This window comes from Polistes fuscatus, unplaced genomic scaffold (genome assembly GCF_010416935.1).
Source record: "Polistes fuscatus isolate 324 unplaced genomic scaffold, CU_Pfus_HIC Scaffold1, whole genome shotgun sequence".
Classification (NCBI taxonomy): domain Eukaryota; kingdom Metazoa; phylum Arthropoda; class Insecta; order Hymenoptera; family Vespidae; genus Polistes; species Polistes fuscatus.
The window spans coordinates 8,122,960-8,267,138 of NW_025112997.1; the positions used below are offsets into that span (position 1 = coordinate 8,122,960).

At 39.1% G+C, this 144,179-nt stretch overlaps 1 protein-coding gene and 2 long non-coding RNA genes across 10 annotated transcripts; 1 reads left to right on the forward strand and 2 right to left on the reverse strand.

The window, feature by feature from the left end:
- Positions 1–12,860: 12,860 nt before the first annotated feature.
- Positions 12,861–87,468, reverse strand: LOC122516218 (zinc finger protein 853-like). Of its 8 annotated transcripts, none has more exons than XM_043633891.1 (12): positions 85,918–87,468; positions 84,029–84,139; positions 55,880–56,216; positions 32,763–32,956; positions 20,282–20,441; positions 18,408–18,620; positions 18,012–18,134; positions 17,771–17,908; positions 17,173–17,370; positions 15,939–16,159; positions 15,573–15,726; positions 12,861–15,406 (listed from the first exon to the last, which is right to left on the reverse strand). In XM_043633891.1, exons 1-12 carry the CDS (start codon positions 86,968–86,970, stop codon positions 15,285–15,287), a joined length of 3,024 nt encoding a protein of 1,007 aa, XP_043489826.1. In that variant the 5' UTR covers positions 86,971–87,468; the 3' UTR covers positions 12,861–15,284. The 8 variants fall into 8 exon arrangements, with proteins under 8 accessions (XP_043489826.1, XP_043489850.1, XP_043489808.1 ...); XM_043633915.1 differs by having other exon boundaries at positions 32,772–32,956; positions 55,880–56,204; positions 85,918–87,057; XM_043633873.1 differs by having other exon boundaries at positions 55,880–56,204; positions 85,918–87,057.
- LOC122516254 lies at positions 20,455–21,818 on the forward strand. Its single transcript, XR_006303523.1, has 2 exons — positions 20,455–20,581; positions 21,718–21,818. It is a non-coding gene; the product is annotated as an uncharacterized LOC122516254 (long non-coding RNA).
- A 2,087-nt stretch (positions 87,469–89,555) lies between the features above and the next one.
- Positions 89,556–104,172, reverse strand: LOC122516248. Its single transcript, XR_006303521.1, has 3 exons — positions 104,100–104,172; positions 101,922–102,594; positions 89,556–89,678 (listed from the first exon to the last, which is right to left on the reverse strand). It is a non-coding gene; the product is annotated as an uncharacterized LOC122516248 (long non-coding RNA).
- Between the last annotated feature and the right edge of the window lie 40,007 nt (positions 104,173–144,179).

The following is a 144,179-nucleotide window of genomic DNA, read 5'->3' on the forward strand; positions in this document are numbered from 1 at the left end:
GGCAATAGAAACAGTCACCTCGCTCGCCGATCGACAATAGGGTCGCATTTGAAAATTGTTTATAGTGATAACTAATAATATCGGTGTGTAATAGTAGCAAATAGAGTTGATGAATTATAAATATTTTTTTAAATGTGATAACTGATAACGAAAAACGAGAAATCGAGAATGCGAAGATACATTTCATTTCTTATACTGTTTTCTCGTATTCAGGAATGGACATAAATACCATTTGATTTGAATATGTTTTTGTTCTTAGAAATGATTCCTTTCACTTTTATGTAATTCACCGTTATTTATCGTGAACGATTTTCATATTTGATAGAATCCAACATAATTTTTATTTTTCGAATTCCCGATGTCTCGCAGACAAGATAATACGGGGTAACGATTATTATTTTTTTATTCTTCTTCTTTTTTCTTTACTAATAAATGCAAATATTCTCAAAATTCCGTATGACAATCGTTAGCGTATTTTAAAGATTTCGTTCCATTAGTTGGTTGGGCTACCGATCGTGAAATTTGCTTATAGAAACCATTCTAAAAGAAAAAAAATTCTAGAAACAAGGCCGATAACAATCGAACGGATTTAAACAAAAATTCAATTTTAATGATTATTTCATTTGCCTAAGAAAACGTGTGAAAGCCAAAATTGGAATTATACAATATTATTTCTTTCTTTTTTTTAGGTATGCTAAACTGATAACATAATAATAATAATATAATAATAATAATAATAATAATAATAATAATAATAATAATAATAAAATAATAATAATAATAACAATAATGACAATAATAGTAATAGTAATAGTAATAGTAATAGTAATAATAATTATAATAATAATAATAAAAATAGTTTTATCTAATGATGGTGGTGATGAAAATGACGATGACAGTGGCAATATAAAAGTAAGTATAACGTTTGTGTTACCTAACAAAAGTTGTAGCAATAAGTGTAATAGTACTAATAAAATAATAGTAGTGATGGTAGTGTCGACACTACGAGTTGTTATAGACGAGATAGTTATGCCACCCGTGCAAACATGTGTTCGTTAAGACATTAGAAATTCGTTAGACAACATGCGTACATATATATATATAGTCATATATATAATATATTTTTATATATATAATATATATATGCATATATAAACATGTATAGATAAAAAAGAAGATAAAGAGAAAGAATTTGTTGGGTTATCTAACGAAAATTAGTTTATAATGTATATATGTCAGAAAAAATAATGAATCTATAAATAAACGTTCTTGTTCGATGAAACAATGAAGTTTATGCTGAAACGTCTCTCTCTCTCTCTCTTTTTCTCATCCTACTAAAGAATAGTAACTAAAGAACCGTAGTTTTGTATACGTGTAAATTAAATCGATTTACTTAAAACTATACGCGATAGAAATAAGACCGCGTTTCAAATTTATTATATAATTAATTATTTAATAAAAAATAAATCGATTGAAGTTATGAATAACAAGGGCAGTAGAGCTAATTAATTAATCAATTAATAAATTTATATTATTATTTTAAAATATCTCTAGCTTGCTTAATCCTTTTTTTTTTTAACCAATTCTGACTAGCAAACATATGTGTAACTTGACGAGATCGTTCACGTAATACCCCGTTCCTCGTTCGACTTTTCGACGGTCCTTTGATTTTATTTGATTTGATTATTATTATTTTCTTTTTCTTTTTTCTTTATTTCTTTTATTTCATTCATTAATTTCCTTCAGATATAATAGATAAAACATAATAGGAACTTAACGTTTAGAACCGAAAGTAAAATAATCAAATGAAGTTTAACGCGGTGGGACGTGAACGAAAACGTTCGAAAAGTAATCGAAGAGTACACATGAAAGAAAATCAAGTAAATGATATTATTTAATTAAAATTCGTGATCTTTTTTTTCATTTTTTCGAAAATTCAACTTCATCACCGAGATTTCATTACTAATTTAATTAATGTAAGATTAACGGAAAGAAAAAACATTATGGTACTCTTCGATTTCCGACGAATAAAATAAAGTTGGTATACATAAACGAAGATAAGAAGGAACGTATCAGACATTTTTGATGCGTCTTTATCGTTATCGACTAAAAGACAAAGAAAGAGACTTGTAAGTAGGCAAATGACGTTAGGAAAAGAAGGAAAACGCAAGTAAAAAGGTTTCTCTCCTTATCTGTCATTTTGAAATAGTGAACAATTTCTTTTTATTTGCCTCTATTGCTTTGAAAAAGTATTTCGAGAGAAAAATATTAATATTCTTTTTTTATTTAAAAGAAACTACGAAAAATATGTTGTAAATTTCTACAAAACGTGAATTATCATTCAAACATAGGATTTAAACAAAGTAAAGTAAATCATGAACGAACGTCATTAGAAGTAAACTCATGTTTGCATTCGTATTATCTAACATTGCGTTTTTAAAATATCATTTTTCGTTGCAAACAAACAGAAAATTAGTGAAAATGATCGACGAATATTCGAATGAAAAATCAAACACGAGGAACGCGCGTCTTCTTTTCTTTTCTTTGCGTTCTTCACCTAGTGAGAGCAAACGCGGGTTTTACTTCACTTTACATAAATATTTTTTTACCTAAATATAATAATATGTATAATAATAATAAAAATAATAGTAATAATAGTTATAATAATAATAATAATAATAGTAATAATAATAATAATAATAATAATAATAATAATAATAATAATAATAATAATAATAATAATAATAATATTTAACAAGCATTACTATGTGTACGTATATAAGTGTACGTGTGTATGAGTGTAATTACTAGATATAAAAAGGAAAAGATAAAAAAAATAAAGGAAAAGAAAACAGAAAGAACAAACGTAAAAAAAATAGATGTCAAAAAGAAAGAAGCGTCTCAAAAAAAAAAGATTGTTGCCTTTGTGCTTCCTTCGCCATAGCATCTCATCAGTATTATTTGTTTCTTAAATGTTACGCATATAAAAGGCTCTAACATAAAAAATATTCATATATTATCATATATTATGGCTTCAACGATTCGGGAGAATTTTCACCTAGCCCTTATTCTTTCTTTTTTTTTCTATCTCTTTCTTTCTTTTATATATATACTCTCTGTAAAATACGCTTCCAATTGCCCCCAGCAATGTTTATAATAATTATTAATACAACTAATAAATCGTAATGATATTTGTAATGATAATGATAATAGTAGTAATAGCAATAATTGTAAAGATTAACCGCGGTATCGAATAGCTTGGTTCGCAAGACTGAGGCCCGATTTTTTTCCAAGTCGTGATTAGATTTTTATGATTGATTTGGAAAAAAGAGGCCTCTGCTTCGTGGACCTTGCTTTAAAAGCGAATGGGGTAGGTCGGGGGGGGGGAAGATTTACGGTTGCGATTCGGTAGCAAAAGAATAATTGAAATACGCGACGGAACAACGATCGAAGCTTCTCGAAAGATTCATTCGCACCGTACATCCATTTTTTTGCAAATTTTTTTATTCTTTTTGTATATTCTTTCGAAAAGAGTGTCGTACTTTTTTTTTTGTTTTTGTTTTTTGTTCATACAATGGAGATCGACCGTGTCATGGCCGACGTGTGATGTACAACGAAAAGAGGCTATGTTTTGTCAACAACGCGCGGATATTCTTTCGGATACGGTCCCGCTAGGCCGTGTATTTTGGAAATCGGCCAATTAGTTCATTCCTTTTGCTTTTATCTTCTGTATCCTTAGGTCTTATTTTTCGTTTCCTCATCTTACAGTTATTCAGTCCTCCTCCCGTGCATTACTTTGCCCGATTTTTCTCCTTTCTTTTTTCCTTTCATTTTGTTTAGTTTTATAGCATATGCTAAAATAAGTACCGATTTTTTCCGCTCGAGCTTCACTCGCTGCGCGGCTTTGTACCTTTTTTTGACTAGAATCGAATTTCCAACGGGAGGCTTTCTGACTCTCTTTCTTTCTATCTACATATTTATATCTTTCTTTCTCTTTCTTTTTCTATTTCTTGAATGATTTACGGCGCGCCAGCGGGACCGGAAGTGCGTCGGTGTGTTTGCCCAAAAGGGGACTTCGACCAAACTCAATCGATACCATTAAAGTTGTGTGCGTCCGTTTGCCTTGCCAAATCAATTGAAATTTAGAACGATTCCGTATGGTGAGAATCGTTGAGAATCATGAAAGGCACGACAAGCAAGCGTCACCGAAATAAACGATAATATGCGCTGTATTACACGGTAACTAACTGTACATAAAAGTTTTCAAAATGTTTAACTCAACGTTCGCATCTTTTCGATCGTCGTGGTTCAGGCATGTCTCCCTCCTCTCTCTCTCTCTCTCTCTCTTTCTCTCTTCTCTCTAACGTATGCCAAATATTTATTCAATCTTTCTTTTAATTATTATTTCTAATATTTTTCATTAAATTTTTGAAATTGAACAAATGAAAGAATTTTATTCTATGAATTCATTGAATCGAAAAATAATTTTGACGTTATCATTTTTGATTTGCTAATTTGCTTCAAAATTTGAGAAAAATCATTTAATATTATTATTTATAATAAATTTTTGTTTAAACGAGGAGACGTGCCCAAAACGGTGATCACGTAATCGAGACATCGCGAACGAACTTGAAACAACGCGTACGTGTGAAACTGAGGAGGATTGGTGTGTCGAGGGGATGTCATCCTTTCGAAGAATATGAGCGGATGATTTTTAGGTGGCCAGTAGGGGTGGGTGGTGGGGTTTATTTTGTGTTGAAAGTAACGCCGTAAGTGAAATAACTCAAGGCTGCACTGGAAAGATCAATTGAAATAACCACAGGAGAGAACCTGAACGCGCGTTACCACTTATCCGATCGTTCGTGCTCTCGACGAGAGGGAAACACGTAGACTACATACGCGAGAGTTAAGTGATTCGCGCGTTCGGGCACCCTCTTATCCGGGTCCGAGTCCCAAAGTCCTCTTTCTTCCTATCCGTAGTGAGTGCCTACGCGATTTATTTAATAAGTAATGAGCGATACTGTGCGATCGCTTGATCCTTACATACTCTTGAGTACGGATGTTCTATGTTTTTTGTGTTATATCATCTTCCTCCTGTATCCTCGTGTGCTAGTGTCTTTGTGTGTTTATATTACACGTATATAGATACGCAAAGCTTTTACGTAACCGGACGTGTTAATGTGTATGGTGTATATGTATGTATGCAAGTGTATACGTATGCATTCTGCTTAACTGTTAATTAAGTCGACTTGACAAATGGTTACGGTACTGTTATTAATTAATCATATTGATTGGTTAAATATGGCTCCACCGTGCAATCGTCTTTCAACTCGCTTTATCTTTTCTTTCTCTCTCTCTCTCTCTCTCTCTTTCTCTCCATCCTATCTCGTCTATAAACTATATAAAACTTGTCCTTTTCTTGTCCTTTATCAATCCTATTTCTTTCCCTTCCTTTCCTCTATTGGAGTATACAATGTACACGTTGGCTAAACTACGGACACTTAGTACACTTATTATCATATTTATCTGTTAAATGCTGATTGTATCTCTGATCTCGCGGACGGTGGATGGCGTCGAAACGACGGATTCGGTAGGACGGGTAAATGGGAGGGTCTTGGAATTATTTTTCTTTTCGATCTAAATTTTCGATCCATCCGTCATTTTTAGAAATTACTGAATTGAATCGACTTGCTTCGCGAATTTTGAATTCATCATGATGATGGAGGGTAAGAGGTGAAATTGGCGGGAAGGGAACTCCACGCGAAATGAATCCGGTGTTTCCGGTCGTTCCACTGCACGGTGGTGTACGACGATACTGTAGACACTGAAAAAGACCACGTGCTTCCTGTATACTTACTTAGTTAATTGTTTACTGCGGTATACTGTAATTACTGTTCTACCATAACACTACTAATTGTGAGTTATACTTGAAAACGTTCGTTTAATGTAACGGAAAACCCTGACGAAGGCACCCACTCAACGGACGGTTATTTGTCATCATCGATTTCATTTTAGGCCCTATTATCTTATTTTGTTTTTAATTTCGTTCTTTCGTCAACATTCATTCACTAATTAATTTTTTTCTAATCATATTATTTTCCGATCGGACTCGGTCTTTTACCTCGGATACGAATAGAGAGGGTTTACTAAGGGATACAAGGGAGAAAAAACACATTCTCGTTAACAAAAACTTGGAGAATATTTTGAAAAAGAGTATCGCCCGTCACGAAGGCACCGCGTTTGCCAGAATCACGAGGCCTTCAGTGACGGACCCACGCGATGGCTCCGAACACTCGTCATCGTCGAGAATCGCTGTTGTTGTTCGTCCGAATGAAAGGCAGTTGCCACTCCTTTGGATGTTACTTTTTGCTAACTTTTTCCGCGCGATCTGATACGATTCTTATCCGTCCTGTACAGTGAGTGAAATTTTTGTCATTTTCTTCGCAAAATCTTTGATTATTTTTGGAATATAAATATTTATATATTAGCTAAATTGATTGGTTTTGAACATAGCTCACCGGTCTCCAAGAATTTTCCAAAATTCGATTTTTAATCCTGTTATTCGAAAAAGTATATACCAAATTGCGTTCGAATTGATTGGATAGTTTTAGATTTGTTTTTGTTTAGAATAAGATAAAGTCGAAATTAAGGACGGACTTGTTCGGTCATCGACGATATCGAGCTTGGAACCACCACCTTCTAACGACTATGGCTCTTCATTTATATAGTGGACATTGAAACAACTTATTCCGGTTTTTAATCACGGAGGCTCGGCTAAGATCACCGCGTGAAGACGCGAATGCTGCCGAGGCGCTCGCACTGCTAGACTGTCGGTTTTATCATATGCTGCGCACTTACGATACACACTGCCACGAATATACACATACGTCATTCGCCCTTTTTTCCGATTAGAAATCAGCGATCTCGATCGTACGCGATATTCGTCGTGAGATTATTTCATTAAAAAATTAAAACCCGATCGAAAACAAACCAACGGTTTTTGCTTGTAAAGCCGTACTCGAACAACGGCTCCTACAACGCCGCTGCCACTTCCTAGGTCGTCTTATTTAATAGCGCCTTTCTTCTCCTTCGACTTCTTCATCTTCTTCATCTCTTCATCATTTTTTTTTTTTTTTATTATATCGTGGAACAGACGCTTGCGCGGTTACCGAGGTGCCGTAAGTTTCTTTCGTGACGATCATTTCATTCTTTTCTTTCTTCTTCCGTCTTTTTATACCATCCTTTCGTATTTTGACTCATCATCAGACTACTTTTGCGGTACCTCATCGTCTGTCCATCGTCAGGATCGAACTTCCACAAGGGAGAGTTCGTTCGTATCATTGCCGGGTTTTCTTTAGTCAAGTCCGGGGGACTATGGAGATCGCACGGGATTCCGTGGAAGCTCATTCATCATCGGTTCTGCATCCAAACGTATGCCAAAGGCCGCGAATGTTTTCTTACAGATTCATTATTTCTTTCTATTATCCAAATCTTTAGCTTTGTTTTTTTTTGCTGAAATCACCATGAAGCTTCTTTCATTGGTGATATTATAGTTCCTCTCCACCTGGAAGGACGGTTCGATTCAAAAGATCCTCCAACGATCCATTCCAGACAGATCGGTGCGAGATTTAATCGAATTGTCGCATGAAAATACGTGTATACATATTATATATACTACATAATGTAGGGCCGAATATGCGTTAATTGTGCTGCTTCGTAGAACTTTCTTCTTTCAAAATGATTTTTCGTTGATTTCTTTTGCATTTAAAAACTCATATGAAAAATTTCCTTTTTTGGGCAATTTACAAAATCAATTGGCTTTACATATCCGTAGCAAGTGTATTTATAGTGTATACGAAGTGTAGTTATAGTGTAAGAGTGTGTTCGAGCGTGTAATAAGAGTGACTTTATGTGTACAGGGCTCTCCTTACCAATTGCTGTGTGTGTATTTGTGTCCGATGTATTCGGGTAATTGCTCGTGTTCCTCTATTGCTGTAGTTGTAATCTGTATCTGTTGTAAATTGTTCCTTGTCGAGAATACCAATTCTACCGCGGGCGTCCCTATTGATTGACTTAGGTGTCGCTCACCCAAGAGACATCGTTCGCATTAGAGACGTTACCGAGGATTTTTGCGTTTATTCGTTAGGTCGAGTCGTATTTGTAGTGTGTATGCGCTGGGAGTATGCACCAGCGCATCCGGGCTATGGCAAGTTTTAGATTATTTAAACATTTAGCAAATTTACATGAAAGAGATTAAGATTATGGTTAGGGTCGGTTTTGCAGGGACTACGCGTCGGACACGCCGCTTTCATTTATACATATATTCACTTGTCTCTCTCTTCCTTTCTCTTTCTCTATTTCTTTGTATGATAATGGGGCCATCTCCTTCTCATTGTGCTAAACTAGAATAAATCTAGTTGACTCACACGCGGGTCGTTATGACCTTACACGTTCGTACTCTCTCCCATTCTCCGTTTCTTTAGCTTTTCGAAGATTCGCATTTTCCGACTGACCCGAGTTTGATAGGTTCATCGGTGACCCAAGTACGAGCAAACAAGAGAGAAGATCTTTGGCCTTTTACGGAAGAGAATGGGGAAGAGAGAGCTCTTTACAAAGGGGTGAACGTTCGCGAGCGTTACGCCACCGACCCGCTTATTAGTTACGGGCATATGTAAATCAATATATTTGTAAATTATTTTTTTGTGATTTTTTTTAGCGGCACGCACTTCCCACCGCTTGAAGAAGAGTGGTCGGTAACGTGCGCGCTTATTTTTATCATTTATCTGCGCTTATTCCTGCTTTGATTACAGAACATACACTACTAGAGCTATTGTAATGTTGTGTGCTTTTCATTGTGTTTTTTTAGCTTTTTCTTTCGCGTTATTATTATTAGCGTTTATTTATTTATTTTTTTTTGCGTTACTTCTTATTATTTTCATTTAATTTAAAATTATGATACAACGTTCGCGGGGCACGGGCCGGCGCCTCGGGAATTCCTCCTTCTCGCGCGGAGATTGATACTTTTATTATGATTCTTTTTTCTTTCTCACTCCGTCTCTCTATTATTTTTGTTGAAAGGGGGTGTTTGAGGGGGGTGTGGATGTCAAGTTCACGGTGGGAAAAAGGGTAGGTGGGTTGCGGGGAAAATTTCAATTGGCTGCCCCGATCGAATGTGTGTGTGCTTTTCTCTAACTTCTATTTTTTTTCTTTCTCGTTACTTTTGCATTCGACATGAAAAAGCAACCCTCGGCGCACGGCAGGATGCACCGTTTTTTTTTCTTTTTTTTCTGTTAACTTTTTGTTGAAAAATTCTCGTCTGTCAATCGTTTCATGGGTCGTTGCACGTGCTCGCGTCCATGAAGGATTTTGACGTGGGTGGTTAGAGTGATATAGTGTTTTTTGTATTGTTACTGTTGTTCTATTTCTTTTGTGATGGTTATGATGGTGATAAATGGTACTGCTTTTTTTTTGTTTTATCGATCTTCTTTGTCTTTTCTAATCTTTTTGTATCATTTCGAAAGCTTTCCATTTTATTTTTTCGTTTTTTCTTTCTTTTTCCTCTCCTGCACTCTTATCGGTATAATTACGTGCACCCGTTATATTTTTTTTCCTTCGCGGATTTTTCTTAGGGACCGTAAAAATCAAGATTTGTGCCGTTCTTTTTATTTTGTTTTTTTTTTCTAAATGACTTATAATTCTTGGCATTTTTCGGTCAATGATTTTAGTTTCTTTTTATTTTGTTATTTTTAGATTTAATTATCGTTATAGATATATTTTTTGTATGAAAGCGAAGTCATTGAAAATTTCCGAACGAATCGTATTTTTTTTTTTTATTAGCTTTAGTTCTGTTTTGTTTTCCTAAACCTCAACTTTGTGCCCTCGAAGCTAAGTTCGTTCGCACTCTCGTTCATGCACATTCGTTTCACCCTTTCAATGATTTCGCAACCGTAAGTTATGTTCGAACGAAGCATAACTTCGCAGTCCGAAGAACATCCACAAAAATCTTTCATACTGATCAACAACCATCGCTCTCTTTCTCCCTGATTTTTATTTCCTATCATTATTAATGAGCTAACGTTTCGTTACGACACGTGCATGACAAGGGAGGTTTAAAAAATAATTCGCGATCTTCGCTTCGTTTCAATATAAAACTGCGTTAGGGTTTCGTCTGTCTCTTATCTAAACAGTCGATCCGATTATCTTTATCGATGGCAAGTAAAACCGAATGTTGGTCCCTAGCCCGAAGTCAAAAGAAAAACCAAGATAATTCTCATCGGTGCCGGTTGTGCAAGAGTAATTATCATAATGCCAAAAATAGTTGTCCGAGTTGGTAATGTTGTTTTATCATAGCTGTACAATCCATCGCAAGCTATCTGTGTATGTTTGTATGCATGTAATTGTGTTAGTATAAGTGTAATATCGTGTTCATCGCATATTACGTGTGAGAGTATTGGTGTCGAGAAAAAAAAAGAATTTCCCGATCAGCGACGCTCGGCTCGCAGAGCGTTCCTTCTAAGATTTTCACTAATCGTTCTAAGACGAGCGTAAAGGGATAATCCGAGTAAGAACGCTCGTCGACGTCCAGGCGTACACCGACGACGAACAGAAGCTCTGGTTCGATAAAAACGATTATAGTTGGTTGCGTGAACGAGGGGTATGCACTCGTCCAGCTTTAGGTATTTACATAGAAACTAACCCTATTTCGCATTATGTACTTCCTTTAAGTTTACCAGTAAATTCTCAGTTTATGCTTGTGATATCAAGGTGTATTTACATACTACTTAATCCGAGGAAATAACGCCCTGTAACGTAAAAATTCTTTATAATAAGAACGACCAATGATCGACCCGCGATCGCTCAGCGCGAGACTCGGGGAACGAATTAAGTTTTACCCGCTTTTTCTCTAAAATTCCTTTTGCTGCATTTTGTGCGTTCTATTATTACATTTGTCTTTTTAATACTTTGTATTGTTCTCGTTATACGCGTTTTGGTCCATCATGTAATTTTTGGCAATGTTTGGTCGAATATTGTGTTCTATTTTGTTTAAATATTTTTTTTAACAAGACTAAATTTCATGGTCGCGGTACGAGATCATCGAAAGGTTCGACTTCCTCCGGAGTCTTGCGTACGAGGCGGGTTCGATTGTAAAATGTAGCTTTGACGATGAATCCTTTAGTGATCTTTTCTTTTCTCGTCCCGAATGGTGAAAAAGCCTGTTTACCCGGCGGCTTCTCGGCGTGTGTTTTTTTACGTTCAACGAAGATGACGACGTTAGGTTAAACTTTTGTAATTGGCGAACAAGGGGACTTGATGGGACAAGTTCCTTGAAAAAGGAAAATTATAAATATGCAAAAACGATTTAATTTCGTTTCCAGATTTATCACAAAGTAAAATCGATCGATTTCCATCTTTGGATGGGCTTTTTTTCTGTTTCCTTAGACTTTTTATAATCTTTCTTCGTTTTTAGTAGTAAAGAATTGTTAAGCAAAATTCTTTCGAAATTGTTTTGTAAATATTAATTACTCTGTCAAAGAAAGGCGAGAAGATCTAATATTTTCGTTTCCAAATCATGGAAGAGAAACAATGGAAGCGGGAGATAAAATAGGTAGTAAAATACGAGCCAGTAAAGAACGAAAAGTCTCGTCGAGAGTCTCCGAATGGGGGCCAACAACAACAATAACAATAACAACAACAACGCGGTTCGACGTATGTCACGGGGGAAAAATGATTATTATATTCGGCACGCTACCATTCGTTTCCGCACTCTACTCGTTCCGCGATCATCAGTCAAAGAAACGAAGAAGTCGAACGTCTCCTGACAATGAGTCGAATTTTATCGCGCGTCAATGTCTTTCCGATCCGTCTTAATTTTGTTTACATCCTCTTGTCTCTCATTTCCTTTTTTCCGAATAGCCTACGTTTCTTTTTTATCCGAGAGAGGGCTTTGGTTTGCTTTTATTTCTTCTCTTATTATCATCTCCCGCTTCGATCATTGTTACATCCGCGAATGGTTTGCATCGAAAATTCAGTTTTGTTAGTTTGATTTTGCGTTAATTACTAAATGTCAACATTTCGTTTTTTAATTTTTGTCTATTTCTCATCGAAAGAAATCCCATCGAAAGCACGGACGATCCACGAATTAGTTATTATCTTTGTTTCCGTTCATGTTTGCTTAAATATAAGGAAATTAGATGGGAACATTTGTTCATTTTACGAGGAAAAGGGTAAGTGAAGTAACATGAATGGGATACAAGGGGTTTTCAAGTATGGTGGTCTTCTGAAAAAGGGCGAAGGGTTGGCTCGAATTTTCTAAAGTTCGCTCCACGGTTCAAACCTAAGGACTTTCTTCGATAAACTTTATCTCATCCTCGTCATCCTCATCTTCGTATTTTTCTTATCCACTTCTATTCTTATTCGTCTTTATTTTATTCGTTTTTCATTTTTGTTCAATCTCCTTTCTTCCTAAGTATTGCGAGAACGTAACGGTATATTGCAAGTAAAAGTTCGAAACGACGCAAGTGCTTTACGCGTTCAGATATATTACCCGGAAATAAAAAAATATTTCGCTTATAACGATCACAGGACCTCAGATTACCTGAAGCACGTCATTCTAAAATCTCAAACGCTCCGCATTTTTTTTATTATTATTATTATTATTTTCACGCATTCGTTCTTCCTTGATGCTCACGAAGCATTCTCATTTGCTCGATTCTAACATTCGCACCACGTGCGCATCCGTGCGTTTACGCGTCGTTTCCAATCTCCTAGCCTCCCCATTCATCGATGTCTTTCACTCGTTCTTTCTTTCGTTATTGCTTCTGTCCTCGGTTTCTGTCACTCACTCTTTCTTTCTCATTCTCTCGCACACTCACGCGATTTTCGTGTATTCACTTTTTTCTCGCATTTTTTATCAGTCATTCGGTGCTCATTTTCTCGGCTTAAGATACTCGGAATCGCGTAAAATCGCACAAACGCGTACGCCTCACTTGCACGAAATTTCTCTTTCGCCTAACTATCCTAGTCTCATAGACCCTATATTCATTATTTATAATATTTATATATATAATATATATATAATATTTATCATTTAGTTTTTTTTTTATTTATCTTTTCTTCCTCTTCACCATCATCTCGAGCGTGCTCGCTCACGAAAAACGTTCGTTTGCATTCACGCTCAATTTCATTTTAAAATGTGTGTTTTTTGCGTGCTTATTTTCTCGGGTGACTTTTTCTCTCTTTCTCTTCTTCGCACCCGTGCACTATTCTTATCTTTTCTTTTTTTTTGTTTCTCTTCACTTATTTCGTCATACTCTTCATACTCTGTATGTATATATAATATATATAATATAACTGTTTGTAATAATTATATTTTGTTTGTCCGCTTACGAGCTAATAGTTTTCGTGCTATCACGAGCACAAGTTGCGCGCATTTTTTCTTCAAAAGTTTACACAGTACGTATGTGTGTTTGTGTGTATCTTACCAGTTAAGTGTATTTTCAGTATGTGCTTAATGTGTACAAGTGTATCCTACCAAATGTCTATAAGTGCGTGTGTGATTATATGTGTGTGACGCGTTCCCCTTCACGCTATATATTAGCATGCAATGTGTGTATGTGTGTATGTGTGTATGTGTATGATCATCTGCGCGTGTGTTATCATTAACGTTCTTTCACACTCGTCAGCATTGTTTTTTGGGAACGCGACACGCTCGTTGAGAAACACGTTCGGCCCTCCTATTTTCTTTCTTCTCTCTCCACGGAGTGTGTTTGTCGTGTATGTGTCTTTCATGTAGCCGTACGCGTACGAATTACGATCGAGGAAAAGTATATGCCTACTCTTTCTCTCGCGAGAAAACGACTGATTTTTTCTCGTTTTTCAGTTGACGCACATAGTATACGTGTATGGTTTCACTCCAACTCTATCCGTCTCTTTCTATTTTTTATCGTGTTTCTATATGTGTATCGCGTGTGATTCGTCTTCTTAAACGTTACGGGAGATTAAGATTAAGGGAACCTTGAGACTGGCTTGTATGTATACATACATACATAGATACATGTACATACATATGTATATATATACATATATAATGACCGATGTCGTGCGGACCTTATATATGTATACATATAAATATACATATAGCTCGGTTTGTTGAACCACGAATCGGACTGGAGAATCACTGCTCATAGATTTTTCCTATCCGTCGTTATGGCTCTTGTACTAAAAAAGTCATATAGTACCGCGTCTCGCGTCCTCAAGGCGATACGAACGCGACCGACTACTGAGTGGTCGTATTAGTACACTACGAGGAGGACAAGTCGAACGACGACGGTCTACCACTCATCATTTATTATGGCACGTTTCGGGTGAAGAAAAGGTCGTAACGGTGGCGACGCGTACCGGTGATCCCAGAGGATCTTAAAGAAGAAGAGGATAGAGTCTCTCCTAGTTGCGGGAGAAAATCAGCATTCGCGATTAGAGATAAAAGGGGGTCGGAAGACGACCCGAGAACGTCCATTTACACGCGAATACACCAATAATAACACAGCACTGTCTACTTTTATTTTCCCTGTTTCTTCTTTTCTGGTGTCGTGTACACGACGTTCTCGATCGAGATCAGTACATTTTTAGGACCGAAATAGGAACAACGTGTACGACGCAAGGAACATCGTAAAGTCGAAGGCAAGCGTCGCCACTGTTACGTCCAATCGACACCGTGCAACGGATTAGCCGTACGTCTCTTAAAATCGTCCGAAGGTTCTGGTAAACCAACGTAAAGTTTCGAGGTTCGATACGGCTAACAAGTTCGTTTCGTTAATTTCGCGAGGATTTCGCGAGGATTTCGCGAAAACTAACGGACTTGAACTGATGTTTATTGAAAAACATTGTCCGGTCCGTTAACGAAGTCTTTGATTTCAAACTTCCACGCGCTTCTTTCATTTTTTCTTTTGCTTTTTCATACTCCTGAGACGTTGAGCAAATTCGTTGATGACCGCACTTGGACGCACCGCTTACGCGTTTTCAGCATTACCGAGCATGTCTTCTACTTTCCTCTTCACACCTCGGTCCTCTTGATGATGTTGTTGCTGCTGTTGCTGATGCTGATGCTGGTGATGGCCCATGCCAGACGAGCTTTGCTGCTGATGATTATTTAAAGGAGTCAAACGTTCCGCAACATGTTGTTGTTGATGATGTTGCTGCTGTTGTTGGTTCATACGTTCGACTTGTTGCAAAGCCGTCTGCTCTTGCGTCCAAGGGGTCCACTCGTCTCAGTAGTAACTGAACTTTCATGGTTGCTGGTTGTTCTGTTGGTTGACCACCTGCTGGATGGTAAAGCTCAGGGCGCGTGGGTCACCGTGAAGCCTCAGGGCTTGCTCTAATCGTTGCTCCTGTAGACGTAGAGCTTCCCCTGTTCAAACATATGTAAAAATGCTAATAAAGTTTTAACAGACATATATAATCGGAGAGTAGAAATGTATTTAAAGAAGATCCTCGTTCTTGAAAACAATTTGAAAAAATTCAATTTAATTTGTTTCTTTTGTTTTTTATTATTCTTATTGTATGTGGTAACTTACCGAACTCCGGTGACAAGCTGTCTTGTTGAGACATTTGTTGATTCGCATGATGTCCTGGTATACCGGAAGATCCGCCGCCATTATGCTGAGTTAGATGATGTCTCACATCTCCCCCAACCGCTGAACTTGCCGCTGCGGCTGCTGCCTGCGACACCTAATTCAAATCGATAATAAAGTTATTATTGTATGATTGAAGGTGTTTATCAATGTAACCACAATATGTGTATATCTGTCTAAGCTAATATGTCTTCAAACGTAATTCATGAGTAGATAAAGTTACTATCAAATATTTCGATTTGATAAATAGCTTTTAGAATTAGATGTTCATCGTAATATAATTAGATAATTAATCAAAGACGGGCTTACCGCTAGCCGAAGGGCGGCTTCAGCTTGGGAACGTAACAAAGCTTCCGCTTGATGCATTCTCAATGCTTGTTCAGGTCCGGTTGCCTGGACACCTTGCTGTTGAGACCCAGCTGATCCTTGAGCACTGCCGCTCATGTCTCCGTTGTTGCCCATTCTCATAGCTGCTGCTAGCGACGCCATGTCTACGGGCGACAAATTCGGCGACACCGAGTTTTGCAAACCTACGAATGAAGAAGATATTGTCGAATTGTAGAACGACATCTTTCAATAACATAATATGTACGAAGTGTGACCACATTAAAATCGCGGGCAGAAGAAGGGGGACAGAAAGATTATATGCAGTCTTACACTTTCTAAACACGTCTCGTAAAAAGGTTAAAAAGTGTCGTCTTAAAATCTCGTAGTATTACAATTTGAAACATGTACTTAAGTATTTATTAAATATATATAGAGGTATATATATAAATATAATGTACTTTCTTCATCATTCGTGAATGGGTGGTCAGTGAAATTTTTATTTATTCGGAAGAGTAATAATCGGACTTGCTATGAACGAGTCTCGGCGTCGAAAAAATATTCTTACGAAGAAGACAGCGATAGAACTTCAAAATTCTATATAATACATTGATACGTTCCCGTACTCGCCGTGCACAACGAAGTTTTCGGTAGTAGAAAACACTGCGATCCGATCGACTGCGTTACGTCATAAGGCAAGTTCGAGTCGATCAAATCGCGGATTCCTTTTTGCGGAAAAATTGAGCAGGAGGCGAGAACGTGACGCGTTAACCGAATAAAATGAGATATACGATACGAAGGTTTGTTGATATGTGTCGGTTTTAATCGGCACGTCTAAGAACGGGCGAAGTGATTCCGCTTAGGCATAGGTTAGTGTTATTAAGCGTCGCTATAATTAATTACGTTCGATGGCATGAGAGCCAGTAACGCCGACACGACGACAGCGACGCGGAAAAACATCATTGTAAATCAATCTTTATCGGTATAATTGGAACGGAGCTATCATTTCTCCTCTCCCGGATGGCGTTGTCTCGCGTTGTCCGATAAAGTATAATAACGCCGTTGACGTCCTTGAAGAAAACGCAAAACTATTGCGTTTGAACGCTATACGTATATGTATAATATGTAATATGTATATGTGCTTTCGCTCGTTCAGCAATAAAAGAACGTTTCGATTTGAAAAGCGAATCCTGTCCGTTTCTTGGAGTTGTTTTCTCACCCGCTGACACGGCGGCGGCCATGACGGCCATGCGTTGTTGTTGCGATTGCATCTCGTCGTGATACTGTTGCGCGGAGCCCGGCTGACTGCCCGCTCTCAACATTTCACTCAGCTTGTTACCGCTGGGTCCTGGCGATGCCATGTTGTTGTTGTTGTTATTGTTGTTGTTGTTCAGTAGACCAGTGCCTGCGCAGAAATCTACTCTCGTTAGTATGCTCGTGCGAGACCGCTTGGCTCTTACATCGCTAATTATTTGTTCATTTTATTAATAAACGAAGCGATCGAGCTCTTTGACGGATATTAATTCGACGTACAACGATGGGACCGTAGCCGTGTGTCTTGCATTAGATTATACTATTTATGAACGATTACATATCTATTGACGTTCATTCAAATTCATTTGACAAGTAAAATAAAAAAGCTTCATTAAGTCTACATATTATATATATATACATTTATATATATATATACTGTCACAGACAATTTCATAAGTTGTTTCTAATCAATTAAATTGGAAATACGAAAATTGCAATACACGGATACGGCACCGAGCAATGATCGATTCCTTCAGGGCGCAAAACCAATAGTCGGAGCGTACCAGGTTCACTTCCGGCCGAAGATAGCCGTCCGTTTCCACTGCTGCTATCGGAGTGGGCCGAAGGCGATGGGCACATCGGTGGTTGCTGCAAATTTTGTGGTCCTCCAGATTGACCTCCCAAAACACCTAGCCCCGCACCTGAACGGTATTCGATCAATGAGAATGCATCGTGTACATCGTCCCTCGCTTAATTATCATTAAAATCTCATATTTAAAGAAAATTTGATTCACGTTGTTATACCTAAACTCGAACTCGCGAGAATTTCCCTTTCTCTCCTATCGGCCGCCGCGCGACTCAACACGTATTGCGCTGCGAACTGATGTTTCGGATCCATCCTCATATGTTCCATATGACTCAATAAACCTGCGATCAAATATGAACTAATCGTTAGGCTGCGCTTTGTTCATTTGCTTTGAGACGAATAACTTTTAAATGAACATAAATAAGAAGATACATTAACGTAGATCCGTTAGCGCAAGGGTTGTATCTGAAAAGCCTTTGGGTTGAAAGATAAGAAGAAATCGAAGGAAAAGAATGTAGTTGCTTATCGCGAGATTGACTAGGCTCTCGAGAACACTTATCAACGCTAACGGAGATACCGAGTAAGTTTTTCCTGTCAAATAGAGATGCACTTACCGCTCTCATGAGTGAAGACCGCTTGACACACCGAGCACGGCCACATTCTGAGGCTCGTGCTAAGTTGACTGGTCTCAGGATGGCAGGCTAGATGCTTCCTAAGGCTACCCTCGTTGACGTAGTGCTTTCCGCACACCGGGCAAGGGTGGTTGGCCGTCCGTCGCTTCGCTAGGTAAACCCCGGCAACGGAGGTTGTGCAGTCAGCGGAGGGAACAATAGGGCGAGACAATTTCAAGGTCAATGCCAAGCAGGATAAAGCGTCCCAAGGAACGAAAGCATCATCATCACCACCATATCATAATCATCACCATAATTATCATCACCATTATATCTCATGATCGTCGTGATCAATATCATCGGCTTCACCGTATCAACTCATTGTGTCGTCGCCGTCATCATTGACATCATTATGAATCATTACGCGTATTTACATACATATCTCTTTCTCTGTCTTCTCTTATCGTTCATTTCGACATCACGATCTTTCGATAGTTCGCTAGCATCGGTCAACGTGGCCGTGGTTGACTTTGTTCCTTCTTCTCTCTCCTTCATCCCATCTCATCCTCACGCACTCACGTGCACGCGCGTGCACGCACGGCGCTTACGTACGCGTTCCGGGCGACCTCGAAGGCGAAGGGATAGTCCTTGCAGACGCGAATGTCCAAGGATCAGGAGAGCACTGACCTCGGACACGTTGCTCGCTGCCTACCCGTTGAGAATCCCTTTCACGAGCGAGGTCGTCGGACCAAAATCCAAGAAACGCGGACGCGCGCGCGCACGCGAACGCGCATGCGCTCCGATCAAACGACGCGAACGCGCAGAGATAATCCTCATGAAGATTTCTATCTTTTTCTTTTTCTCTTTCTTTTTCTATTTTTCTTTCATTTCTTTAGTTTTTCTTCCTTTTTCTATTCATTCAAATAAAGTCCAAAATTTGGGGAATTTCTTTTCGATGATTTTCTTTTCATTTCAGGATTTAGTTTCCATGCGCGTTCGCGATGTACAAAGCACTAACGAGCACACAAAAAAGGCGCGCACAGAGGTCGAACGAGACACCCTCGAAGCACCGAAAGAAGACACATGTGTTTGTATATTAGTTAAGAACCCAAATATTAGTCGGTGAGTGTGCCAAGTGCTACACCCCTCTTCTGCCCAGCGAAATATTACGAAGAAATGACAGGACAACGTATGCATAATTTGCCCGCGCCAAAAGCAATTTTTTTCAGGGGGTGGGGGATATATGAGGCGTACTTAAAGACTAAAGACGAACCACCCCTCGTGTCTCGACGAGTGGTTGCTCCACCTCTCTTAGCCTTACTTACGGTTTTACGACATCGTTACGCGTATATATTCACTTTTGTCTCTCTCTTTCTCGTTTCTCCTCCATTTTTATTTCTATATTTATCTCTATTTTTCTCTTTCTCTCTCTCCCTTCTTCTACCTTTTGACAGTTTTCCACCCCGAAATCGCGTAAGGTAAGGTTAGAAGCATCCCTTTAAATACCCAGCCGAATTAATCGCAATGTACACGAAGGAACGAATCTTATAAAACTTGACAAGAATTTATAATATTAGGTTCATTTAATTTCAAAAAGAAGAAAAGAATAAATTCGTTCCTATCGCGGTCAGTGCGAAATGATAGAGTAGATAGAAGAACGTTGTACTTGTGTACGAGGAAAGTATAGTGAAGAGTCGTGCTTGTAAAAAAGACATGAAATTGTAAACAGGTCTAATAATTAGGGTGGAACCCGAAGAGAGAGATGCAGAAGAACAACTAGGAGGAAATTAATGAGTAAGTTTGAGAAAGAAAGTGAGAGACGTAAAGTGAGACGCTATAATCTCGACATTGGTCTGTCGCGTCGTTTCGATACTTACTAGCAACGCCGGAGGCATTCGGATCCTTGTGGGTGTGCTTCATGTGCTCCATCAGAGCCTCGCCACCGAGGAAGAGTTTGTGGCAGACAGGACAGCTGGTTGCATTCGGGCCGCCGATCAGGGCGGCGTGTTGCTGGAACACAACACGCTGTTGCAACTCCTTTTTTGGGGGCCAGAAGAAGAAGAACCGGAAGCAGGCACACGCGGCGCACCCGGTAGAGAGCCGACCCAGAGAATACCACCACAGAGTTGCGAACCAGAAGCGCAGGACAGGCAGGGCACAGAACAGAACGATTACCGGTAAGAGTTAAGGCACCAATTAACTACCGCCGCCATCCCCATCACCACAATAGTCGCACCACCACCACCATCGCGAAATCTACGCCTTTGCGAGAATGTTCAAATATCTGGCTATGTAATATTTCGTTGTGTATTTTATATAGATCATAGAGATCTTTCTCTTTTGATAAAGGTCGTCCTACGAGTATATAAGGAGAACGTACGGAACGAATAATCGCCGGACAACGATTTACCGTTATGCGTAGTATTTACTCGCCTCGAGGAAGATTTTCTACCTTCCGAGTGATCGTAATTACGTGGCATTCGTAAAGTTGATTTCATGGTAATTTTTTAGGATAAAATAATTTGTTTCTTGGTGCTAAGATAACGTTACACACTGGCATTTCTTTTTTTTTCTTTTTACGATATACCTATGCAATGTAATTTCTACGATTATTTCTCGCAAAGGGAAAAGAACGCGCGATTCCAGAAGTAAGAAAAAGAAAAGAAAAGAATTACTAAAGCATTGTATGAAGATTACCACCGCGAGACCAGACAGTCGAACGTTAACGAAGCGTGGGGCTTGGAGAACGATCGGAGTATGACTCCATTCGTAATCAGAACTATTATCTAATCTCTTTGCTAATATTCATCTTCGAACTCCACGTGCATGTGTAATATAGGCATATAGTAGTCAATACGAAAATTGTCAAAACAAAGGAACCACCTCTTAACGGCGGTGACGTTCCTCCGATCGACCTCACTGAACCTCACCAATGAACGGTATGATGGAAAACAGCATAAAAATCGACTGAAACGTGCAGCATCTACGATATTTCGATAATTTTCTACCAACATGACCATCGTCAGAATGTCGTAAGAATCAACTTCTCCTGAAGGAACGAATCTATTCGAGTATATTTTTTTATCTAATCGTCAACTCTGTAATTTTGCCTTCTCACGATGGGCCATGTTATTAATCTATTATTAATAACATTAATGACAAAAGTGAATGAAAATTCGACGTCCTCGCTATCAGCTAATGCATTTCTTTTACGCGGTCTCGTATTAAAGAAACAGTTTCGCGGTCGTATGATTCTTATTTTTCCCCTTATTTCTCATCTCTTTCTATCTTTCTTTCTCTTGCATATACGAAGGTCAGTTACACTCACATGAGGCGGTAAAAGAGGGGTATGCGCCCGAGGAAAAACATGGCGGCCAACCTTGTACGAAAGACTGCTTAAAGCGGAGGAGAAAAGAGAAAGAAGAAGAAGAATAACGCAGCCAAAGGAGGAGGCGGACAGGAAAGGCTAAAACGAGACAAGACGGCAATGACCCGAAACTTTTGGTGCAGTCACTCTATCTCATTTCTTATTTTCCTGTCCTTCTTTCCTTCCTTCCTTCCTTCTTTTAACATCGTATTCTTTATTGCTACTTTCTCCAATTAAAAGAAGAATTAAAAAGAAAGAACTCTATCGTATCTTCGTTATTTTCATATTATACATAAAAAAAATGTTGCATACGCTAATCAAGCGAATTTAAAAATGGAAGAAATCTTTTGTCATCGATTAGATTAACAAATTCTAAATGATTCGTCAGGAGTGTGAGAGTTAAGTGAGAAAATGCAATTATTCCTCTATCTAATGGTAATTCGATAATTCAGCGATAATGTTTCACTCGGTTTCTCTCGATTAAGAAGATTTGTTCGATCGTGATTCTAATTATCGCTAATTTGAAGGAAGTAGAAAGATAGGTAATAGGATGTAGATAAAGAGGAATGGTACGGTCAAAGAATTAGTTTAGAATGTGAGCCGAAAGAAACGTGTTATCCGTCGGCCCGTGTTTTCGATCCCGGACCTAGGCTAAACCCGGACGAACAAGTGGATGAGAAGAAAAGAAATAAGAGGTCGTCGCCAGGAGCATCTAAAACGGGACTGAACGGCAATGACCTTAATGTTTCGGGGGCCTCCTTTCTTTTTTATCTCTCAAAGCTGTTCTTTTTTTCCCCCACTCCTACCCCTCATTCTTTTCAATTTATTTTTATGCTCTTTTCCTACTTCTCCGCTTCCTCCTCTACCACCGCTTTTATCCTCCTCCACTCTTCTTCCTTCTGAAGTTTAATCCTTCTTCAGTGCGTTCTTTGGCGAGTCTTCTCTTCTCCTTCTTTTTTTTTCCCGGACCTAAGGCAACTTCTATCGTTTTGAGTCGAAAGAAAGAGAGAAAGAAGAGGATGACGAAGAAGAAGAAGAAGAAGAAGAAAGAGAGGAGGAGGAGGAGGACTACTGCGACGCTGGCCACCGCCGCCGCCGTTGCTGCCGCCGACGCTGGAGCTGCCGCATGCAAGTTATTCTCGGAGGGAGGCTGCGGTCCGTAGGTTCGACGCCCCGACCTGGCCCAACTGGAAAAAACCGGTTTCTTCGCTCGTGCTCTTCCTTTTTTGCCTGCATCCTCGCTTTTTGCGCCGCTCTCGAGTGCCTCGACTTATATCTTTTTTCTCTCTCTCTCTCTCTCTCTCTTTCTCTTTCTCTTTCTTGCTGTTTCTTCTTCTTCTTCTTCGTTCCTGGCACACAGTATCTCGTCTCTCTTCGTCCTTTTCTTTCGATTCCACTTCATCCTCCTTCCCACACCTCCTTCTCAAATGCTTTTTTCTTTTTCTTCTTTTCTTTTTCTTCTTCTTATCCTCTTCCTCTCCCTTCTCTTCCTCTTGCGAGATCTCGCTTCATCGTTCTTTTCCAGCATCAGACTGAGCTAAGCGTAGCGTGGGCGAATACTCCGAAGGAGTTTATGATTCGCCGTGACCAGATTCATCTTTCTCTTTCTCCATTTTTCTCTCCGGGCAGTTTCTTGGCTGTGGCCGGTCTGTTACACCGAAACTACTATCTCTAATTCAATAGTTAACGCGCGCACACGATTTATCCCGTTTTGGAATCGATGAAATCAAATTTCCTCCCCCTTTCTGACTTCCTCCATTTCCTTCTCATCTTTGATATAAATTTCACAGCGACCGTGTCATAAAACTCGATGAAAGTTTTCAGCTTCCAACTCGACAATTTTGCTCGGTAATAATTTATCCTTGATTATCTCTCTCTCTCTCTCTTTCTTTTTTTCTCTCTCTTTCTCTTTCAATTATTCTTTTCGAATTATCGAGTTTCCGTTGGAGAGTTTCGACGAGAAAGATCTCTCTCAAAGATTATCGCTTCGAATTCTTCGAGGCCCAATGCCTAGGGGTCTGGGCCAGGGAGTGGCATAAAAAGGAAGTGGGTGTGAGCACACGCGTAGCGGTGCGTGACGCCGAGTTCTATGTAGCCATTTTGTGTTCCACAGAGAAGGGACCGTCTTTGATCAACCGGTTAGATTTTTTTATTTAATCGCTGTGACACCTTTGGATCATCGAAAAAAGATAAACCCTCTATTTCTTCTTATCGCCAACACAACGAGGCATCTGTTTGGTTATTCGAGTTTCACAGATTCTTTTTTTCTATTTTTCTTTTTCCTTACTTTATCGACCAATCATTCATTTGTTTTAATAAATGTTATTTCCGTAACTCGTTACTTATTTATAATCTATAAATAATAATTATCGAGAAATACACGAATAAATGCTGAACTTATGTAAATGAAGTTGTTTAGTATTTCTACAGCGCAATTGCGTTGTTCACATTTCATATAGGAAAATATCAGAACATTAAGTTATGTTGCGCAATTGTATCATTTGGGTTTATTGTATCTTTCTAGACGAATCAACCACAAAAAATGCTATGACGCTTCTTTTCGAAAAGATTTGTTCAAAGACTTCTGGTAATCAAACGGTTAAACCATTACGAAAAGATTAATTTTTCCTCGGTAAGCCTTTATCTTGATATAAATCGGATAATAATAAAATTTCTTTATTAAATTTAACATAAATAGATATTATAATAAATAATTGAAAAAGTAATGTAAAGAAGATAAATCAAAAATCAAAGGAAAGCAATTCGCGACGATTCTCTTTTCATTGGACGCGCCGATAAAGAGCCAAGGCCGTTCTCGCGGCGCGCAATTCTTTTCTCGTTGTTGTTCCTTCTTTTTCTCTGTCTCCTTTCCTTGGCTTTTTTAGTCGCACTCGCGAGGTCGCGAGCCTCGCCAGCAGACAACCTTCGCACGATTCTTCGACTCCGCTGCGCTCGAACAGAGCCTGCGAATGATATTCTTTCGATCGCATCTCTTTTCTTCCTTACCCTTCTTCTTTTATTTCGTCTTATCAATTTTTATTCTTTTCTCTATTTTTCTTTTTCTCTTTTTTTCATTCTCTTTCCTTCTCTTTTGTAACATTTGTCCATTGAGTTCTTTTGAATAAATTTCACAATCGATAAAATGAAACAAATATTTCGAATTTTTCCTTTTTCTCTTTTATGGAATTATGAATGATTCGAAACACGTCATTGAACAATTCGTAATTAAATTTTATTCATCATCTTTTCGATAATTTATTTCTCTCTCTCTCTCTCTCTCTCTCTCTCTCCCTCTTCTTTTTACTTTGTTACTGAACACGTTTGACGTGTGCTGCGTGCGATAGCATCAATAAATATTCCTGCCAAACTTTGCAATTTCATCAAACATATATAACAGATTTGGAGAATATAACGAAAATAGCATGAAATTGAGAAATCTACATATTTTAAGGTTATCGATAGCACGCTCGTTTCGATTACACGCATAACACTTATTTTGAGAATAACGATAAAGTAGGACGATGAAAATTATATCAATTAATGATCGCAGTTTCCATTGCAATTCTGGGGTCATTTTATATAGTTGTCTAATTAAACATTGATATCGTTAGCGATGGAATAATATAATAGAAGCAATAAAATACGTTTCCACCGAACTCAAGTTTCTAGCTATATTACTGAATTTCCTATCTATCTAACGATGTATCTACATCTATATCGACATTATAAACATACACTTACATATAAATAACGCTTTTATCTATTTCACATATATCATGTATGATTACGTTTTCAGACGAGATTAATTCAAATCGAAAATGATACGTTTCGTTTAAAATATCGAATTTATTTCATCTCGAAAGAAAGGAGGAAAAAAACGGTTGTAACAAATTCATAAAAAAAAAAAAAGAATTTAATTTCAGTTCGTATGTATTAAATCCAAGACTAACATGAGTGACAAAGACGGTATAATTAATCTATGCAAAAAATATATTGTTTGCTGTTCGATAACCCCCACCCGAAGAACGAACAGTCTCACCCCAGCTTATTGACGACGTCGATGACGACGACGACGTCCTCTTTATTCCTTCCTATTTTAATTTTAATCCACTTTCGAGCAACGTTGTTTCTATCGTACAGTAACGTTGTCGCGCATTTTCAACACGTGTCGCGTGATCACCATCGAGGATGAAGAAGGAGTTTGGAAGGTGAAAAAAGGGTTGGAGAATTGTGCCAATGGCAGTTCTGGAGAAGGCGAACCCCCGAAAGAGAGTGAGAGAAAGAGAGAGAAAGAGAAAGAGAGTGAAAAAGAAACGTATAGAAAGAAATATAAAGAACACATAGTACAGAGGGGTTGTCACGGACAATGGGTAGTAGAAATATCCTGGTCCGCTTTCGAATCGGCGCGGGAATGATTTCATTAGGGGCTCGTTCCTACCCGAACACGTACGACAACGATGAGGATGAAGAAAGAAAGAACGAGAGAGAGAGAGAGAGGGAAAGTGAGAGAGAGAGAGAGAGAGGGAAAGTGAGAGAGAGAGAGAGAGAGAGAGAGAGAGAGAGAGAGAGAAAGCTCGTCGAGCCACAGAGGCGGGGTCAAAAAAATTAATACCATAGGGGTTGAACGCGGTCTAACGATGAGGAAAAAAAAATGTCCCCGCTCGGGGCTTAATTATTAACTCGTACTACACGGTTCTTTCCTTCTCCTCTGATTCCTTTTTCTCTTGTTTTTTTTCTTCCTTTTCTTTCACACTCGATCTTAATCCGTTGAACTGCAAACGCGAGAATCTCAGTGATTTTAACACCCGGATTTCTTTTTACGTTTTTACGTTTTTTTTTTTTTTAGTAATTCTCGATAGGAAAGGCATTATTGCACGTAAAAAGAGATATAGTATTTAGATTTTAATTTTTACTAAGAGTTTTACTATTCTTTTTTTCTTTATACCATTTGTATTTTCATTGTATTATATGCATTTATTCTTATTTAATTTCATGAAATCTTGTTTGTTCCGATAAATTTTAATTACAAGTTGGAAAAAGAGTCAGCGAACAATTCTTTGTGGTGACGAATTTATTTTTTCTCAGAAAAGAATTATTTAGAGAAAGGTTCGACAAAGGCATTTTATCGCAAAAGGCCGGTGTACTTTTCTATTTTAACGCTAGAAAAAAGAGAGAAAAAGGAAAAATCCTTCTGGAGATTCGCCAGGCAACGATGTTTACCGCTGAAGAAGGTTGAAGTGGTGCTCTGAAGAGGTGAGTTTCGAGCTTGCTTGCTTAATTGGAAAACCGAGCGGACGTTAAGGACCGACGATTAACTACCCTTATCGAAGTGTCGAAGATGTTGGTATATCAGATTTTCTGGGGAACCCAATAAATATGAATAATCCTTATATTTGTTTTTTTTTTTTCAAATTTTAGATCTACGTTAATAATATCCTATTTGCGTATTTGACGGGAAATGATAAATAAAAAAATACAATGATAAAAAGGTACCTCCAACCCTAGTAGTAGGTATCAAGGTTAAACCGATAATTTACATGATATGCAAATCGTTTAAATGGCTGGATGGGTTAATCAATTTATGCAACGTTTTTCCAGACTCGCGCGTAAGTACATTTTTTTCCCTCCTCGTCCGAATTAATTCACCTGTTGCTACATTCGTCGGTATTAATGATTGATCGGCTTTCATTTAAAATATTTATCATGAATGATAGGTAAAAATAAGTCTAACTTGTTGATAATAATAAAAATCAAACGGCAAAGTATGAAACACATATACGAACTCGAAAAGCATGGTCAAAGCGCGTAGATTAAAAGAGTTTAAATTACAGTTCAAAAGGTATGATTCCTATGGGTATTTCCATCAGTGAGATCGTTTTACCTTTAATCATATTTAATCGTCATTACGGGGTATTTCGACTATAAGAGACAAAGGAAAAGCCGAATCTAATGGCGAATAATTCGGATTGACGTTAATACAAGCATATGTGCATTCACATGTATCCATACATGTATGTACAATTTCTTTAGTGTTGTTCTGCGAGCTCTAACTAAAATGATTTAGGAAGAAAGAAAACGCGAATTGAACGACGACGAAGACAGAAAGAGCAAAGAAAGAAAGAAAAAAAGACACAAAATTGCGAAGAAAAATCTGAAAAAATGAAACTAAACGATTACGAGCATCGAGAGATTTTCAATGAGTTTGCGAGAGGTGGTACTAGTACTCGCCGCGAGAGAAAATAAATCTAATGGCTAACGAGTTTTTACCGAGCTACGCGCTGAGGGCAATTAAAAAAAGGAGGTAGGGTAGGGCGAGTTAGGTGAGTCAGAGAAGAAGGGTCTCATTTTTTCTCTCTCTCTCTTTTTTTCTGTTTGTCCGTGTTTTCCCAGGGAACAGGGAGAATCTACCGTGTTACACGACATTCAACCTTTGTACTGCTAAACTACGGATAAATACGAAGGTTCCGTGACAGTAGACGAGAATCGTGAAAAAAGAAATAAAAGAGCTATTGGACCGAACAAAGGGATGACTTACTTCTTTTTTATCTTTTTTCTTGTTATTTTTTATTATTTCGTCGATAAGTTTTCTGTCGTAGTATCTCGCATGCGCAAGAAAGTTAACATGTTTCTTCACGAAAGAAATGTTGTATCGTCGTTTCTATTGCTCTCTTAAACTCTTATCTTATTTTCAGACATCGTCTTTTATGCCGTTTCTCGATAGATATTTTGCAATATGTCTTCGCCCGGCACACTTAGTACCCTATTGGATACTTGCCCGCAATGTAAAAATAACAACAAAAATGCACGTCGTTGAGTTTATTTTGATCTCGTCCTGGTTTTTCAAGCGTTAACAGATACGCTCGTCGGCGTTCTTCTTTCGCGTAATCGCTTCGATAACTTTCGAATATACACACATAAGTGTGAATTTAAAGAAACTAATATATATATATATATATATATATATATATATATAACGGACGACCGAAAAAGAAATAAAAAAACATTTTCTAAATATATTAATACAGTTGTATATCGATCCAATCACGAGGTTCATTTTGAATGAGAAGATCGTCGATCCATGACGACGTACGCATACATCTACATAAATGCCTACTAACTTACATAAGTCTATATACGTGCAAATGGAGAAACAATGATTGCAATGAAAGAAACGCTCGGATGATTATGCATTTTCTAAGATCCGCCCTTGCCCGATGGAGAGTGAGAGGAAAAGGGGTGAGTGTCGAAGAGAACAGAGGACGGAGGAGGAAAAGTAAAAAGAAAATGCTGAAGGATAAGAAAGAAGGGTGTGGAGGGGGGTACCGTAGACGAGGGCTTCCATACCCGAGTAGTACCGATCCGTACTCTCTATAATACATTTACGCTTCGGCCTATTATAATATTATGCTCGGAGTGTATTGTCTTTCCTTTTCCAGGGATAATGTTTCGCCGACACGCCAAGTTTCGAGCTACCAACGTAACTCTTTCGTTTCTCTTTCCACGATCTCATCCCTCTCCCTTCTTCTTTTCCTCAACCTCTTCCAACCTCCTCCAACCTTCTCCTTTTCCTCCTCTTCCTGCCATCCCTCACAACAACCAGTCGTTTTCTGTTTCTTTCTCCCTAGTCGATACTTTTATTTCGTTTTATTTTCAAAGCGTTAGCCCTGCTTCGATTTCACTAACACTCAACGAGATTGCGGGAAACGAAACACAATCTTGCTTAACGTTCGATGTAGGTTTATGTATAATGAGAAAGTATAATCGAGTATATTTCTAATGTGGTTAGAGGTGTTTTAGGTAACTGAAATTGTTTCTGATATAATGTCATCATCGTATACCTATAGAATTCATAAGAAACGTAATGTTTTCATTGATTAATATTTTTCTTCTCTATGTGATCATTATGATAGGTAATAGATTAACTTTTTGTTAATTTTATTTAATATTATATGTATTTTGTCGAGATTATATTTTTTTAATTACGTATATGTAGTAATTACTTCTAGCACCTAATTCAATAAGTCTACTTGTAATTTTTTTCTTCTTCAGAGGATTCAACTTGCAATTTATGTTCAGACAGGTCTTTCGTTAAGATTTTCTTCGCTTCTTCTTTCATTACCCCTCTTTTTAGTTCGTATACTTTCTTTTTTTTCTCTTTCTCTCTTTCCTTCTTCATTTCTCCGTTTCTTTCTTTCTAAAACTTCCCGTTTCTCTTTTTTTAAACAACGTGAGCCATTAGATATCAGAATCCTCGTCCGACGGAACGAAGTGACTCGAAATAGCGAAAACAATTTCAAGAAATCTGCCCCGGCGAAAATTCGATTAGCCGCGGAAGATGGGCTCGAGCTCTCCATTTGTTTCGTTTCGTTTCCTTTCCTTTCGTTTTATTTCCAACGGGTGAATTCTCCGTTTCTGTTGCGTTGGCGGCTTTTAATTACTCCTTCGTACTCTTGCAAGATCGTCTACGTTCGTTCGTTCGTTCGTTCGTCCATTCCTACTTCTTCTTCTTCTTCTTCTTTTTTTTCTTCTTCTTCTTCTTATATTCTTTTTCTTCATCTGAAATCTTTTTTCTTATTTCATCGACGAAAACGTTTAACTACTTTTAGACGGTACACTTTTTATTCGTTTTCTTGTCTTGGACATACTAACAGTACCACGAATAGGTAGGTATTATCTTCGGAAGAAGGAAGAAAACGATAAAGCCGTCTAGTTCGATCGTGAAAAGAAAAAAAAAAGCAAAAAATAAGAAAAAGAAAGAAATTGATGTTGGAAAGAGAAGGGAAAAAGTGGAATTATATTTTACGCGCATCACTGTGAGCATCCTACTCGAACAATGACGGAACATCGTGTCAATGGACAGGATCACAAGAAACACGTTTAGATACTGTTCGTTCGCGCTACACGACGAAGTAATCCTACCAAGAAGACCTTACCAGGAAGAACGAGAACTCGTCTTATACGAGAGTTCTCTAGCTATATCGTGTACAACAACGGCTAAAAAAAAAGACAGAGATAAAAAAGAAGCAGCTCGTAATAGCCCTTTAATAGGGGAATACTTTCGTATCGCTTTATTTTCCTTCGCGTATATTTTCCTGTTTTACCCTTTTTTCAGGGTATAAAGAAAGAAAGAAAAAAAAAGGAAAACAGGATAGGCGGATGGGTGGGTTCGCTGACGCGACGTTACCGGAGATTTATCGAGGCCGTGCCTGAAGGGACTAGGTGGGATCACCACTCGAGCCTTAACCGTGGATTAGCTTTCAATTAGAGCATCCCGATGAGAGCTGGGCGTTAAAAGAAGAATATTTATTGGCGTGGGAAGACGCGACGTACGAGAGGATTAAGGTCTAGGAAAATTCGTTTAATACTACGAATCTGACGCGTTGCTCTTTTTTGTTAAAATTAAGATGTTTTATTATTTCGAATAAAAAAGAAAAAATAAGGAAAATTAGATATATATATATACATATATATATAGTAAATGATTAGCACGTATTTGATGTAAACCTCGTATCGCTCTTGGTCGTGTTTTCTTATCTGAAGAATGATGAATAATAATAAAGAGAAAAAAAGAAAAACAGGATTTGTCGAACAACAGGATTCGATCAACGTAGGAAAAGTGGTCTTATCTCAGTGGTAGCAACAACGATCCGGTTGTGAACGCGTCGTCTATAAATAGAATGAGAGAAAGAGAGATAGACTGTTAGGAGCCCCGATGTAATTGGTATCGGCAAAAAGTTTCACCGTAGAGCAGCACTCCTCCTCTTCGCGACGGAAGATGAAGAGAAGAAGAGAAGGCATAGACCTCCTTCCCCCTTCCTCGCGTATTCTCAACAGATGCCTTCCCACGTTTTTTCGACGAGACATGTGCCCGACGCGCGCGTTCAAAGGGTTGAGAAAGTTGCTCGCTTGCTTGCTTACTTGCTAGTCCGTTCGTTGCAAGTGAAAGAGAGATCGGCCTCGCGTTTTTTATTGGGAATCCTTGCGAAAGGGCTCTATTCGATCGATCGTGTTCGCGAACACATTTCCCGAATAAGAGAGAGAGAGAGAAAGAGGGAGGAAGAGGGAGAAAAAGACGGATACAAATAAAGACTGGTCCAACGGTTAGGGTAAATCGAACGTTCCTTCTTCCTCCTTACGAAAGAACGAGAACTCCCTTCGCCATCTTTACGATGCATTTCATCCAACCCTTTTGCGAAAGGGCGTCGAAGGGTAGAAACTTGATGTGGTTTTTTGTTTCCTATTTTTTTCCTTATCTCGTCTCTTTTCTCTTCCTCTCTCTCTATCTCTCTTTCTCTTTCTCTTTCGATAGTACACAGGCCCTTCGGCGATGTAACCGTTATAATTTCAAACGTTTTACCATTAACAGACTGATAAATAACTTATGTACTAGGTAGGAAGATTCGTTCTAAACTGCTTAAGCATTTTTCGCGATGAATACATTTATTATAGATTTATTTAATATTTAAAGCTTTACGTAAGATACCGGAATCAAAGCGAAGCGAAGCATCCTTAGAAATAGTAAAAGCGAGAACTATTGAAAGCGACAAAAGAGATTTCTATATCAGCGGACAGATGCCTAAATAAAAATCGAGATTGTAAAGATCGATGTAAGATGATCGAATTCATTTTTTCCAATTGTGATTATGACAAGGGACTAATTATTCGATCTAGGAAAAGACCTATAATCACGTGAAAATTCAATGCAAGCGTGACCCATCACCGTTTATGCGTAATGTGCGTGCGTGCGTGCCTGGTTTTCTCGAATAATAGAAAAGACTATTGCAGATAGAAGAAATGTTAAAACAACAGATTGATCGAATAAGACAGAGTTAGACGAAATATAGGCAAAGAGAAAAGATCATCGTTCGTTACGAGTTCACGCGTATAACGATCGACCTTCGTCTTTCTCGAATCCATGGGCAGCGGCCCCAGCCCATTATCTCTTTAACATAGCGATAATGCGTGTGTTGGACGTCGGATTTGGTACATACATGACTGACCTTCGACGTATGGGTACGGAGGCTGGACTCCGTGGCGAAGCCCTTGCCGCAGATGTTGCAGTGGAATGGTCGGTTCTTCGCCCTTTCCACCTGGGCATCGTGATTCCGAAGATGTTGCTGAAGGTTCGATAGTTGGATGAAAGCCCGTCCACAGTCCGGTAAATGGCACTTGTACGGTCGTTCACCTGAAAAACAAATTTGAATGTCTACGTTTAGAGATTTATTCTTTTCTATTTCATTCATTTTATTATATCAAGTATTTTATTTTTTATTTTCTCTTTTTATTTTCAATTTTGTTGCATTGAATTGATGTTGATATATTTTGATAGTTTTCTAAAAAACTTTAGTTATTTAGGTATAATTTTTTAATATCTTATTTAAAGAATCTTGGTAGATCATATTGACATTGATAATTTTTTACAAATTTTCTATAGAAAATGTTAGTATTTTGATATTATTTATTAACATTTTATCCGAGAAATTAATCGCGTTGAATCGTTTTAACATTAATAAATTTATTTTTAAATTTTCTAAAAAATTTTCGTACTCAGATATAATTTTGAAATATTTCATTTAAGAAATTGATTGTTTATTAGAGTAAAACCTTAATGAAGGAATCATTAAATATATATGATGTGTTAAAACTGGATGGCTTAAAACGTGTGCCTCGAAATTATCATCTTTCGGGCGATTAGCAAGGGAAAGAAGAAAGTGAATTGTTGATGTGTCATGCGAGAAGGGATCGAAAGCACTTGAGCGAATCATCTAAGCATTTGACGTAACGAGCTATAGGTCGAATTTGAGCTCGCGACAGACCGACTGAATCGAAAATGTTTCGGGTATTTGCTTACCAATAGTAGTCACGTTGGAGAGAACGAATTTCGATGAGATTGCATAGAATAGATGATACATGCGATAGACAGCTCGTCGATGAGCGCTTTTCACGCATCGTATCGTCGATTAAATAGACTTTACGTATATGTACCTAATAGATATACAAAGTGTAGCAATTAATTCGGTGGATTTTTAACAAACATAATATTTATTTGCAAAATAATTATACATCTATTAATCTTCGAAATAGTTTCTATTATTTTCAATGACTTTGGTCTATCATTCAAGCAACTGTTAAATTCTTTGACAAAAAAATATGGTAATTATGATACAATAAATTTAATATCAATACACCGAATTAATTGCTACACCTAATATTTGTACCATTAAAGTATATAATTCAGTTAATTCAGATAATGTATATCCGAAATAAAAAGAAATATCACGTTTCTTCGTTTGCTTAATTAATGTATAAAGATGAAGAGAGATAGAGATCGATAAATAGAGAGAAAGGGAGAGAATATCTCACCTATATTTTTACTTCCCATATTTTTATTCATTAAGCTTTAGCAACGCAATTTATATATCGCGATAAAGTACCATCTCGATGAGGGTGTCATAATGTGTGCTCGTAATTTCCGCCGAGCAAAAAAAAGACACGTGTAAATATGGGTGTGTGTACGGAATAGTAAACCGTGAAAATAAATTCAGACATTAAATCGTCCTATCAGTACACCTCGTGTTTTTTTTTCTGCCAGCATGCAACAGGTATCAGCATCCACGTCTATTGGCGAGGAAAGGAAAAGTTTTGTCTCCTGTTTGGCATTCCACCGTTTAAATCGAGTGCCTGAGATTTTTTTTCTCATTTCTCGCACACTGAACGATTCGTTTTTTTTTCTTCTTTTTGTCATTCTTTCGTATGATCGTTACAAACGACGATATATCTTATCGAAAAGAATCGTTTGTTACGCTTTCATTACCATTCTTTTATAAAACGGCATTATCGTCCATTCGTGATCGATGAAGCGAATAAGCGTGATCGACTTAATTTCTGCTTCGTTTTTATTTTTATTTTTTTATCAATTAAATTCCATCACATTTATTTCTAAAGCAAAGTATGTTAGAGAGAAATATTGCAGTTCTATATATATATATCAAACATGTAAAACATTGAATTATTTTTATACGAAACACGAGCCTTGTGTTTTTTCTTTCTTTTCAATATAAATAAGTAATATATATTTAAATGTGAACACAACTTTTTTAGACCATTGATTTTGCATTTTAATATTTTGAATATTTTAAAGTATATATATAAAAAAAACTTGATATATTTATTATCTGTCAATCAGTCGACATTAAAAAGTTAGCTTTATCTTGGCTAGTTAATTTTTCTCTTATTTTCTTTCGAAAAGCCTCTATTCTAATTCCCACGAACGATTGGCTGAATTGAACTTTTATTAATATCGACATTCTTCTCTGAGCTTTCTCACCCCAGGCACTCGATCGTTTTTGCTCTTCACTCGCTATCCTCTCTCCTCATCGGTCATCACTCTGTCTCTGTCTGACACGCGCGCGCTTTTACAGCGAGGATTCATCTTTTATTCAGTCGCGTGATTCATCGAAGAATTCCATTATATCTAATTTAATAAAAATAACCGTAGTAAAAGCGCAGGGAGATACTTGTTCGATTTTTTCATCTCTTTAATTTTAATCTTATTTTTTTTTTTCGTCCAGACCATTTAAACATTTTTCGGAGAGAGATAGAGAGGGAGATAGAGAGAGATGTGAATGTATGTATATATGTATATGTATAAATTAAATTATAAAAATCGTTAATTTCTGAAATAACTATATTGTTAAAGTATAAAATTGAAATTTGATTAGATCTAAAAGAACAACACGAATAACAATACATAAGTGTTCAAAGTACAAGAAGAGATAAGAACGAATAATTACGAGCATTGTTGTAAAAAGAAAAGGAGACCTTAAAAACAAATCAAATTTCAATTTTATACTTTAACTATTTGTGAATATATATATATAACTTCGTTACTTTCTAAAACTACAAGTTTTAGTAAATAATAAGATTCTTTTGATATGTTTTCTCAAAAATCTCTACTTATTTTGGGTAAAACCTAGTATTTCACGATTTAACTAAATTAAATAATTTAAAACTAGGCATATACATATATACTATATAATACTTATCTAATATCGTTGTTATATATTTCGACGTTCGAATAAGAATAACAATAAATACGAAAACAGCTACGAAATATACTCGACGGACACCGAACGTACACGAAGGTCAATGTATTTTAAAATTCGACGACGAGATTCTTAATAGAGTGGAAACGACAATAATCGAATGTAAACACCGGCTGAGAAGTGAGATATATTTATACATATTAACAAAACATTAAATGACCGAGAAACCGTTCTTTCGATAAGCTTAACCTCTACTCATCCCTTCCCTTCTCAGTCATCATTCTTCTCTGATTCCGACGAGACGTGTTTAGCCGTGTTCCTGTATTACGTAAATATTATACATTTTTCTACAGCATTTATGTTCTCATTAACATTAGATACAATTTTTTATATCCTCTTTTTAAACGATCCTCTAATGAATAATATTTCGATAACTAATCGCGTTAAATGTATTTTGTCTTATATACGATGGTCATATATACACGCATACATATATATGTATGTCACTCGCCAGCAGTACATACACTCGTACATATATGCATATTATTTATATAGCAATAAAACACGCATACGTACACTCGAAATAAATTTGATACTTTTCTAATATCATTTTTATATCTCTCGGCGTTCGGAGAAGACTGACAATAAATATAAAAACAGTACAATGAATAGACGGATGCTGAACAACCTTTTTATTGGAAATAGTGATAATCGCGATCGATGTAAATCAATGAAAATTAAGCACAAGGACGATCTAGAAGCAGTGATCGATTATTATCCATATCAAGTTTTGTGCTTTAAGGCAAACTACTTCTGAAAGTCACTCTCTTCTGTTCCGGCGTCCGATCAAGACGCGTCGTAATTATATCTTACGATTATATTATATATTAATAACTACAGTCAATTACATATACATATCTATCTTTACTTTTTTCGTTAACCGGTACCTACACAAATTCTAACAGTTACTAACAATAAGTCATTTCGTGTACACTTGATATTTATTCATAGGTTGCATTTTCGAATTATCGACAATAAGAAAATTTTCCTGGAAAAGACAGATCGTTTATATACTTTTAGTAAGAACGTTAGTTGTTCGATATTATTAAAATGTATTTCTCTTTTGAGAGTGAGTTTTCGAAATGATCTCATCATAGTGAAAACAGATTTTCTGTTAGTTGTGCTGTTATATCAACTTTAATTAAGCGTCTAAGATTTCTAAGCGTCGAAGATTTCAGGAATCTACATACGTGTGAACGATATTGAAGATACAAGTAATCAAATTGAAATTTATCGTGTAGTGTAATGATATAGTGGTTAGTTAGTCCGTGTGTTTCCTTCTCTCTCTTATTTGTTTCAGAAAACAATGCCGTATGTCAATAAAATTGACAATGCGAAAATTTAATAGAAAAAATCAGACGTTTAAAAATAGTGATATCAATTTTCAGTTTAGGAATACATTATCATCGTATTATTGAAAGTAATATATATATATATATATATATATATATATATGATATGTAATAAAATAAATTTAAATATTATTATTTTAGGATGTACAAAATAATAGGTAAAAAAGATACATTCAGAATTATTTGCACATTGCAAATAGTCTGGTGGTACGACAATGGTGGTATGAAATGGTGACGTGGGTAAAATGCGAACATGGTACGTTCGAAGTCGATAGAAGAGCACGATTAATAGAAAATTTGTTTTCAAAGGACAAAAAGAGAATACCTATATACGAGTACGTTTGTTCGCGTTTATTTTATTTTCGTTTTCATAGTTTTCAAAGAAAATATAATTTGATCCCTTAAATCAATAGAGAAACTCTATCTCGAGGTTCGTTAAGCCTTAAAACAAAGAAATACATATTTTCTGACTCCGGATTCGCAACAGTGGAGTATAGGCAGATATAAAAACGAAATCGAAGAATATTTTTTGTATACTTAGGATTAAATTTCAATTTCATACTTTAATTATTCGCCTTTCGCGAATTCATGTATTGTCTTGTTGAAGTATGTAATTTTTCCTTCTTTCATACTTTAACTGGTCAGTTTAGTTATTTCACGAATTAATAGATTTCACACTTTAATATGTATTTCATCATATTGCCAAGATTGTGTTGCATGATGAGAATTTCGCTTGTTCAAACATAACACGTAATTTGGCTCACCGTGTGTTACCTACCTATATACGAATGTTTAAATTCAAATATATTATATCGCGAAATGTAAGCCATATAAATGATGTAGAAAATGATAACGAATGATTTACGCTTTGCACGAAATAGAAATGCGTATGAATGTATAGACTACTTTATCGACAATTTTTACGATTCATTTATTGATCTCTGTTCACTTTATAACTACAGAGAGCTTCCGTTATTCGTAATCGCATGTAATTAGAGATCAATAGATTATTCAATTGTTTGATTTTCTTACAGGACAGTCATTCTCAACATGTTTTATTTCAAGTGTATCGGAAAAGTTGATGCTTTCTCGTAACTAACGGAAGAAACAGATGGTCGTACGTAATTGTTCCTTTTGTCTAAATCGACTCTTATGGGGCAATGCTCTCTCTTTCTCTCTTTCTTTTGTATAAAACTATAATAAATATATAATAAGATGTAATAAAGTTTTTTGTGGTTGAATGCTTACTATTTGCTTTTGGTTCTTATTCTTATTTTCTGTTTGTAAAAAAACGTTTAGTCGTTGTTGCTTTTAATTTTTTTCTTTTTTATTTCTTCCTTTCATCTGCTTAAACGTATACGAAGTATAACACGAATAAAAATGATGTATATTCGGTTTAGAATAGGTACTAAAAAATGACCCTTTCATTTTCATTCGCCTACACACCGCGTAGAATTCCAACATGTTTCGTTCTTCTCCCTTTTTATTTGCTGCCCGTTTAGCGTTCCCTGAGTATAATTGTGTTTTATTCGCGGAATTCAAAGAACGATATCGAAGAAAAAGGAAAGATACCGTGTTATACGCTTCTATAGCTATGTTCTTTTACACGGACGTTAGTTTTATTGCCTGTTCTTTCTTTCAAGGCCGTATGTTTTCTTTCCCGATGCAATTAAAATCGAATTAATATGTGGCCAGCAGCGATAGAGGAAAAATGGGTGGTTTCTTATTGTAACCCACTAATTATCGGTTGAAACATTTATTTGTAAAGCATTAAGTGCGTCCACATGTCTACACTCGAATATGCGTATAATAATATTTGACTCTTTTTTCTTCCTTCTGTGCGTGTCTCCCTTTATCTATTTTTCTCTTTTTCTTCTGTTTTTGTTTTTTTTCACCGGAAAACACGTTGGAAATAAATATCTCGTAGGAGAATCGTGTAAAACGAACTACTCAACGTTTTTCATTCCGTACTTTCACATTTTTTTCTGATGAGTAAGAAACGCTACAACACCCGTTATTAGTTGTCGAACATCTATCTGTCTACTCGTAAAGCAACTTTGAGAATAAAATACCGTGTACGCGGCATATGATCAATTTTGCTAAATACGATGAAAAAAAATAATAATCAGCGTAGAGGGAAAATTTCAAATCTCTGAATAAAATTTTTAATCGGTTTGCTTAATCGATATTACCATTCGAGTAACGATTGCCGTTTTAAAGTAAACGATTAATTATCAATCGAACCTGACGCCGCGTAACGTCCGCCGCTCTTTTTTCTTCTTTTTTATTTTTTTATCGTTCATCGAACTTTTATAATACATACACATTTAACGGTTCGACAGGAAATTTATATGATTTTCTCTTTTAACAGTAACTTTTTACTTCATTTCTTATTAATAATTCATAAAATACTGCAACCTATACAACCTACTTAACGTCAATGAAATAATAATTATTTTGTTATCCATCATTTCACGAAGATGACAAATAGAATAATTTATGTTTCTTTTAATTATCTTATTATGATTAGCCAGTTAATAGAAATGAAATAAAGTTTACGTTAGGTGTTTACAATTAGTCACATAAGAGAAAATAAAATCAAACGCTTTTATTCTTTATTTCTATCTTACTTTTTAGTTTAAGGAGATATAGTTCTTTTCGTCGGGAAAAGGAAATAATTCCCTTTCTTTAATAATGCCTTCCTTCTGATAATAATTGGCGTTGCCGCATGCGGGAGGAGAGGGATACGAAGAATTATGATGAAATTTAAAATCTTGCGTGCCAACCGGAAGGACGAGACTAAAGGGGGGGGGATGAGGGAAAGTAGGTGGCGCCGATGTTGCCATGTAAAAGGGTCTATCCCAACCCTTTGAGACCCTTTGTCGAGGAGTAAGAATTACGAATTGTAAAGAAGTTTTGATGAATCGGTGCACTCGACCGGACACTCGCCCTCACGTTCGCTCTGTAACTTTTACTTGCTCGCCTACCTTTTCGACCATCTTTCAATTTTCACGCACGCGAAAGCACGGACAAAGACTACAACAATACGTTTGTAATGATAGCGAGGATACAAGGAATCTTTCTAATCTATCATATTGTTTTTCCTCGTTAAGATAGAAAATTTTGATTTAAATAATATAATATTGTTACACAAATGTGTAATAGACAAAATAATACATCAGATAAATATTATTTTTAATCATTTTATATATCATTGCGTCAATTAAAATATCGATTGACTAGCGTTACCTAATTTTCACATTTCATTTCGTTACGATATGCATTCCTCGTTCGTACTTTTCTACGTAACAGTTCGTATTTCCGAACGTCTCTTGGATTATTAACAGGACATTAAATTGGTTCTGACAGGATGTTTCATTGCTTTTCGTTCAGATAAGATATATATATATATATAAATATATACTTCGATTTGTTTCGTTGAGCTAATTCTCAATCAACTATTCGATAGAGATAAGAGACTTTTTACAAACATATTTAATTAATTTTGTATTTTTACTCTCCCGTATCATTTACGTTTTCGTATCGGGTTTGACACGTTGTATTAAAACAGCGAGAAATCCGAAAACAACAAGATGCGTCAAAATAGTCGTCACCAAAGTTAAACTCGAATCGAGATTTTTTCTTTTTTTCCGTGATAGAAGAAAATTTAGCCACTTTTTCTCTCGTCAACCTCTCCGACCACTCGTCAAAATCACCGGGATTGCAAAAAGTAGATAGAAAGCACGGAAAGCTGGCACGTGGTTGGACGTGTGAGTAGAGGAAACAGGCTGGATTCGCCACCCTCCACCGTTCTTCCATGCACTCTCCCCACTCGCCACCCCTTCCCCCGTCCTCCTCTGCCTCATACTCCATCTCCATCTCTTTCCTTCGTTTGCCTCGCTCGACTCCCCACTTCGTCCGTGGAAACAACCACCCCCTCTGCCATCACACACGCTCACCCACCGAGCGGCCCTCCACGGCCCACTACACGTCCACGCCAGAAAATTAATGTCCCCTGCAATCCATGTATAATGCATTCGCATTTCGTTCAACGAACAAATGAACGCACCGCTAGAAAATTTACATCGTCCTTTTCTCTCTCTCTCTCTCTCTCTCTCTCCCCTTCCTACACTCTTTTCGTCTTTCTTGCTTTCTTGCTTTCTTGCTTTCTTCGTTAGCCTCTGTCTCTCTTACTATCCTACTTTTATTTGATTATTGTTCCCTAGTTTTGGACTTGGACTTGTCTGCTAATAAAATGACTGAATATAGTCGTACTTTTAATGGACGATCATTTTTCATCACTATTTCTCAAACTAGTGTTCGTGAAAATTTGTTAGGATTTTGGAAAACTAGTTTTTTTTATTTACAAACGTTATGACGGAAAGGATAAATTTCAATTGCTTTCTCTCTATCTCTATATATATATTTTTTTTTTCTTGTTTTTTTTTAATCCTATCTGTATTGATAACTCACGATTCTCTCGTCGCTTTTTCTCGATCTGTTTCACGTTATTTCGCCCGTTCATCCAACCAGTCGATGACGAGACCACACATGAATATACATACGTATATAAAATTGTGCGCGGGTACGCGTTAGGTTGATCGGCCCCAACTTGAAACCCCTGTTCATTGTATCTCTTTCGCTCTCACTGTGCGTTTCCCAGTCTGCCGTTTGGCCACCCACTATCGACCCACCGTCATTGAAATACCGACTGAAAATCATTAAACTGAATGCGCTCACATGCACCTGCGTCATACATACTGACGGTTTTCGTTATAAATATATATATGAACACCCAGCACACCCTTTGCCTCTTTACGTTCGTTTCATTTTCTCTTTCTCTCTCTCTCTCTCTCTTTTACTCTCTTTCTCCCAACTGTGCCCCGCCCCGCTTACTCTCTTCTCCTCTTTTCTCCCCTCTTCTCCTCTCTTCTCTTTTTCTGTCATCTTTGATGACTCTATGAGACTCGTGAAACTATTCGAATGTTCAAATGACAAAAGCAGAAGTGAGCATAAGTTTACAATATCCAACGGCAAAATAAATGCAAATTAACAAAACGCAAAAGATTTATTTCGAGTCTTATTTGTTTTTATTTTCTTTGCTATGTTTATAATTCTTTGTACTTTCTTTTCTCTATAGGTAACGACAGACAATGATTAGATCTATAAGGGTTGAAATTCATTTAACCTACAGTTTATCTATTTATCCTCTTCATCATTCCGAAATAATGTATGTAGAGTGACGAGACTATATACTTATTGTATAAACTTTCTGTTTGTACGTTTTCTTGCTATTTGTATTGTTTATTAACTATTCCTCGCGAAAGAGAGAGAGAGAGAGAGAGAGAGGGAGAGAAAGCGAAATACAAACGATCGAACGAATGAATAAGTAAATAATCGAAAGCCGATCGCGTCTACTAATTTCGAACGAACGATGCTGAAGGGTAAATTTCGTGGAAAACGTAGTTCGTTTTTACAAACGTTCTTATGAACTGTGCAATCGTTCATTAACATTTAAACGTTAAAATTTGATATTTATTTCAGTTTGAAAATTTGATCGCACGTGGAAGTTTATACTTTATAAAAAATTGCAGGTACCTATGTATTTTAAAACGGTCGATTGAATGGATTCCATCCGATACGATTACGTTAGGTACATCATCGATGGAAAAATTGAATAGTTGAGGTAGAGGAGAAAGAAGAGGTACGAAGAGTAGATTACGTTAACCTTGGGCTTCGATGGAAAAGTATTTTCAGAAGGTGATATAGCATCTAGTTCGAAGCTAATTAAAGCGCACTTATCCGCGGTCTTGCTAAACCCGGAGTTTAAGAGCAATTTAACTTTAAATTTAGCTTAAAAGTAAGACAGTAATTTGACAGGTTCTATTAATTTTCTTACAAAGTCCAAAATTATTGATGCAATTGGGGGAGTGCTATGGGAATAGAAGATAGATAGATAAATGAAGAGAAAAGAGATAACAATCGAGTGAATAAAATATAAAAAGATATCCGATTTCTTCGTTTCGTTCTACGATACGTTCAACGATTTAGTAATTCGTTGAACGCTGTTAAAGTTTTAAAAAGAATGCAATTTTGGGAACCAATACGGTCGATAATATACGGGGTACTTCATGCGTTTCTACCCCGTTATATTAATTATTTTCGGATTGGTAAAGCGAAAACCGTCCGACCAATTGAATCATTGTGTTTTGATGATTATTATTCCCGTGGTAGCTATTATTAATCAAATATACGTTGCTGCAGTTCAATAACTTCGATCGATGCGTCGCAATGGCGTTTATGCTTATTATTACATTGCGATCATGCGTCTTATTTTTAACTTTTTCCTGAATCTTTGAAATCTCTCGAAAAGCATCGAGTATAATAATATTCTATATCCTTTGACAACTTTCGAGTGAATCGTGAACAATTCGAGGAAAAAACGGGTTCCGGCTTCATCGAATAGATTCGTCGTAAAATTTATAACAATGATTCTCTCGCAAACGCAATGACTTTACCAAAAGCATGGTCACGAAGTAATTTCATACAAATCATTATCCCAATATTCGATTAAATTTATCGAAAGAACAGAATGCATTATCGTGGATGCAACTGAAATTTACAGGGTACGAAATTACCATGAAATCGGCGTTAGCGCTACGTTCGATTCAATATAGTGTGTGCATTGCGCTAGGAGAACGCGATACCAAGCGCATGTAGAGCGAGAACGTGAGAGAAAGATAGAGATGCGTGGAGGGAGGAGAGAGAGAGAGAGAGAAATAGCGAGAGAGAGAAATAGAGAAAGAGTGAGTAAGAGAGAGAGAGAGAGAGAGAAAGGGTGCGAGAGAATGCATCCCTTTCCCAAGCGATGTAGCGAAGCGTTTCACGCATGCATGGAAATCATTAAAATAAAATGGCCGATAACAAATGACTGTTGCAAAGAGGGGAGCACTCTCGGCAGTGGCGGCCATCTTGGTTCACGTGACCGTCATCCGGGCAACCACGGCTATGCCACGCCCCTTTAATGATTTCTACCCCCTGGCGAATGTGCCGCATGTACGTACGTGCGAAAATTTGCGGATGTGTGCGTATGTATGTACGTGTAAGTGTGTATCCCCCCGCATACGTAGTGTACAGTCATCATCGATAGTCTAGTTGAAATCGCCCAAGTACAGCCTCTTTCCAAACCTACGCGTTCGTAGTCATTGTCATTGAATTACAATAAAACACCGTTATTTTTTGTAGTATTAAAATATTAAAACCTTCTTATTGTTCTTTTTTTATCCCTTAAAAAACCTTTTAGCCACTAAATACTTTCCATTATTTTATTTGTAAAATTTGAACGTTTATCAGGAAGTAGTTGATGTAAATTTAAATAGACGTTTTAATTTTTCTACGGATTTAAAATATTTTAAGTATTTTCAGATAGATATGAATAATCATATTAGCCAAATGTGTCTTGCTAGATGAGATAGGATATTTTCGAACGTTTCCTCTGTGATGACGATGATGCCAACGAACTTCTCTTTTTTGGCCGGTTGGTCGAGTTGCGCGGGTGGAACATTATTCGGGCATATGGCGACCTCTCTTTCTCTCGCACGTTCACCCACCGAAAGAGCCGTTTCACCTGCCTCGTTCGAAACTCTTTGTATCGTCTTCTTCTCTGCACATTTTTTTTTACTTTATTTCTTGTTTCTTTTTTTCGACCGATGCCCTCTCATTCCAAAACGGCAGGGGTTATCGATCCTTTAACTCTTATAAAACCTTACTATATACCTTCCTCGTGTATTTTATTTTCTCCTTTGGAGTCATCGATCTTTATTTTTGATCATTCTATATTCTTTTTTCAATCTCCTCCCCCTTTCTCTTTCTTATTAATTAACGAACTCTATTAAATCGATATCTTCCTTCATTCAGCGAAATATTTCGAGGATGTGTCAAACACATCTTCAATCATTGGAATTTCGTATAAGAAGAACGTACCTAATTTTCAACGATGCAAATTTAACCGGAGCATAATTTATTCTTGATTCCTGATGAGAACTATTGTTGTAATATACCACGTCCTCTTGGAAAAAGAGAAGAAAAGGAAATGTAAAACTTGAGATAGAGAGGGATGAGTCGAATTTGTCTCTGAGTAAGCGAACGGGAAAGAGATAGACAATGAATTCTGGATAGAAAAAAGTGAATAGATAAAGATAAGGAAAGAAAATAAAGAAAAATAAAAAAGAACGAAAGGAGAAATTATATAAGATACTGGAAAGAGTATACGCGGCTTTCCGTATTTTCTGCTCCTCCTTCTTCTCCTTTTTCTTCTTCTTCTTACCGAGCATCCGTCCGAGCGGTAACGATCGTTTCTGGATGCAGAACAAGATCTTCAACCCTTTTCTCAACGACGCTTCTCGCCACTTAACGGGCATTTCGTCGAGATCTTTTTTTTTCTCTTTCTATCTCTATCTCTTTTTCTCTTTCACTTCGTCTCGGAGAAGCGAAGAAGACGACAACGTTTGGGTCATTAGGCAGAGCCTCGCTCGACTCGATGGCGATAGACCAGGGGCTCTAGAGAAAAGAGAGAGAGAGAGAGGCCGAGGAAAAGGGGTAAAAATTAATGTCTCAGAACGAACGTTCGGCCTGAAACGTCGAGTGGATCCGGTCGAAGTTCTGATGGCCCTCCTCGCGTCTTTACGATTTTTCATCGCGAGCCATTTGTTCGAAAAGATTCTCTCGAAGAAGCCAAAGAGAGGAAGGGAGGACTCTAGTGTACGCGTTAACAGCATAGTCGCTGTTAGTTGAACGACCTGATATCTTTTAAGAACCGACCATTTGAAGTTCTTTTTTACGTTGTCGCAAAAAAGATATTGTAATGTCTTCATATAAATCATACGCGGTGATACATTTTACAATTTCGAAAGTTCTTTCTTACGGTCCTAGATAAGCAGAGATTTATTAACTATTTATGAACGTAGTGGAATATCTTTTGTATACTCAGTAGTAAAGATTTAAAAAAATTTGATAATTATGAGATAAATGAGAAACAAGATATGATCTTTGATAGATTTCATTTAAAAAAGAAATTGTTTTATTCCCAGTAATCTACGAAAAATGCAATATCTTTAACTATTATACAAAAAAATTTATAAAATTGTTCGCCTTCAATTTTTTCCTATAGGTTTTCATCGAATTAGATCATATCCTCGGGCAAATTTGAAAACAAAAATGTATTTCTTAATTAAAGAGCTCGTATTAATCAAGTCGATTAAAAAGATCGACGTTAAATAATCGCGTAACGCTTCTTCGATGCGGCGATTTGAATGCGTGTAATTATTTTTCCGGTAGTGTGTTCCTAACTATACAGATAATTACGCGATTAGTTGTTTGCCGTGCATGCGTTTCCTCATACGCAGCTGGAGAGTTTGAAAAGGTGTATATACGCGAGTTTAGGCGAGTATGTATATATATGTATATATATATATATATATATATATATATATATATATATGTGCATACACGGAGGTAGAGCGTAACGTGAACCTCTTTCTCTTACACACTAACAAAAAAACAACGCGAACGAAGTTTCCAACGCGAGATGCACGCCCGACTCGTTTTCTTGTAGGTACGGCCGTATGCCGTATGGCGTCATCTCTTTGCCTCTTTGCCTCCTTGCCTCCCACACATGCCGCACGTAGAAAGTTTACTAGATGGAAATCTATATCTTATTTTACGGTCGACCGTACCCAATATTCTTGACCCCGCGCGGAGCGGTGCACCGCACCGCCTCCGGCGACTCGACTATACTATGCTCGATCCGTTAGAAAATGGCCCCCGCGTAAATCTTCTCATCCAAGCTTCCCGCCTGAGATTCGACATAGCTCGATGTTAATGATAAGGACGAGAAATAAACCCGTATCTTCGATATCGACCCTGACGAATCAAAGAAAGTTTCCACGTTCTCGAGAAATAAAAGGAGTCTTTAATTTCTCTAGTATAAAGTTATTTTTATTATTATTTTTTATTCCTTCTCTATTTTCTCTTTCTGCATTTTTTTTAATTTCAAGTTTAACATAAGTTAGTTTGTTTTTTCTTTTTTTCTTTTTTTTTCTTTTTCATTATTTTAATCCTAAATTTCGTCGAATTACTTTTTTTTTATCTCTTTATTTCCCATTATTTTTCTGACTTTTCTTTGCATTTCAATTTAATCGAAAAGATATCAATAGACGAAGTATACAGTCTACCTTCGAATTCTTCTTTTTCTTCTTCTTTGGCACACCCTGAAACGTTCAATGATTTTCCGTGTGCGTGTATGTCAATAGTAACGCGTAATAAGAAACGCGGAGTAATTGCAAATGCGACGGATACGCGCCGTTGATTCGTAGCGGATTTAACGCTCCCGCTATAATGTACTAATAACCGTTTATAAGCGCGCGCACTCGCGATTGCACTCTTTCGAATGTGTGTATATTTATGTATATACATGTATGCTCGCCTGTTTATAAAAAAAAATACGTTTATCGGCGTTCGCCACGTCGTGGCATTTGTCGAGGCGAAATTATTGCATTCGAGGCTAAGGAGTATTAAGTATCCTTAACCTACTGACCGGTTCCGTGCTGCTCAACCTTACTAAAACGTGATTCGACGACGCGCAACGAAGATAGTACCTTATTTTGTTTGAAAAAATCCCTTTCGTTTAAGGATTAGAAAGTTAATCTACTTTTGACTAAACCGGTACGCTTCGCTATGTTCGCCGACGTTTTAAACGCAACAGTTTCGTACAATTTCTTTGAAAGAACTTTATAACATCGATATTGCTATAACTAATGAAACTCATTGGCGAATACTTTTATAATGACCGTACGTGTTCATAAACATGATATACGAATATTCGAAATGTAGAAGTTTTTATGTAAGTTCGTTTGTTATATCGTCCATTATATAAATGTGATATAAATAATAGACTTAGGAACATGCGTCAAAAGCATATAATTTGTACACTGCTTAGGTTATAAGGTTATTCTTTATAAAGTTTGCAAAGTTGTGTTTAATCGATGAAGATCAGATATTCTTCTTTTTTTCTTTCTACTTGATTCGAATTAATGAATATTTAATGTTAACGACTGTAGAATGAATTTTCCTAAGCAACTTGGTAGATAAACGTGTACGTATGTGTGTATATATGTGAAGGAAATAAGAAGAAACGAACTGACTTTTCTACGACAATACTTAATCATTTCACATTATGAAGATTTTTCTTCTGGATAGACAAAAGAGGGGGAGAAGGAAGAAGAGGTGGAGAATGAGAAGGATGCGACATTTTCCTTCGAGAAAAGGGTTACGAAAGTAAGTCAGTAATGCGAGGGTAAGTCTTCTGTCGATTTTTGAGACTAAAACGTAGGCATCCTCTTTAAGTATTTTAAAGAACGATCCGCGTAATCGTTTCAATGACGTATACATTGTATATCTGACATACATATATGTTTTTACCAATAATAAAATTTCTAATTAGTTCGATATCAACATAACGAAAGTTACATGAGTTTATCATCTTCGAATACTCGATCGAAAAGTAAATCGACCTTGCTTTTTCTTTAGCGATGTAAGAATATAGATATGTATATGTATATTCATATATTATATATATAATACATGAACATCTATATATGTATGCACATTTATTACTTCTAACTGCATCTTGAACTATTCTATATCAGTAACAGGAACGATAAGATAGCCGTTGGAAAAATGTAAATCTCATAGCAACAATCTGAAAACACACTCTGGATTTGCGAGATACGGAAAAAGTTATCGTCGTTCGTTGAAAAACATTTAGAAAAAGGCGTAGATCCGTACATTTTAAATGCAAGAAATTCCTCAAGAAATATTATCGTCTCTTCGCTATTTCGGAAAAATAAAAAAGAAATAATACACTTGTTAAGCTTTATTTTAAAATACCTATTATTTTAGTAAAGTAAGAGTATCGGAAGTATGCGGAATTTAGTTTCGGATTATCTTGACTTCCTTCATAGTTATATTACAAGGCGTCCGTTTCGGTCACGTGATTTGCCCGGGTATGCAGGATCCATTAAATTTTAATTAACCGTGCAGAGAGAAAGCGAGAGAGAAAAAAAAAAGAAGAAAGGTCGAAAAAGAAGTAAATGAAAGCGTTAGAATAGCTCATAATATGCATTCCATGGTCCATCTTGTATCATCTCGTAATTGGTTTCATCGATCATTAATACCAATGGAAAGGTGTTAAACGGACCAGTAAGATAATAAGCGTGAGAAAATTTTCCTACGTAAGCATTACATTAAAAAATGGTTTTGTCATAATTTAATTGTGCGAAATGAAACGTAGAAAATGTTTTTTGTTTTTATAAAAGAAAAACAATTATCGCGATATCTATCTCTGAAAGAACAATATAATTATTTGCAAATGTTCTTGCTTACAATAGGAAGTAGCTTTCATCGAGGATAAAAAGTGTCATAAAAAAAATAAATCAATCGACATCGGAAGACAACTTTGGAAGAATTTATTGATATACTCTCTCGGCGGTACTATCAATGCAAAGACGAATCAAGTAAACATTTTGCATCGAGATTTCTTATCACAATACGCACGCAATCTTTTAGTGCGCGTATAGTGACAATGGCGTGCGATTACTCGGAGGTGACCTTAAAAAATGCTGACGTGGCGACTGTCAGCTTGATACAACTGTTCATAGGATTGTTTCCATAATGAAACGGCCGATGAAGAAGAGCAATAGAAAGAAAATCATTTTACGAGGATAGACTACGATTCGTTTCGATAAGGAAAAAAAGAAGAAAAGATAAAGATGAGGATGAATAAAGAGTGGGAGGGGGTATAAGAAGGAGAGCTGGTGAAAAAAAGCGTAGGCGTATTATCGACGTTAACGTCCCTTACCGTCCCTTCCCTTCGTCTAAGCATGCTATAGAAAACGAATATACTACCGTGGCTCTATTCAAATTAACCCTCATGGAAAAAATGTAAAGCCGCGGAAGGGTTGCTAGGCCGAAATTAGAATAGACCCGTTGATAGTCCTCGCCTATGCATATGCGCCATGACTACGTTAATTTTCTTCTTTTTTTTCGTTATAAGACCATGTTGGACGATCTCTCTAATTTCTTTTCCTCTTATTGCTTTTCAAATAAACGATGCATTAATTAACTCGATGATTGGCTCGAACTACTTTAATCTATGACGGTTTTTTTTTCTATTCGATGATGAATAAAAAAAGAAAAAGAAATATGAAACGTCAACCCTTTTCGATCGATTATACATTGACTCGATATACATAATAAAAAAATAAAAGACGTAAAATAATAAAAATAAAAATGAAAAATAAAAAATGAAAAATAAAAAATGAAAAATAAAAAAGGAAAAATAAAAAATAAAAAAATAAAAAAATAAATAATAAATTAAACCAAAAGCTGCTGGCAGCAAAGCACGCTACGTCTACTGATTCGCTATAGATTATGTACAAACGCACCCGTCGGAATTCGACGCAAATTCGGAAATTGGATTAATGTTTGACCAGTAAGAGTAAACGTTAGAACTAATATTATCGAACTAAATATTTACTCTTCACAGACGATGTATCGCTTAATTACTTCTTCATCCTTCTATCTTCATTCTATCATCGCCGATCAACCGTATATCGAAAATGATAAATTCTAATCAGCCAGGAATTTTGAATTGTATTAAAGCAATGCGAGGGGTGATCGAATGTCTTCAAAAGAGAAAAAGAACGAGAGAGAAAAAGAGAGAGAAAGAGAAAGAGAGAGAGATAAAATATTATATAAAGAAAGAATATAAGAGGAACATTCCTTGCTCGCGATTACCGTCTTTTCTTAATCTTTCATTAGATTCTTGAAAAAGGTAGAGGCCGTTGTTGCTCTTTCTTTTGCGTTGACTTTGTCGAGTTCACGAGTAAGAGAGAGATAAAGAAAGAAAAGGAAGGAACGTTTTCGTTGCTTTGATTTTTCTTGAGTCGTCTGGCGAAGCATTCCGTCGCATGAATTCTTAAACGGGCAAAATTAGCGAATTAAAAGTGCGAGGTAGAGAGAAAAAGGAGGCTCGCGAGGGTGACGGCTCGTCACAGAGAAGGTTGAGTCGTTTTCGCTGTTGGTTGATGGCAAGATTTGAAAGACAGAGAGATAGAGAGGAAAGAAGAGAAAGAGAGACGGAGCGAATGAAGGGGTTCAAAAAGGAGAAATTCGATGTCTGAATTCTAGATCGTTCGTCCTTTTTGCTTTGCTTTACAGCAGCACCTCGTAAATACAAATATGCAGACTTGTTATGAGAGCGCAAGTCGTTTGCCAGAGTGGAAAGGGAGAGAGATAGATAGACGGACAGATAGATAGATAGATAGATAGAGAGAGAGAGAAAGAGAGAGAGAAAGAGAAGAACTCCCGTTCGCGAAAGAACCTTAATTTTTATTCATGCACAGGCGAAACGGTAATTTTTCGCGGCATTAAGTGGGCTTTAAAATTGTCCGGTCAATTTCGTCGCGAGTACGTGATCCTTTTTTCAAACGATACTTTAGCCGACAGCTTGACAATCGAAAAGGGGTGTGTTTTGTGTCGTCGTGAAGCTCCGATGATAGCTGCAAATTATCGATGAACAGAAGTGAACTTCGATCCTCTTTAATACGGAGCGGATGTAAATTTGGAATTTCTAAAGTAGCTAAGATTAAATCTTTAATGGGATCTACGATCGAGAAAATATAGAGATAGAAAAGTGAATCCGCGTTTTCTATTCTTAGAAGAACGCGAAGAACAGGACAAGTTCGATCGATCGTACACGATCGTTTCGAAAGTCATACGACGATAGAAAAGAACAAAGATAAAATGTATTTTCCGATCTTCCTCTTTCTAAATCACATTGACGCTATTTAGATGAATTTTGGTCGATCTTTTTATCGAGTTAAGCTACTCGAAAACTGATTAGAAGCATGCGTTCGATCGTGAGAGTGGAATAGAGCGATCATTAGATTTTGCTGTCGAAATTGAGTTTTGCTTGTTGCCGAAGGGATAATCTTTGTCAGGCAGTAGCAACCCTAGTAGATATAACTGTGTTTAACGCTGGCCACACTATAGGTATAGAATATTCACATTTACAAACTACGTGAGTGCATGTGCAACGTTCGACCGATGAACGACCAACGAATGAACACGCGCGCGCGCGCACACGCTTATTCGACAGTGGCGACACGCGTAACTTCGCTTCCATTATTGAACGATCGGGCGATCGAAAAATTCCCGCGCTTTTTTGCGTGATCCGAGTTCGGTGGGGCTATCAGCTTTCCCATTGGATGCCGAAGCGCAGTCACCCTCGCACGGTCACCAGGAGGGGATGCTACAGAAGATGTTCTCGTTCTCTCTCTCTCTCTCTCTTTCTCTCTCTCTTTCTCTCTCCCTCTATACCCTCTGTTCGTATTTGTCTAGTCTGCAGCTATTGACCGGGTATCGATATCGTCGACACTCGATATTATATTCGCCATTCCTTCTATTCTCTTCGTTCCTTCCTCCCCTCCTGCTTGCACGACCAACCCCTTCTCTTCCAAAACTTCCTCCCTCTTCTGCACCACCCCCTTCCCGTTTCACTTCTCACACGCATTCTATTAAATTTCGGTTAATGAATTATATATGTGCTATATATATAGATATAAGTTTATATATATATATATATAAATCTATTTCTATATCTATATCTATATTTATATCTATATCTACATCTATATCTATATCTATATCTATATCTATATATCTATATATATAAATATATATAAACACGAAGGTCCGGGGATAGAGGATAACTGCCGAGAGAGAATGAGAGAGAGAAACAGCAGTCGGTCGCAGCGGAGCAGTAAATTCCCGCCGTTTTTTGAATTCGATCGACCAATAGCACCACGCCAGAATCTCGTCGAAACGAGAGATCAATACGCCGCGTAAATGCCGTATCGGGACTATATCGGAAGGAAAGCGGTATGCGCGGTTTGCAAGCAGCCGTTTGTCGGAATTCGAGCTGTCGGGAAAATGGTGGTTGGTGGGTAACGAGGCACGAACCACCCGCCAATTTTTGAATCCGTGCCGACAGATATTCCGGATGACACAGGGAGATATTAAAGAGGGAAGCTGTGTTCGATCGGACCTAAGATATTTTCAGTGGTCTTTTCTTTCTATCGTTTTACTCGTTTTTTCCTTCGTTTTATGTTTGAGAGCATCATCAATCAAAAGTTATTCTATATTTTTACAAAATGAATCCATCCAAATTAACCCTTATAGTGCATCTATATATACACATGTATAACAATATGTCGTTAATGGAAATTTTACAAATAATCATGAATAATGTTACAAATTAAAACTATTTTTCCTTCCGAATATTAAACACACATAATTAATCGAATTTTCAACAAATATTATAATGCATTTATCATTAATACAGTCTCTCTTTATTTATGAATATGTTTTTTTTTTAATTTCGTAATTATCATTGTTTACAAAATCTTTATTCTTAAACTTTATCGAATTACATCAACTTGGCTCGATATTTTTCACTAATATACAACTTTATCGGTAGGTTCTAAATGGATTACGCTAATGTTCATTGAAATTTGGTTACGGTTTAAGTCTTCAAGTCCTCTACCACATACGTGAACATTTAGTTCAAATCTCATAGATAAAAATTAATCTTTTATAAAGATAAATATATAATATTTAATAAATTTTGCAACTATAAAATAGATATTAATTATCATACGGTGAATAAAAGCGTTTCTTATATATATTTTTTTTTGAATATTGTAATTGAAATAATAGTACTATATTTCTCTTTAATCAATTTGAGCATTTATTTTACCACAAATGTTAAACTGTTAAGTAGTACAAAAACAAGTACATACAAAAATATATTTGAATTGCTATTTAATTGTATAAAAAATGTTCATAAAACCGTTGACTTAAATGACCGATAGTCACATTTACATACAGTTTTTTCTAGATAATTTTTAGAAATTTTCCAACATAAGCTTTTACTATTTTTATTTATTATCAAAAAAATAAAAAAAATAAAAATTTAACCTTGCAGAGATTAAATATAAATCTATGTAGAATTTATCTTGTAATAATATTAAAAATAAAATAGAATAAGATTATACACATATATGCGAGATCGTTGAAATTGTGATAGGACTGTTAACAAATACATTATTTACATATTGTTCCTATTTTGAAAATGTGTGGGCGAATGTATGCAAGTAAAAGACAGTGACGTTTCATCGATGAAAAGGTGAAAAGTCAAAGTCGCATATGCGGCAATAACGTTCTCGCGTATACGTTATTGTACGCGGTCCGTTTTGAGCACCGAGTATATCTGAGGTGGTGCGGGAGGGCGGAGATACATAGTCAGGGTGGTTATTAATGTAAGGGGTGGCTGAGCAGTAGTTATTTGGCCATGGGTGGTCGCGAAAAAGAAGGTCTACGTCGAGAAGTGGGCGGTTGGGTTGGGCGGTGGGCTAAAATCAATGCGAGCCCTTCTTTTATCCTGAGCTACGGCCAAGAAAGACGAACTTTCGAGCAAAGCCTTCGTACGAACGCGTTCCCATCACATGTATGCATACGACGACAAAGAATCGAGCGTTCTTACTTTTACGTTTCTTTCACAAAAGTGACTGTTTTAATTTTCTTAAATTTAGTACACATTTAGTAATTATTCGAACTTTTTTTAATGAAATTAATTAATCAAATTGAATACTTAAAGGTTAGATTTAAAAATGAAATTTAAGAACAAGTAACTTAGTTATGATATCTAAAATTTATCAGTTTTAATAAGTGTTAACAATCATATAGTGGAATCTCGAATGATTTCTTAGAAATTACGATTAGATGCGGTCTTCTAACTCGCTTTTTCGCCGTTATTTTGAAAAGAGTCCCGATTAAATAGTTAGCATGCCAACGAAGACTTCGTTTTTTTTTCTCTTTAGTACTAAAGCAAATCTTAGCTGAGATCGGGGAAATTTTTCCAAGGGTCGATTCGTATACGGCAATGAACGTTCGCTCCAAGGCTAATACCTTCCAACTGACTACGCTCATCCCTTAATGAAATTCTTTCTATCTCGGCGCGAGCAATCGGTTACCGCTCCGCTATCAGTTTTTCTCCTTCTTATACCATTATTGCGAATCCTTTAAAATGATCGATACATCGACGGTCCTAACTAGCTTCTAACGAGATTGCTTCAGGAGAGATTATTTATTAAGGCTATTATCAAACAACAATTCGTTGTTTGAAAATCTTTTTCATATATATTAAAATATTTCTATGACTTAAAATATTTCAATAAAAGCTATTATAATCAATGAACAAGCCACGTTCGATTAATAGTTACCGTTAGATCACTAAAGTTAAACAACTTGAGCACAGTTAGTAAAATAGATAGGTGACTTGTTCAGGAAAAAACAAAAACCAATGTGCTGTTGACTCTAAGGAGATCGTAAAAAGATGCGAATTTTTGATAGTATTGGATAAGTGTGATAAGGTGTTCGTAAAGAAGGGACTCGAACCCGTAAAAGGGAGAATAAAAAAAGACGCGAGTAAAAGCTATTACGTAAAGGAAGAAATAAATAAAAAAAGCTTACCCGTGTGTAGCCTCGTATGTTGTTGTACATGGCTCAGTTGTTTGAACCTGCGGTCACAATAGCTGCACTTATAGGGCTTCTCGCCGGTATGAACCCTGATATGCTGCACGAGCTGATGATTGCTCGAGAAGGACTTGAGACATTGCTGGCACTGGTGTGGTTTGACCTCGTTACCGGTGATCATGCCCCCGGGTCCGACGCCAACGCCAACACCGACGCTGAGACCCGCGAGGCCTCCCGCGACGCCACCCCCGGGTCTTGCCGTCAGTGCGCCAGCACCCAGCTCCCTCGCGTGCATCTGCATCGCGCTCTTGTGCATGAAGATCTGCGAGAAGAACTGCCGGGGTTAGTTGGTACGCTGTACTTTTTGTCGAGCAACGGAGAATGGCAAATCGGCCCTAACTTGATTTAATCATTTATTATAAATAGGTATGATATTTGCGTCATGATAATAATTGTCGATCATCACCCTCACTTTTTTGACTTGTATTTGACTACTTTCTTTTCATTCAAAAAGATAATTTCTATCAACAGAAATAATATATTATAGTAGCATGCATGATTCGTTGATTCGCTCGATCCGATGACTAGTCGTTTACCGTTTCTATGGTATGTTAGTATTTCTATATTTACTGTCAAGGATTATAAAGAGCTTCGAAAGCTTACTTGAATACATGTCAATTCTGATCCCTTAAACGAAGAGTCTTTCAATAGTTTGAGTATAGTACGACGAGAAAGTGAGAGAGAGGGAGAGAGAAAGAGTTAATGAGCTTTTCAGATTATAATTATATATATATATATAATATTTCTCGTTATTGGGAACTTTAATAGGAATTTTACTTACGTGGCGGCGGAAGTTCAATGCCGCCGGCACCGGCATCGAAGTCGGAGGTCATCGCGTAGATTCTGTTTTTCATTCTATCGTACGATATCGAATCGTTCTGTTATCGCAGTAAAAATTGCGTAACGAACGTTTTATGAAAATATCTTAATTTATGTTTAATATTACGTTTATAATTGCATTGAGTATATAACTCACAAAGGAAATATTCTGGACTCGACGCAAATAATAATCTGTAATATAATGTATATTCTACACTTATAGAAGCAAAATGTTAAGATAATTGAAAGAGTACGCGTATTGAACACTAGAGTTCTTTCGCATTCTTTCCTTCACGGCGCGTAGGAGAACGAAACTGTTGGAAGGACCGAAACCGTGAGAAAGAAGAACGTTCGGTTTCGGCCACGTCCTGGAAGAACAGGTGTTGCTCCATCAGCGAGTGTGGGTGTGGGTGAACGAACGAAAGGGTTAACGTTATGTATGCCGGCAAAATACAGTCCAGAATAAAAGTTGCTTTGAATTTTGTGCCTGTTAACCGAAAGAAAAAAAGGGGAAAAAAGAGAGAGAAAGAAAGAGACTGAGAGAAACAGCTTGAAACTTGAACGGAATTAAAGCGAAGAAAAGAGAAAGAGTGGAAAAGAGAGAGAGAGAGAGAGAGAGAGAGAGAGAGAGAATCAGAATAACGATGGGCGGTAGAACGAAATGGTATGGGAAGACGCCAGAGGATTTTATTAAAATATGTTAAAACTGTAATTAAAATCGAAAAATCTCGTGAGAAGTTTTAAGAATCTCACGGCACCCTTCTTCTTCTTCTTCTTATGAGTGCAACGAGGAGGATCGAGAAAAGGTGAAAGAGAGTATCAAGAGAAAAAGAAAGAAAGAAAAAAAGAGATAGAGAGAATTGAAATTGTCACCGGGGGTTCTCAAGTTTCTCCGAGTTTCAACCCTTTCCTTAGCATTCAAGGTAACGGCCGATGCTTGACTGCCTACGATCGACACTGGGCATCCCTGTGACTTTTAATCCCCGTGAGAGAAGGAGAGACTGTCAGCCGATTTTACTTCTCGTCTTTTTCCTCAGCTTTTTCTACTATCTCCTCCACCCCCTCTTTCGACTCGGTATACCCACTTTCATTCCAAACCTGGACATAGCGGGTAGGGTAGTTGTGTTATTCGCCGATTTGAATGAAATTGGTCTCGTTTCACGACACTAGAATACCGAAACAATCGGTATTGTGCCCGTGTAATTTGTTTCTTCTTATCGAAGTTTGTACGACAGTCAACCTTTACCAAATTTATTTTTTCATTGCGAAATAAATTAGATCGTACGCTTCCATGAGAGACATTATAATCTATAATATTTTAAAAAATTGTAATTACTGTATCTTATAATATGTATAGTTTAGATTTCTTATAGTTACAAGAATATACCTAATTTGAAAGGATGTATCCAAAACGATTCATTCAAAGAATTACACATATTGAACCATGTGTTTTAATATATCTCATAGTAGAACGTTTCCTAATCATAGCATACACAATACAACAGTTGTTGCTGTCATTTAGCGGTTCATCAACGAGCAGTTCCTTCATGAATCTCGAAGTTTCTTGGTCTAGTCGTTGTAGAGAAAGAAAAGGCTTAAAAGAAGAATTTTCGCCTTTCTCGAATTACCGAGCAACGTATCCATTAATCAAATTTTTATCTCTTGGCAGACGGAAAATTGCGTCCCGACGTTCCGACCATACTGCTGGTTTGAATCTTTTTTTCTGATTTATAGTCGTCGCTGCGGTGAAAAAAGGAGATGGAAGTAGAATGAGGAGGAGAAGGAGAGGAAGGCAAGGTCCGCGAAGAGAAATGAAAAGAGGAAGTAGAAAAATAAGAAAACGGAAAGAGTCGCCTGGCCGCGGGCCGTCGGCTTAATGTCCTTAATAATGGAAAAATATATCAAGCGACACCCAGTGTATTTCCTAAAGGCCATCTCTCACCTAGCAATCTCACCCCAACAACTCCAACCCTTTTCTCTCTCATCTTTTTTATTCTCTTTTTCTTTTTTCTTACTTTTTTTTTCCTTACTTCGAAATCAAAAGTTTCTGTTTTAACGAACAATCACGATTCGTTTTTACATACTCCACCCTCTAATCCTGATTTCTCTTTCTCTCTTACGATGTTCGTGAGCAGTACTGAGTGCACGTGTGCGCAAGTGGGCATGCACGCATGCACGCACGCACTCATGTACACGATACCACGTTCTCGCACGGTATCCAGAACATTCCGCGTGGCTTAACCACCGGTTCGCCCTCCACGTCCCGTTCCGTCCCGCGGCATCCCGCACTGTTCCGTTCCGTTCCGTCCCGTCCCGTACCCGTTCCGTTTCGTCCCGTCTCGCCAAGGCAGCCACCATCACTGCCGCCTCCTCCTGATGCTGCTTCTGCTCGAAGGGATCGTTAGCATTTCAGGAGAAGCCGACTCCCAACCCTTTTCTCTCTCTCTCTCTCTCTCTCTCTCTATCTCTCTCTATCTCTCTCTATCTATCTCTCTCTCTACCATTCTACGGTGAGTTATGTCCGAGTGTAACATCGGCCACTCGAACTGGGCTACTTTATACACTTGGAATACACAAAGCGGAGCTCTCACCTGCTGACCATATGCCTCCTCTCCGCTATAGAAGAGAAGAAGGAGAAGAAGGAGGAGATGGTGGAGGTGGCACACACACGCACGCGCATACTCACGTGGAATCGTCCACCCACGCGACTCGCATATGCCGTGGAACAGCTCGAGTATAAGTCAGCAAGCGCGAGTACGCCTTCGGCCCACCGGCCCTTCCCTTTACTTTCTTCCCTTTCTTACTACCTTATACCATATATCCATTTCCAGTACCACCGACTCGCGACGAATAGCAATGTAATACAAAGAGGAAGAAGAAACACGGGCCGTGGGCCAATTTGTGGCCCATAATTGTCGGCTTTAATCCGACTAGCTCCTTCCCTTTTTACTCCTTTCCTTTTAACTTTATTGTACTTCAAACGTTTCCGGTTTGTCGATCATTTACAAGATCTGATTTAAGTAAGAATTTCATATTGTATATATTTATTTGAGATTTGCGAGATATTGTCACTAAATTATTAAATTTCTAATAGGAGAAAGTTTATATATTGCAAAGAACAATTCTAGTTCAAATTAACGTCGGCTATGAAAATTATTTAATAACGGCTGAAAAGCACCAACCTACCTACGGACATTTCGTATTTTTGTTCACCCTATTTATAATATAGCAGATTCAAGAAAGAAAAGCGCTTTGCTTTTTAAACGGTCGTACTCGTTGTCGTAGTGTTCGTTGTCGATGGTATAGCGCGCGTACCGTTTGAGCGTTTCTGTTCAGATAATAAGTGTCGACGATGGGTTATCACGAAGACTGAGACTAGGCGCGTCCTAGTTCTTCTCGATGAATTCTAGCACGCGAGCGTTAAATCCGCGACAGTGAATTTGATCAGAGTGTGTGTCGAAGTTATGTGAGATTGTAGAGAGATAGAAGAGGTAGAGAGGCGGAGGGAGAGGGGGAAAGAAAAAATTAAGAAGATAAATGTCATGGAGGGACAGGGAAAGCAAGATCGATTTATCGCGTCTCTCGTTGAACACCGATCGAGGAGAGTAAGAATCGAAAAGACGTCCCGTTGGTTCCTCTGTATATCGAGAATAATTACCTGTGGCGGTAAATGGTGATGCGGATGCTGATACGGCGACGGTACGTAAGCCGAATGGTTGTGGGGGTGAGTTCGGGGATGGTTTTGATGCTGAATTTGCGGTGGGGGTGGTGGCTGGGGTAGCTGGCCCGGGGGAGGCGGTGTCCAAGGCCCGTGACTCGGCCCGTGGCTTTCATTGGTGCCATACATCTTCACGGAAGAATCTTGAGCACGCGACCTAAAGAGTGCCACCCACCCTCCACGCAAGACGCTATGAAAGACTCGGATAGTGACATCGCTACCCTAACTCCGATTCGACCCTAAGTCTCGCCTCAGAAACTTAATTTCCTTTTGGACTCCGGCCAGAATACGTCTTTAGATGGACAAATTTCAGTTTTTTTTTGTGTTTGTTTCTTTTTTTTTACTTCTTTTTCCTTTTCCTTCTTTATCTTCTTCCTTACTTCTTCTTCTTCTTTTTCTTTTTCTTCTTCTTCTTTTTCTTTTTCTTTTATTTCTTCTTTATTATCGCGCTTTTCTACTCGATGCTATTACCAACCGACGTCTACAAGGGGGAATATGAAACTTCGACATGCTACGATACGATCTTTAGATCTACTTCGTAATCGCATAGATTGTCCTTCTATATTTTCATTTGGAAAGATAACTCTACCGGGAGAGTTAAGAACCGGTCCTTGGCACGATCGTACTACTTTCGATGTGGCCGATCTCCGAGTCTCCTATCACTTGCACGATCCCCGATGAACGTCCGTTACAAGCCGTGTCGCGATTATCGTTAAGGAAAGTGGAAATTAGGAAGGAATTAACGACAAATCGTAAACGACTAATCAAATAACGTTTTTTGTACCAGAAATTTTCTTAGGAACAAATCAATGAACACAAACGGTGATTTCCGTAAACAATCTTTGTAAGGGGTTAAATGTTTCCTTTTTGTATTTTTTCTATATTTCACTATTAAAGTTGTTGTAAGCACATTAATTGAAAAGGAGGGAAAGGAAAAATGATAAAAACACTACAGAAAATTAGTAAATATCATTTTGATCCCTTGACAACGATCATTCAGGACACTTGCTTTTGAAATCTCAATATTCGTTAAGACTTTAGTCTCCGTCTCCCATAACCCACCGCGATCACGGAATTTTTCTGCATGCACTCTGCGTGGTCATCTTCGTTCGAGTCGACGACAATCGCCGACGGTAAAAATGTTTTTTTCTTGTTGATAAATCCCCGCATATTTTTCATTGCGAAAAATTTCGTAATCGACGAGTGCAACCATTCGATATATTTTGTTGATTGGAAACCCGTTGCGTAAATGCGTACTCATGCACTCTTGTAATAAAGTTTCACTTCGAGATCAATTTTCACGAACGATCTTCTCTATCTTGACTAAAGAAGATCTCAACGAGGATCTAAAGATCAATGAATCATATGAACGCGTTCAAGATCGGCCTTCCACCACTTCTTGAACGTGAACGGACCCTCGTGGTTCCATTATGAATGTCCACGGAATTGAAACACAAAAGTTCCTTAGAATCAAATGTTCCAACTGTTGACACACTCTGATCGAGATAATCGAAACTAGACAAGTGAAAAAAAGAATTCTTTGCTAATGAACGGGGGTTGCACAGAGAAATTAAGCGTAACTAAGATGATGTGTGAGTATGCGGCCGAACGATAGGGAACTACTACTAACTATCACTTTTTATCGTCGAAATGTACTCTTCTTTTTCTTTGGATAACTGGTATGTACATATATAGATCGAGGTGGTGGATGTCCGAGTTTAGAAATGGGGAGGGGGTATATAGGGCCGTGCGCGCCGTACCGGAAGCAGAAAAGAGCGGATTCGCGGACGCAGCGCTGTGCGGCAACGCGTGGCGTCTCTCGCGAACTAAGCCTCCTCGAAAATGGGGGGGAAGTCAGCCGATTTCTCGCTCTCTCGCGCGCGATTCCTGCGAGCCTGCTGGCCGCGTGCGTGTGCTCGCGCGGGGGAAGGAAGAGAGAGTATATAGTAGTACCAGAGTGTTAGAACATTAGATCGAGTATGAGTAAGAGAAAGAGTAAGAGAAAGAGATAGATAGATAAATAGATAGATAGATAGATAAATAGATAGAGAGATAGATAGGTAGGTAGAGAGAGAGAGAGAGAGAGAGAGAGAGAGAGAGAAAGAAAGAAAGAGTGAGAAAGATAAAAAGAAAGAGAGAGATAAGAAAAAAGATTGGAAAGGCGAACTGATAAGACGACGGAAGAAAAAATCGCTGGCTACTCGTTGAGATATCGATTGAAATAACACGATTCCGGGGAAGGTCTGGCCAATCGGTATTCGCGACACGGCGGAAGCCGCCAATCCTGCCTGCTTTCGCCTTTACGGCTATCTCTCTTTCGTAACCTCCCTCGTTCCTTCCACTCCTCATACTCGTTCTCTTCCTCCACCTCCTCCTCCTCCTCCTCCTCCTCCTCTTTTCCTACTCCTTAGCGCAGTATTCTCCTACTCCTACCTCTATTCCTCCTTCTCTCTATCTCTTCGTTTTACTTCTACGTAGTCGCGGCTACCCGTTGCTTCTTTCCCTTTACCCTTTCCTTCTTGCTGCACCAAAGAGAAAGGGAGATTGAGAATATGATGAAGAATGAAAGAAACAGAAAGAGAGAGCCACGTGATTCAGGAAGTATTCGACTGATCGAGGAATCATCCTCGACTCGATGTCATTTCATCCATCTTCTTTTATCGTATCAATGTTTTCCGTCTTTTCTTTCTTTCTCTCTCTTTCTTTTCGTCTGTCTCTTTTCTTATTTCTTTATAATTGGTCATCCTTTCGATTTTGGAACGACGAGGATATAATTTCTTTTCATGGATAATATTATTGTCTCTGACATTTATTGACAAAAAAATAAAAATGAGATTTTTTTTTTTATCTTATAATCAATATTTATTTTATCATTTAACACGAAAAAATATACCTATTAGATTTGATAAAAATATGACTAACATGTAAAAGTAAATTACAGGAAGTATCAATAGTTTCGCGTACCAAGTCGAAAAAAAAGAAAAACCAACGAGCTTTCATCTCACAAAGACTTTGCAAAGATTTTCGATAAAATCTTCTTTTTAGCATGTATATATATATATATACATTTTCCACATAAAAAAGTTTCCTTTTCCGAGCCGCTCGAGAGTAGAAATTTCTCCCTCGAAAGAGGAGGCCACCTATCGAAGAAGACGCCATGCTCTTTTTTCGACGTCTCTCATCGAATTTATTTTGGGCGTGGGACCGCGAAGGTTAGTCAGCCGCTTGGAAAAGTGTTCGACCGAAAGTGCGAGTGTGCCGTTAGAGGAAAAGAGATAAAAAAAGAAGAAGAGCATGCGGGGCGGAGTCTGGTCGCAGTTAGAGAGAAAAAGAAAAAGAGAGAGAAAGAGAGAGAAAGAGAGAGACAGAGAGAAAGATAGAAAAAGAACGAAAAAGAGAGACGCTCGCTCGTTGCCTATCCATCATGGCTGCTTTATCAGTGACGTCACGATAAGACTTTCATGCACCGATGCACAAACGTCCGTGAAAGATTCTTCGATCTGGGAAAAGTAACGGCGCCGAAGTCAAACTCTGCTTCTTCGGTTCGGTTAGATTCGGTTTAGTATTACCCTATGTACGAGTCCCATCTCTCACACCTTTTTCTTCTCTCTCTTTCTCTCTTTCTTCCATTTTTGACTTATTCTTTCTCATTTTCTTTTTCTTCCACTTTTTTAGGATTCTTTCATTGAGACAAAAAAAGGGACGCTCGAAATCCCACAAGTTCCTCGGTTCCTCGCCTCGACGAAACTTTTTAGTCGGATTTATTCGCCACCAAAAGAGAGAAAGAGTGATCTCTTTTGTCGTCCCGAGTAAAATCCGCTTTCACAGTAAGAGAGAGAGAGAGAGAGAGAGAGGGAGAGAGAAAATGACGAAGGAACGAATTGTAGCCAATGGTAAACACCAACGTAACGTTTAGTTCTTAACGATTTTTTTTATCTATGAGAACATAATATATATCTACTTTAAATACTTTCTCGATCTCAAATGGAAAAATCAAACTAACTCATTATCGAGTTTAAACATGATCGGTACCACGGTAAATGATGTTCCAACTTTCGGAAGAGAGTCGATCCATACTGAGCAGTTAAAGTATCGTTAACTGTTCAAAGACAAGAGATTCAAAACATAGAAGGGAAGTAAGTAGACAACTCGAGCAACGACAGTATTGAAGAGAACATGTTCTTGGTGCAGAACTCTACGGTAACACGGAGAAAGTGTATCGAGTGATATCGAGCAATGCAGGACAATCGTGATATACCGCATTCAAAGTCCACCGTCCATTTTATTTACCGTTAATACGAAAAGTAATAAAAAAATAAAGCTTCCTTTTATTTTCTAGTTTATTTTATCGTGAATCATGTACGTCGAATTTGTTTTTTCTTAAGAAGGATTATTTCTTCATCGTTTGATGCTATCGTTATATCTCTCTTTATCTATCCTTCTTTATTTATTTATTTATTTTGCTGTGTATGACTCAATGCTCGTTGAAACGAGAAGAACGATATACGGGAAGTAAAAGTGGTTTACTTAAAAATAGGGTAACAAGACGAATCAATTAAGCCAATAAATTTCGCCGAGTCGGTGTCGTAGAGTAACGAGCGTTATCGTCTATTCGTATCGTCGGAAACGTATCGACTTATGTATAGTACGTATATGTATATAGGTATATACATATACCTACGTTTCGGAGAGACTTGGCCTCTTATTTGGCCTCTAACGATGCACGACGATAAATCCTAGTGCGTCTAATACTCGAAACTTGCACATGAGAGTAAGTCGATATCATAGACGAGATAACGTTGGAGCTAAGAAATTTTTTCCTTTTTCTCTTTTACCGTTCGATAATATTACATCTCTTTTCTAAGAGAGACAACTTATTTTCTATTGCAAGACTTTCGAAAGATATCTTTTTCCTTGATTTATTCTTACGAATATATTCTCATAATCGACAATATGTTTTTCCTCAAAGATATTATAATTAGACAGACGTAGGTAATTTTAACGATTAACGTTATCGTCTAACGCATATAGAAAATTTATTAAACTCATTAATCGTAATTCATTTTTCATGCGTAACATAGTCGATACGTTTTCCATTTCTATGCCGTAATCTTATAAGTATCATGAGATAATACGTTTTATCATAAAACTATTGAAAATAGAATACAAGAAGAAGACAACGTTTTCGAAATAACCAGAAAAAAAGACGAAAGTAGGAGAAAAATAATTGTTATCATTGATGCCAACCCTCTTCGTGTTACTTTGCATTACTGACCACGGCAATAATGATATAAAAAAAAAGGGAAAAAAGAAGGACAGATAGAAGTAATAAAAAAGTTGAAAAGAAAAGTGATGAAATGGTAGTTGTAAAACAGAGCAATAAAAATAAACTGTTCTAGCAAGGGTTGAAAGGCTGTGGAAAGAGGATACAAACGAAGGGGTGTTAGTTCCAATAGCAAGAAGAATAAACAGAAGAGGAAGAAAGAAAAGAAGAAGAAGAAGAAGGAGGAAAAAGAAGAACTGAGAGAAAAAGAGATAGCTAAAATAAGGAGAATAATGAAAGAAGTAAATAAGAGTTTCTCTGTACTCTTTCACTGTCTCTCTCTCTCTCTCTCTCTCTCTCTCTCTCTCTCTCTCTCTCTCATTTTATTTCCCCACCACCGACATAGAACGCCTTCTCATTCTCCAAGATACCGTTGGAGGGGAAAGGCAATGTACAAGAAGGCGAGTTGGCGGGGGAGGGGCCGACAGAGTGAACGCGAGTGGTGCGGGAGAGAAAGAGAGAGAAAGAGAAAGATAGACAGAAACACACAGAGGAGGAGAGAGAGAGAAAGAGAAAACAGAGGAGAGACAGAGAGAGAAATAAAAGTCCGGCAGGCCTTGGCTGCTGCGGTCGTCCAGCCGCGTTGCCAAGTCTCATTTGTTTATCATAGTTCGTCGGCCTGTGTAGTCTGACTTGGTTTTAAATAAAATGATAAAATATAAAAAATAAGTCGGACAAAATGTGACTCTCCGGTATACATATTTGCACGCATACATGGATCGGAAAAGGTGATAAGGACGACAATAAACTTAGCGACTCGTTCGCGTGTCGGCGATGCTTAACATTTATTAAAACGACATTAACGTAGTCAACCTTTTTAAATTTACCACTTAAAATTTGCAATTCTTTATCTTACGAATAGCACAACAACTCATATGTTCTTTTTCAATTCGTAAAATTCAATTAACTTTGACTAATTTTATATTTTTTCCCTTTCCTTCTTCTTGGTAGTTCATCAACGCAGTATTTAATCATAAATGTATGCTATTCATTAAACGCAACATTGACGAAGGATGGCAGAGCGTAAAACGATTCCATTGAACTTGGCAACTGTTCCTACTACGAGAAGAGTTAACGGAGAAACGTTTGATCGTTTCACCGAGAGAAGCAAGGAGAACTTGAACGTTCTCGTCTCAAACATTGAACGATTACATTATTCTTATAGTCTTATACTCTTAATCCTATCCTAATTCGATTACAAGTAGAAAAGTAAAAAGAAGTCTAATAGAAATGACCTTGTTCGTAAAGTCCTTAGCATTAGGACTTGATAAATTTCCGATAAGGTAGAGCTATGCAGAAAACGCGGGGAAATCGACTAGCGTGCTAGAGCATGCGCTTCACATATCTCGGATAATTTAAAATCGTCGAAGTTTAGATCGCGATCGCATTGTTTGAAGTCGGGCAAGTCGGTAATGGCGATGATAAGGATCGGGGCCAGTGTCATTCTTGTTTCCTTGGACTCTTCGCATATATGTACGTGCGAGCGATATTCGTCAAATTGATAGATCCATTCAAAAAGAAAGGAATAAACATTAAAACTAATTAATAAATTGGTTTCAATATTAAGAGGAACGAGTTGGAGATAAGTAATCTCGTTTAAGATTTCGTCTCCGGTAGGTACGGGCTACCTCGGGTTCTCTCAACGCGTGGCGACTCGATTCCGACTCGTTTCTGAGTCATCGTGCGTGCGTGCATGCACTAGCGCTCTTGCGAGCGCGTACTTTACACACCGCGAATGTATAAATATGTATACACGTGCGTTGTGCGTGCCCGACGTCGTTCGTTGTACATTCTCTCTTTATCTTTCTGCCTCTCTCTCTCTCTTTTTCTCCCTTTTTCTCTCTCTTTACCTCTTTCTTTCTTTCTTTCTCTTTCTTGGCTTTAACTCTCTTCTCGTTCGTACGCGACTTTACAAACGTTTGCATGCGAATACGTTTGTCGTCGCGGTGGGTGGCATACACCGATTAGGAAATTCGCCTAGAAATTCTTCCATTCCTCGCTTTATACTCGTGCGCATCTACCAAGGCAAAAGCTCGCGGATATATCCTCTTGTACCTACGTAAAAGACGTCGACAACTACCTAGAGAAGAAAAAAAAAGAAAAAAGAGAAGGATAAGCAAAAGGAAGTTTCCTTTCTCCTTTTTTCGCGACGTCCTCGCGTGTGGCATTGAAAGTTCGAGCGCAGCGTGCCGATCTTTTCGTAATCCTCGAGTAAATCGAAGGAAAAGGAGTACAGAGAATGAGTAAAAAAAAAGAGAAAGAAAGAGAGAGAGAGGGAGAGAGAGGGTGAGCAAAGTCGTTCGTGGGATCACCGTTGTAGCTTCGGTAGCTAGACGTTGGCACGTTTATCGTGTTCGTTTCTTCTAGCTATGCCGATTTGTTTACAGAGGATAGCGTGAGTGCACGCGCGCGAATCACGCTAAGCTCCTTCTTCTTCGACCGTCTTTGGTAACCCTCGATCGAGCGTCCTCCACGAGGACGCCCTTTGCTCTTTGTAGCTTTACTCTCTTTCTCTACCCACGCATCCACACTCAAAAACACACTCTCTCTCTCTCTCACACACACACACACATGCAGATATACGTAAGCGTTGTGAATCGTCAGCACGCGACGTGCCAATAACTTTGAAGTTCTCGCACGCGGAACTATTCGTGCGGATGACCTACGGTTTCCGCATTCTACAGAATTACAAAGAATGATGATGCTCGCGAAGACTCGCGCGTGTCATCTAAACAAAAGAGAGAGAGAGGAACGAAGTTTATGCCTCGGTCGATCCGTTTCGCAAGGTTAAAGGCTTTCCGACGAAACTAATCGTCGTCTCGATTAACGGTTATTATTAAAACATCTCTCGACGCGCTAACGGGTTTTCAAGTCATGCGAACCGTTGCGTTTGCGAACAAAAACCCTCTTGCATTCTTCGATCTTGATTGTTATTCGATAACAAATCGAATGGAATTAATGAAGAAATATCATGAAAAAAGTAAATAAAACAGATCGACGATACGTAATTGCCATTAATTAAAGTTAATCGAATTGGTGTCGTTTTTATTCTATTAGATCGTTTTTCCCTCTTATCACTGCGCTTCGCAGTAAAGTTTCGAAGGAGAGAAATCATTACGCTGTCACGGTAACAAAAAAAAAGTAAATAATACTGGATTTAAGATCCAGCTGCATCCGCGCAAGAACGTGTCGGATTACGGGCTCATTCCCATCCCTCCCTTCACGTCTTTTTCTTTCGACGTGTTTCTCCCTTTCTCTCTCTCTCTCTCTCTCTCTCTTTCTCTTTATCTATCTATCTGTATACCTCCTTTTCGTTCTTATTCGTTCGCTTACTCTTTCCAACTCGGTTGCCAGAGTCTACGTACCTTATAACCGCAGTACTGTGGACTTGGCAACTAAACGAGCTGCAATAAATGGACTTCGATATTAATTAAGTCGACGTAGAACAGAGTTCTTTACAAATGCCCCTCTCTTTACAAATTACCACAACACTTCGTTTTTCTTTAGCAATAATCCACGCGCTTCGATCTAATAATAATATAACGGTATACGTAACCATTCTCAACTTATATATTGAAACTGTAAGTATTTGCTTATGGAATTATAAATATATATACATATATGTATATACGGTAACTATCCTATTATGTAATTGTAAGTATATATATATATATATATATGTATATATGTGCATAGGTAATTATTCCTTTGGAATCTTAGATTGATTAAAAAATAAATATTGACGTCGTCACGAAATCAAATTCTTTATTCAATGAATATGATAATATACATTTTATTCATCTCACTAAAAGAATTTCAATACGATTTCAAACGAATTCTTGAAAAAATAATAACGACTGATATTACAATTTTACTGTTTAAGATGCAGAACAAGATAAGCTCCTTTTACTAGTAAAATAGAAAAATATAGAATTACGAAACCATAGATATGATAGAAAAGAAAGAAAAAGAGAAAAGAAAAGAAGAAAGATAATAAAAAGAGATAGACAAGCAATCAAAGTGAGTTAGTATCGCACCGCGTCTTGTGGCAGTAACCTTGCGTTCGCGTCACCGTATTTTTTATCATATCAAACGTATGCTAACAGCCGGTACGCCGACGCGTGATTCGAACTCGCGCGCGCGCTCACACTATCCCTGCGTATGCTTTATGCACACGTAAGAGTAGCAACGAGCACGAGCTCGGCCATGGTTGTGGCAAGGTAAGACAATATGAACGGGTTTGTCGGTGGTCAGTCTTGCCAAGTACAGTCCATGGAAAATAACGTTCCTACTACGATGGCTTCGATATATTCGCGACTCGTTATTAATTTTACTTTTTTACATCGCCAACTTTGAAACGCCTTAAGATTACCTTCGTACTTTCCTTTTTTATTCCTCGAGTTACTTATGGTATTTTTGTATTATTATTATTACTATTATTATTATTATTATTATTAGTATTTTTTATTGATTATTATTATATTATTATTAGTATTATTATATTTTATTTATTATTATTATTATTATTATTAGTATTATTAGTATTATTTTATTAGTATTATTATTATTAGTATTATTATTAGTATTATTATTATTATTATATTATTATTATTAGTATATTATTATTAGTATTATTATTAGTATTATTATTATTATTATTATTATTATTATATTAATTATTATATATGATTATATTATATTATTATTATTATTATTATTATTTTTTATTATTATTATTATTATTATTGATTATTATTATTATTATAGTATTATTTATTATTATTATTATATTATTATTTTCTTATTATATTATTATATATTATTATTATTATATTATTATTATTATTATTATTATTATTATTATTATTATTCTTATTATTATAGTCTTATTATTATTATTATTATGATTATATAGTATTATTATTATTATTATTATTATTATTATATTATTTTATTATTATTATATTATTATTATTATATTATTATTGTTATTATTATTATTATATTCATTTCAATCGGACTTTGTAAACGACCTTGAATAATGCTCTTTTTTCAGTCGTGATGATCGAAGTATTGAAATACGTATATACAGACTGATGTAATAAAAAGAATATTATTTATTTCTATTTAAAAAGCTCGATGAGAGAGAGAAAAAGAGAGAGAGAAGCATTAGAATTATCTCTTTTGATTTGTATTTTTTCTAAGGAAAATAAAAGATTTGAGGAAAAAGATCATCAAGGAACGTTGAGTAGTCGGCGGGTGTATCAGAGAGATAGGATCGGTGTCTCTCGATAGGCACGCAACCTTGACCGAGTGTGCATGACCGATTGCTGAATCGGCGACGCTGCTGACGACCCTGAAATCACTACATACTGACAATGAGACCCAAACCACGATCGAAAAGAGTTGCTTCTATAGCTCTTTCTATTTTTTTCTTTCTCCTCTTCGTTTATTTAACTTCTTTTTTTTCTTATCAAGTTTTGTTTTACGTGATATTCAAAAGTTGTTTCGAATGAAATGAACGCGTCGAGTTAATATTATTAGAATACATATACGTCGGAAAGTTTTCAAAAAGTCAAGATATTATGAGAAAGCAGAATAAAAAAAAATGAAAAAAAAAAGAAAGGAACTCGACCCGAAGTAGAAGAACGCCCTCTTTGATAAGATGTTTCATTTATTTTAACGATGATCGAGCATGACTCGTGACGATGAAGCAAAAGGGGAGGTAGAAAGAAAAATGGAAAGAGGGAAAGAAAGGAAGAGAGAAAGAGGGAAAAAGGGAGAGAGCAAGAGAGAAAGAGAGAAAGGGGGAGAAGTTCGTCGAGGCTTCGGGGGAATGCCGTCGACGCCGCTGCGTTGTCGGAGGTCAGGTTCACCAACTACGATGCGTTTTCTTTCCTTCTTTCTCTTTCTCTCTTTCTCATTCTTCCTTTATCTCTCTCTCTTTCTCTTGCCTTCATCCTTATTCGCGCACTCTTACGCCCGCATATTGTACGCATTTTGTTTCGTTTTTTTTAATTAACTATTCAATGAGACAGCGAAGCTGAAATGAATTAAAAATTATTCTTACTAATCATTTCTCTGAACAAAATGAAATATGAAAAGTCATGTTCGAAAGTCTTCCGATCGAATTTGCCGGCAAAATATCCTTTTTCTTTTTTCTAACTTAAACGAAGATCGATGAGAAGCAGCTATAAGCGTTGGAGGAGAGAAGAAGAAGTATATATTTACGTTAAAGAGAGCTCGGACTACAAGATCGAGCGCTTGCAGCGCTCCTAGAAGAGAACGTTGGATGCTGCCCGCTGCATCTTGCATATATGTATGTTTTATGTCAGCGTACATTCTGCATTTGCGCCGTTGCCACGTCCGCTGGCTCTCTCTCTCTCTCTCTTTTTCTCTTTTTCTCTCCCTATCCTCTTTCTCCCTCCCCCATCCCCCTTCTTAACATCGGACTTCTCTATATCCTATATTTTGCTCTTTCTTTTCCGGCTCTTTCTCTCTCACCAGTTTTCTTCCCTTCTCCTTGGACTTTTGCGCGAGCAAGTACCCATTGCCTACGCTTCTTGACATTTCTCAAAGCCATGAACGTGTGCGCCACCTCTCGTCTTCGGACGAGTCGTTGAACTCGAAAAAACAAATAGCGCGGTCCGCGTAAAAAGAAGGAGGGGAGCGGAGATATAAAGGCCGGCATTATAATACATCCAATGATTTATAGATCCCATGACTAGATAAATAACAATGGACCTCGATCGTGTGCGCGCGAGCGCGAGAAAACGCATCGGAGAGAAAAACAGAGAAAAGGGAATACTTAACGTTAGTAATAAAAAGAAGGAGAAGAATAAGAAGAAGAAAGGAGAAAAAAGGAACTACCGACATTCTTTTCTACGTGAGCTGAATGCAAAACGCATCGCGGCCGTCGTCGTCGTCATCGCCTAACCAGTCGTTGCCGTCGCGTTTAAACTTTAGCGACGATTTTCCGCGTCAAAATGCTATACTTCCTTTTCAGATTCGCGAAAGAAAGAAAAGAAAGAAGAAGTCTTGTTGCAAGATCATACTTTCACTGAAGAAAAGTCCGTTGATATTTTTCTTATGTATAAAGAACACAGTTCCTACGTCGCCGAGGCCATTCTCATTCGCGTTATTTCGTTACGTTATCTAATGGTAATTTGTAATTTTTTTTTCTCTTTCATTTTTATTGAATAGAAAATATTTCCTTTTCTCATTTTTTTTTTCGAATAGAAAAAAAAGTATCTCTATCAGTAGCTCGAGTCTCGTTCTCACGATCGTTTTTATCGAGCTCTCCCGCGATTTACATATATGCTTCCCTACAATCTTCCCCTATTTTTATCCGTTCCTTTCTTTTGTTTCTTTTTTGAGGGGAAGTTTTGGGGGAAGGGGTTAAAAATCATCGACGCTGACAATCAGCGTTCCGACTTTGTCAAAAAAGGTAACTTAAAGATAGGACGATATTAATAGATACGATTCGTAGTTTCTGTTATAACGTTATCTCACGTATCTCGAGGTTGTTTCTCACGATGTAATAAAATTTTACCCCTCTCTCTCTCTCTCTCTTTCTCTCTCTCTCTCTTTCTCTCTCTCCCTTAGCCTCACTCGATCCGCTTAGAGGATCGGTCCCGCGAAAAATACGGAGACGGCGACGGGCGGCGTCGAGAGAACGTATATAGCCGAGCCGCGAACTCTCTCTCGAGAACCGTCTTCGAATCGGCGAGGCGTCGCCGGTTGGGCGCAGCAGCCCGTGGTTGCTGCAGGTCGTGGTTGCTGCTCGCTTCGTGGAGCCGAGTGCTGCTGATCGGAGTGTACGACATACACGAGACGACGTAATCCCTTTTTACAAAAGAAACCAAAAAAAATCGCGACCGAGTTCTTCACGAGAGAAAGATATATAGATAGATAGATAAATAGATAAATAGAGAAAGAGAGAGAGAGAGAGAGAGAGAGAGAGAGAGAGAGAGATAGAGACGAAAACAGGCGTATTAAGATACGAATAGATAAGAGACAGAGAGGGGGTTATTATGAAAAGTTTTATCAATTTCGAAGGGACGAATTCGAACATAACATCGAGAAGAATTGTAAGAGAAGAATTTACGAATCGTTAGTGTGAGAGTGTCATGTGTGTCTTTTTTTCGTCTTACCTCTCTCTCTCTCTCTCTCTTTCTTTCTCCCTCCCACTTTATTTTGTTTGTTTGTTACTTTCTTTCTTTATTTTTGTTTTGGTTTATTTTTCTCTCGTGCTGCACAAGACTCTCTTTAGAGTGGATGGATCACAGTTAAATTGTAGTGGTAGTAGATGCTAGGTAAAAAGATCACAAAATATGGCACACCGTTGCCCGAGTTCATTGTTCGGCACTCCGCGGCGCGGTCGGACGAGCGTTGGTGGGGGTGGTGGATTGGCCGGAGGACCGAAGATCTAGAGGAAGAGGAAATGGAAGAGGAAGAAGAGGAAGAATAAGAAGGAGGAGAAAGAGGAGGAGGAGGAGGAGAAGAAGAAGAAGAAGAAGGAAAAGAAGAAGAGAAGAAGAGAGAAGATGCTAAGAGAGGGAGGAATTCTCACGCACTCTCAGCTGTCAACGCGAACCGCACGTCTTCGGCACGCGTCTTTGGCGCGCGAACTCTCGCGTGTAGCGGAATACTGTGTTATCCTTCTTGTTGGCTTCCTTTTCTTCTCGGTAGAATGAGAGGGAGGGAGGGAAAGAAGGAGTAAGAGAGAGAAAGAGAGAGAGAGAGAGAGAAAAGGAAAAGGACAGAGAGTGTCAAAAGTCGTGACGTAGTCCAATTATTTCTTTCCGTAGTTTTTTCATTTTATCGTAACCTTCTTAAAAGTTGGTTCTCTTTTTCCTCTTCTTCTTCTTCTTCTTCGTTTACTTGCGTTACTGATCGAGTTCTGGCGCTACCAAAGAGGTTCGTACCTTCCTTCACTTTCGGGGTTTCGAATTCGGCGTCACTCGCGATTCGTCGTAGGTGGTATCTTCTTAGTGGTACCCAAGATGAGAAAAGGGTGGGAGAAAGAAAAAAGGGAAGGAACGGTAGGAAAGGGAGAACTCGTCGTTTCGTCGTTTTAGTCGTCTTCGTCTTCGTCTTCGTCACAGTCTTCGTCACAGTCTTCGTCAAAGTCGTCGTGTCGTCGTCGTGTGCGTGTGACACGATGCGCGCGTGGTGTCGCGTGAAGTTGATCGTGCGTGCGCACCTTGTGCTTCGTTAAAGAGTCTTTTCCGTATAAAATGCTGGGGCGCCGGCGAGAATCGGTTTGGCCGCCGTCGCGTAGGCTTCACGCCGGCGTCCTCGGTTGCGATTGGTTGAGCGCACGTTGGAGGGGGTTACTGGCGCGAAGGTCCGAAGGTAGAGTACTCGCCTCGAGGAGTCGTCAGAGCGGATCCAGGGGAGCTACGGAGGAGTGGGGTTGCTAGCTCGCGAGCAAGATCGCGACTCCTCACCGCTCGCCGATTCGCTCGGCGCCGATCGTGGGTCCTCTTCCGACTCGACCAGCTTCTCCTTTTTCTTTTCTTTTCTTTTTTCTTCTTTCTTTCTTCTTCTTCTTTTTCCTTATCATCATCATCATTATCATCGTCATCATCATCATCATCATCATCATCTAGGAGTTCAAAGGGCTTTCAACGAGAGTATACATCTAATCGAGCTAGTCGAGCGAAAAATAAGAAAATTTCTAATCCTCCCCGTCCTTTCGTCGATCTATCTTCCGAAAAGAAGAAGATTTGACAACGATTCCAGACTTTTAGGCACGTTGACTTCATTACGAACAAATGACTCTCGAAGAATCATTAAAATTAACAAGAATACGAGCTGAACGACAATGACGGTAGTTGCAGTGTCGCTTCGGGAGAATCGATGAACTTGATCGCGACGGTCAAGATCGTCCGATTGATCCGTAAGTTTACCGAAGCCGCGTGACCTTCCCTATGCCTCGCTGCATGCCGACGACTAAACACTGCCCGAAAATAGCACCTTGTCGGAGGGCAGTTCCTAATCGGGAAGTAGGAAACATCGGGCCAATGGTCTTTCTTCAAATTCGGCTGCTCCTTTCGTGAGAACAGTGTGGTGGGGGAAGAAAGAAAAAGAAAAAAAGAGAAAGAAAGATTAGAGTGGGGGTAGAAGGCGCTGCTTAAGGAAGGCCCTAAACTCAAATACGTCTATAATATTCTTTGAGTTGAGAAACTCATGGAGTTAGAAAGATCTTTTCCATCTTTTTAGTTCTTTTCGTGTCCGCCTCTCGTACCCTCTCTCTCTCTCTTTCACTCTTTTTCTCTCTTTTTCTTTTTCTCTCCAATACATTGCGTGTACCATAACCTCTCTGTCTCGCACCTTACGATCTTTCTGTCTCTCTCTTTCCCTTACTCAAGTCCCATCTTTCTTCCTTCCTTTCTTTCTTCCCTCTCCCTCACCCATTCCTACCTCTCCCAAACGGTCAGGCTATTCACCCACGCACGCGGAGATGACGATGACGATGATGCCAAGAACGCTACTGCTCTTTCAAAACGCATTCATTCTTTCTTTCTTTCAATAAAGTTCACTTTCTAGGACATACTCTTGCAATTTGAAAGATTTTTATTAAAGAAAAAACAACGAAGAACGTTTGTCAAGGATATCATATTAACTCTTTTTTTCTTTCCTTGCGGCGATCGATCGAACAAAGAAGAGGAGATATCCTCGTTTACGTGTCACTGTGGTGTATTGACGATTTTTCTTTCTTTCCCTCTCTCTCTCTCTCTTTCTCAGCGAATGGCATTGGAGCGTTGTCATTGTGCATCGTCTCGGCCCCGTTAACCCAGATTCCGAATCGGCTATTTTTTCCTTTCGGCACGATCTTTTTTAACTCTTTCTTCTCCACCTTCTCTTTGCCCCATCCACGCCCACACATTCTTTCTTTTTTTTTCTTTTACTCTTTCTCTTTCTTATCCAACGGAAGATCTCTCCTCCCGCGTCGTCTTTTCTTCTTCGTTTTTCTTTGCAACCGAGACTTTGCTTGTATTCATATCTCTCTTTCTCTCTCTCTCTCTCTCTTTCTCTTTCTTTTTTCTCTCCTTCTTTCTTTCTTTCTCTCTCTTACCCTTTCCATGTCGAGCACGTTATCTCTTTCTCTCCTTTTTACAGCGTGAGAGGGATCCCCGCTCTTCCTCTCTCTTCCTCTCCCTCACTCCATCGGTCTCCCTCGTTTCCTCTCACTCTCCTCTTCCTCCTCCCTCTTGTATACTCGGCCGGTTCCTGACCTACGACTACGTTCGGGCGAGCGCGCGAATTTCGTACGATACTGTTAGCCTTCTTCTTCTAAAGCTTCTTATCATCCTTCTCTTTTATTTCTTTGTGATATTATTTTATTTATAATTTCCATATTCTTGCTCTTTTCACTCGTAATCTAACTCAGGTTTTACGATATATTTATGCGTTTATATTTAAGTAAATATTTAAGCTACGTATTTTCGCGGAAAGACTTTTTTTATCGCTCACTTTGACTCCTTACATTCAAAACATGTTCGAAACTTCCGACTGTTTATCAATTTAGGTCACTCTATCAATCTGACGATGAAATATGATATCTTTTTTTGTTGAATTCTCTTTCAAAAACAGAAACATCGAGATAAAGAAATAATATGACCTACGACAACGTTCAAAAGGAAACACACGAATTTCGAGCGAAAGTCGTTCGGTAGACGAATGAAGCGGATTCGTGAATCCTCGGAATGATGGAGTTACAGTGGGGATGGATCTCAGGGATGGAAAGGAACGAAGATGTTGGAGGTGGAGGTGGAGAACGAGAATGAGAGATGGTGGAGAAGGTGGGGGAGGAGGATCGAGCGGTCGGCTGGAAAGGCGAGAGGACGAACGAGTAGTAGAAGTAGAAGTAGAAGTAGAAGTAGTAGTAGAGAAGAAAAAGAAGAAGAAGATGGAGAAAAAGGAAAAGAAGAAGAGGAGAAAAAGAAAAGAAAAAAGAAAGAAGAAGGGGCTGATCCACCGGCAATATACACACGGAGAGGAGAGCCGCGTAGACCGCGGCAAAACTCTGCAGTTTTGTTCTTCGATTTTGCAAACTTATATTTAGAAGGGCAACGATCTTTTGCCGCCGCAACTCCGTGAGCCGGTGATGAGAGAGGAGAGGAGGGCCGTGGGGAGGACTCTCGGATATGCGCGGACTCTCTTTCGCGGACGCGGACTCTGAGATTTCTTGACTCGAACGGGAGCGAAACGACGGCTTTCGTCTTCCAAGCTTTTTCTATTCGTTCTCTTTTTCCTTATTTCTTTATTTCTTTCTCTGTATACTCAATCCATCTTCATCGTGTCCGTTGATATTATTTATACGTTTTTCTTGAAGAATTCATAACCGTGAAGTAGTTTGAAAAATTTGCTAAACCTTATCTATTGTTACATCATTTTAATTCGATACTTAAGATTTCAATAATCGAATAGATAAATTATTTTCTTCGAACTTTTATTTTCACATTTCCCCTATTTCATTTTGTTTTTTCTTCGTGTTTCTACTATTTTTAAATTAACTTGAGACTTTCTTCTGATTCTTTTCTCTCACCCATCCATTATCTAGTAATGAGAATAAAAATTCGACGAGCGTGAAAAGTTTGGAAAAGGGGAAATGCGATTACGCGAAAGTGGCCGTGGAAGTTTATCGAAACGTTACCTCTGAAAAAGAGAAATAAGGTCTTGGCGTAAAAAGGGAAAAAAGAGAAAGAAAGAATCGCGATGAAACTTGGTATCGACTTTCGTAGACTTTGGTCGCTTTAGCGACGGCTTTTAAATATAGGCTAGCTTAAATATAGGACATTCGCGGATTATAAACTGTTTTCTCTTATTCTCCCTCTCCCCTCTCTCTCTCCCTTTCTTTCTCTATTTATCTCTTTCCTAAACAGGAATTAATACGAAATATTTAACCATTTTATCTTTTTCTTATATCTCGAGTAAATCCTTATAAGATTTGCCGTCGTATTGATAGCTTTCATCGACACCTTTAAGATCGTCTCGAGGTAATCGATCTTGTACGAAAGATTGATGAAATTTTCTGGCGAATGTGAAAACTCATATTTTTTGAAGTGTATCAGCTAAATAGCAGATACACGTCTGTACGCATGGCTTCTATCAGTGATACAAACAGATACTCATACACATAAATGCGTAAATACGTACATTCAGACATATAGGAGCGTTCCTACGTAAAACTGTTACGAGTTTAATTTTATCCAGAGATGCAAAACATTGAATCTCTTTCCGGCGCTCCGACCGTAATTGCACATGCATTATGGGAACGCCGGGGAAAGAGAGAGAAATAGAGAGAGAAAGAGAGAGAGCAAGAGAGAGAGAAGGTCAATAACCTTGCGACGAAGTCGTGCGTTTCGTCGTACTCGATACGTTCGCGGGACCCGCGAGTCTTTCGTTCTACGTCCGATAATGAATTCCGTTGATCGCGCGCGAACGTGCCGTTAATCGGCATAATGCTGGCTGTCGTATATGCTTATTCGCTAACTATACTCGATACGCTGTTGACCGTTTAACGATTCCCTTCATTTTCGACGATCGTAACCGAACTACTGAGAGACTAAACGGTTCGGTTATTTCATTGATTTGACTTGTAATATGCCTATTATTCGTATAGACGCATAAATGCGCTAAGAAAAAGAGAGGATATTGAAAAAAAATAGGGGGAAAATAATTTCAATCGACCTTGAAGAGTGAGAGAGAGAGAGAGAGAGAGAAATAGAGATAGAGATAGAGAAATTTGCGGCACGAAGAGAACGAATACCAAGAAGCAAATTTCGACGAGAGGTATAGATCTTTGGTTCGTCCCTGCGAGCGCAATCTTATCGTGCGTGGCGTTGGTCGGCTCAGATCGCCGAGGCTGCACGAATGCTCGCGAGTACATAAGAGAGAAGAAAAAAGAGAAGGAAAGAAGAGAGAAAGAAGAAAAAAAGGGAAAAGAAAGAAAGAGAGAGAGAGAGAAAGAGAGAGAAAAGATGGAGTCAACGAACGATAAAAAAAAACGCTCAGCCACACGCGCGACACAAAGAATAAACTCTGCTCAGAGTGGTCTCCCCTCTCGGCCCCTCAACGACTTCTCCTTCTCTCTCCCTCCGCGTTGTTACTGCACTTCGAAGGCGTGTGTGGGCGCTTTCCCTCCCTCCCTTTCACCCCCACCTCCTCCGCCACCACCTCCTCACTCTCTTCCTCTCGTTTTTTCTTTCTTTCTCTCTTTTATTCTTACTGGCTCGCTCACTCTCTGGCGTTCCTCCTTCCATCGCGTCGACTAACTTCTTTTCTCTTTTTCGCGATCTTCTTGGGGTAGGTCACGGCGAAACTGCTCGGAAGGGAGACAGGAAAAGAAAGAGTGGGAAAGTAAGCAAGAAAGAGAGAGAGTGAGAGAGGGAGAGAGACGAAGAAAGAAAAAGAAAAAGAAGAAGAAAGAGAACTGTAGCTGGCGGGGCTGCCACGTATCTGCGTGCCGTTCCGCTCGGAGCTGAGAGAGCTGAGTCTCTTTTCTTTACTTTCTTCGCCCTTTCCTTCCCTTTGCTTCTTTAAATTCGAACGAGTTTCGCTTTGTTTTCCAGGATTATTTTACGTTGCCTTCTTTGATTGCTACTTTCTTCGAATTTCCTTAGATACGTTAAAACGTATGTCGATTTGTTTACCGAGTTATATGTTCGATCGACTGTTTAGAAGTCATTTACAGAGAAGAAAGATAATAAGAATAGAAAGAAAGAAATACAGATAAAAATAAAGTGAGATAGAGAGAGAGAGAGAGAGAGAGAGAAAGAGAGAGAATTATTAGAAGTCAATTGAATATTTCGTTAGATTTATTCGTGGAAAGTTCTATCGTGATATAATCAAATCATGGTCCTCATTGTTGTTCATTATAGCAAGAAAAAGAAACTTTTCTCTTTTTCTTTCTCTCTCTCTCTCTCTCTCTCTCTCTCTCTCTCTTTCTCGCTTAGTTTTGTCGATCGGAGTATTATTCGATCATTATCACCTTCAAATTTGAGCTCCAATAGGAACGATCGAATTATATTCGATTAACTCGTGTAGGTAAAAGGGAGCACCAGGAAAGGTTGCAAAGGTTGTCTTATCGTCGGTTATCATGCAATCTGAAAATCACAGAAAATTACAGAAAAGCCGCGAAGACGGGCCGTGCGATTCGCCCGGGATGGAAGCGAGCAAGTTACTCTTGAGACGTCGTAATTTTATCTTCGTTTGTTGTAACGGCTACGAGGCACGGAACTCTTACTTATTCTTCTTTCATATCTCTATCTTTCTTCTAATTTTTCTTTTTCTTTTCCTTTTTCTTTTTCTATTTCTTTTTCTTTTTCTTTTTTGTTTTCTTTTACTTCCCATCAGTTGTTCAATCCCTTTCGCCGCACTTTTATCTTTTTGCCTTGCGGTTCGAAACTAAGAGGACCTTTTCCCCCTTTTGCATCCTTGCTAAAAGGGTTACTCCATTTCAAATAGAAAGGAAAGAGAAAAGAGAATCGTGAAACAATGGCATGCGTGCAAGAACCGTTATTTAAATAGTAGGAAGGAACGATCTTTGGGGTTGAGTGTAAAAAAAAATCTTTTTTGGGGTTCGAACACGCGAGGAAGAGATGCAGCATGATTTTCATTCGTAAGAATAAAATCCGTTCTCACAAATTTTCGTACTGTTATCAGCATCGTTACTATATTAATATATACTTAAATATTAGCCATTCATAAGCCTAAACGATTAACTCTATTTTTATAATATTTTTTTAATTTTAGTGTTAACACACTTAATTGGTGCTTAAATTTTTATATTTAACATTAATTTCATTAATATTAAACTTAATTTATTAAATAACAAAATTTTATATAGCTGTTGAACAATAAGCGATATGACATTGTATTTATCAATTTTCTTTACTTTTTGTTTTATGAAATTAATTAATTTTTTAAATGAGAGGCTCATATGATTATCATACCCGATTTAAAAGAAAATATTTTACTCGTACGACAAAAAGAAAGTACAAAATAATACAAGTATTCCAAGTTGATTTCTTTCAAGGCAAAAAGTAATCGGAGATTCCTTAAGTTGTACTTTTTTCTCTTCCTCTCACCTTCTTCGTTTATCCTTCTCGTGAACGTTCCGGTTTTTCTGGCAGCTGTCACCGATCCGAGATCGGAGTCCCGAATCGGTGAAGACTGTATTGCTAGTCAGGGACGGTAGCGGCGAACCGGTTTCTAGCAAGGGTTAAAAGAGGAACGTAAGCAAAAAATTCATTTGAATTATTGGGTACGGTTGCGAGGCGTTGAAGTAATTGGATTTTAATTTTTGGCGGTGACGCGCAAGCGGAAGAAAACGATCATAAGGGCGTTTGTCTCGTTCATGAGAACTAAACTGTCGAGTGTTTGCTTTAAAGTAGTCTTTTCACACCCCACTAACTCTTTCTCTCTCAGTCCACCACTCTCACGTAACACTAATTTTCTCTCTCCCGCTCTCTCTTCTACGATGTGATCCAATGAATTTTTGAAGCATCGTTCTTTTCCAAATCTTCCGTCGGCATAGGTGTCGGCGTCTAAGCATCGTCTGCCCTGCCGAAAGGTGGGAGAGGACGTCTTCTTGAAAGATTAGTGGTGCGTGAGGAGGGTGCGAAATATTATGTCGCGTCCGTTCGTTTGATGTCCAAGGGGTCAGGGCTTGTACGCGCGTGGACGACAAAGCCGATTATAGATGGTCCACTTTTCCCCCGAAAAGCCCGAATCTTTAAACGTGGAGGCCAAAGGCTTAAGGACGTCGTAGTCAAGGTTCTCGCATGAGAGCCGACGAACCGACATTCTCTCTCTCTCTCTCTCTATCGTTCATCCAAAAAAGTTCACATTTTTTCGCCGAGTCTTTGGCGTCTGTTTTTGATGCGAGTGACGCTTCGTCCCAGTATCATTTGAGGAGTACAAAGAAACCAAATCTTTTAATTAAATCCCTCAGAAACGTGAAAACTTCGCCATCGTGCCGACCGTTTTTGCAATTTTCTTACAAGTTTTCGCTCAGCATGCGCCGTGTACGATGTGCTAGGTGGGCTTTTAAGGTGCCGAAAGAGAGAGATGCAGGGAGATGGGAGCCGAGTTTAAGAGAGTGGAGGAGAGAGAGGAATAAAACCGAGACCACCGGTATTTACCCTACCTACCCTTCTCCATCTACTTCTCCAACCCCATCCCTTTGAAAAATAAAAGAAGCCGCAAAAACAAAAGACCGAGCGGCTACTTAACGAAACAAATTGTTGCTTCGTAGCGCGGACGAGAATTTAAAAGTTTTCCAACCGTTACCGTAGCACTCCTCCCACTTTTCACTTCCTACCTACAATGTACCTACTTCCTCCTTTTCTCCTTCGTTCTTTTCTTTTTCTTTTTCCTTCTCTTTTCTTTTTCTCTCCTTTTATCTTTTTTTTTCTCTTTATTCTATCTTCCCCTCTCTTGTCCACTAGCCCCTTTACTTCCCATTAACAAACCCACCCCATTTTCATCGCAGCGATGCTTCGACGCGATTCAAGGCTCGTTAACGTCGCCTTATTTCTTCATTCTTCGATTTTCCTCGCGACTTCTCGATCGAAAACACCGTAAAAATGTATTAGCAACTTTAACACCTTTCATTTGGCGTTTTTTTTTATTTTTATATTTAATAAATCGTTTTTTTCAGTGATTTTTGCAAATGTGTCAGATCGAACGAATCATTTGTTTTTCATTCGTTTATAAAACTAACACTTATGTTAGATATGTAAATTCGAAGAGACAAGCATACAAAATACATCGAGAACATGCGAGCTAAGACGAAATGGGTTGTTTACGAAAATCTATTATAGAAAATAATAATTGTTTGTATTCGAACGATGTGCAAAAATAAACGAGCAAGCTCAAAAAGATAGGGAGGTGGCGGAGCGTGGTGTTGTAAAGGGCAAAATAAAAGTGGACGGAACTGTCCAATTGGATCTTCGAGAAAACGTGCAAGAACGAATGTTTGTGTGTGTGTGTGTGTGTGCGTGTGCGCGTGCGCGTGTACGTGTATGAATTGTGGAAGAAAAACATGGATCTATGTATATCGAATCGAAAATATAATAATTAAAAAAGAGATATATGCAATGTTTCGAAACAAAAATAGAAAAAGCGATAAAAATGAATGTATGCACGTAAGAGGGACTCGAAGAAGAATTATTTAAAAGGGGTTCGTGAACAGGCTGAGTGTTCAACTCACTCGCTGCAGGGTGGACCAGCATTCCTCGAGGGTGCGTTCGCTGATGTTGCCCATTCCTCCGCCTCCGCCAGCACCTCCCGCACCACCAAGCCCCGCCGCAGAGGCACGAGACTATCGGGCAAGACAGGAGGCTCGTATTAGTCCGGTTCCAATTCTTCATCAACTGTTACCATTCTTTTAGAGTAAAACTCTAAGACAAGCGTTAAGATAGTTTGTTCTACGGCTAGCTCTTTATACGACTTATACGTATCAATGGTACCTTTTGAAGACTATAGCTTTCTAAATCTATTCTTTTCAACATTTCTTATAGAAATGATGTCGATGTTTGCATCCATGCTGTATATATAAGAATATATTCACAAATAAATAAATATTATTAAAAATTATAAAGAAACGATGCCGATTGTTTTAAAGATATTGTATATATGAGAATACGTTTATAAATAAGTAATAATAATATTGAAAATTATATGTAAGATTATAACATAAAGTTGATAAGGATAAAACCAGAACAACAATAAATAGAAAAAATGAAAATTTTTGGTGGAATGGAAATTCTTCGTAGTTGTCATCGTCTTTGTTGTCGTCACCGTCTTTGTGTCGTCATCGTCATCGTCGTCGTCGTCGTCGTCGTCGTCGTCGTCGTCATCGTCGTCGGTCGTCGTCGCGTAGTGGCGAGAAGTGTATCGGCGTTGCATCGTGCCAGCAGAGAAACGCAGCACGATATTTTCTTGGGAACATCTTCTCGGTGTACCGTATGACGTATGCGTATGGTATTATCTGTGTTGCGCGGGTCAAGAACCCGAGAGACGGCGTATCTGCATCCCCGCGTTGGTGTGCGTGGGCCGCGTTCGCATTTGCGGCATCGCGGCTTTCTATGTACGCGTACACGAGAGCTTCAACGCCCGTGTCTGCTCTCCCTCGTGGAGAGCACGTGTGTAAGTATATATATATATATATATATACATAGTAACATATACATATACATACATGTATACATGCACGCAGAGATCGTGCGTGTTTCCGCGTGTCTTCGTTGTGTTAGATGTAAACGCTGCCGTCGCTGCGTGCTCAGCTTTACGCGATATCGTACTTCAGCTTATTTCGGTGTGTAAGTGTATATTTATGTGTGCGTGTGCATGTGCGTGTCGGCCGCAACATAAGTGTATCTCTGGTACAGTCGTGGTTTTTAACTGTCGTCAAAATTGCCAACGTTGTCTGGCTCGATTTACGAGACGAGATAATTGTTTACAGAACGTACATATCTTATTCTATTTGTTATTGTTTCTTTTCTTGTCACCTACAATAGGAGGACAATGAATTAAATCTTGCAAATAAAAACATAGGTTTCTCGTTGGAGTAATTAGAAACTCTCATTGTTAATTCGATTAGGAAGTAAGAGAAAAATAATATCGTTTTCGGTACCGTCACACGAATGTTAGAGAAAGAGTCGTTTGTAATGAGATTTTAACGGTTTCGTCACCGAGAAGTTAACGCGTCGGCCACGATCCGAACAAATATTTTTCTTCGGTCAGTTTGTGTGAAGAAGTTGCTTGAAAGTATTGTCCGATGTCGGTTTGCCTGAGTGAACGACCTTATTTATCGATGCGTTATGTATTTTTATCGCGGTCACTTCGTCCCAGTTATTTATCTCTTCTCTCGGTGAGTATGGTCGAGGGAGGCTGACGTGATAGAGCGGATAAAAGAAATAAACGAGAGAAAAAAAAATAAAATACGTATCGTAAAGAAGAAAAATAACTAACAAAAGAAAAAGAGAAACAGAAAAAAGAAGATGTAAAGCCGTTGCGAGGAAATGCAACCTTACGCGGAAAGATATTTGCGTTTATATGCAAATTTTTAGTTTAAAAATATACGCTTTGTTTTCTCACCTGTAACTCGTTGACAAGCTTCTCCGTGAGCGTAGCATCGTGGGAGTCTTGGCTGGCTGCGCCAGGACTGAGCATCGAGTTTTGCGAATTTTGTTGTTGATTACCCGACATGTTCATACCAGTTAACGCACCATTTTGCCCGATTGTACCGGCCATATTAAGTGCCTGTTGTTGCAAATTTTGCGACAAATTTTGCGCTTGTTGTTGAAGATTTTGTGATAGATTCTGTGCCTGCTGCTGAAGCGCCTGTTGTTGACTCAGACTGAGATTTTGCGTTAGATTTTGCGCCTGCTGTTGCAATGTTTGCGAAAGATTTTGTGCCTGATTTTGAATATTCTGTAGACTTTGATTAGCTTGACTTAGATTCTGCGGTTGGTTCAGCAACTGTTGTTGTTGCTGCGGCGACAGATTCGGTGTCAAACTTTGGGCCAAATTGTGTTGCAACGTTTGACCGAGGTTTTGTTGCATGTTCTGAGTAAGCGCCTGCGTCAATGCTTGTCCTAGGTTTTGGCTAAGAGCTTGGGCAGCTTGAACTCCCAGCGATGGACTTGACGTTTGGGACATACTTTGTTGGGTCTGTGCCGCCAACGTGTGGAGACTTTGGGCCATGCTTGACGCAATGGCACCTTGGTGATCCGCATGAGGCGATGGTGTCGTGGGTGCCGGCGAAGATTGATGTTGCGCACCCTGAGCAGTTTGCTGATTCATTGACATCGCATGTTGTTGCTGTTGCTGCTGCTGCTGTTGTTGCAGTTGCTGTTGCGGACTCGTTGTTTGTCCTAAGCCAGAATTGGCGTTCTGCTGCACTTGAGACACCGCAGCTTGCTGTTGTTGTTGCTGCTGCTGCTGGCCAAGTGGGCTATGCATCTGCGAAACTTGCTGATGCTGTTGCTGCTGTGTAGAATTCGATATCGGACTATGCTGTATCCCCGGCGAATGCTGAGGCGGGCCTCTTTGCGGCTGCTGCCAATAGTCAGACATCTTAAAGACGTGCTGTCGCAGAGCGTGCAAATTGGCGGCCGCCGCTGTGACGGCCGAGGCTTGGACTTCCATGGATTCGTGTTCGTTTTCGAGATCGGATTCTGGTGAGCTGCAAGGATCTTCGTCCTCCTCCTCGTCTTCTCTCTCAGTAATATCCTCGTCTTCCTCGTCTTTTATCCTAGCGGCTCTTTCTTGCTCGGCTGATGTTGGTAGTCCTCCAGCAACACCAGCAACACCACCACCGTCGCCAGCACCTCCTCCAGCGTCACCTCCACCTCCAGCGTTTCCTCCGCCTGCACCGCCAACACCTCCGCCTCCTCCCCCTCCGCCTCCTCCGCCAGCACCACCTATCCCACCCCCCGAATCGCCAGGGTGGAGATGATTCCCCGGGTGGTGTTGATGATGATGATGGTGGTGGTGATGGGGGTGATGTTGTTGTGGCTGTTGTTGAAGGAGAGGATGGTGGGGACGGTTGTCTTGGTTTTGAGTTTGTTGCTGCTGCTGTTGTTGTTGCTGCTGCTGCTGCTGTTGCTGTTGCTGCTGCTGCGGCGGTGGCGGTTGTTGTTGCTGTTGCTGCTGCTGAGGATGTTGCTGCGGCTGTTGCTGTGACTGTAACTGTTGTTGTGCCTGATGATGGTGATGGTGCTGCTGTTGCTGCTGATGCTGGTGGTGATGTTGTTGCTGCTGCTGTTGGTGGTCCAAGCCAAATTCCGATTGGGCTTGTGTCTGGGCGCGTAGGTCCAGGGCCGCCGTCGCGTCCGAAATCTTGAGGCCTTCGCGAGAAGCCCGGGCTACCCCCTTCCGGCGCAGCTTGCCCGCTTTTTCGCACCCCTTGAGGTAAGCAGCTCGACGGCCGGCACTCCTCCGCGCTTGGCGCCGTTCCTTGCCTCGCTCGCGGTACGCTCGAGGCTAGTTCGTTCGCTCCCTCGTTATCGCTTCGGCTCTTCGCGTTGCCTCCTCCTCCTCCGCCTCCTCCTTCAGCCCAGGATCGTCCTCGTAAGAACGATAACGATCCTCGGCTTTTCGGGCTTCGACGTGGGCGGCGGGCAACGTCAGTTACTCGCCACCTGCTGCGACTTCCCGAGCCCGTTAGTGGCCGCTGCTGCGCTCATGTAATCCGCTCCGCTCTTTCCCTTGACTTCTCTTCTTCTTCCTCTTTTTCTGCTTCCTATTCTTATTCCGATGGCGATCGTTTTCCTCGAGCGGCCCTTATTCGCGATTATCTCGATTTCGGTTGTACAGTCTTGTTCTTTGCTTCCCTTCGTCTTCTTCTTCTTCTTCTTCTTCTCCTTCTTCTTCTTCTTTTTCTGTTGTTGCTTCTTCTCAATTCTCTCGTAGCCGTGATACGAATTCGCTCCAGTCACTTCGCAAATTAGGTCTGATACGCCGATACGTATTTACGTTGATATTATACTTTTACTTTCTCGTCGACAGATGCCCGTCTGTCGGTTCGCTTGATCTCTCTTCTTTACTCTCTCTTTTCTTCTTTTACTTTTTGTCTGTTAACGTTGTGCGTAGGAGGGTGTCGTGTTCTCCCGTGTTCGTGTGTTTTTCTATGTGAGTGCGTGTTTCTGTTGTGTGTATGTACTACTTGTATCTCTCTGTCTCTTTTAACTTCTTTGATGCGCGCGCGAATGGATGTACTCCAAGTAAGGAGAACAGCCTAGTTTTTCTTTTGTCTATCTAACTTAAAATCTAGCGTACACTTAAGTTCAGGTTAAAATTCAGGATTGCCCAGCCCGGACGGTGTAAACGAGGAAGTATAGTCCACGCTGTTACGCGATCAGGATTCGGTCGAAGGTTTCTCCGCTTTTAATTCTTTACACCGGTGTGTAAGAAATCGCACTGATGGATAAAGTCACTGCTCGTCCCGTTTTGCCCTGAGTATTAGCCCCGTTGAATGTTTGATGTGTGTGTGTGTGTGCGTGTATAATTTTTCGTATGAGTCTTTTTTTAGTTGTAACCGGGACGAGAGGGAAACTTTGTCCTCCCTGGATTTCCGTCACTCCGTGTTTCTGTGCGTTTCTCTGAGTGCACTATCTTCAAATTCTTCTTTTTCCTCTTTACTTTGTTTTTCTCTCTTTCTGTATTTAAAAGCGCTTTCCGCTGCTTTTCGTTATTCGGTTGTGCGGTCGAAACTTTCGAGCCTCTTCCTCTTTTGCCAGTTTGGCTCGCGCGCGTCGACGACTCCTCCTCGAAATGCGACTCTAGCGTTTCTCTTTAACTCTTTAAAAGGAATTCTATTTCGATAATCGATTAACCGCTCGTCGTTACCGATATCGTCGATAGTAGTTGTGGTTGCTTCTTATTATCGTTTAGGTTTAATTAATATTGCACTTAGGTACACTCGTTTTTTGAACACACTGAAATATATATGTATGCGGCGCGGGGTTTTATATTGGAGCTTCCTGTCGATATCTTTCCACGTTCTTTCTTCCGTAATCTTCACTCTCTCTCTCTCTCTCTCTTTCTCTTTCTCCCGCTGTTTCTATATCGTTCTTCTCGATTCTTTCGACACCTTCTTCTTCTTTTATCTCTGTATGTTCTTCAAATTTCTCTCCTTCTCTCTCTCTCTCTCTTTATTTCGATATTCGTTGCCGATCACTACAACTCCAAACCCCGCTTATAATCGCTCCACTTCTCTTTTGCTCTTCTTCTTTTTCCGCACTCGCACTCCTCTGCTTCTTCCGCTTTGCTCGTCCTATTCTGCTTCTTCCGCTTTGTCCAGTCTTCCTCTCCTGCGCGGGAATTTCTCGCTGTAACGCGTCTCCCGCTCGAAGCTGCAAATCAGAAGAAAGAGAAACGTCATTCGTTTTTATCGGCTTATCGACGACGTATCTTATACACGTATTTAATAAATAAATCAATCAATCAATCAATCAATAGACGCGTTGCATGCGAATCGTTTATTCTCCTTATCAAGCATAACTAACGAACAACTAACTTGCGTTATTTATTTCGAATATCCTACGAAAAATAACTATCAATTCGCGTTAGTTATCAAGGATCAAAAGAGTTCTTTTAAAAGAGCTAACGGAAAATGTCAATGATCACTCGCGTTCTCTCAAACGACGCTTTCTCTGTATCTATTAAAATAGATGTAGCTCGATTCGACGATAAAATGCCTAAATTATACACAAGCCGCCGAGAATAGATAGGTATACACTTATTCATGTTCATCCCTTTTCATGGAAAAATAAGACCATTCGAATAATTTGCAAGAATGTTTTTCTATCTGCTTTCTTTCTCGATGGAAAACGAAAGAAAGAGAGAGAGAGAGAGAAAGAAAGAGAAGGAACAACAACAACAATAACAACAACAACAAGAACAACAATACGACGTTACTTACATAAAATCAACTCGTAGGATTAAGGAGATAATAATTAAGCTAACGGGATGAACATGTGGAACGATAATGCAAATGTTTCGTTCGTTTTTAAAACTAATTTCAAGTGACTTACGTCGCATTTATTCTCACCGGCAAGTGTATACACGATCACTGATCTGTCACCGATTAATAACCTATTTAGTATAAGATTATTTTTGTGAGCACGTATATACGTCGCGTCACTCGTAACGACGAACTTCCACGATTTTAACGGGATTTCGGAAACAAAAAAATCCAAAATACGAAAACAAATATCTTAATAAAAGCCGATACACCAAGATCCGACGACCATCATTGCACTTTCGACACTAGGATTATCCTACGTGAAAAAGGATCAGTTTCTTGTTGACGGAGGAAAGGACGACGCACAGCAAACACATTTTGTTTCGATCTAATGTCATATTTTTGTTGAATATTAATTGCACGTCGCTTTTCACGAAACTTTTATTAATGGACAAACCGTCACGCAATTTACTAACGTTTCATTGAAGGAGTTTAAACTAAACACTTGAAAATTATTTCCAATTGAGAAACCTCTCTTATGGATTCGTGACAGGAGACACGCGAAAAATTGAAATGTTACACAGAAATTTCTGTCGAAAATTTTATCGAAAAACTTTTGCTTAAGATGGTTATTATCTTTAACGAAGCTTAAGATTTTTATAGAAATTTTCAACGGATCAACGTATCATCAACGTCTTTCTCATATTTCGAATATACACATCTCCGAGCATAAGACAATTGACGAAAATATCATTTTCTAAGATGCGGACATGTATTCCAAATTCACGAAATGTTCTTGTCGTCGTCAAATTTTCATCATCATAACACACGGAATTAGTGATAGATGAACACCGAATATTTTTAAAAACTATAAACAACGACTAAAAAAAGCTTCTACATTCGCGCTTATACTCGAAAGAAAGAGATGCTAAGAATTTAAAAAAATTACAAGAAAAAAGATAAACACGAGAGAATCCTTAGGAATTGTAAGAATTGACGTTGACGTTTCACTTTTATTTTCTTTCGCGCGAACGATAAAAAGCGGATGTCACAATTTCGACACTTATGCTCGCACCCCCGTTCGACGATACTACTAACACTATACGTCGATATATTAACAAAAACAAAAACAGTGATCGTCGAATCTCGTTGAACAGAATAAGAAAATTTCGAAAGAAGAGAAGATTTTTCCGGCGGCACAGAATAACAACTCGTCGATCGTCCTTTTCTCGGTTTACGACGAGGAAAAAATGACACGCACTTTGCACTCTAAGTTTCCCTCTTTCATTCTCTCTCTATTTGATTTTTCTTTGTATTTCTATCTACTTCCTTCTCTTTCTTTCGAAGATTCCTATCAATCACGATCGGTGATCTCGTCACTTAGCTTTTCGACCACGCATAAAGTGTTTTCCTCGAACGTCTTTTCCCTGCACACTCTGCTCCCCATTATTCTCGTAAAGGCACTTGTATACGTCCGATCTTGTTGAATGAAGAAAGGATCAAGTTGTTCGCGATCGCGACGGAACACTGCAAGCTAGTACGCTGACGTACCGGGCATGTCAGAGAGGCTCCGTGAGTAAGGGGATGGAGAGGGGGTGGATCGGTGGTACGTTCGCTCGAAAGAGGGGAAAACCTACTAAATTCGTGCGAAAAAGAAAGAAGGAAAATGAATAAGATGAAGAAGAAGAAAAAGAAACAGAGGTAGTTATAACACTGCGGGTAGCGTCGCACGGATTTCCTTTAGCTTGGTTTCGCGCACTAAGAACGATCACAGAAATCAGAAGAAGAAGAAGAAGTAGAAGTAGAAGTAGAAGTAGAAGAAGAAGAAGAAGAAGAAGTTTAAGAAGAAGTTGAAGAAGAAACTTTGAAGAGAGCGTAAACGCGCGATAAAATCGTCGTGGAAAGTCGCAGAGTTCGTCGAAGAAGTAGAAAGAATCCAAGAATGTGATCTCTTACTAGAGATCAGTGGGTCCGTGGATCGACGAAGGTAAATAGTGTCGGTGCATATAAGCGATGTAACTCTCGCGTGGCAGTTCTCTCCTATCAGGGCTTAGAATGGCAAACACCTCTTTCACGTTCGGTATCAGCCAAGACACTGTTCTTCCTTGGTAAAGACGTTGCCGAAGACGACGACGAAGACGACGACGAAGACGAAGACGAGGACGAAGACGAAGACGAAGACGAAGATGAAGACGAAGACGAAGACGGAGGCGAAGACGAAGACGAAGACGACGATAACGACAACGACGACAACGATGACGACGATGACGGCAACGACGACGACGATGACGACGAAGACGATTACTACGACGGCAACGACGCGACTCCCGACGACGTACGACGACGACGGTGGAAAAAGGTCTCTCCTCTTCCGCGTTCGAGTCCTTGACGGAGGAGGAACCGAAACTGACTCAGGTCTGTGGCTCGCGAGAAACGCTAAGTCCTTCTCCGAGTCGGGGGTCGGTGGTGGCGCGCTTCTCAGACCGCGTGCGTCTGACTAAAAGCCACCCCCTCGTGCCTTAAAGAACGCGTGTTCGGGTAGGGGCGTTGTCTTAGGTGGTGCGCGGTCGCGAAATTTCTGGCCGCCTCGTTCGCCTTTGCTCGTCTTTCTTCGCCTCCCTTCGACTCCCTTGTACTCCGTTTCCTCGATAGGAAGGTTGTAGGAGACGGGTCCACGGGGCCTGGGCGAGGGCCCAGGCTACCCTGGACCGTGCTTAAGCCTCGTACGAATCCTTCCGGGTCGAAAATACACCTAGCCGAGAAGGAAAAAGCAGAGTACGTCGTAGGACAGGAGTTTTCAAGCCACCCCTCTTTTCCTTTGCCCCCACCAAACGACGTAGGAGCGTGGCGCGCGCTCTGTCTCCCCTTTCCTCAGACCTTTCTCTCCCTTGCCTTCGCCGCCGCCACCGTCGCCGCCGACGACGCCACCGCCGTCCTCCCCCGCCGCACGCAAACTACCCTTAGTCGGCGGGTGGGAGCCGGAGACTCCGTCGACGCCTCAAACGGGGGTAAACGTCGTATAAGGGGTGAGAAAGAGAGTGGGAGATCTCTCCTTTTCTCATTTCTTCTTCTTTCCTGCTCCGTGCCTTCCTTTTCGCCTACTCCACTCGCGCCTACCCTTCTCCCCCTTAATTTTTCCACTTTCTCTCTCTTTCTCACCCCCTCTCTATCGCACTTTCTCACTCTCCATTTATCTATCTATCTATCTATCTATCTATCTTTCTATCTATCTATCTATCCATCCGTTTTTCTTCCTTTTCCCGACACTCCGAGTTACTTTCGCAGAAGAAGAAAACTCCTAAGGAGTCCTCCTTTTCTGCGTCGTTTCTCTTTTATATGCTAATTCACGGATGCTTTGACTTACTCCGAGAACTCTTCTAGATACATGTATGTATATATAGAGATATGTATATTTGCATGTGTACAAAAGCTCTTCTTATATGTCGCGATCTAACTCAAAGTAAGCTACTTCAGGCAACGTGCGAACGTCACGAGGCAAGCTGTTCGACTGACTGAAAAATTGTGTAGGAGCTCTTAGAAAAGGGGGTGTTCGTAATGAAGGTCCGAGGTGGAAATAAAAAGAAGGGAGAGCACCGTATAAAAATGGTCTCCTCCCTCGGTACGCCGCGCCGTGCCCCGTATGGCAAGACGAGCATGACTAATCGTACTGCGGGGGAGTGGGGCGAGCGAGAAGAAGAAAAAATAGCCTTTTTTCCCCTTCCAATTGAACACCCTACTCCGTGCCGACCCCCGTGTTCTAGAAAGACTTTTTTTTCATTGGCTCCCTCGCTGCAAACAGGGGAAGAAATATTTTCTTTCAGCGAATCTCATCGGTTGGGAAAAAAGAAGGTTCGTGTCCAGACGTGAAGTGTTAAGGGACGGACGTCGACTTTGTAGGTAGAGTTGAGTCGATGTTCATTTTGTGGTGTAGAGGGTGGTCGATGGTTACCTGTGTCGTCTTACGCGCCCCTCTCCATGACCCTCTCTTTACTTTCCTCACCCCCGTTTGCCTCCCACCTCCCGCCGTGAGAGTCTCTCCTTGTATTCGTCTAACGTGCGCGGTGGCCTCTTCCCTATCGAGGGAGCTTTCCATCCCTTCCACTTCCTACCGAACGTCTCTCCCTTCCACGCGACTCTTCCGCTCGGTCTTTCTTTTGTTTCTCTCTCTATCTACTTCTGTTCTACCATCTTTCTATCTCTCTCATTCTAACTTTTTCTCCCACCGAGCGCGGGCCACTCTCTCTCTCTCTTTCTCTCTCTCCCTTCTTTCGACACGTTTCATCCCCACCGCACGAGCAACCCCCACGCGCCGCATTTTTACGCTGGTCTTGTCCTTTTTTCCACGTGTCCGCCACGTGGAATTGTGGATTGCCCGAACGATCCTCTCCCTCTCAATTTTTTTCCTCTTTTTCTATCTCCATTACTCTTTCCCTTTCGCTCCTCTCTTTTTTACCTCTTTTTATTTGCCAACGCACGCCAGCACGCACGTTGCATTTCACCCTCCCTCGTACTTATTCTACCACCTTTTGTCCATCCCATAGAGAATACGACGTTGGAAGACTTCAAGAGAAGAAAGAAACGCGAAGAAAAGTAACACCGACGATCTACTAGACTCCTCCCTACTATTCCATTCTCTCTCTAACTTTTTCTTTCCCTTTCTCTCTTACTTTTTCTCTTTTATTCCTTTTTTATCTTTTTCTTTTAGCCTCGCCTTGCTTTATGCGGAACGTCGAGGGTGGTTCGTCGTATGGAAAAAGTCAACGAATGAGGTAGCAGCTCGGAAAGGTTGAAGGAAAAATCCAGTGACCTGCTGGGTCTCTTCCGAACGAATGGCCGTTCTCTTTCCGGTAAAATGATGTAACTTTGTGACTACCACCTCGTTTACCTGTTACCTCTTTTATGAATGAGCTATTTTTTTTACACGCTTACTTTAGAAAAAGAACGTTTCAAATAACGAAAAAGGGAAAGCAGCCTGATCGTTATGAAGATTTAAAAAATAAAAAAATCTCCTATTTTGTATGTACACAAGTCATTTTGATATCTCTTCCGGACGATCGTGCCTATCGCGAAAACGTTTTCGATCGATGGAGGGTGAGTCGACAATGTGCATCGAAAACGCCGCAGGCGGGAAGGAGCCGCGAGGAAGGAAAAGAGACTCGTTGGTAAGATTCTCCCTATTATGGGCGAGTAGTACAGGGTAATACGCGTAAAGAAAGTATCTAGCCGCGTAGTATAGCGTGATCGCGATCGAACTTCCGGTCGCGGCAGGCTGCCTACGAAGTAAGGATTCGGCACTGTGTTCCCTTGCTCGTCGTGGGTGGAGTGAGCACCATTCTTTCTCGGACCACGAAAATAAGTACGTACATACATAGAGGTTGCTTTTCGAGGAGAGGGTATTGGATAATCGAGGCTCGCTTTAAATTACAAATGAAGCCGTTTTGGTATACGGTACCTACTATACCTATACGTATGTACACGTAGGTATACACATATTTACATCTTACGTACGTTGGTTTGGATAAAAACAGGTGAGAATCGTGTCTCGTGAAGGAAAGGGGTGGGTGGATCGGACGTCAGGCGTTATCCTTCGAGATCCCAATCCCGATCCCGATTCCGACCCTCGATCCCGATCGGCAGCTGGACGAAAAGGAAGGAAACACAACGGACTCTCCACACGAGTGAGAGTTAACTACAAGCAAGAAGAGAAGGACGCGAACGTGGACGGGGAGAGGCACTGTACGACGTGTACGCGCACGTGCACTTGCTTGCGATTCGGCTGATGGCCAGTTGCAACGTGTGCCGCTTGAATCGACTCGATCGAATCCTCTGATAACGACTATGTGCTCTTTGCGTAGGAAGACGTTTGTCTTCTCGCCCCGATCCTGCCTACTTTCGATCGTCCTCTTTCCTTTATTCGCAAACCTACCGACGATACTTTTAGAAACGTTTCGTCCAAAAGATGTTTTGTCCTTACGAACGCGAGGGTGGTCTCTGCCTCGAAAGTCACCTGGTGCAATGACGATAACGTCTTCGAATATTTCTTTCATTTTTTATATTATTTTTTTCAATTTTTGCTAGATCTACTGGAACACATTTATCTTAAACGAATCTTGTCATTATTCATTTCTTACACACGAAATTAACGTATATACATATAGAAATTTTTTATTTGACGTATATAATTTTTTATATCAATTATTTTAAATCTCATCAAAGTATTCATTAAGACTCATTGATGTCTTGTATTGTAGCGTTTAATATTCTAAATCAGCACAACGGTCCTAAATTTGAAAACAAATATCGTTCCGATTGCTGACCTATGTGTGAAAGCACCTTTCTTTCAATCCCTGCATCTAAGAAATGCTACCCCGAGTCGAGGTGACGCCTGGTGGAGGATTAAGGAACGAAAGAACAAACGACTACAGAAAAGGGTGACTCGTTCTTAGGTTTCTGTCCATGCTAAACTTGACGCGATATCGATTATGTAGGAAACTCTACAATGAACTTTGAGCGCTGTCGAATTTGTTTTTGAACATTTAACGAATTCATTCGAAATAATGAGTTAATTTATCTCTAATACCTGCGTTCTCAAATCGTCCGGTTGTCCCAGGGAATCGTCATTGAATTATCACGTAGTATCCCTATAAAACTTGTTGGAAAAATAACGACGCGTGGTGTCATGTCAGTTCTCGAGATCCACTATTTTGTATGTAGAGATTTCCTCGTTGAGACCGTTATCAACGATCTAGAACGAATCGACGAATCGGAAGGCCGAGAAGCACGCAAGCCATCGAAACTGCGGCCTGGATTAAGAATTCTAACGGTAGGAGTAGTCGACGTTGGTAGTAGGATGAAATGAGCGACGCGTCCGGCGCATTACGCAATGAAAGAAACAAATGAAGCTTAATAGAAAAACTGCTCGCGCTAGAAAAACCGCTCCGCCGTGGACTTAGTACAGTTGAGTCAGAAAGTCTCTGTACTGTTATCTACCCACCCACCCCTCTTTCCTCTTTACTTATTTTCTAAAAATCTATCTCGAAGTTTCTTCGCGAAGAAAAGAAAGCAATTAAGTGACTATTAATTTAATTGTAATTATAGATTTCTTATTGTTGCACGGGGTACTATTAAATCATGATTACATTGAAATATGATCAAATAAAAAAACGATGGTGATTTTAGGCAGGAAAGCTCGTGCCCGTAATAACATTTTGTAAAATTTTGAATTGACCAACTAACGTGCTATTGTTGAAAGAGAGATTAGGAGAGAAATAAAGAAAGAGAAAGGTATTACTCGGTGATTCGTTCTTTAATCATTGAATATTAGACGACAGGAAGGGGAATCATCGAAGTGCTTAATTGTCGCCGGGAAAGTCAGCGATCCGCAAAACTCGACACGAGTCAACGAGACACTTCATGAATTTGTTACGTTCGTTTGGACGGTCGGTAGTATTAATGACGATTGGGGAGTAGCAAGCGAACGTGAGCTGAGCTCCACTCTTTGATGATTAGTAGACTTCGTTTCTATTCTAAATTTAGTTGCATTAAATATTTCGCATTAATGGATACTGATCTCGATTGCAAATTTAATTGGAGTTAAATGAAGTGCTAATTTGCGAAACGAATCAAGAGAAAAGTATTCTTTTAGCTCATCTATGACAAGACCATAACGTCTAATTTTTAATGCGAATTAATTTACATATAATGAGAATAAAAAAATGATTTATGTTGATTAAATAGGAGCAAAGAAGGAAAGAAGAAGAGATGAACGAATTCGTTCGTCAAGTACAATGAAAATCTTTTGGCAAGTTTCATCGAGTTCAAAGGTTGAGTTGGTTACTCTACTCGTAGAATTAAACAGATTGTTATTCGATGAGAGAACGACTCGCAAGTTGATAGACGAGAAGTGACTAGTACGTGGAACGCGTTGCTCGCGTTTTTCCCGACTGTACCATCACCGTCGTCGTTTGTGGCTGTGTCAATAGGAGCTAATCTAAGTACATATGCACACACAAATGCAACACGAGAGAGCGCACGATGCAGCAGCACGTTGTGGCGGGACCATGATGCAATCGTACCTCGTGCTTCGCGCGAGTTTCGACATTCTCTTTGCTCTGCACCGTTCACAAAGAGCAACAGAACGATCATCAAAGAGGAAAATCATTAATTTCCAAAGATTTCTGCCCTTAGATGAAAGGGCTGCTTATTTTTTCTTTTTTTTTTTGGCTTTTTAATTTGTGTCTCTTTTTATAAAGTATTTTATCACCTTTATTTATTTTTATATTTGAGAAAATCTGAATAGATTGAAATGATGTTTTATTTATTTGTTTCTATCTTTCGAGACAAAAGATAGAAATATTCCGTTGTTATCGAATGACGTATTTTGTAAGACAATAATTTACTTCGGAAAGATTTGTATGTACCTAATATCTTCGTTTTTATAGGCTAGGTGCGACCGAAAAGATAAGATAAGCTCTTCGCGCATCCAGGATCAAGGTGACCAAGATAACGATTGAAAAATTCGAATAGCATTTACGAGGAGTTGAAGTAAATTTTTCTAAGAAAATGCCTCGGCAGGTGTATAAGGGAATTCGACGTGAAAAATTATTTCAATGATTTGTCGTTCCAACAAGAATCTACAATAAAACGTACAATTATCGTTACGCGAAAACAGACATTTGTGATTAAAAAAAATGATTGTCAGTAAATTGAATTCGAACGGAAAGTAATCAATGACTGACGGAAGGTACAGACATTTGCACCGGATATTTCATCATGAACAGAAGCATATTGTTACAAAGGGTTTAACAATCGTTAAGCCTCTAATATCTAAATGCAATCATTAAAATACGTACTGAATAGATCGAAATAAATTTATAAAAAAATTCTAAAATATAAAAGCATATAAAAAAAACTTTAATTTGATTCTTATTTATTAAAAGATTATTGTATAAAATAAACTAGTATAATGTATCAAGAAAAAAAAATATTGCAAAAGTTTTATTTATTTTTCAAATAAAGGATCAATTGAATGAGGTTCTTTTTCAGTATAGTAAAAAAAAAAGAAAAAAGTAGAAACGTGCATTCAAGTATGCATATATGTAGAGCTTGGGTAACAATTGGAAGTTTTGCCTTTTTCGCGAAGGGTGGCGTCGAGAGGAGAACGAGGCGGGTGAGGAGGGAAAGGGGAGGAGGTGAGATGAGAAGAGGAGAGTGCGAGGTGCGGTAGGAGAGGGAAGGAGGAATTTTCCGTGGAAATCATCGACGTGGCCCGGGTCATCGACGAGCTCTCGAGCCCAGGCTCGCGCGCGATAGCGGGCCGGAAACGTACACAGTTAAAGGTTTGCGTGTACGTATAGACGGCCCGTTCGCACACATGCATGTGGCTTAGGCCAGTGTCTCGCATAATCGGGGTGGTGGTTCCCGCAGAGAGCGCCGTACGGCGGGCTCCCATTGGCCGGTCCGAGGGTGGCTCGCTGCAGTCATCGATTCAGGCAGTCATTGGCTGACTCGGCCCTGGCCGCCATTTTGAATGACTCCGGGATCAATACGCGAGGTGCGGAAAAAAAATGCATGCGAGAGCGGCCGCCGGCGCGCCGCCCTCACCGGCATCCTCTCTCTCCTCTCCTCTCTTCTCTCTATCCTTCTCCTACATTCTCCCCCCTTCCTTCTCTCTCTCTCTTTCCCACACATACATAGACACTTTACGGACGGCGACGTTCGTACTATCTACTAGTACAACGCATACTACCTCCTCTTTCGAGGATCGAGGAGGGCGGGGGCTCCCTAACGCCTTTCCGCCCTTGATCACCGTCCTCCACCCCTTAGCCACCCTCTTGCCATTTCGAACGTAACTAAAGGGGATGATTGCTCGTACGTATGTACGTATTTTCGCACACATACCTACCAGTGCTACGAAATCATCGAAAAAATACTCGCTCTCGTATGGCCGAACACGATTCCGAACACGGTCCTTTTACGACAAACGTTTCTATATGGCACGACTATCTATGCTCTTTATATGTGTGTATGTTTAAATATATGTGTATACGTTACTCTTCGAACTCTTTCTCTCTACCCCCTTCTCCCGTCATTCGATGCATGCAACGTTTCATTTTGAAAGCGAGCCTCCAGTTGGGAAATAGGAAATTTCAAATCGAAGCCCAGCGCACCCACCCACACCTCACCCACACCCCTCGCAGCCTTTCTTCACGACTCACCCTTCCAACCTCTCCCCCATTTTACCACCCACTCTCCTCCCGCAATCATCGCGTTGCAACAGCCCGGGCCGTCCGGACAGGGGTGCGTCATCGTTCGCTTGTCGAATGGAATGATTTCGACGCTAAAGCCAGCTCTTTGTTTCCGGTGATCGTTCACTTTGTATATGTATGTGTGTGTTGGCGTTTTTTAAATTTTCCATTCAGTTTTTTTTCTATTCTTTTTTAGCCATTGGTCAGGTCAAAAAAGAAGTCATCGCGTTTCCCTCTGCCTTTATTTCATTCTATTTAACTACGCTGCTCTTTTCCAATTCGTATTATTATACTATCGCGATTCTCTATCCTCTTTCTCTCTTTCTCTTTCTGCCTCTCATTCTCTTGGTGAATATTTCAAACTCGAAAAAAATCACGATTCTTATCGGCTATTCTACGAAAATTTTTATTAATATTTTTCCCGTAAATCAATCGGAACGAATTACGAACGAATTGTTCACTACTTTATCATCTATCGAAATCCCTTATGTGTCTATATTCTTGCAACATGTTAATAGGAACATTTTATAAGTTCTCTTAAGGAATACGCCTGAATCGATAACTATAGAACGATAACTCGCGGCAGTGCCGTTACACCGTCGCTATGATGGATAGACGCGTCTTTGCATACTACTTAATAATCCGGGAGTTGTAAGAATAATATGCCTAATGGCGTTACCACGAGCTAACACCGCTGATTATAGTGCTTGCCATTATTATGGACATTTTCGCGCTTAACCGTTCTACTATATAATAAGCACCATCGAGGAAGACCATTGAGAACTAGAGAGAAACAGAGAAAGAAAGAGACAGAAAGAGGGAAAGAGATAGAAAGATAGAGTCACGGTAGATAGACGTACGAAAGTATACTCTAGCTACCTCAGAGTTTTACAATAACCGTTACACAGGCGTTACCACCCCGACGATGATAAAGGCCGATAGAGAGTAGTTATTACAAAGCACGACTTGTAAAATGATCGCTTTACGCGACTATGATTCTACCTATACGCGAGATAGAATAGAAGAGCATAGAATTTTGTAGAAGATTTATCGAGTTGCTCGCGCGAACGATGAATCTTATCTTTCATTCATCGATCGATTCCTTTCAATAGACTTTTCGACGACTCTACTATTATACATTTATATGTATAGTACAAGTACATAAGCATATGTGTATTCTCGTAATCGAAATAGTGGAGGGCCCTTTCGTTCTCGTTATTTAATATGTCGAATCGAGCTCAAATCTATCTATACATGTATATATGTAGATGTACGTCGATATATATATAATATATTACTAACTATATAAAAGAAAAGTTATATCGTGCGATAAGATAAAATTAATATAAATGGTAATGATAATGATGAACTTGACGAGTACTTACGTTTGGAACCGAACTAATTGAAACAAGGACATAAGGCTTCTCTTGGCAGCAACGACTTTTAGATCACATTTTTAATTATTAAGAATTTTATGATTTTTTTTCATTTTTCGCTTTTAAAATTTACGTTTAAAATCTAAAGTTTTCTCAAAACTTGTTAAAAATATACTTTAGTCATTTCTTTACAATTTACTTTGTAGACGTCTAAAGTGTTTTTTTTTTGTTTCCTTTTTTTATCCCCCCTTTGTCTCTCGTTTGTTCCTTCGACGGTGTAGGTAGTAATTACTCTCCTTCTTCCTTAAGGCAATGCTTTTGTTTTAAATTTCGTTTCTTCTCTTTTTTTTGTGCTTTTTTCGTATTTTTTCTTGGTTTCCTATTTCTTCTTTTTTTCTTCCTCGTCGTCTTCTTATTCGTCGTAATTTTGAAACGAAGCACGTTCGAAAGTAAGTTTTCTAAATAATCGAGTCTATTCTCTTTTTCTTTTTTTTTTTTGCTTAATCTTTTTCTTTTTTTTGTTCTTTTTTCCTTTTTTCTATTTTTGGGTTCGGCAAAACTTAAGAGGAGTTGTTCAGACTTTGTGTTTCACAGACAGAAATCGGTGCAAGTTTCGAAAACGGTGAAATTAATTTTTCAATGAAATAACTATGACAACACATAACAACACAGTGCGACGCGTCTGAAACAGATAAAAGAGAAAAGGGACGTCGGATTTCCGGTTCTTTTTTTTTCTATTTGTCGCCCTGTATGCGGTGGATAAGTCTCTATCACCGTATACAGGGCGAATTATCAAGATTTTTTGCGCAAATTTTCTTATCCCGATAGATGCAAATCGAGGAGCGATCGTAGTCAAGGGGGACCGAGGAATATTTCTAACCCATTACAACTCCATTACCATTTCGATTTCTTTCAAATTCAAAATTGAATTCTTGATTTCTTCAATTTCAATAAACAGAAGCATAGATTATTTTTTTTCGATCAGACCAAAAAAACAAAAGTAAACGATATACATAAGTACAATAAATGAAAATCAAACGAATTCCGAAGAGAACATTCGCAAGAAATTGATCAGATAAGTATATGTAAGATCCGATAATTTAATCGTTCCAAGCAATAGTTCGGTAAACGATTTGAACTAAAAAAAAGAAGAAATAAGAAAGAAAACTAAGATGAGAGAAAAGAAGATAACCGACGAATCGAAGAGAAAAAGAAAAAAGACAAAAAGGAAAAGAAAAAGAAGAACAAAAACAAATGGTCGATCGGAAACGATGACTCCCGAGAGAAGTTTGTGAGGGCTTGAGTGGGCTGTGACCGGCGTCGGTCGCATCTCAGGCGTTGGCATCGAGTCTACGTTCAAAGCTCCCGCGCGCTCCTCTAAGGAAAAAGCACAGAATAAGAAGGGGGCCACGTGACTCGAGGAACGAATGAGCGTCTTTGCCACCCCCTGCCCTTCTCCTCCCGTATTTCTCGAGAGCAAGAGACCGAGAGAGAGAGAGAGAGAGAAGGAAAGAGCGTCCCCTCCACCTTCATCTCGTTCCCCTTCTAAAGAGGAGGCGCGCGGCGTCGCTCCTTGCGCGTCGTGATAAGACGCGTCGGGACGCTCCCTCCGTCCTTCTCCTTCTCTCTTTCTCCCTCGCTCACTCCCTATCTCGTCGCGCTTTCCCGGACTTTTCTCCCCCACGTGTTTCTCGCGGCGCGGCAGTGTCTGCTGGCACGTCGCGGTGCGATCTTCCTAAGGAGCCACAAGGCGACTTCCTCTTCCTTCCTTCCTTCCTTCCTTCCTTTCTTCCTTCCTTCCTTTCTTCCTTCCTTCCTTTCCCTTTTTCTTCCTCCTTTCCTTCCCCTTCGTCTCTCCGTTCTTCCTCATCTTTCTTCCGCACACTTCTTTGCAACTACTTTCAAACGATACTTTTCTTTCCGCTCCTTTTTCTATTATAATTTTTTTTTACCCTCCTATCGACAAACCCAAACCACCCACCCACCCACCCTCCTCGGTCCCCCTTTTTCTCCAAAACGCTCTCCGCGACGTAAGGGAGCGATAATTATCGAACGAAAACGGAATTTCGCGCTCCCGTAAAAACACCTCGCGAGAAAAGACGCGACTTCTTTCCATTATTTTTTCGACTCGTGAATAAACGCGAGACGCGCGCTAAACAACGGATATTTCCGCTAAATTTCGGTAACCTTTGATAGAGGCATTGCGAGCATCCCCGTGTCTGAGTAGCAACTGCGCCGTGGCCCCGTGCTGAGCACCCCCACCTCACCTCTTCGCCGCTTCTATCGGCCGCCATACACCGACCCCCCCAACACCACCGGCCAAACCTCCGTATGCCGATGCCGTGTAGCGAGCCACCAACCCTCTCTCGGACGTTCTCGCTGGCTAGCCCTCCGCCTCCACCCCTCGTCGACCCCTTCGTCACCACCACCCTCCTACATAGTCACCACCACAACCACTACCACACTACCACCATCGCTACCACTACCCTCTTCACCCACCATCCTCCCTCTCTTCATCCACATCCTCATCCACCTCTTCCACCCTCTACCCGAGAGTCATGAACCGAGTCTCGGCTCCACGGCGACGCTTACTCGCGTCCACGAATTTTCCCTGGCTCACATCAACTGCATCCCAATGACGAATTTGACTCTTTGATTCTTTACTTTAAAGATCTAGACCACCTGTTATGTGTACCTATGTCGTTATTATATTCTATACTTAAAGGAGACCGAATCGTAGACCGACTCTAGTGGGATACAATCGAACCGTTCCAACCGAGATAAGCTGATTCTACCTTAAGTTGGATTAATTGATAGTTATAGCAACATTACGATCTCTTGTATAATTTTATACATTATGTTTAATAAAATAATTTACGAAAAATATTGTAATTTGTTTATTCCTCCTCTTAAGAAAATAAAATCTACGCTAGATCAGATGCCATTTTTCGATAACTTAGAATCGATACTTTGTTTTCGAGGTGGCTCGATGAACGACCGAGGGGTGGTTTCTCTGTCGTACACAATAACGATTCGGAGGCGTTATCGTGGCTTTACATCCCTTTGGCTTCGGCGTGACAGTAAGGTTAGCACGGCGTTGTTACCCGCACGGCAGAATGGACTTCACGTTCACCGTGTATTCCAAATCCTGCTGTTGACCGCAGCCTCTGCTTCTCTCTGCTTTATGAGACTTTGATCGAAGATAGCTACAATAATCGAGTGATCTTTTGATTTTTCCTTGGTTGCTATTGGCTATCATCGTATGTGATCTATCATTTATAGATAATATATTGGGATAACTTAATAAAAAAAAAAAACAACAACAAAACAGTGTTCAAATGCTAGGCAAAATCAAAAGATCCTTTTACTAAAGTCAATCTACAATGGAAAATGAAGATGTTCGAAAAAGGGTTGAGAGGGAAACGATTCAGTCGATTTAGAAGGAATACGAATTCGCCCTCGACGTTCAATAACAATTTCGAGGAGCCGATGCGGCTTCACGTGCTTCGGTCGCCGGCGTGACAGTAAGGTTAACACACGAACGTTGCGTACGCAACCTAACCGAATACGTACACCATCGTATTTCGAATCCTGGCGTTGACCGCAGCTCGTTCCATCGCGCTTCCACGAGGGATGGTAGGCCACCCCCAGAACGGCGTGCCTCGCCTCTGGAAATTCTCCAGCGGCATTCCCTCGCGCGAGCCTTTCGTCGATAGGGCGACTAGATCTTATTACTACCTGCAGAGATACGCGCTCACACAATTTTGCCCTTGTAGTAGAGATTACGACTACGATTACGACGACTTCCATCATGACAGTTGGATCAACGAAAGCGTCTCATATTGTGAATGTCTTTATAACGGTCCTTGGGGATTCCGAAACAATTCTTTGCTCGTTTGAAGCTTAATCGTTTTTACACGCAGAAAAAGTGTATGGGATTAAAACACGTTAGGTTTTATACTTCGTTCAAACCTTTTTTTTTTTAAACATCTTCAATAATGGTGTTGGAAGGTAATTCGAATATCCATGAAGAAAAAAGGAAATGTTTCAAGAACTCGCAGACATCTTTTGTACGACCCCACTTCAACTACTTCATAATTGTATCAATTGTCTTACGAGCTTCTCTTCTTCCCTCTCTTTCTTCCTTTTCGAGTTTATCTTCCGACCGTTATATATCGAGAAAAGTGAATGGTCTTGTCTCAATTCTCCCTTTTTTCTTCTCCTCCCTTCGTTCCTATCTTTCTCTCCCTCTCTTTCTAGCCCTTCTTACAGAATACGACATCAGGGTGATCCCTTTGTTACTCGCCTGATCGAAAAATAAAAATTTCTAACCGGATGAGAGTTTGACCTGAATCTTTTTGTTGAAGAAAATGAAGAGGGGTAGGTAGAGAGAAGGTACGAAGAGAACGGGGGTTAAGGGGTACCGGTAAGCGCACAATGATCTAGTCCTGATTTGCATATGTGGACGTCCAACGTATAGCATGTGGCGCATCCGAAGGTCACTTCTGTTATTTACGGGGCTTCTGTTCGACACGAAGACCTCCAAAGAAGGAGATACCAAATAAAGGAAGAAGAAAGAAAATTAGATTTCATCCGACTCGACGAAGGGTTATGTCTTTCGTTCTTTCTCTTCTTCTTTTTCTTCTTCTTCTCAATGAGAAAGAAAGAGAGCGAGAAAGAGGATAGGGGGAAAGAAGTGTACGAAAACTTGGTAGGTAGGACGGTTTGAAGTCTGGACAAGGGGGATGAAACCGTTTCTTCTCTCGTTCGTCTATCTCCCTGCATTTTCGACTACCCTACCTATTCGGATAATTATAATAATAAGAGAACGACCGGTTGACCATCGGGCGACCTGAGAAGGGATAAAACAATCGAGTCTGATTTTTTGTCCTGACAGCTGCGTGTGCGATCATCTACATGGTTCTCGACCTCGAGGTTGTCGATAGACGAGGAATTTATGCTAGCCCTTACCAACCCTTTCTCGATAACTATGTCCATTCGTGAAATAGACGTCGAAACTTTTATTCTAGCGTTATTTTTTCGATAAGAAGAACAATACGAGAAGAAAAAGGAAGAGAAGCGGTAAAATGAGGTAGAATACCATGAGGTGGAGGGAGGGGGACACTTGGCTAGTCGCCTAATGATCGCTTGGCGGAGTAGAAAGGAAAGAGAGAAGATCGAGACGGGAGGTGGGTAAAGGTGGAAGAGGTCAATAGCTGATGTCCTGGGTAATTAGTAAAAACAAAGGATCTGGCCACGGGAGGAGTCGGGGAGGAGGAAGTGGGAAATGGCCGTTTGAGAGGAACATGAGAGACGGACTAAAAGCAAAAGAGAGAAAGAGAGAGAGAGGGAGAGGATGGGACAACGTCGAGCGCCGAGATAAAATCTAAATGAGAAAGTAATCCCTCGGCTGGTGACACGGAGAAGAGAAGAAGTCCGGGAAAGAGTCGACTAGAAGGAAAACGAAAATGAAGAAAATAGAAGAAAGAGAAGAGAAACCGAGTCGTGAGAAAGGATACTCTGATGACTTTAACGTTGAAGTGTGCATTCGTTAGAGACATTTGTCGTTCGTAAGCAAATGGCCGTTTGATCCTGACGCATAAACCGTTGTAGGCTTGAACTTTGACTAACCTTACTCAACACCTATCGAGCACACGAGGCCACACGCACGCAAATTACACCCCCGACATCGCGTTTACCTACCCCATTTATTTTGGCAAGTCTAGGTTTACCTGCTATCGATCTCGAGGCAAAGAGAATATACTATAATAACTGGATTCTCACGATTCCGACTTCCTCCCTCGTGCGAACTTACTCCGTTTCGAGTTTTCTCACACCCTTCTCGTCAAAGAATACGCCGGCGAAGTAATCAAATGAAAACAAAAATCGAGTCGGCCGACCTCTTACGGTTGGTAGAAGTAGAAGAAGTAGAATAAGAAACTTACCACAGCCAAGTTTTACCTTTTTCCCCGCAATTTGCGGGCGATTCATCTTCTACTCCGACTTGTTCCTCGAGATACTTTTTACCCTCAATCCCTTTTCTCGCGAAAAATAAGAATTATCTTAGAAGTATCAACCCCGTGGCCACTTTTCACTCTGATATTTCTTTCCTCGAGAAAAAATATACTTCAATTCCAAGCGAATACGTATATTTGATTAAAAAATTATTCCATATCTAATTATTCCTTTCGTCTATCAATTTTAATAATTCTTTCGAGTTGAAGTTCTTGAAGGAGAAGCAAGTAAAACGAGAAATAAAGTAACTGCCGTATTCTTAGCACGCGATGCGGTCTCATCGATCCTTGCGATCATCGCTGACCAACAAGGATGACCTACATTTTTAGATAATCCATTATATTGATTTTCGAAAGATTAAAAAGATATAGAATTGAAAATTTAGATGAAACTTTCTCAATTTTTCCTGTGCGTACGGTGATCTTTGAGAATAATAGATCGAGGATAATCCGCGTGACCGTGCCGCGTCTAAAGCAAACGTCCGTGCACTCCATGTACATAACACATGAACAATCGGAAGAGCCGGGGAACCGACGACCACCGTGGCATATGCTATGACCTCCCGACTGTGCTTGAGAGCAGCTGCAGCTTCATACCCGAGATATCGTGACTAACTACGCGCAAGGTGTTCTTCTCTTTTTCATTTCTTGAAACTGCCAAGAAAAAGTCAATACGTTTGACGAATGTAAACAAAAATATTATGTTCTTCTAAAAGTTATTTTTTTTTCAAGATGTTTTACATGTACGACATTTTTCATTTCATCGTATTATCTCTATTACCTTTCTCTATAGAACATAATTGATCATATATAACTCAATAAAATAACGTAAGATCAAAAATACTTGTACATAGAAATGTTTTTTTAACGATCTAATAGAAAAGAAAGAAAACAAAACGAAAACCTTATTCTTATCAAATTCGTCTAAAATAAATTTCGATATCTTTTAATCGTTTGCGTAATATAAAAGGATGTTCTTAATGCACGTTTTCAACGGATATCCTTAATTATCGCATTAGAGTTTACAATTTGCGTGCTACCGATTCGAAATGTGATTTTTAGTCTTTTTCGTCGATTGCGGTTTGCTGGCCCCATTTCGACTCGAGGTCGTCAACTACGAAGCTTATTGTTCGAGCCTCTTCCTTTTGTCCCCACGTGTCTGTTCTGTTTTGCGAAGCGAAACAAAAGGGCCGTAGTGGTGAAAAAAAGAAAGCGAGAGGACTTAAGGGGTGGTATTGTCCGCGAAACGTTTATGAAGAATACGAGACTGAACGATTTTTCTAAAGAGAACATCTGAAGGACGTACGAATTAATATTTGTTTCAATATTTTTTTTTCAGGAGAAAAATTTTTATCTTTAAAGGTAAGGTTTGCGAGGAAGAGTTACTGAAAATCCGGTAATATTTCACATTTCGCGGTGTAAACAGTGCCGCGGTCCAAGTTCCCTCCTCTTATCGCAAACGCCATAGCGACGAAGCTACTTATAATGAAATTTTCGCGACGAAGAAAGTTTTAAAAGTGCAAAAGTGCGCGAGGACAAAAGAGGTACAGCGGGGTAAGCCGAGAAGGCCGGCAGAGCGGACAAGATTTAGGAGACTCATAAATTGGGACGATGTCCCAGCGGCAGGAGGATCTTGAAGAGATTAGATACGTAATTCTGAATCTCTGTTTCTCTCTCTTCTCTCTCTTCTCTCTCTATTTCCCTTTCTCTCTCTCTCTCTTTCTTTCTTTTGGTTTTTCTTTTTTAAGATCGACTTTGTGACAAGGAATTGTTTCTTTATCTTTTACTTTTGTTCATAGTTTAATTCAATTTTTAAGCTAACATAATTGTAAAGAGAAAATTTTTCAAAATTCTTTTTTCATTCCTTGTAGGTACATTATCGTCGTCAAAAGTAAAAGTTCAATTAAAAATACAATAAACCCCACGGAACGTACGAATTCTTCGGACGACCGGTTTGATTTACATATCTACGTACGTATTCTCGTTTCCGATGTCGGCAGACATAACGAAGGAGTACCGCGACGCTCGTGTTTTTAATTGAAAGCAAAGTCTGTGGATTTTTAATTAAGAAAATTCAAGATCAACCTACAGCGGCCCGGCCATCCATTTAACCATCCATCTATCGAGTACTGCCTGCTTCTCAGAGGCTCCTCAAACAGTTTTATAATTGATTTCATTTTCATTTATTTTAACACGAACCCCCATGCCTGCCTCTCGTACCTCTCACCCTTCACCCTTCGAGTCCTTCGTTGGTGCCTTGGGAAGACATTACCTCCTCACCTCCAAACCCCCATCCCCTCCCCCTCTCCCACTTCCTCTCACTTCGACGCTCGACCTCATGCCGCAATCAATTTAATGTTTTAATTAAGAGAGTATCCGTGAAAAATTAGATTTTAATCGGATCGCACCTCTTTCTCTGTGTCGGCTCCACTTTTCACTCCTTCCACATTTATTTCCGGCGAGCTATGTTTTAATAAATAATTTCAATTGCTCTAACTCCTTCAGATATAGAGCGTTAATTAACGGCTACTCGTCGATACGTCCATCTACAATGCATCGATCTTACTTTGAAGAATTACTTTGAGAATTGCGTGTTATTTTTTTTCTTCCTCAATCTTAAACTAAATTTTTCCTTTTAATTGTTCCTCGATATTATTACAATAAACAAATCTTAGAGTACGAATACATGTCAAATTTAATAATATAAAAATCCATTATTTTGTAGACGTGTAACATAAACTAATAAATCAAATAAAAAGAAAAAGAAATGTTCTGAAACTGTGTGCGATTCAATTTAGATGAAACGAATCATACAAATAAAAAAGAATAGATAGAATAGAAATGATAGAATAAGAAGAATAGATAAGATTGAATAGAAAAGGATAGCAAAAGATTATAATAATAACAATAGTTATAATAATAATAATAATAATAATAATAATAATCATTAGACGACGATTCTTCATGCGTAATTCTCGATACACGAGAGACACCGTTACTTGGCAAAAGTTCGAATTTTAATCATCCATCTCTCTTAGTTGTATTTCTCTCTCCCCTTTTTCACGAAAAAAGCTTCATCCTCCATTTGAAAAGTTTATTCTTGCACGGTTACCGAATTGTGCAACAAGGAGGCATTGACGTGGGTCGTCGATGCAATGTTCTAAACATCGAGATCATTTCTGTTCCGCTATAAAACGGATTTCCATCGATGACTAAAACCAGGGTCGCCTATGCGTTAATTTAAGAATACTAACAAATAATTCTTTCAAGGATGAACGTTTTATTTATTCGACAAAAATAAAATTATTTAGTATTCTTTCTAATTTTCATACCGATTATCGGTTAATTCGAATAATTTACACGAATTGAATTTTCTCAAATAGATATACTTTTTGTCATCATTCGAAGTACAGTCAAAGTACTCGTAAAAACAATCTCCGGTTGACATGCGAGTCGTGAGATTGATGAACACACACAAAGTCGTGTACGAAAATCGCTTACGAAACGCAAAATCCAAAGTACGCTGGTACGGCCGGCGCCGATCTAAAAAAGAAAAAGACTAGGAGAGAGAAGGTCCACCATTTTCCGAAGCTATTCTAGAGTCTTATGCAACAACTAACCGATGCATTTGGCCGGGCAAAGCTTTATGGCCGAAGCTCGCACGCGCAAAAATGTTTGTTTTAACTCTGGTGCCGCCTTCCTCCTCTACCTCTCCCTTTCCCTCTTCCCTTTCCCTCCCTCTCACTCTTTTTCTCTGTTTCTATCTTGAAAATATCTGTTTCTTTCTTACTCGCTCTATTCATTTTGCTCCCTAGCCTTGAATTAGTCAGAATGTTAGAAAATTCGTAAAGTTAGTGTTTCCGCTAATCCCCTCCCCTTTCTTCTTTCGTTCTCTTACTAGTGGAAAAGTTTCTAAAGCAACTGTGGAATCTCAATTCGAAATTTTTCCTTTTCGCAATATCACGGACGCTATCATAAATATAAAGCAGATTGATAGTCGTTGGAAATTGAGGTATTAATCTAATCGCATCAGGATTGTGTTTATGCGTGTACTTAACTGAAGACTCTCTTACCATTAAGCATTTGAGGCTTCAAATCTCTAATGTAAGAACAAGTAATACTACTTTGGTAAGCCCTTTTAAACTTTTTTTGATGTGCTCGTGTAAGAAATTTGTAATCGTTCCAACTATTTCAAGAAAAAAGGCTAAAAGGTTTTGAGTATTGTCTCAATACAGATTTTTTCTTATTAATAATAATTCAACTTAATAATAATTGGAATAATAAAATCAGACCCAAAGAACCAGTAGGTATATGCGAATACATAGAAATCCATTACTTCAAAGATTTTTAGCATGATTTTGTAGATAAAAAAAACAGTAGAAATAATCTTGAAACTTTATGCAACCATTTTAGATGATAATGTAACTACAAAAATAAAAGAAAGCCATTTAGATTAGTTCACTTTTCTAAATGAAACTAACAAACTATACAAACTATAAGACTATACTAACAACTTACAGGACAGAAAATAAATTGTAATATATTTTTCTGTAATCAGGATTTCCCTTCTTTCTCTTACACGTTATTACTTTTTTTATAAATGAAAATTATTATTGACAATATATTATTGTTTATTTCTTTCTTAATAAAGTTAAAAAAAGGAAATATGATAAATAGGAGGAAGAATGACGAAAATGTTTCGTATCTTCCTTTTAATGAACAGTCACGATGCTTTTAAGATCGTTTCCATTTACGAATCGTGGGACTAAACAACGCGCATTACTCTATTCTCAGCTCTCTCTCTCTTTCTCTCTCTCTCTCTTTTAGGTTTGCTAATGGAAATCATCCTAAAAAGTTGGCCCATGCCCGAGGGAAGAGAGACATCGTACAAAAATCTTGAAATCTTACGGCGTATTTCGGCAAAAGTATTCCCGCAGGATCTCCTGTAAGATTTTGAAAGAGAAAGAGTAGCACCGAGGGAGAAGAAATAGAATAGAGAAAGACGAGAAAGAAACAAAGAATAAAAAAATCTCACTCTCACGCCATATTTTTCACCCTCCATTTTTACGCCATCTTTCACTCGACTACCCAATCCACCCTCTCTCTTTCTATCTTTTTCTCTCTTACGTACTTTCAGTTAGTTTGTCTTTGTCTCATTCGCTGTCCGTCCTTTTGGAAGCGTCTCCCTTTTCCCTGTTTCTCATCCCCTCCAAATTCTCTCCCTTTCCCTCTCTTTCTCTCTTCTCTGTTTCTCGCATTCTCCTGTCTCCTAACCTTCCCTTCTCCTAACCTTCCATCTCGCGTTTCATCTTCGTCCGTCACAGTATTCTCTTCGTTTGTTTTGATCAATACAAACGATCGGAATAGTTTCGATTCCAACCATTGACTTCTTTATCTTTGATCATTTATTTTTTAACATCCCTTAGATGATATGGAATTTTGTGTAGAAATAATATGAATATAATTTTAAGATAATCCAGACATTAGTAAACACAGAAATGTTCTTATCTTCTTATAGGAAATAAAACAGGCGAATATTTTGAGCGGCGTTAGTAATTTAACTAATTTTATCTTTTATTTTACGATAATAGAATAAGAATTATATGTTCATTTCTTCTTACATATACATTTAAGAAAATAAGATGACATTACTACTGTCGTATTTTCTTTTGAATAGATATTTCGCCAATCGATATAAGCTAAGCCATCTTTCCTGATTATAATAATAATAATAATTATAATAATAATAATAATAATAATAATAATAATAATAATAATAATAATAATAATAATAATAATAATAATAATAACAATAATAATAATAATAGTAATAGTATTAATAATAATAATAGTGATAACATTAATAATAATAGTAGTAAAATATCTGTTTATGTGCATAAACGTTACAACTTATACGCGCACTTGTTCGATTTATTCGTATTGAATTTCGAATGAATGTATTATCTGAAAGGCGATCAATTATTTCGCTACACCTCTAATTAATCTGTTGCCTTCTACCTCCTTTTATGAAATTTTCAAGCCCTCTCTGTGTACTTATGCCCGTTGTTGCGTGAAAATATTGCTCGTTGTGATGATTAAACAAGCAAACGCGAAGTATGAAGAGAAGGAAATAGAGAAAAAGAGAGAGATAACAGATTTTCCGTACTCGATAATAAAAGCATCGATATCTAACTATTTCTTTTCATCCAATAACCAAAAACAAAATAGTAAACAAAAAAAAGGAAAAGTATAAGACGAGTAACTCAGAATACAAATAAATTTCTTTGGCTGAGATTCCAACAAAAAAATCATCTTACGGGACTGACTCTGGGTGTCGTTTCGCAGCAGCCGTGGTTTACGAAGTAATTATTTTTCCAGCCCCTCATTCTCGATCTTTTTACCGTTCCTCCCTCTCGTCCTTCGCTTTTTGGAGATCCCTTTAGAGGTTTTTAACGTCCCTACAAGCCCTTCGTACTTTTCTCTTTCCTCTGTCTTCCTTGCAAGAACGACATCGAAAAGAAGCTAGCCAGATATGAGGGTGGCTCCAGGAGAATTCACCCTTATGCGAGCTTGAATTTCTCGCGTAACGTCGAACGGGAGAAAAGAAATTAGCGAAATTAAACGACGCACCACGCAGTTCGACCAATTCGAAAAGAAGGGCTGAAGAATATTCCCCTTTCTCTTACTTCGTTCTGAAAAACAGAACGGACTATTTGTGATTAATTATTCGAACGGTAAAAGAAAGCCAGTAAGATAAACGAGGGTGAATCTTACTGGAGAATAAGGTTTTATCAAGCTATCAAACAGTACGTCGTTTTTTCCCGAATTTTTCACCTTTCTTATATTTAAGTAAAACAAACAATTCAAGCAGTTTTTTGTACTCATAGATGATGATGATGATGATGATGATAATGATGATGATGATGATACTTAAATACAATAATTATTAAACGAGAGTGAAAGTTCATTCACGTGCTTTTTTTCACAATTTACTTAGAAACAAATTCTGAGAATCATTTTGCATGATTCAATTGTAATGGAAAATTATAGAAGAATAAGAAAAGAGAATATGGATTTATAGAGGAAGTGATGCTACCGATTTTACGCTGGTCGTCGTCCATGCCTATTTATTAAAATCTAGATTGAAAGCGACGGGGTTTTCGTAAATGAAATTAATCTGTCGATGCGTACCGTGCGTCCATTTAATATCCATCACGCGTTCATCACTGCAGAAACGATCCAACGATGTGTCTTCGCACTCTTTCTCTCTTTCCTTTTTCCTTCCTTCTCTCTTTCTCTCTCTCTCTAACCCACGCGTATCGTTCCTCTTCGTCCATTGAATGTTTTCAATTAAGATCCTTATTTCCTACTTTTAGAACACGGTACAACTTACGATGACGACGATCACGAAAATTACGGAAAGATGGTGATCGATCGATGAGAAATTTTGAGCGTAACATCTTAATACTGCGCGCGTCCGTCGAAAACTGACCCTGCAGCTGGCCTCCTTAAAAAAGGGGGTGTAAGGATTTTAAGAGAGGGAAAGGTATGGCACGGGGACCACCAGGACACAAAGCTTGGTGGAGGGGGGCTAGAGAAAGGGGCGAGAACCTTGATGTCCACCATTCTAGTATCTCCTTTTTTTTTCTTGTTACTTTTTATTCTTTCTCTCTCTCTCTCTCTCTTTCTCTCTCCTCGTCCTGTTAATCCACACGTCAACATATTGCCTGTCCTGTTTTCCCTTTCCAACGATCTGCAGGACGCATTGTAAAACTCAGGTAGGCTAGACTCGTTTTGGGGATCGTATTTAAGGGTTGCTCGCGGATAGTATCCATGAAAGGATGGGTAGATAGATTCTATTATATAATTCAGTTTTAAAATATATATATAATTATCTAATATATATCTATATATAAATATATAATTATCATTTTAATTATTATATGAAATTGTAAATACATCATAAAATATATACAATAAGAATTTTTATCAAATTGTTTGATAGATTGAGTGATCGAGCGATGTCATTTTACTCGAAGTAGTACGTTGATCTTCTCAAACATTGAATAAATATATTTTGCAAGACGACCGAAATATACAATAGGTATGGATAGATCTATAAATAAGTAGTTATTTACACGAAGACGCGTAGGTACTTGTTCGTTCGCGGTCCGTCCTTTATCATCGTTATGTTGGATCGCGAAAATACATATTGTTTTGAAGAAACTCGTCAGTGTGAGGAGAGAAGAGGATTACAACCATTTCCGTTGCACTGCAACGTTCCTCTGTAGTTCTGCTCTCTCTCTCTCTCTCTTTCTTTCTCTCACGCTCTCTCCCTCTAACTCTCTCTCTCTCTCTTTCTCTCTCTTTCTCGGAGCCAGTAGCTTCCCTCCCCGCCAGCCATCTTTCTGGCACCTATTCGATCGATCGTTCCGTAGGACCCTGCCATGGGTCGTGCCTATTGGTCGATCCTCAACATCTCATGTCGGTTTTCGAGTTAGTAACGACGACACTCCGACGCATTCCAGGAGGGAGATCTACGGTTGCAACAAGACGGCCGGCAAGACGAAGCAATGTGAAGGTTTCAATGAAGAAAAAGCAATCTGCTTCGTAGGACATTTCTCTGGTAAGCGAAAAGTAAAGAAAAAAGAAAAGACAAGAAGAGGCGGAAGGAAAAATAAGAAATGAACAAATAAGAGAAATGAAAAGAAAATAAAAAAGAAAAGAGAAGAAAAAAAAAGAAGAGAAGAGTTTTCGGTTTTCGTCGACCGAGTATACCGTCGTCGCAGCCATATTCCTCCAATCCACGCGGTTTTTGCTCGGAGTAGTTAGTTTTGCGTAGCAAAAAGCGGACTCGTTCTGCAAGCAAGGAATATTAATAGTTTGTTAGATCAGATAATAGTTTGTTAGATTAGAAATTAAAGGAAGACTTTGTTCGGGATAGATACGAGAGTTCCAAAAGATTAATTAATCGACTTAGAGATCGATCGATCTATCGATTGATCATTGATTTCAATGATCACACAAGGTTCTTTTACATTTATTATCAACGGCGTATCTATCCTGAACAGCAGGAAAGCGATAGCGCGGGAATTAGAAGTAGTAGCAAGGTTATGAAGTGTCATTTTCTCTATAATCTCACCTCGGAAGTTAAGAGCGTCGTCCCAACTCGTTGGCTCGTCGTTATTCAAACGTTTGCGTCTATCCTCGTAGTTCTCCTAATAATCGTCGTTGTCATCATTATCAATGTTGTTACCGTTGTCATCATTGTCATCATCATCGTTACTATCATCATCATCATCGTCGTCGTCCTCATCATCCTCCTCCTCATCTTTGTTATCCTCAAACTCGACGAGCCTGTGTTTGGTTGGGTGCATTCGATGATTTTCCCAGAGTCTTCTTTCTCTCTCCACTTTTTCTCCCGCTAAGGCTGCTTCGCTTACTTTATCTCTTCCCCTTCCTATTTTCTTTCTTTTTGTTTTCTCTTATTTATTTTTTTCTCACTTATCACCTCGAAATAATAAGAGCGTTACCGCACCGTTATAGCAACACCGTTACACATGACACTTCTCTGTGGTAAATGATAGAGATTTAAGATATGGTGAGCAAACTAAAAGAAGATTTATATACATTTAAGAATGAAACAAGAAGCGGCCTTTCGGAAAAGAGAATCATCGATCGCGTACGACGTTCCACTTCGTGCTCGGTTTTCGTAAGTAGTACACGTTCGCAACTCACGGGAATAGGATCGCGAGAAGGATCGCGAGTAGCATCTCTCGCGATTTCGCTCTTTACGGTAACACTCTAGACTCCGCGCCGTGGACGACACTACTGATGATGACGGGTCTGCTACGATCGAATAATCTCTCTCACCTCTCCTCTCTTCTTCTCTTCTTGTCTCCTCTTGCTCCTCACTTATTTTCTTTCTCTCTCTCTTTCTCTCTTTATTTCTTTTCCTCTCAGTAACGCGTATGGAAAACGTGCGTTCTGAATAAAAACAATATGTTTTATTGGCAGGAACGACAGGATCAAAAGTGCGTTTATCAGGATTTAATCGATTATTATTCTTTCTTTATTTCTATCCTTCTTCAAAAATCAATCGATTTTTCGGCGATTAGCGAACTAGATTTTGGCGAAGTCCCGTACGGCAACGTTCCTCCTCCTTCGAAGAGAGCCGCAAAAGTAACGCACGATATTTCCGTCTTCCTTGCGCTCCCGCGCTTCTCGAAGACGAAGAAGGTTCAGAGGTGGAGCATCGATTTTCGCCGGGTCGCACATTACTCTCTTCCGTCCTCTCCTTTTGATTTTTCCGAAGAAATCTCGACGCTTGGTGGGTGGGAGGGTGGCAGAGTCTTATAAAGAGAGGGGATAATAAGCGAAAGAAAAAAAGAAAGAAGAAGAAGAAGAGGGAGAAGAAGTAGGAGAAAGAGGGTGACGCTCGTACGCAGCGAATACTACGCGAATCCTCACTAATGGACGGAAGAATCCTCGCGATCCTGAAGACGGTTCTCCAAACCGTTCGTCCCTTCGAGGCCAAGGGAACCGGCGAAGAAGTCTTCTTCGAACGAAGAAGGAGGAACTTCTTCGCTCGCAGGAGTTTGTGAACGATCGATCGATATATCCTCTTCGTCCAGTCGTGATAGTCTCTCTCGCTCTCGCTCTCTCTCTCTCTCTCTCTCTCTCTCTCTTCCACTTGCTTTCTCTCTCCCTCGCTCGCACCCTACTGCTCACCCCCTCTTTCTCTCTCTCTTTGTTCGCGCTGCGGCGGATGCGGCTGCGATGGCGGCGTCGGTGGCGGTGACCAAGAGAGAGAAAGAGATGAAACGTGTCTCAATACACTCACACACGCAGGCACGCACCCACCCACCCACACCCACACGAAACGCACAACGCTCTCGAGTTCGATGGCGGTGCTCGACTTCGATATTTCTGCGATTTATTGCGGCGCGACTTAGAAATGCATCTAATGCGGTGCACGCCGCATAGAATGCATGCATGCAGCGGCACCTTGGCGGGGAGAAGAGCCAAGGAACCGACTCGAGTCGACTCTCTTTTTCTCTTGTTCTCTCTCTTTCTCTCTATCTTGCTCTCTTACGTTCGTTTTCTCCCTCGCTCGATCTTGCTCGATCTTTCTTACTCTCTTTCTCCTCGTCGGTAGGTCTAGAGCGCGCAACCAAAGCCGCGCATGCGCCGCCGCCGACGACGATGCGAGAGCGTGTGCACTCTACTCGCGCGGGATCCGCGTCCTAGGCTAACGCGCGCGCTCGCGAGCTAGAGCGAATATGAGAGCGGAGGGCACGTTCGTTCTCTACGTCACTTCATTGGCGTCGATGCGTTCCTACTCTCCTACTCTCTTTCTTTCTTTCTTTTCTTTCTTTTCTTTCTTGTCTTCTTTTCCTTCATCTACTCTTCTTACTGTTACGTTGTCCATCGTGTATACGTATACTTGAATATGATTAAATTCTATCCTATTCTATTTACTTCTATTCTATTCTACTCTATTCTATTCTATTGTATCTTATTTCCATTTCTCATTTTCAGATTTCTTTTAATACAATAGCTTATGTTAGCTTCCTTCTTCTATCTACTTATTCTTTTTATCCTTATCCCGTTCATCTCTCTTCCTTCGATACATAATTGATACAACGTAACGATATCGATCAGCTTCTGCAACGAATTTGATTTTTTTACCAAATCTTCCATTTTGTAGGTTTCCCAAATATCTCGGCTCGCATATCGGCGAATTTGCACGCCAATCAGCTAATCAATCCATCCGTCGATTCCCCTTTTTCCAAATTCGATATCATCGGTATTACAGCATTCTCGAATTGTTCGGTAAAATTATGCGTAGGTGGCGCGATGCCGCGATATTATCGGGGAAACGCATCGTTCTCCCCGTAACCAACGCACGTAGTAATACGTAGAAGGTATATACGTATGCTATATTGCAGCAGAGATTCGGGCATTTGCGCGAACCGGAAAAATAGCGAGCGATTCAACGATGGCAAATTCCAAAACGCCGGGTATGTTCGTTTCGATCCCTCCGGACGTTCTCCTCCCACCCACACGAGTAATTCCAAATGCGAAGCGCAGCGCGCTCTGGAAAAGCGCTAAAATATCTCGACGAGAACTCTCTTTCTCTCTCTCTCTCTCTTTCTCTCTCTCTCCCTCCCTTTTTCTTCCTTTTTCTCTCCCTTTATTTCTTTCTTTTCCTCTCTGTATTTCTCTCGTCTTACTCTCTCTTTCTCCTCTCTCTTTCGTAGGAGAGTAAACGCAAAGAGAACTTCCTGGCCGTGTCGCCGTTGGATTCTCGCTCTGCCTCAAGCGTGTGCGTGCGACGATGCACATCGTGCACGCGTCGTCTCTCCTACGTAAGCTCTTGCCCGCGTGTTCCACGTCGAGTTGGATACCAGCCTATCCCGTAGCTCCGTGCTGAGTCTACGCGAAAAGGAGGGATCCCCCCTCTGACTACTACTCTACTTATCTATCTCTGTCTCTCTTCCTCTTTCTCTCTGTCTATCTCTCTCTCTCTCTCTCACACACACACACACACACACACACACACACACACATCTATCTCGCTATCTGTATCTTGCTTTCTTTCTTAACGTCTTAGACTTCGCGTCTCTTTTCATTCATTAGTCTTTCATGGCACTATGTTTAAGAGCAGAAGAGAGCAAAGCGCGGGAAGAGGAATAGAAGACCCCCTGCTAGATACGACACTGTGCGATTTTTTGACGACCGATGAAAGTTACTCGCGAGAGATATTCTATTTTAAACTTTCGGCCGACAGCCGGCGAGCGTGCCGCCTCTCCGACCCACCGCGTATCTCTTTCTCTCTTTTTTCTTTCTCTCTCCCTCTCTTTCTTTCTTCCTTTCTCTCTCTCTCTCTCTCTCTTTCTCTCTCACATCGCCCTTCTGCGCTCCCAAGACTTCCGACATCACGATAATTCCTGAAAAGGGAGAAGCCATTTAGCCACGGTTCACTTATACGGATCAGAACTTTGATCCTACCGTCTAACTCTCGGTACCTATTGTAACGAAATTTTTTGGTTGCATCGTTTTATTAACGAAACTTTATCATTTTCGACGAAAATAATGCGTTCGTTTCGATTTGCTGAGCTTGTCGTGAGATTCATTACTTTCTTCCCTGATGATATTGATACTCTTATCTTACTTATTGAAAAAAGTATTTTTTTGCTTAGAAGCTACTTAAGGTAATGTGTAACCACGATTACTTGATAAATTTATATTCATTGTCTGTTCGATTACTCAGACATATTTTTCGGAATAATGAAAATTTAAATAATGCATAACTCGCTATAAATTATTTATAGCAATAACAAAAAGAAGAGTAATAATATGTAATCAGATTTCTACTAATTTAACGCAAATATAAAATGTAATGATAAATGATTGCTAAATAGACTCCTGCGCATTACTATCTTTCATGTAGAAAAAATGTAAAATAAGAAAAAATAAGAAAAGGAAATAAGAACATTTAGAAAGAACAGTTTGTGAGAGAGCCGATGGACTCTTCTTGTGATTGTAACTGCATAGTGTATCGTGAGCTGGAGCAGGCTTGCATGCACGCGCGCTCGTTTTCAAGTATCGCACAGATACAAATGCACACACACGATGGCATATAGAGGAAAAGAGGGGAGCAGCGGCGAATGATCCGTTGGCCGGTCCCGCGATGCCTTTTTCTTTTTTCATCCCCTCCAGCGAGGATCCCCGATACTCGTGCAACCCCCGACATCGCCAGCAACCCACCCCTCTTTTCGTCTCTGCACCCCTTTCTCTTGGTCGCTTGCACGGCTACTGGCCGATGCGCCGCGCTTTTGTTTTCCTCTATTTTCCGGTTTTTCCGGGCGGGCCACATACTCGGACACACGTTGCTGTTGCTACCGCTGCTGTGCTGTTGATGTGGTGGTCGGTGGAGTGCGGCGCAACAAGTAGCAGATTATAAAAATCACTCGACTGCCCGGGGGGGCCGTGCTCGTGGAAAAAGAGGGTAAAGAAGGAGGAGGAGGAAAAAAAGGGAAAAAAGTATACGAGAGTGCCATGGCACGCCACGAAGAACGCTTGTCGTCCCTAGAGAACGAGAGAGTAGAATAGGTATACGATACGAGAGAGAAACAGAGTGAAACAGAGATAGAGAGAAAGAAAGAGAGAGAAACAGAGTGAAACAGAGATAGAGAGAAAGAAAGAGAGAGAAAGAAGGAGAGAGAGAGAGAGAGTGAGAGAACGATGAAGAGGGAAATACCGAGTGAAAGAGGAGGTGTGGGAGGTAGTAAAGAGGGAAGGGGTACAGTATATGTGTATGCGAGTGCGGGAGAGATAGAAATAGAGAGAAACAGAGGATGGGTCGGAGTGTGGGATGCGGGAGTAAGTACACATTTACACATACATATGTATATTTCTCCCTCTATCTGTTTCCGTCCTTCTCACTAGCTTCGTCTCCTCCCTCTAACACCCACTCCCTCTCTCACTCTCTTTCTCTCTCTCTTGCTCTTTGGTTTCCACTACCCGCTCGCTTGCTCGCTTTCCCCCTCATCCTTCCAACGCGTACGAGAGAACCGTGCGTGGCGATTTACATTAAACGCCGGCCCGTTCCCTTCCGCTCCATAGAAAGGTGTGAGTGCTAGGGAGTAGGGGGAGGAGGTGGAGGAGGAGGAGGAGGGATGGCGAGAGAGGGCAGAACTCTCTACCATTGCTCCGAGGAGAAAATCGTCCGAAAATACGCAGATACGAAACGTGCATGGCCGATATACATACACCATTGCACCGCGTGCTCCCTAATAACGGAAAAACTTTCGACCGTTTAATGAATATCAAGAAGATTATTCCAAACGATTTTCTTTATTTATCTTTTAGATTTAATACTATTTATAATACTCAATACAAATTATATATTACAATTTTTTTAATCTTTCCGTTCGGAGATATCTATTTTCATGATTTTAGTTAATTAAGCTGCTTGAAATTTGATTAGGTATTATACATGAACTTAATTGAGTGCCTGAAAAAGGAAATGATTTAAGTATAATACAATAATATTTTAAAAAAATGTAAGATATGTAATTACAAATTAAAGTGTCTATGCATTAATCTAATTTAAAAAAAAATGATACTTGTACCCCTATCCTTTTCATCTCCTTGATTTTGTTTGAAGTCTAATCTGCAAACGTGATAAATATATAAATATTCGATAGTCCTTCTATTTTTTTAATTTATTCCTTGTCTATTAAAAAAAAAAAAACATTGTATTTACGATTAAAACGTGTAAAATTCGGTCGTATTTTCATTTTATACAACGAATTTATATATGTATACAGGGTAGAGAAACGAACAAAACGAATAGGCAAGCGTGCGCAGAAGCGTAAACGGGAAAAAATTTGTTCTCCCTATTTTCCGCGCGATCTTTCAGTTCGATAACCAAACAGCACTCAGTTGTAATTTATTTGCAAACGCTTCCCTTCGAATTGTTGTTTCGGGCATTACAATTTATAGGCAGACCCACGTCCTTTCTGATCTCTCGTCGATCGATTTTACACGCGCGAGGTCAACGACCCTCCTTTCGCTCCCCTTTGCTAGCAAACTGAGAAGAAACGAAAAGCGTCCGTTTGGTCATCCACGGCATCGATGGACACCGCCATATTTATCGACACTAGAATGCACTAGGATGCGCTAGTTCAAACTATATACATATTTACGACCAAACGATCAATACTCACAACTCTGATGGAACTCAACATTATCGTCGTTGCGCGCGTTCGCACCCTGCAGCCACGTTCGTTTATAACTCGTGCCAATTGAATTTCCACCCGTTCGAAACGCAACCCCTTCTGTTTTCATCCTCTTCTCTTTCCGAATTGCTTTTATTCCTGATCTGAAATCACAGATTTTGTTCTTTTTATTAAGATCGGCGTAGGATCAACACAATCATTGCGTAAATTCATGAAAGTCGATGTTGCATTGATTATTGCTATATAATGACAACAATAAGAACAATTATAAGAATGTGAAAAAAAGATTTCGTAAAAACTTGCAATTCCTTCGTAAATTTCGAAAATTCGCCAAGTAACGGAAAATAGACGTAAGCATGTGCTTTCAGCATACGCTAATTGCGCAAAATTGTTGTCTACAATGTCTTATGACAAACTCGCTAGTTTGTCTATTTCTCGTGAAGAATAATAAAATTTGGCAGACATTAGTTTTACATTCTTTCCTGTGAACGATTTCGATGACGACGGCCGTCAAAAATTTCGACTCTCTTGGCGGTGTCTTTCGATAGCGCCATTTTGTTACCGACAGGTTTCTAATATTTTTCGTTGTCGGCGCATAAGAATAATTTTGCATTGCGTTCATAGCAATCGGCTATCCCGTCTCGTACGAGAGTCTCATACTTGCCAAGACCCGGAAAAAGGAGAGGCGGGTTTTCTAGAACGCCTAAAAATAGCGTTGCACACTCGTGAAAATAAAATGGCAGCACGCGTGGTGAAGAAGAAGAAGAAGAAGAAGAAGAGAAACGGCGAAGGAAGAGACGGGGGGTAAGAGTGAAAAGAAAAGAAAAAAAAACGGAAGGCAAAGCATCTAAAATTGGCGGTACCGGCTTTGCCAATACAGCTAACTAACTATGATGGCGGGTCCTCGTGTGTAAAAGTCTGGAATAAAGAGAAGCGAGTGTACTGCTAGGACTGGTGCTTAGCTTACAGCGAGATGAAACTAGAAATAAGGAGAGAGAAAAAGAAGAGCTTGGGAATGTATTCTCCGCCGCGAGAAATCGAGAATAAGAGAAATAGATAGATAAAAAGAGAGTAAGAGAGAGAGATAGGGAGAGAAAGAGAGAGACTAAGAGAGAAACAGACAGACAGACTCCTGCGTTCACGGAGCAAACCTTCGAGTAGCATATGCGAGTTCTAGCCCGCAGGAAACATCACGTTCGATGGCTTTTATAGAAGATTATACTGTGAGAGTATTTAAAGGTTACCACTTCGTTAACGATCTTATCGGCACGATAGATTTTCAAGTGCCGTTTTAATAACCTTATGAAATCGTATATATATATATTGGTATATATACATATGATTATACATATATTTATATTTCTGTAAAGTATATAGGTGAAAAAGTAATTCATTATGTCAACGTTATTTTATTTGGGATTTCAAATGAAAAACTATCGTCAATTCTTATCATGCATTAGTGTTAAGCCTTTGTATTTACTTCCACTAAAACAATAGTATGAACAAAAGTATAGAATTTGTGAGAATGAAAGGTACGTAGGTCGGAATTGCCAAGAGAGTGGTGTGGCTATTGACCAAATTATTGCATTCTAAAGTTAAATTTTCGAATTAAATTGGCAACGAAGTATACTTTGTCGTTTTGTATAATAAACGAACAAACAAATGCGAATGCAAAATAATTACCTTTAACGAGATAATTATTTCCTTTGATAGAAATAATAGTGGCAAAAGTTAACGTATTTGTAAAAATAACCATAATATTATCGGTGGTGGAAATGGTGTTGGAAATCAGCGCACGTCATATTTCCCTTTTTTGAGAGAAATGTTTTTTTAATTGAAACGAGTCAAAAGTATTCAAATAAATAATTTGATATATTATATACACACGTATACTATTGTATATATATATACATACACATATAAAATGTATTATATTATACACTATATTATAAAACATTTATTAATTTTATACGTGTATATAATTTTACAGTATGTATAATTATAATATAATAACATTATATAATACATATAATGCATTATAATTTATATTAAAATACATTAATATATATACATATCTATTATATCTATTATTATATGAAAATGATAAATCTCATGGGAAAGTTAAAAAATTTCGTATAGCGTATATTCATATGACGATAAAAGGGACGGCAAAAGGATTTTTTTTTCAGTGATTTCAAGACCGTGGACCTTGCATCTAAAAGAGTGTAAAAGAGAGGGAAGGAAGGCTGCAACATTGAGAAAGAAAAGAGAGTAGGTACGAGAGACAAGGAGAGAGAAGGGAGAGATCGTCGACCTTGATGAGAATAGCTCTTCGAACTGACCATACCTCTCGTACATGAAGTTAAAAAGTATCTCTTTCTCTTTCTTTTTCTTTTCCTCTCTCTCTCCTGGTTTCGTCTCTTCTTCTTCGTCTTCTTCTTCTTCTTTTTTTCTGCTCCTTCTTCTTCTTCTTCTTCTTCTTCTTCTTCTTCTTCTTCTTTCCTTCTTCTTCTCATCTTCTCATTTTCCTCTATTCCTCTCGTGTTTCTTAATGAAATAAATCTTTTCGCGGATAAAGCAACACGCACGTTCTAGATTTATTCATTATCTCGATCGGAAATAGACAGATCGACACGTAAATCGTAAAGAAGGAATAATATTTGAACATATCTACTATTAATTTTTTGAAAAAAGAAAACAATAGTTTATTTATACATCATATTTTATAATCAACCAAATCGTTAGTCTTAACTTTTATTTTACTATGAATCGAATCATGGAACAAAGAAAGATGTTTTGTTCCGACCTAAATTTTCTACGTAAAAGTCTATGGCAAAGAGAAAATATTGTAAGATGTATGTGAAAAGACTTACCTCTGGTGAAAGGTGAGTGGGTGTATATATGTATGTATGTATGTATGTATGTTATATGTATATATATGAATGTATACGTAGGCAGATAAGAAGCTAAATCGAATGGCGCGCATTTGCCGAATAAGAACCACAAAGAGCTTGCGTTACCGACGGAGTTTTCGTTTCCTGATAACCGGTGGCGCCATCACTACCGACGGTAGACATTTTCGATAGTTAGTTTCGCGATTCTTGTGGTTCACTTCTAAACTATCCATTTTTGTAATTTCTATATAATAATGCTGATATTTATATTAAAAAAAAAATAAATTATATTCTTATTGTTACTTTAAGTTATAAAATCTATAATTAAAGATATATTTATGAAAACATTAAATATTCTGTCCAACTTAAGGGAATGGTATGAATGATAATAGAAGCATGATATGAGTGATAACACAATATAACTTAAATCACAGTCTATATAAATGCATTTAAAGACAAACCTGTCGCATCGTTTCCCTAGGGGTGGGAGTTTTTATTACTTGTTTGAGTGCTCTTTCTTTCTTCTACCTGTGCTCTATAATACACACATCGTCCCCTCTAAAAAAAGTGTCGGGGTGCAGTAAAAAAACTTCAAAGCAAAAAGTATTGTGGGTTGTATCGTCGTAACCTAGAAGCGATGCAAAAAAGGGGATACCCAAATGAGGGTCGCTATAGGGAGGATCCGATTTGTCCCCACGTTTCTATTTCCCTATAACCTGCTATAAAAACAAGCGGGAGTCGAATTTTGTGGGGTTCCGCATTTTTTTTTCTGTTTACATATCGTTATACCGTTACACATGAATTATCATATATAAAAAAAAATATTCGAGTCGATTGTTCATTCAAAAGTAATGACTCATAAATTTTTCTTCAAGAAAAAAATATTTACAATTAGTTATCGATAAAAAGAGAGCTTATTTTTTTGTAGTCGAGTCTATCTTACAAAATATTGAAATTATCGCGGAATACACGGTCGTGTACTTTGTAAATTAAATAACATCGCAATGGGTTAACGAAGTGTAGATTGTGTCGCTCGGACGCTTATCAAGACACCCCCAACCGGCTCCTTTTCCGTACTCCTTGCACCTCCCACTGAGTCTCAGCATGATTTATCATCTAAGCGTCGCCCTCTTTCGTTCCCCACCCAGCGGCCTATTTTACCCCACTTTTCCGTCTTTTCCCCTCTTTTGCCGAAGGCTGGCTATCCTACCCATCCTACGTGCCCCCCACGACTTATCCCCACCTACGACGAGATTCACCCTCCCAGAAAAATAAGCCGTTGGACACCTTACCGAGTCTCTCAGCTAGCACAGGATTGGTCGTCTTCAAACTGCAGGCAGGATACTGAAAATTAGATTTTCAAAATGGTAGCTCGATCTTTGAGCTCGTTCTGTTTTCTTTTTGTTGAAAAATATTTTTTGTATACTATGTGTATTTCTAGAGCTTAGATATTTTCTCGTATAATAAGCACTTTTTTTCCGGACGTACATTATTCGAATTCGATCAATCATTCGTCGGTCAATTCTCATAAAATACATACATAAATACAGGGACTCGATAATTATCAACCGCTAATTCGATTAATGTAATCGATTCGTGATGTTTAAATCCACTTAATTTTCCGATAATCGTAAAAGATTTAGTAATAGATATCGTAATACACAAAAATAAATCGGAAGTGTCCCGGAAAGTTTTATGGAATGGCCAGAGTATCGGATGATTTACACGCACGTTTGGAGACATTGTTGATGTAACGAATCGTGTACGATTTCTGTACGTATGGTTACGAGTCGTGGCTGATGTAAATGAGTAGAATAATTTGAAAACGAAGGTTAAAAGAAATGCACTAATAAAGAGGTTAATTGACCGTTTAATCGAGCAGATTAATCAGAGAATGTCGTTATTCAACGGCCAATCAACGAGTTGGAATATTTATACGTTTATTAGCTTGGTTTGTGAAACATATGGGACAGGAAGTATGGATAGGGTGGAGATTTATTAAGTGCTAATTATACATCGATATACGTATACCTACGTCTCTCGATCATTTCTATCGACGAATAACAAAATATACAAAATATTTACCATTTCGTAAATGTTGTCCTCATGTTACGTATTAAATAAACACCAATTAATTCTTAAGTTGATGACAAGTTATAAAGAATCTTATTGATTTTCCCTTATAGAACATAAAAGGTCAGAATAAAAAGATATAGAAAAAATTAATTTTTAATGTAAATAATATTTCGTATATAAAAAAAAAAGTAAGATTTTGTATCTTTAAATAAAAGATATCACTCTTCCAATTTGTCAAGCGCACTTTTTAGTATCCCCATCGGAAAATTTCCTCGATAGTAGCGGTTGACCGAAGGTAAAGAAATGCAAGGGTCCGGTCTTCGGTCCAGCACTCGTCAGAAAATCGAAATGCTAATGCCCGGAGGCCCTCCGGAGGGCTCTTTAAATCTCTCGCACGTTTACCGGCTCGGCTAGCTTGTTTATTTTTTAATTAAAGTCTTCCGCGGGCACAGCTTCTCCCGGAACGGTAGCAGGATTAAAAAAGGTCCCCCGGAGTTATTAAGCTAATAATGTGTCTCGTGCCGCGTGCCGTCCGCGTACCTTACGGTACCGAGCTCAAACTCATGAACGAAGGAAGGAACAGAGAGGATTGGAAAAAAGAGAAAAAAAGAAAGTGGAAAAAAATTGCGGTGTGGTGAGATGTGTGGCAGAAAGAAGGGAAGGAGAAGAGAAAGTTGAGAAGGGCGGTGAGAGAGGGTGAGTAAAAGAGCCGTCGGTGCAAAAGAAAAAAAATTGAAACTAGAGAAAGAGAGAGAGAGAGAGAGAAAGGAAAAAAGAGGTGGGACACGAAGGAAGCAAAAAATCTCTCCGGCACGCGTTCCCTCTTTATCGAGGCTCGTTACCCTTTTAGTAGTTAGGATGCTTGAAAAAGAGAAAAAAGAAGTTCTCGGTGTACTAACGTAAAAACCATTGCCATTAAAGTGTTCCCTTCAATTTGATTTTTCAATCTTTGGTAGAGAAAAGAGAAAGAAAAAAGGAAATCTGTGTTTTTTTGTCTATTTCTCCTACCTTACGTTCTATTTTCTTTACAATGAAAAACATTTGATAGACGTGAGAAAAAAATTCATAAAAGAATCGTAAAATGTCCATTTATGATCGCATACCTTTTGTCAGTTCTAATGAAAACGTCGTACGCGTGCCATGATAGAATGAGAAAAAGTATTTCTAACTAACTGGTAAAAGAGAGTGAGGTTCAAGAGAGTTGTCTCGACAGAACGATTTTCCAATTACACGGACGTGTCAAGAAGGCTCGAATAACATTGCAAGCGTTCAGATAAAAATACTCTCCTTTGTTGGAAATGGATAGAGAATCGATTTCGTTAGAAGGAGAGTGAGAGAAAGAAAGAAAGAGAAGATAATAGACGTGGTTGTGGATTAAAAGAAGGACGAGGACAGGATCTGAAGTATACTCACATTGTAGAATATTCATATGAAATCGTCAATGATGCTCGTCGGTGAGCGTTCATTGGCACCACGTAGACGTTGCGAGGCAAAAGAATAGCCACGGGGAGAAAAGAAGGACGCGGGGTTGTAGGAAGGAGACGGAATAGGGGGTGGTAGATGAGAGAGGAGGTTGAGAAGGTAGAGGAAGAAGAGTAGGAGGAGGAGAAGGAGGAGGAGGAGGAGGATGGGGAGGAGGAGGGGGAGGAGGAGGATGATAGTGCAAAGAATGGCTGGAGGCTGTGGAAGGACGGAGAAAGGATGGAGGAAGGAAGAAAAGTCCGCTCGGTTCACCCTCTTTCGCACACCCACCCATTCACCCTCTCCCTTGCTCCTTTTCCACCTCTTTCTCTCTTCCTCCTCGTTCTCCTTCTCTTCCTACTCTTCCTCCTTCTCGGCTGCTCTCCCACACTTCCTCCCTCTTCCTAGCCGTCATCTCCGGGGCGATTTTCCACAGCACCTAAGAGAAGGGGCCAATGAGACGCTGGGCGTCGGTATTGATCCGAGGCGTCGTCCAGGAGACGCCCGCTCCAAGACGCCGGGCAAGCCCGGCAAGCGAGAGAGCGGCCCCGCACTTCCAGATAAAAGGACGAAAGCAGCTCTCTCCTGGAGACGAGCCGCGACTCTTTCCGCCTTTACGTCTTTTCTCTGTCAAGACATTATGACAGAAGGAGAGAGAAAGAGAGACAGAGAGAAAGAGAGAGGGAGAGAAGGACATCCATCCGTCGAACGTCGCCAATAAGACTGTTCTTATGGTCATCTGCTTTCTTCTTTTTTATTTTTGATGCCTTTCACATTGATTTAAAAACTTTCTGTTTGATTCTCTTATTTACTTATTTCTCCTTTCAGAATCTTATGGACAACACTGACATCTACCTGTTTCTATGAAAATAGAAAAGAATAAAAAAAAAACAGAAAGAAGATCTGATTTAATTGTAAGAATACAAATATATGAGTATTTTTTGAATTAATTAATAATACAAAAAAAATTTCGTTTGAAAAGAAAAATTATTTATATCTTTGATTCTTAAATATATATAATCTTAATATATGAAATGCAAGATCGAATCGATTTCACTGTTTACGATGAAGTCTAACAGTTTCTTTCTGGTATAACAAGACCCTTTCTTAAAAAAAACTACTGCCAGTCACTTCCTGGCCGACAGCTTGGGCGTCGTATTTTCTCACGATAAATTCGGTGTTATAAATGACCTGAGATTATTCTTTCACCATTCTTCATAACTTATTAATTTTTTCTAAGCTGACAAATTATTAACGCGTAATGAAAGCATGAAAATTATGACAGCATTACAATAACAATATTAGTTTTATCACTATTATTACTATAATATACTCACATCTATCGAGTGCGTTTCTTATTTTTAAATGAATTCATTTCTTTTTTTTCTTTTTATAACAAGGAAATAAAGAAGAATAGAAAAAAAAGAAAAATAAAACTAATGGACTTGGGAACTCTTACAGTTTACCGCGTACAACATCATCAGGGGGTGTACTACTCCTTTTATTTTCCTTCAATTTCCTTCCTTTCAGGTTTCCCATCAGCCTTTCCATTAATATTAAAACGGGAGCGTAGCCTCGCGAGGGCTGTTTCAAAGAGGGTGGTGTGTTCCAGGCTGTGCACGGTTCTCTCAAGGTAGACGCAGAGATGGGGGCGGGGGATGGAAGGACTACGAAGTAGTCGTGGTGGGGGTGGATGGCTCGTTTTTCATCTTGATCTTCTAAAGTTACAAATTTGAAGCCGCTACTGGTTCCTCATTTCTCCTTCTCTCTTTCTCTCTCTTACTTTTACTTTATTCACTCATTTCTTCTTTTCTTTTCTATCTTTTTATCTGTCTCTCTCTTTCTCTCTTTCTTTCTTGTCATAGCTTAATATATATCTTGCATATCCAACAATTTTCATCATTTGCCTCATTCAGCTCGAATCTTCTCACTATTAAGTTGATTAAAATAGATCAACCCTTAGAATATTTTCCGTATGGTTGGATATGTTTATGTTAACGACCGAGTGAATTATATTTCCCTTAATTATGTATTAGAGATGAAAATGAAACGTAAACCAATCTTCATCGACGAGTATATAATAGAATTGAATATAGAATTTGTATTAATTTATGCCACAACCCGAAACACTAGTTTATTGATATACCGTTCTCTATATATATATTTGCAGTTTATTTTAACGTTCTGTTTTCCTCGATTGGTTATTCTGGATTTCGTACTCTAGCTATGTCATTAGTCACTCCATGTAAAATTTTCAAATCCTATGGTATTTAGAAATTTGGTATCTAAAATCATAAAGGACAGATGAACTTTTGTAGCTACGATTCACATTTTAGTGATCGCACAAAAATATTGATTAATGATTAACGTCACTGTTATTAATTTCTACATCTTATGACGTCGTGAGAAAACATTCGAATTCTTATGCAACGATTATTTATTATCGACTGACTCTTTCTTAGGGTGACCCTTCTTGCCGTGATCAACCCTTCAGGGTCGACCAACGGTCAGCGGACCCTAGTTACGGCTTTATGGGAACCGGTTTTTCGGAGGTTTTAAACGTACGGAATTTTTCCCGAGAATTTTTATCGCGAACCCGTTTGACCGGTCAGCCGAACGCGCGTGTCCAGGTGGTCATTTCCTGGCCACCCCAGTTCGGGTCATTTTCGCTTCTCCCTACTTTAGTAGTCTTAAATCTGTATCTACGGCCCTTTCCTTGTATTCATCTAATCGGACGGTTGATGCTATTTAATTCGAGGACACGAACGCGATACTTGAAAACCTCGCTGGATCGTGATCGATACGAAATTTAACGATCATTCAAAACAAGACAAAAATAAATAAAAATAAAAAATTATAAAAGAAGAGCGAATAATATATATGTGTATATAATTAATGTTTATTTATCAATTCACATTGGACGGGTGATAACGATGGTTGGCATACCAGTTAGTAAGCTAGCGAACTGTTCGACCTTTCTTCGTGAATACTACTACAATAGATTATGGGACTGGTCGTTTGCGGAGACAGATAAAGTCGTCCTTGGTGTTGGTGGATGAGGAAGACTAGAAGAGGGGATGAATGGATGGAGAGAGAGAGTGAGAGAGGTAGAGGATCGGTCGAGAGAGAGTATGACGTTATTGCTAGTTACGGCGGTAACGACAGTGGCCGTTAGTATTGCAGCGTAGCGACACTATCCATAGGCGCAATATTTAGTAATTAGCTCGTTCGGTCAGCGGAATTATCCATAAACGAGTAATAAGTTAAATAAACGCGGTCCGGGTGGGTTAAATCAAATATTAAACGGGACTAAATAAAGCATTATAAAATCTTAATTTTATTCAATGTTTTGCCGTCGAGGATTAATGAAACGGAACATGGTCTGACACTCATTTATACTCACATTTATGTCCATACTTTTCTCGTAGTTTTCATATCGAGATTAAAGTTGACATAACCATTCCTAATTGAGTAAATATAGATACTGTTAAAATTGACTGAGATAGATATTATATTATCCTATAAAACTTCAAATAAAGTTAAAAATTCGAACTTTTCTTCGAAATAATCGAACGATGTACTGTAATACATTTGTATCAATTTGACTAGGTGGATCGTAGAAAGTATCAAAGCGAAAACATTCATAGGAATTTAACAATATGTGGAAAAGCTGTTCTTGATGTTTACCAAGAAAAGTGGAATCCAATTTTGGCGATTTATCTCGATCTCCTAGGTCATAATTTAAGACGCGGCATCTTTTGTCGTAAGAATAAATACGGTCGAGTTCGATTAACACGACATTGAAGAGGTTAGCTTGCCTCTTCAATGTTTTACATTTGCATTCGATGGTGAAGCGGTGGTGGGGTGAGGGATAAGACGGGGGAAGGGGGGGCAGAGATAGGTAAAGAAGGATGAATAGGAGGAGGAGAAAGTGGAGGTGGAGGTGGTGGAGGTAGGTAGAAGGAGGAGAAGGCTGATGTTTTGCAAGATCTGCTCGAGAGACCATTCGTCTTAGTATCTGCCTCGGGGGGCGGTGAAATATAAGCTAGATCTACAGGAAAGATAAATGAATCCATCTTCTTGTCCCCGTCGCCGCCGCCGCCGCCACCGCCGCCGCCATCGTTTCAGCCCCTCGCCATTCTCGCGTGGCCCTCGCACAGCAAAGGCGGCCCTCTTACATCCCTTATTCCTAAGAAGCCGCGTTCGCCAGAAGAGAAGGAAACCTTAGCACCTACGAAAAGTATAATGTTAGTAGTAAAAGTATAATGTTATTTTTTCTCTAAAAAAACCTTTATAATATTCTTTTATTCTAATATTATGGTATGGATGCAAAATGCATGATTTACGCGATTTAAACAAAATCTATTAACTACCAATAAAGAAACATAACTTTTAATTCTAGTTAATTTTTTGATGATATAGGCATTAACAAATATATTATTCTCGTAAAGTATAAATTATAATATTAATTTTATCTCTACACAGGAAAGAATATAAAATACATATAAAATATCGATAAACTTAACCTATATAGATACAAAAATGAAATTTTAAGAATTATATTACATAATAAAAGTACTCAAATTACAGTTTCCTTGATACATCATTGACTTTATACATTTATGAGGAAATTGTAAATAATTCATCAAAACTACTTAACGGTCATATGACAACGTGTAATAAAACGATATTGCGTGCGTAAAACTGAACGATATACTAAATACACTTTCACGTTTTCGAAACAGAAACAGTATCAAGTGACTCATGTATATAAGTAGTCGCGGGTTCCGGATTATTTTACCATAGCAAAAGAGCCCGATTTAACGTTGCTTCCTGAACAAGATTTGAATTGTAACGATAAGGATATAAAAAGAAGCCATGCTATGAAAAAAGGAAGGTAAATATATATATATATGACAAAAAAAAGATGCATGTTGTTGGTCAGATAATGCGAGTCGGAGACGAAATTAAGACACGGACTTTTGGGTAACGCAGGAAGGTAAAAGGAGAAAAGGGTGGGAAAGAAGGAAGAAGATAAGGGGGAAAAAGAGATGAAGAGAAGTAGAGCTCGCGGCTGTTTGCAAAGTCGACGGCGCATCTCTTCTCTTTCTTCTTCGCTGGCTAAGCATCGCTTTGCATACGATCGCCATTTTGGGGGGAGCATAATTTAAATTTCGTTCCATTGTTTTGTCGCTCTTCTTACCCCCTCCCACTTCCACCCAACCCCACAGCACCAACACCCCAGCCACCCCCTTGCCGCCATGCATTCTCTCCCTCGTTTCCTTTGGCTCATTCGGGGCCACCGGGAGCGGCGACGTCGGCGGCGAGTCGGGAACCACCCTCGCTCCACTCTCCTTCGTTGGGCGGCTCTCCTTACCCTTCCAGCCTTGTACCCTCCAAGAGGCGGCCATTTGCATGAAATTAGAATCAGAATTTTCTTGCTAGAAAATTGGCCCCACGCCCGTGACTGCGAAAATTTTAATTAATTCACCGCCAGCCGAGCTCGTCATAAGAGAGAAAGAGAGAGAGAGAGGGAGAGAAAAATGAAAGAGTTCATACTACCTTCAGAAAAAAGGAACTGAGAATTTCGAAAAATTTTAAATGCGTGAATATAATCCGATGTTACGAATTATTCAGACATTTATTCTAAAGAGTATTACGTTAATGTGGTATTTATAAATACCTATTATTTGAAAAAATGAAATAAATGATAAAAATAGGAAACCATTAAAGATCGCATGAATAAAAGTTTAGGATTAAAGGATAAACATTGTGAGTAGAGATGACTTTCGGGAACCGATCTAATCGACTAAATAGGTCGACGAAAACTCGTTATCTCGTGGATAGGTAAAGAGACGCGTGCTTGTTAGGAAGGGAGTAAAGGTACGACTCCTACGAAGGACTAGCGAAACGGAGCGTTTCATAGCGTTTAGTCTTTATGGCATAGCGGCTTCGTTGCGAGCCGCGCAGCAGAGCATTTTCTCTCTCTTTCTATCTCTATCTTTCTCACTTTCTCTCTCTCTCTCTCTCTCTTTCACTCTCTCTCTTTCTCTCTCCTTCCTACGATCCGAGCAACCTACCGCTGTTCTCCTCGACTCCGAAACAATGGCTCGAAATAAATAGCCCGTCTTTCGTCTTTGTTTCTTGGGGCCCATTGTTGCCGTCATAGATAAGAAAACAAGAGACTCTGTCGCCATGTTTACGAGCCCCGGCCGAGGCTCCTGGATGTTGTGGCCCCCTTTTTGCACCTTTCAACGGTTCTCACCCTTATCCACTACCAGCAACAGCAGCATCAACATCAGCTCCTCCACCAGCACCACCCACCTACTACCTTCTCGTCTTTTGTCGACCATCCCCCGCCTATCCACCTCGTTCTTCTTCGTCGTTCCTTTCTTCCTTCCTTCCTTCCTCCATATTACCTTCCCTTCTTTTCTCGCTCGCTTTATCTCTCTCTCTCTTTCTCCTCTCTCTCTCTCTCTCTTTCTTTCTCTTTCTCTATCATACCTCTTTACATCCCCTGGAAACCTTAGCGACATCGCATTGGTACTACCTGCTTGGTTCTACGAAAATAAAAAAGTAGATTAGTGAGAAATGTAGGGAAGAAGTAAATTTCTTGGAATTATTAAGAAAAAAAAAATAGAGAAGTAATTTTTAGAATAAGGATTATTTTTTAAAAGCAACAATATGTGTGTGGGTGAAAGGAAAAATTTATTCAAAGTATCTAAAATGTGCATGTAAGTTCGACCGTTTGTAAGAAATCTGTTAAAAGAGAAAAATACAAACAATCTACACATAAATACTAGGAATAAATGTTTGTATCTTGAGTATAAAAAAATTTTCTATATTATATTCGAACAATCGATGTTCAGTTGAAAAGAACAAGCTTGATCGGTAATCTTGAGCTTAGTCGGAAGCAAGACATTGAAACGCACGTTGTTCGAACTGTACATAAATTTCGGGTCCTTTTATTTCGAGGCTTCACAATGGGGAAAGGAAAGAATCAGTGTTATATCATGAAAGACTGGTCTCAGGCCCGTTGTAGCGGGTCTCACTAGTTACATACTCAAGTTTTACATGCATTCACGCACGTATCTGCGCTTGTGTTGGGTACTCGAACGCAACCCCTGGTGGACAGTGGACATCGGGCAGTGTGCGGACCCATACGACGACTGGGGAGCCTAATTTTGAAAACGGTAAACTGGTTTGTCCAGTTTCCACCTTTATCCGCTCTCCTTTAGCTACGTCCACCCGTTTCTTCCTTCTTCGCAACTTGAACGGGGCCAGTGGGGTTGGCTGGACCTACCTTTGGGAGAAGGGGGAGGGCTAGGAAAGGGGAAGCAAACGCGACGGTCATTTTTCGAATCGAGACCACTCTCTCGGTCAGTGTCCATTGAACTTGCAACGTTACGAACAGTTCTCCTTCATTATCTGCAACAGTTCATCTTATCCTCAATCTGTGATCGCGATTAATAAGTTTTTGAAATTTTCCGCGTTGAGAAGAAAAAGATTGTAATAGGCATTTTGAAGCTGGATTGGTGTGAAGTGACACTAAAGTCTCACAAAAGCTCTCTAAAGTGTGAAAATGTGCTACCTTTATCGAGTTTGAACATCTGATCGACGAAAAATGTCACAATCGTTGTGATGATGTACATCTTTTATTGATTAAATGCAACAAATTTTCCTAATTGCAGGAATCCATAATAGTGTTTTTTAAAAGTACAAAGAATGAATTTGCAAAGTTCGATTGTAATCTTGCGGGACGGCACAGGGGCAAAAAAAGATGTTCGTTCGTTCCACTTACATCCACTTTTGACGCTCTTGAAATTTACAGAAAAGAATCTTTATGGCATAGTCGTATGATTTCCATATTCACAGAAAACACGCTTATATTTCGCAGTTAATTGCAGATAAAAAACCACTTGAATGTTTAGGTCAATCCTTTAACACTTCATCTTATTTTGCTCTCTTTTTTGATGATATATTGGATTAGTAAATTTCATCTTTTCTGTTAATAAGGAAAACGTAATATACGGTTACGTTAGCCAAAATGAAACAATGATTAGCCATTCCAGTCAATTAGACTTGCATTCTTTCCAGTTTTCTCTTGAACGTCGCACAGAACGTGGTATGCCGTGCTGTGGTATGCCGAGAAGAAAATCCACGGCACAGCATACGGGCAAGTGATGATGACCCGCTCCGCCTATTTCTACCTTTGACGTTCTCCAAGTCCACAGATAAGGATCTTTGTAACAAATTCGTAGGAATTTTTATATTCACGTTGAATATATATAATGATATTTAACGGAATGTAAAAAAAAACATTTTAACGTCTACGCCAATGTTTTATACTTCTATCCTACTCTGTTTCGAGGCAGTACTCACTGGTATATCGTATAGTTTCTTCCTTCGCCTCTTTAGTTCTATTTTGGTAAGTTCACTCCTCGTCGTCTTTCTCCTACTTTCTTTGACGCTATTCGAGGGAACTCTCGATGTAATTCAAATTCGGTTAATTCCGGTGATTTTTCAAAGTTTCATTAGACGCGCTCGATGGAAGAGAAGGAGGTGTACGCGAGGGGTAGAGCGAAGCTTCGCGCGGGTGAAGTATGGGCCCATACTTTACTCTGCGGTCGGTGGAGGCGTCTTAGGCAACTGGAATCCAGGAATAGCAGGGCTCTCTCTTTCTCTCTCTCTCTCTCTCTTTCTTTATATATATATATATATATATATATATATATATATATATATACATATATATCTCTTTCTCTCTTTCTCTCTTTCTCTCTCTCTTTCTCTTTCTCTCTTTGACTCTCTTCCTCGCGAGTGAGAGCACGAGGATGGAGGAAGAAACGAGCAGAATATAAGGGAGGTGGGTACAGCCGTGAGCAAAGGATTGCCGGGCTTGAAAGAGGTCGAGCGTGTAAGAGGAAGGAGAAGTGAAGGTGGAATAGAAGGAGGTTGATCTCGAGGAGATTTGAAATGGAAGCTATCTTGGTTTAGATTAAACGAATTTATATCGCTAGATCCGAAAATTGACTCTCTCGCTATCGACCTACCCTTCAATTTATTTTCCGTCGAAAAATATTTCTATCTTCCAAATCACTTTCGTTGAAACGCTTTAAATATTGTATGTACGTATAATTCGCGGGTACGTTGAATTAATTTCTTCGTTACAAACTTGGTTACTAAAATTAATAATACCTATATTATATAAATATATAATATTATAATATTATTTCCTTTGACGTTTTAAATTTTATTTCGAAATGATTACTTCGCAAGCTATTTTTATTCTTTCTTATACGATTATATCTAAAGAAACATGCGTTCTATTTAGAGAGGGAAAAAATTCTACTTCCGTTTTTGAATTAAGGATAATTAGAATGCAAACGTATATAGCTTGTGCGTCTAAGGTCAAGGAAAGTGGTAGTTTACGTTGTTGCGATTACCGGTATTCTCTTCGTGATAACGAGTACATGCCCTTGCACACACCAGGCGTCACATTTTTTCGTCTTTAAGAGGGACGTAACGTATGTGTTCGTCCACATGACGCACAACATCTGGCAAGGCTTTCGATCCATCGGATTTTTTCACCTACATTCCTGGATTTTTCTTACGAACCGCTGACAGTCTTCCGGTCCTTCTGACAATCAAGAACTCGTGAAGTCCTACCCTCTTTACTTCCCCGCCTTCGTCTTATTCGGTCACATTATATCGTTCCTATCGTTAATAAGTCAGGAAGAAGAGAAGTTTTTACGGAACTTTTTTCTTTTTGGAAATGAAAGGGTGCCACCCAAGGTTAGTCGTAACAATCCTTTGTAATGTTCATCGGGGTCGTTCGAAAAAGACCACCCTTTCACGTTGTCATTCTCATTCAACTCTTTCGCATTTCTCGTACCAATGAAGTGAAACGATGATGAAAATACAGGAATTATGTAAAATTGCTTCGTCCTTCGAGGAGGGTCACCTTCGCTCGACTTAAAAAGAGAACGAAGGGCGGCAGGTGTAACCAAGTAGTTTGTTCTTTTCTCTCTTTCTTTCTTCTTCCTACCACCTTTTCTCTCTTTTTTCTTCCTTTACAGATGTCTATAAAAACATATATCTATTTTTCTCGTTGAAATAGAAACTCGTTGGACTCGTTACGCAATCCCATCGAATTATACGCTTCCTTCGTTCTCGGTCATGATTTTTATGTTAAGTCGAAAAGGAGAGACTGCGTTTCGATGTCTAACGCGCCACCTGCTGCTTCTCTACCTACTTTCGCTCCTTCTCCTCCTTCTTCTTCTCCTTCACAACCTTTAGGATACAAGGAATAGATGAAAAATTGACGGTTCTCACGCTCATTCGCATATGCTGAATATTAAGCTTTTCTTCTTTCCGTTTCACCGTGTCTTTTTTATCCTCCCACATTCGTTAAAAGATATACATATTTACATTGAATCAAATGAGATTAGTTTCTCGAGAGAGATAGAGAGTAGTCGTGAAATCTGAGAAAGAAATAATTTCAAATTTAATTTTCCCGTTGGTGGAATATACAAGTTCCATCAGAGAAAAGAATTTCCTCAAGCGTCCTAGACCTCCTCGGAGGGTGGTATTCTTCTCTCTTTCTCTTTCTCTCATCTTTCTCTCGAGTAGAGTCCTTAAACGTTCAGCGAGGGATGGTTTTAATGATTTTTGGGGGTTGCCTGGAAAGGCACCCTTTCTCGCGACGGTCGGCGAAGGATGGTGAGGAGGGGCATTTTTAAGCCCTTACTTTCGGTAGGAACCCTTCGTTCTCTTTCTCTCTCTATTTATCTCTTTCTCTTTCTCTTTCTCTTTCTCCTTCTCTTAAGCGACAGCCCTTTCTCACTAGCTTTTACCCCCGACGAGGAAAAGCGGGGTGGTTTGTTTCCGTGACGATGGAAGGAACGAAGTAGGCGCGGGGAGAGGGTGGTTTAGGCAGCTCCGTGCGAAAGATGGCTGGCAAAATGGAGGGATCTCTTTCTATTATGCCTCCTTCCACAATACACTGCTTTTCTCCGCGTTTCGAGGAGCACCCTTTATCGATCTTTTGAAAATGTGTCGCTCGTTAGCGAAGAATCAAGGATGGAGAATTTTCTTCTACTCTTTTGCTCGCTCATTAAAGATGGCCGATTTGAAATACTTGAATTTTCTCAACGAAATTAAATCTTGGATAATCTTTACCTACTCTCAATGAAAGATAAATTTATTTTCATTATTATTATTATTTTCAATAGTAGGTATACATATAATTCGTCGCCATTGCGCCCTGGTTGAGAAGGAAAAACATTAGCGATGTGAAACAACCCTCTTTTTTTCATCTTTTCTTTTTTGGAGAAAGCTTGGTTCGATGGAATTACGAACGCGGAAAAAATGGAGAACTCTGCGCGAGAGTCTCTCGGCCATTCAACGTAGGCAACGATGAAACGGGCGAAAGCGGTTTGCGGAAAAGCACCATGCGATTTTACTTCTCGCACGATGTAGGAGCGAGGTGCTCCATAGAAGAGGAAAGGAGGGTTTGAAAAGAGGGAGTAACGGAGATGGGAGAAAGGGAGACCGGGGGGGAAGTCGCCTTCATTAGTAAACTTTCGTTTAAAATTTCCACCGTTCCTGAGGGATGGGAACGACGCCGAGCAAAAACAAACGCATGCCTCCCCCCAAACTCGATTTTAACTTTCGAGATATAATTAATTTTTCGAGACCGCGAAGCTCCGCGCGCGCGTATCGCTGGTCAGAAAAAGAAGAAGCGCAACGAAAGGAACGAACCGGTCGTAATTATCTCGAGACGGCTTCGTACGAAGCATTAAATAAATATTAACGGGATCCTCGGCTTACGAGAGAAGCTTAGTACCTTCTTTACTTATTTACTTTTTCATCTTGCTGAAGAAATTTCAAAGATTTTTCCAAACTTAATGTAACTAAAAACGACACAATTCTCATGTTTCCAATAATATATGTTCTCTTTCGATCCTTTTTTTATTGTTAAACAACATAAATACAAGTATATGTGTCAGTAACTAAAAGAATGGTACGAATGAAATTATACGCATCTTTTAATGTGCTACATCGGTCTATATGATAATAACTGAATGAATTATTAATAAAAATAAGTATATTGTATATTATACTTGGCTATTTTCACAGTTATTAACTTTTGGCGTTAATTTTAATTTATTAAAAGGAAGCAAAGAAAATTGATTAAAATGAATCTTTTTCAAAGTAAAAAATCTTTTAGAGATAATATTACGAGGTTTGTGGGATTTTGCTAGCGGTAGCAGTAGCCATAGTCGTTTCATTCTTGTAGCGAGCTAGCATAGGGCGTGTGCCATGAAATAAATAGTAACGGAATCCTGTAGGAAAGCAGTATTGCCACAACCACCATTGCAGCCGCATGACGTGAGAACCCATAAACCAGGAATAACAAGCCGAGAGACGAGTACCACCGGAGCTTCTTGCGTACACCCGATATTCACGTTTACACCTGCGAGAAATAGTTTCAACTATATGCGTGAGATCTTTCAATTCGACTTCGAGTCCTCGTAGAATATCCATGAAAAGTTATCCAACAATAAGAGTAAATAAAGTGATAAAAAGATATATATACGATATTAAATATATTTATTTCTAGTAGCAAATCTTTGGAATTAAGTGATTTCGTTAATCGATTTACTTGTCTAATTAATGCGAATCGTCCGCATCGTAACAGACGTTTCCTATTTTCTTTGAGATATTATTTGATAAATGCTTGCTTTATACCTCTTCATAACGAAAAGCAACAAGTTTATAGAACGAAATTAAAACGATTTATGATTACGCATTTACAAACCATTGCAAGGACTTACGTATACCCATTTCTTGCCTAGATATTTATTTACAAAATAAAAAAGGAAAAGAAAAGTCAAACTAAAGAAAAAAAATATGGTTAATAAATGAGTATAGTGGGTAAATCTCGAAAGCAGAACAATACGTAAATGTAATGGGATGGAAAATTTATATATTTAATAAAACTCGACAGATAATCTTTCCGTACCTTCGTACAAAATACAAATTCATAGCTTCGTCAACAATTTTCATTTATTTTTTCTTGTAAGAACTTCATTTATTCCCCTTTTCTTATTTTTAATTTTTTTTTTCTTCGAGCAACCTTGCTTGCTTTTCCAGAGGATATTTATTATCCAAGATCGGACAGAAAAGTTTTGAAACCGGAAACAATGAGGAGTTTTACGGCGTTCGCTTGGCTTCGACGTCAAATCCAATTATTATCGACGGTTTCTTAATCGACTTAACGACTAGAGAAAATGAAGAATGATCCTTTAGCTTCTCTCCCATTTCTCTTCTCTTCTCATCTCTTCTTCCCATTCCTCTGCGTCTCTTCACAGACTCTACCTATCTCTCTCTCTCTCTTTCTTTCTCTTTTGCTATCTCTCGACTTGTGACCAGATCGGTCTCTATAGCACATTGCAGCCATTGCGGAGTGCCCGTTGAATTATTCACGGGAATGAAATAATGTTAAAGCGAGAATTGTATGCAACTTTAATGTAAAAGGGAGACTGTAAGGGACGACGGAGGATTATATTCTTCGATTTTATCCACATCGATTTCGCGAACCATTAAGCGCTGTTTGAGTTGAGACACGTGGAATCGAAATTTTGTTGAAATCAATAGAAGATATCAGAAGTTAACTGTTTACTATTGTCTTTTTCCTTCTGACAACGAACAAATGTGGCTAAATAAGGTTTTAGACAAAAAACATTAATGTTAAATATTATAACTTACATATGTATGTAAACAAATCTTTCGAATACGAGAAGGGGCTACCATTGTAACTTCGATGCCATTTTATACCTCCGTAATCTCCTATAATTTCATGTTCTCGTTATTTTTACTTGTTGAAATATAAGAAAGTGAAGAAACGAATGTTGGCCGTCGTGGTTAAACGCACCGGTTATTACAGTACAAAGGCGCCGACAATGTTGAAGGGAAGAACGATATAAGAGAAGTGAACGATGAAGTCGGGATGTTGAAAGAAAGAAAGAAAGAATAAAAAAAAGAAACATAGAGAAAAAAGGAGAGAAA

Bases quoted from the DNA above. Each gene is read 5' to 3' on its own strand.
- LOC122516218 (XM_043633891.1), bottom strand. From the start codon at position 86,970: ATGGAAGTCCAAGCCTCGGCCGTCACAGCGGCGGCCGCCAATTTGCAC. The intron at 32,957-55,879 runs GTAAGCTTTTTT...TTTGTTTTTCAG, and splicing joins ACATACGAGGCTACACACGG to GTGAACGACCGTACAAGTGC. The intron at 20,442-32,762 runs GTATGTACCAAA...CCCCCAAAAAAG, and splicing joins ATACGTCGAAGGTCAGTCAT to GAGTTGCAACAGCGTGTTGT.